Genomic DNA, 102,359 nt, shown 5'->3' with positions numbered 1-102,359 from the left:
TGACACATTTCTGAAGAGATATCCCCTTCCCCCCCCCCCCTCCATCCCACGGATTATATTATACTTGTTTTACTATTTAAATTATTATTTTATTATATTGTAAGAATACTAATGTATAGTCGTCATTTTTTTATAGAAGAATCCAATGACCTGTAATAACATCATATGCCATTATATAATAAGTATATCTAATCTAGAGGCACAGGACAAGATATATCAATGTCATTTTACATTTTTCTAATAAATTTGAATATTAATAAATCGGCTGCTAAATTCAAAAAATAAATAAGATAGTAATAGCAAGTGATATGCAGAGAAATAATAATAAAAGGTATTGTTTCATAACTTCACTTCTTTATTTTTTATATGTAGCTCTATAGATCGTATTAAATTTTTAAGTATCTATCAAGATGTAAATAAATATGAAAACAATAAAATAATTCCAACAAACAAAAGTTATTTGATAATGTTAAAACAATTTGTAAATTCATATTAGATTTTCTTATGCCAGATATATCAAAATTGAAAGGGTTTAAAAGAATTGAAGAAATGATGAATGACATATTAAAAACAGTATTGGCATTTCTTATGTACATAAATCTCACTTAAAATTAGGAGGTTAATTTTAACATTACTTCACAAAAGGAAGATTTGAATGACCTGAGGGAAAAAATAAAAACAGTTTCACAACTCAATGAAGCTCAAAATAAAGTACCTGACCATAATTTGAGTTCACTTTCTTTTAAGACTGCAAACCAAATTTTAGTAAAAAAACAATATAACATTCATTTTCATAAATAATTGCCAATAATCATTTTGAATTATATTAAGAATCTATAGATTTATTATATTTTTGGTTTGTAAAATCTATTATTAAGTTTTATAAAAGATAAAAAATAGACATTAATATTAATGATAAATTTAACTTTAATAAGATAATAAGCTATTATATAAAAGCACATTATCTTTATAATATAATTATCCATTAGACAAAAATTATAAGTGATGGTTAAAATTTTTTGCCAAAATTTTAAAATAATGATGGAATGAAGCTTTTAATAATGATAAAATAAGACATTCCTATTGTATATTAGGTTATGGGTTTATAAAATATGATGGAAACAGATCAAAGCTTTAGAATGCCTAGAGAAATTTGGAAATTTTGTTATTTATACAGTTTGGCAATATAGCCAACTGAAGAATAATTTGTTATAATTTATTTTTAAATTTATGTTTTTTTTCCTGTATTATTTTAATTATAAATAGAGCTCTGCACACAATTATTTCACTGATTCAATCTCGTATTTTTGATTATTACTATAAAACTACTAAAAACCAATACCAATCAGATATTTATATTGATTTTTATTTACCATCTAATATAAAATAATTAATAGAAATTTATTTTTCTAGCTTATTAAAACAAATATACATTTTATTCAATTTTAAAAATTAACAAATATATATCCGTAAGAGGGCGTTATATGTTTTAATATGTATCATTTTAGGAAACCGGAATGATGATTGGATAGCATTTTTTTTATATTTGGGTATATATATACATATGAAAAACCTAAAAATTAAAAATTTTTTTAGGTTTCTTTGATGTTTAATGAGTAGGTTTAGAATAGTAAAACAATGGAAATTTTTTAAAGTAAATATTGCTGGCGTTATTTATCAAAATCTCTTCATTTTTGTTTTATACGTGTATATTTACGTGCTAAGCATTATTCTAAAAAATATTTTTTATATTAAAAAAAAACCCAACCAATTTTCACAAATGATTAAATGTATTTTGTTCTCTTCCATTCTCCAAAAGGTAACTATTCCAATCATAAACTATAATACAATAAAACTCTCATTCAAATTGCTATTTTAATATATAATTATTCATATTTTTTGAGTATCGTAGTACCAATTTTGTTTTTATAGGATGAACGTTTTGAATATATTATTGTTTATGATTGGAATATAATTATATATTATGAATTTAAAAATAAATAAATAATAAGAGGTATTTTTTTTTCTTCACAAAACAATGCTCTCAATTTAAAATATGGGTAATGTTTATGGCTAAATGTAGTGTTGTTAAACACTCTATCTAGCTAATTTTTAAAACACGGCTAAATAAAGATTTTAGTGATATATTATTACCTACTTTTCAAAAATTTTGCCAATAGATATCCAAACCTTTCATCTGTATCCCAAATTTACAAGTTTTGATAATTTACTTTTGGCAAAAAGTTTGTGTTCACCATTTTAAAAAATCGGCTAAATTAAACCATTTAACAATACTAGTTTAATATAACTTGTTATTATAAATCCTTTTCTTGTTAGAGATAATATAATAAAAAAAAATAATACAATTTTTAGCTCTCTATTTTTTAAAATTTGATTTAAAAAAAACATTAAAAAACATCAGAGTTAAATCCTACTTTTAAAAGTTGTAGTCAAAAAAGTGTGCTATTGGCTACTTTTTATAAAAAAAATTTAGAAAAAAATTTGTTTTATTTTTTGCTTATATTGTAATTATATAGTAATACAAAAAAAATCAACATTTATAAATATTTAAATATAGTTGGCTTTGATTATAAAAAATACTGACTATAATTTAAAGATAACTATATATTCATTTTTTATTTATTTTGATGCATTTTAATAATAAAATCACCTCTACACTATTATCCCCAAGTCTAGAGCCACGATCAGAAAGTATAAGTTTTGCCTTACTAAATAATCTATCAGCACTAGCACTTGAGGGCAAGGCTACGAAAAATTATCAAAAATGCTCATTAGAGAATTTTAATTTTTAGATTTAAAAAGCGCGTCTAGGGGATTTTCTACTATATTAGTATACTTTATTCCAAAAAAATTATGGAAGTCATTTTTGTGGATGTTACTGACATGAACATTCTCATTAATTAAATACTATTAGAATGTAAAAATTACAATTACCATTAGGTATTTTTTGAGGTTATATAGCTACTAGATTTATTTGAGGGTATATATTTTTTACATTTCAAACCAATAAATTTATAGCCACCTTTTGTTTTTACATTAACTTGAAAATATTTTTCAAATTTTTGAAATGGAAAATTTGTATTATTGTTACTATTGTAAGTATTGGCCTGGGGGTAAACTTGAAAAAGAATCTATGTGTGTCAGACAATTTGATGGGTCTGAGATAATAGTTTTGGGAAAAACTAAGTTGGGAGTAATTCTCCATGATACCACATTTTTCCTAGATTTATGGGTAGTAAAGAAAGATGTGGAAACCATCATGGGGTGGGATTGGATTGTTCAGTTAGGTCCTTTCAATAATTATTGGAATATTTTTGCAATACATAATGGTTCGGCCCGAAACGAGACTAAACCCAAAAATATTGCTCGAAAAAAGATTCATGAAATAGAAGGGACGGATTTTACCTTAAAACAAGATAATTCAACCCGTAATCCCGATAAATATATAAATTCCACGGAACTTATGATTGTAAACTATATTAGCATTGATGAAAACCCAATGGTTGCTATTGGTATTCATGATTTACAAAAAATGCGTGAAAATATATCTCTTTTAATAAAAAAGTATGAAGTAATTTTTGAAGACAAGTTAGGATGTCTTAATGACTATCAAGTGGATATAAAATTAAAGGAGGGATTTGCACCTATTTTCCTAGCGTGTCGTCGAGTTCCTTTTGTATGGGAAAAGGAAATTGACGAAGAGTTGGATCAATGGGTTAAAGATGGTATTATTATTCCAGTGGAATATAGCGTATGGGCAACCCCTTTGGTACCGGTTAAGAAATCAAATGGTAAATTGAGGCTTTGTGCTGATTTCAGAGTAACTGTTAATCGATGGGTAACAGAGGTTAAATATCCTTTGCCTCGAATTGAGGAAATTTTGGCTCAGTTGAAGGAAGCAAAATATTTTTCGAAGGTTGATTTTTCGTCAGCCTATCTACAATTACCTTTGAGGGAGGAGATTCGTAAATTATTGACGATTACGACTCCTAAATGGTTGTTCGCTTTTTGTAGACTACCATTTGGGTTGAGTGTGTCGGCCCCGATTTTTCAGCGTACCATGGCGTCCGTTTTCCAAGGACTAGAGGGGGTATTTTATTACATGGATGATGTGCTAATTACAGGGATGACGCCTGAGCAGCATAACCAACGTTTGGAGGAAGTTTTTAAAAGAATTCATGGTAAAGGCTTGAGAGCCAGCAAGGAGAAAAGCATTTTGGGCGTAACAAGGGTAGAATATTTAGGTCATCAAATAAATGGGATTGAGGTGAAGCCATTGCAAAAAAATTTGAAAAATATATTAAATTTGAAGCAGCCCATTAGTAAGGCCGAGGTGCAGTCCTTTTTGGGTATGGTAAATTACTACCATCGTTTTATAGAAGATTTTGCGAAGGTAGCTACCCCGTTATATGAGTTATTAAAAAAAGGTGTTCATTTCGATTGGAAAGTGGAGCAACAAGAAGCTTTTGAAATTTTAAAGGGAAAGATTGGGGAAGAGCCAATTTTAGTATGTTTCAACAATGATTTAGAAATCATTTTAGCTGTTGATGCCTCCAACAAAGGTGTTGGAGGAGCCTTATTACATGTAATTGATGGTGTGGAAAGACCCATCCTTTTTTTTCCCCGAGTTTTTCGGGATGTCGAAACGAGATATTCGGTGATTGAACAGGATGGCCGTGATTTTCGGTTTGACGAAATGCCGTGAATATTTGATTGGTAAAAAATTTGAAATTTTTACTGACCACAAACCGTTAATCCACCTATTCCGAAAGGATAATAGGGAGTTAAGGCTATCTCCCCGGTTACAACTTTGGTTATTATTAGTGGGCAGTTTTAACGTGGAAGTTAGATATCATCGGGGCAAAGAGAATCATTTGCCTGATATTTTGTCCAGGTTAGGTTCTGGCTGTGCAGATTCAGAGATAAGTGATAGTATAAGTATTGATAGAGAGAAAGCCCTAGTGCGTTCTCTGTCTTATATTTTAAAAGGGGGTCCTGGCAATTGGGAGGATTTGAAAACCAATACTGTGAATGACAAAGTTCTAGGTCAGGTAAAATTAAGTCTAACAGGAGAGAAACCTTGGAAAAACAAATATGATGCATATAAAAAAATACAGAAAGAATTATCAATTGTTGATGATTGTTTATGAGGGGAAACAGGGCCGTAATTCCTTATAAATTACGGAGTAAAATTATGAAATTATTGCACGCCGGTCATCAAGGTCGAGACAAGATGAAATCTTGGGCTCGAGAATATGTATGGTGGCCTGGTATGGGCAATGATATAGAACGGATTACCAGGAAATGCGTTCCTTGTAATGCCTGTGCCCCTATGCCCCGTAAAGAGGTAGGGCAATTTTGGCCTAAATCAAAGAAACCTTGGGAACGTATCCACATTGATTTCTTTGATCTTAATAAAAAGACATATTTTTTAGTGGTAGATTCGTATTCTAAATGGATAGAATATACAGAAGTACATGGGTATACCACGAAAATTGTTGTTAAAAAATTAAGAGAATTATATGCTCGGTTCGGTTTTCCCGACACAATAGTGTCTGATGGGGGTCCCGCCTTTGTCAGTGAGGATTTTAAACAGTTTTCTGTTGAGTCTCAGACAAAACACATTCTGGCTCCACCATACCATCCCAGCTCGAATGGACAAGCTGAGAGGATGGTAGCCATTGTTAAAAATTGGATTAAAAAGGCTGGAACTCATAAAGAGGAGGCTTACATGTCTCAATTATATTACCTCAATTCTCGCAATCGAGAGGGAGTTACGCCTGTAGAGTTATTTTTAGGTAGGCGAACACGGGGTCCATTAGATTTCTTAAAACCAAAGAGGAAGATTATTACCTCAATGGAAGTAAAATTAGTGGTAAAGTTTTCAGTGGGTCAAAAGTTTGGACCCGATTGTTTGACAATCGAATAAAAAAATGGGAAAGAGGTCTGGTCATATTGAACCGGGGTTCGAAATCAAGCGAAATTTTGTTAATAACAGGGGTGACCGTGATCCGTCATCACGATCATGTAAGATTGGGATAAATAAGAAGCGTCTCAATTTTTTTTGTTTGGTTCATATCGGTCAGGGTTCCGAATATGTGGTCATATTTGTAATATGTCAATATACACAAGTTTGTGGTCAGTTCGATTAAATTTATAGTTCAATTCAGACGGGTTCAGTAAAAAGTTTGTCAACATGTTAATGATATTGGAAAGGTTTCTTCGTTTTGGTTCGTTAAGGAATGTTCTTTGTCTGCTTTGTTAAATGAATAAAAAATTTTTTTTTGTTAATTCAATGAGTAGATGTTTTTATCTTTTCTTGAATGAATAGAAAGTTTTTTTTTAATGTAATGAAAAGATGTTTTTATCTCCCGTAGCCAAGGTCGCCACCTCCGGCATAAAGCAATAAATAAAATCATCCATAACGCTCTCAATAAAGCTAAAATTCCTAACATTCTAGAACCAACAAACCTCTCTCTACAAGATGGTCTCAGACCTGACGGTTTAACCTGCATCCCATGGTCCAATGGGAAATCCCTAATTTGGGACGCTACCTGTGTCTCTTCCTTTCCCTCATCAATTAATTCAAATCCTCTTACTAATGGCGAAAATAAAAAAATCAATAAATACTCAATATTAAATAATTTTATTTTTCAACCCATAGTCATCTCAACTAATAGTAATTTCTCCCAATCAACATATTCATTTTTAAAAATTTTAGCACATAAAATTTTTAACATAACAAACGAAAAACGCGAGTCAATCTTCCTAGAACAAAAAATACAATTAGAAATTTTTAAACATAATTATACATGTTTTTTAGGTACATTTTTACTATAAGCTCTTTTTAGAGCCATCGATATTTTTAAAATTTACACTCATTTTTAATATTTTCTTGAATGAATAGACAAGTTTTGTTTTTATCTTTTCGTGAATGAATTGAAAGTTTTTTTTGTGGGGGTAATAAAATAGCTTGTGTAATTAATGTTAGTCGAAAAGTTTGTATTTTATCATGGTACTGCATAATGTATATTGAAAAGAAAATCTTAAATATTTGGTAAGAAGATTGTTGTTGTATTAAATATTTGTTTCTCCCAGTCCTATGGTTGCAGTTTTTTTTCCCTTACTTATTGTATTGGAAGTTGCCTTCAATTTTGTAATTAAAAGTAGAAATGAATAATACTAGCTTGGGGGATTCGCGTGAGTGAGTTAGATTAGTTTTACAAATACTGTTGTGTTATTGGTTTCACTTGACGCACCCCAAGAGATATTGTTGATAATAATATAGAGATAGTTGAAGCACATGGGAGAAATAAGTTTTGTTTTCGTTATAATGTATGCGCCGCAACTAGTATACATTAATACATTAAACCATAAGTTTTTTTTTTGTAAAATATATTATAATAATTTTTATGCCGATAAACATTATATATAGTAAAATTTTTCTATATTTATAATCATAAAATTTTTTTTTATAAAATTTTAAATTTTTTTTAAAAAAGTTTTGTTTCCCTTTGCATTTGTAGAAATAAAAATTTTATATTTAAATAGTCCCTGTCGACATATAATCCTTTGGATAATACTTGTCCACCGCCCAAATATCATCCACATGGAAACTACTAGCCGTTTGATCAATTTGGGATCTTGTTATTTGCAGGTAACATTAATACCCATAAATACCGGAATGACTATACAATCACCGATATCCCAGGAGAATTCTATGGCGTCTGGGGGGCTCAGGAAGCGAAGATGCTTCCATTGCCACAGCGATGATCATATCCGTAGCCAATGTCCAATCCTGGGTAAGGATGTTCGCCAACCTCTAGCCCCGGTCCATGACAACTCTATAGGTCGATCAGCCAAACATTATCGAAGAAGACTGGGTGACTCAACGCAAGGCCATCGCCATTTTCTCCCGTGCGTCCGGCTCCGTCGGCCAACAGGGGTGAATTAATTGGCACCTCCAGTGGTCGTTCTAGCAGCGCATCAACCCCCCCCCCCCTCCCCCCCCCCCGACAGACGATATTCTAAAAAGGGCTATAAGCAGTATTCATGAGCCCGCTCCGACGACATCAACCTCTTCTGCGGTATCCCAACGTATTGACGCTATGGATTTGTGGGAGAATCAATTACTGCTCTCGTGAGGACTCCCACAAAGTCCGCTATATCCCCATTTATGGATGCATACTGTATGTACCTAGGTCGACAATTTTTTTAAATATAATATATATATACTTTTGTTTATTTGTTTGTTTATATGCATGCCACAGCCCATAAAGGGGTGGCATGTCATAAATGATACATTTTTGTAGTATAATGTCGTCGGAGCGGGCTCATGAATACTGCTTATAGCCCTTTTTAGAATATCGTCTGTCGGGGGGGGGGGGTAGATGCGCTGCTAGAACGACCACTGGAGGTGCCAATTAATTCACCCCTGTTGGCCGACGGAGCCGGACGCACGGGAGAAAATGGCGATGGCCCTTGCGTTGAGTCACCCAGTCTTCTTCGATAATGTTTGGCTGATCGACCTATAGAGTTGTCATGGACCGGGGCTAGAGGTTGGCGAACATCCTTACCCAAGCTTGGACATTGGCTACGGATATGATCATCGTTATGGCAATGGAAGCATCTTCGCTTCCTGAGCCCCACAGACGCCATAGAATTCTCCTGGGATATCGGTGATTGTATAGTCATTCCGGTATTTTTGGGTATTAATGTTACCTGCAAATAACAAGATCCCAAATCGATCAAACGGCTAGTAGTTTCCATGTGGATGATATTTGGGCGGTGGACAAGTATTATCCAAAGGATTATATGTCGACTAATAAATAGATTATTACGTAGGGACTATTTAAATATAAAATTTTTATTTCTACAAATGCAAAGGGAAACAAAACTTTTTAAAAAAAATTTAAAATTTTATAAAAAAATTTTTTATGATTATAAATATAAAAATTTTTTACTATATATAATGTTTATCGGCATAAAAATTATTATAATATATTTTACAAAAAAAAAACTTATGGTTTAATGTATTAATGTATACTAGTTGCGGCGCATACATTATAACGAAAACAAAACTTATTTCTCCCATGTGCTTCAACTATCTCTATATTATTATCAACAATATCTCTTGGGGTGAGCGTCAAGTGAAACCAATAACACAACAGTATTTGTAAAACTAATCTAACTCACTCACGCGAATCCCCCAAGTTAGTATTATTCATTTCTACTTTTAATTACAAAATTGAAGGCAACTTCCAATACAATAAGTAAGGAAGAAAAAAAACTGCAACCATAGGACTGGGAGAAACAAATATTTAATACAACAACAATCTTCTTACCAAATGTTTAAGATTTTCTTTACAATATACATTATGTAGTACCCTGATAAAATACAAATTTCGACTAACATTAATAACACAAGCTATTTTATTACCCCCACAAAAAAAACTTTCAATTCATTCACGAAAAGATAAAAACAAAACTTCTCTATTCATTCAAGAATAGATAAAAACATCTTTTCATTACATTAAAAAAAAACTTTCTATTCATTCAAGAAAAGATAAAAACATCTACTCATTGAATTAACAAAAAAATTTTTTTTATTCATTTAACAAAGCAGACAAAGAACATTCCTTAACGAACCAAAACGAAGAAACCTTTCCAATATCATTAACATGTTGACAAACTTTTTACTGAACCCGTCTGAATTGAACTATAAATTTAATCGAACTGACCACGAACTTGTGTATATTGACATATTACAAATATGACCACATATTCGGAACCCTGACCGATATGAACCAAACAAAAAATATCGAGACGCTTCTTATTTATCCCAATCTTACATGATCCTGATGACGGATCACGGTCACCCCTGTTATTAACAAAATTTCACTTAATTTCGAACCACGGCAAAAGGAACTCGACGACACGCTAGGAAAACAGGTGCAAATCCCTCCTTTAATTTTATATCCACTTGATAGTCATTAAGACATCCTAACTTGTCTTCAAAAATTACTTCATACTTTTTTATTAAAAGAGATATATTTTCACGCATTATATGTAAATCATGAAAACCAATAGCAACCATTGGGTTTTCATCAATGCTAATATAGTTTTCAATCATAAGTTCCGTGGAATTTATATATTTATCGGAATTACGGGTTGAATTATCTTGTTTTACGGTGAAATCCGTCCCTTCTATTTCATGAATCTTTTTTCAAGCAATATTTTTGGGTTTAGTCTCGTTTCGGGCCGAACCATTATGTATTGCAAAAATATTCCAATAATTATTGAAAGGACCTAACTGAACAATCCAATCCCACCCCATGATGGTTTCCACATCTTTCTTTACTACTCATAAATCTAGGAAAAATGTGGTATCATGGAGAATTACTCCCAACTTAGTTTAGTAACTCTTGGACAAGGACAAGGTTCGACTAATCTCTCAGTCATTAAAATCTCATATGTTTTAATTGACTGATCAATATTAATCTCACTTGAAACATCGGTTTCATGAGAATTCCCATTTGAACATAAATTCAATTTAGTGGTTCATTAACAATATTCATATTTTTTTTGCAATATAAATGGAATATTTTTCCCATCTGAAAGTATTAATATTCCTTTCATCGGAATATTTAACAATACCCCTAGGATATTTCTCCCATTTAAAATCATTAGAATCTTTATTATTTTTATTTTTATCATCAGGATAAAAAAAATTTCGGTTAAAACCACTGCTTTTACGAGAATCAGATCTCATTTCAGCATGGTTATTTACTTTATTATTATTTCTCCCTCCCGATCTCTTATTTACTATATGATTACACTTGCAATCATATAGTCAATTTTTGATACAGTTTATGGCTACATGTCCCGGTTTGTTACATTTAAAACACAAACGCGATTTGCCATAATTCGATCGCAACGAATCAACTTTATTTACATTTAGGCCTGAAATCTTCCTTACGTTGGAATTTTCTCCACTAGACCTTGGCAATGGAAAACCCATTCTAAAATTCTGTTCCTTTACAATACAGGTTTTAGAATAATGACCCTTGTTTCCGCACCGATTACAAATTATGTCAGCAACAATCTTTGAAAACTCTTTCCATTCGAAATAATTCCATCACCGAGTTGTTTCTTGTCCCCTTGATTACTCATATTAATCAATTTAGATACCTCACTATAAATATCTTTAATAGATTCTTTTATATCTTTTAATTCCTGGAGGCTAACTACTGACCTCTCCACAAATTCCGAACGATCATCGTTATTATCTTTCATCGTTTCAACCTTTTTAGGTCTGCAGTTCTTGATTTCATTTAAAATTCCATTTAAACTACTTTCCAAGTCCGAAATCTTTTTCCAACAATCTGCCGACACCGGAGTGTCTATTTTCTAATTTCCATATACTTTGGTCGCAACCAACCGTACATTTTCCAAACAAAAATTTTATTATAATATATAACACATACAGTATGACCAATAATAAAATCGTCACTAATGCATTATTTACATCAAATTTATCAACCATTTTATACAAATTTTGATAAGTAATACTCGGATACTCCGAAATTTTATCAAATACGCTAGGCTCAATATCAAAATTAAATATAAAGCCCATCTCATTATATGGAAAATTTATATTACTTTAATTTGACCGTGTTAAACTTCTAAAAAAAATTTAAACAAAAATGTGATTGCGTTGTGTCCTGAGGAGAGATACAAAATATAAAATAAAATATTTTTTACCTTAAAATACCGAATAATCCTGGAATCGAAACTATCCTGGTAGTCGCGGTCAACAACTGTCAAATTATATGACGAAAACCAAATTCCAAAAATAAAAGAAAAGCAGAGAAAAAGAAAATGCCCAACTACAAATAAATGGACCTAGGAAATGTTATATAATAAATTTATTCAACTACTAAATCAACAAATAAATGCTTTATTGTAAAAACAAAAATAAGACGCAAATTAAAACTAAAAAGAAAACACAGAAAATAAAATGCCCAACTAGAAATAAAGGGACCTAGGAAATGTTATATAATAAATTTATTCAACTACTAAATCAATAAATATTTCTTTATTAATAAAAATATTGATAAGTCATTTTACAAATATTAATAATCATAAGTAATTTTGATAACAAAATGGATCATCTTAAAAGAATTGGTTTTTGTAAGTTTCAAAAAAAAATTAATGATCTTTTATCAAAAAAAATCTACAATATATAAAAATCTCTAATATTAAAATGACTGATATTTTAACTATATACAAAAAAAATAGATAAACAAAAATATACATATAAAATGATTGACATTATACTACAAAAAATGTATCATTTATGACAGTTACCAAGAACAATTTCTTCCAGGATACTTTCAATTTCATTAATATCATCATTGTATGACTCACTTACATCGATCTGGATATCCATTTGCGATGACATTTTAAATAATTTACACCAGATGATTTAAGGTTTTAATACAAATTGAAAAGTGGCGTCTGAAAAAAACAGAGGTCGAAAACGCGAAATTAAAAAAGCGAAAAAACTAAAAACATGTTTTTTTTAAAAAATATAATATTATATAAAAAAAATTAGCTCGACAAATTAATTTCTACCCTTCACTACAAAGGTGGGGTAAATACGACCCCACAACTTTTATAATAATTGTAATACAAAACCTAGAAGATATTCCGACCTGGTTTTTTCAGTAGTTTAATATTTTGTAACAAGTAATACAACTTCCAAATTTCATGATTATTGATTTGATAGTTTTTGAGATATATGCTATTTGTTGAGCATGGGGTAAAATATACCCCACCTATGTAATGACGTAATTTTTTTTTAAAATCCAATTTTTTTTTGTTACTAATTATATTTATGTATGTCAGGTTAATAAATATAATTGAAAAAAATATAATTTTATCTATTTTTTGATTGATATATATGACTTTAAATTTGAAAATTTTATATTATTTATTTTTTCGGTGGAGTAAAAAATCATAAATTTAACATATGATTTTTAATTTGAATTATTCTAGTGACATTTTATACTTTGAAAATAGAATTATATGCTGGCAATCAGCCTGAAGGACCATATAAATTGAGAAATAAGCCTTTTGATGTGGTTGAAAGGTTAATTCAGCCCATTTCTAAGAGTAATAGGAATGTCACCACAGATAACTGGTTTACCAGTTATGAACTTGCTATACATTTATTAAATTCCCAATTCATTAACAATAGTAGGAACTTTAAAAAAAAATAAAAAGCAGTTTCCAACATCATTTAATTTTAAAAAGAAAGATATTTGTTCAAGTTTATTTGCCTGCTAAGATAATATGACATTAGTATCATATGTACCAAAAAAGTATAAGCATGATGCTTTCTACCCTTCACTATGATAACAATATTGATACATCAACTGGGGATTTGAAAAAACCAGAAATTATCACATTTTACAATCTCACCAAGGCTCGTGTTGATGTTGTGGATCAGCTATGTTCAAATTATTCAATATCCAGAATAACAAATAGATGGCCTATGGCAATTTTTTATAATTTGTTCAATATATCTTGCATAAATTCTTTAATAATTTATAAGTCCAATAATTTAAAGGAGATTAATAGATCAAAGTTTATAATATTAGTACAAAAACCCACATGTTAATAAACTGCTAAGGGATAATATTGGGAATATGCTTAATATAGAAGAATTAAAACCTATATCAACCAAACAAAAAGGAAGGTGCTCCTCTTGTCCAAGGGTTAGGGACAAGAAATCCTCATTTATTTATTCAAATTGTTCAAAATTTATATGCAAAGATCATATGTATATGTAACATGTCGTGAATGTTTTTAAAAAAGATGCATGAACTTTAATATCAAATATTTTTTTTAATATCTGATGTTTTATTATAAAATTTATTTAATTATTACTATAAAATATTGAATTAATAAAATATATAATCAAATTTGCTTCCTTTCATTTATTTTTGGTCATATCATATGATTAAGGAAAGTTCCAAAAATAGATTTTTTTTTTGAGCAGCTTTAGTAAAAATACCATAACTTTATTTAGAAGTAAATGGAAATCTAGAAATTTTGTATTTATTATCTCTAATATTTTTACAATAAGTCTGTAAAGTTCTAGGTCTTAAATTTTATTATTTTCTGAGATATAGCTATTTAAAATTTGGGGTAAAATAGACCCCACCTATATAACCGCGGGAGTTTTTTCCACCTATGTAGTGAAGGGTTAATTTGGAAATAAATTTTTTTTAATGAAAAACATGCCTCAAAAACCTCTTTGGAAGATCTAATTATAATCGGGTAATTAAAAAAATCGGCTAAATTTAAAAGCACGATAAAAAAAATCCGCTACGCAGGCCGTTTTAATTTATATACGCTTTCGTTGAGCTATAATTTTAGCAAAAAAAATACCCCAGAGGCTGAGATGATAATTTTCGGTTAAAATCTAGTTTTAGATCTTGTCTTATTTAGCCAGCAAAAAATAGAACGATTATGTTATTGATTGATGAATTAAAAGCAGAAGAATCACAATTAAAAACTTTTTAAAAAATGACTGTTTTTTGAAGTTATCGTCTGATTAAATATAATGAAGATTGTTTAAAAATTGTGAATGGTTGTATGATATATCTTTATTATCAAAGGTTTTTAATTGTCTTCATAAATTATTTATTTAACTTTGGGATATCAGCGCGATTGTTTCATAGTTCCTTCATTGTAGTTCTAATTTTATACCAATAGAAATCGAATATTAGGGTTTTATTCCTTTAATTTTTGCATTTGTCTAATCAATTAACCGGATGAGTAATCAGCTGCACAACTATCTACTGATATGATTGACGAAATCTATGTATAACACATGAGAACGATGACATACAAAAAAATAGTATAAAATTTAAGATATCAAAAATTGTTTAAAATATGATAATAAAACATCAAATCACGAGTATAACATATAACGGTGTTCTTGTAAAAAGGATAACGCATTACCTTAATTCGTAACTTGTTTTAACCGCCTTAACCCATTTTTTTTGAATAAGATAAAAAAAGCAATACTTTTAATGCAAATTACAAGTAAATTGTAACGGCAAAATTTTTTTTAGCGTATATTAACATAGATTAGTCATTTATAAGTAATTTATCGAATTTTATTATGTTGTTAATATTCCTTAATTCATTTATATGATATTTTAGTAGTACTTCTTAAGGAGTTTATTTTGGAAATAATTTTGTCGTGATTAAAAAAATATATAAAGGTTTTTCAGAAAAAAATTTACTTTACCCCCTTCCCTTCCTTTAGTGAAAATATCTGGGTATAAATCCCGTCAATATGAATCAAATTTTTTTTTTTTTTTTTCTCTTTTAGCTTTCACCTTTTCTGGTGGTAAGCTCCTTCAACATCTCTCTCCACTTTATGTTATTCATACAATCTCTTTTATCTATTTTATACTTCTTTATATTGGCTCTAACTTTATGGCCCCATTGAAGTTTTGGCCTTCCTCTTTTACGTTTGCCCATCACTTCCAAACTTTCAACTTTATTTCCTATGTAGTTCATAGGCCTTCTCATTGTGTGCCCATACCACCTAAGTCTGTTTACCATTAACTTAGTCTTAATGGGCACTACCTTTAAACTATTTAGTATTCTTGTACTGCGCACCTTATCCTTTCTTGTTACCCCAGCAATCATCCTCAGCATTCTCATCTCCATAGTTTGTAGACTTCTCTCGTCTGATTCTTTGGTTGGCCATGTTTCCGAACTATATAGAATAGTTGGTTGTACTATGGAACTGTAAATTTTTCCCTTTAATTTGTGTGGGATTCTTTTGTCAAATAGCACTCCAGATAAAGATCTCCACTTTAACCACCCTTGATTAATCTTACTCTTTATCTCTTTTTCTATTGTGCCGTTTGTTTGAGCCCAAATATTTGCAGCTTTCAATTGCGGATATCTGCCATTCATTTATATTAATACTCTCTGTTTCATCTCCTCCTATCACCATATACTCCGTCTTTTCTCTATTTACTTTTAATCCGTGCGTTTCTAGGATATTTATCCAACTCACTAACCTTTCTTTCATTTCATCCATTCGGCAAGTATCACAATATCATCTGCAAATATCATATTCCACGGGACTGTTTGAGGTATAGACTGTGCTAATACATCTATTACTGTAATGAAGAGAAGTGGGCTGAGAGCCGACCCTTGATGAACTCCTTCGGCTATTGTGAAGCCTGCTGAAGTACCTGTTGTGCTACGGACCATTGTTGTATGTCCCATATACATATCCTGTATTATTCTTATATATTTTTCGGGAACTTTTTTGTGGCGTAGCGCCCACCAGATAAGTTTTCTTGGGATTCTATCGAAGGCCTTTTCTAGATCGAGAAAGACCATGTGTAGCTTTTTGTTCTTTTCCCTGTATTTTTCACTCATTTGCCTAATTGCATGGATAGCATCGGTTGTTGATCTTCCAGGCATAAAGCCAAACTGTGTCTCTCCTATTTCGATTATATCTCTTAATCTTTTTTCTATTATTTTTTCGTATAGTTTTAGACAGTGTGACATTAGTTTTATGCCCCTGTAATTTTGACAATTGTGTGGATTCCCTTTATTTTTGAAGATAGGAACTAGATAGCTCTGCCTCCATTTTTGGGGAACCTCTTCATTTCCAAGTATTTTATTGTACAGATTTGTGAGGAGATGTATTCCATCATCTCCTAGTGCTTTAAGGCTTTCTATTGGAATATCGTCTGGACCCCTAGCTTTGTTGTTTTTCGTATGCTTGAGGCATGTGATTATTTCTTGTTCTGTTATAGGTTGTATAAGGTTTTGACAAGGGGAGTGTTCGTCGAGATGCAATATGTGGGAATTAAAGTTGAGAAGCTCCTGAAAATATTCTTTCCATCTTTCCATCTATTCATTATTTCTTTTTCCTTTATTATCAATTTCCCATCTTTATTTTTATTACTTTCGGAGCTCCGTTTATATCCCTAGAGTTCTTTTCTCGCTGTTTGGCTAATCTGTATATTTTATTTTGCCCTTCTTTGGTATGTAGATCTTCGTACATGTCATCATCGTATGCCATAGATTTGGCCCTAGCCACCGCCTTTGTAGCTAATCTCTTGGATTTTTTGTATCTTGACTTGTCATCTGCATTTTTGGATTTGTACCATATTTTATAAAGGGCTTTTTTCTCCTGTATAGTGGTTTGTACCTCTTGATTCCACCACCATAGTTCTTTGTGTGATTTGTTGCCTCCTCTTGTCAAGCCTAGCGTCGATTTTGCAGTGTCTATTAATCTGGATGAAAGGTCTATCCAGATTTTTTCACTGACTTGTGAGCAATTTATTGTTTCAATGTTTGCATTGATTGCAAAGGCATCTGTCATTGTTTTTAATTTGCCCCATTTGATGCATGGTTCCAGTTTTATCTTATTTTGAGTGGATTTATTTGAGATTTGTAAATCCATGATTAGTAGCTTGTGTTGCGCGGCGATATCTTCTCTTGGGATGACTTTGCAGTCTATTACATCTTTTAATCTTCTGCGAGAGATTAGCATGTAATCTATCTGTGTTTTCCTAGTACCACTTTCATATGTTATTAAATGACTGTCTTTTTTCCTATAGTAGGTGTTGGTTAAGGGCAAGGTCGAAGGCTTGCGCAAATTTCAGTACGTGCTCTCCTTCATCATTTCTTTCTCCGTATCCAAAACCACCATGATGCCTTTTGTAGCTATCTCTTGCTTTCCCCACATGCGCATTTAAGTCACCACCAATTATGATTAGGTCATCCTTAGGGATTTCCATTACAGCTTCATCAAGGATAGCTCTAAAATCATCTTTCTCCTCTTCCTTGCAACCCGTTTGAGGAGCACATACTGAAAGGATGTGTAGTATTGACGTCTCTTGTATGCACGCTATATCAACTTTTCTCTTGTTCAAGATTGATGCCAATTCTCTCGTCTTACCTTTAAGCGTCCCAATATTCAAACTTGCCAGTCTTGTCTTCTTTGCTTTGACCTTTACTTTATTTTTCACAAGATGGAGGTCTACACCCTGCGCGTCGCATGGAAAGAACGCCCTAGCTTTCATATTCATATTTCCATTTATTTCTATCATTTTGTTTATTGGACAGGTATCCCTAGCACCCGGCTGTCCAAGCCTGTCGGTGACCGGGGTGTCATCTCTAAGCTCCGAAATTCATCATACCATATGTCTTTACACATCAGTCATCGAAGAAAAACTTTGAAAGTTTTTGTTCCTTACCAGGATTGAACCTGCGTCTTTGTTCATACTCGTGTTTCCAATCATACATCTTACCCATTAGGCCACCCCGGCGATCAATATGAATCAAATAAAGGAGTTTTAATTTATTGGAAAAAAATAAAAACGGGCATTCTTTTAAATATATATTTTTTGACATTATGGATATATTATTTAAAGCAAAAAAAAAATTTGACTGTATTTTTTATTTTAAGATCATTGCTAATTTTATCTGAATTTTTTTTTTTTTAAAAATCCAGCAATTGAAAAAGAATGCGGAACTAATAAAATCGGTGCACAAGGAAAATAATAATAAAAAGTTATGCCTAGGTACAACTACCTTTTTGCGTTCTTCGGCAAAATCAAAATTTATTTCACCATTTAATAGTAATAATAGCGATAAAAATATTAACGATCGCCACGATAATAAAAGTCCTAATAATAAAGAAAAAAATGATTCGAATAATAATAATAATGTCGACCCAAAATTAATCGAAATGATAGAAAACGAAATAATCGACAAAAATTTGAAGGTTACTTGGGATGATATAGCCGGCTTGGATTTTGTCAAATCAGTAATAAAGGTTGTTTTTTTCAAAAAAACTTTTTTTTATTTTAGTATATTTTTTTTATAGGAAATAATTATTTGGCCATTATTGAGACCCGATATCTTTACTGGTCTAAGAAAACCGGCTAAAGGTATTTTATTGTTTGGTCCTCCTGGAACGGGAAAAACCTTGATCGGTAAAATCAATAATCATTTTTAAAGAAAAACTAACTAAATATAAACCATTTTATTAATAGCGAAATGCATCGCTAGTTTCTGTAATGATCTCGCCGTAAATTTATCTCAAAATGATGCTAGCCCCCCTTCAAATAACAAGGTAAAAAACAACGGGAAAATGACATTTTTTAACATAAGTTCCTCGGTTTTATTATCCAAATGGGTAGGCGAAAGCGAGAAATTGGTTAGGGCACTCTTCGAAACTGCCACCATACACGCACCTTCTTTGATATTTATTGACGAGGTTGACTCGATTTTATGTTCAAGAAACGCGTCCAATTCGTCTTCCTCTGACACGAGCGACAATGAATCGTCCAATCGACTAAAAACGGAATTTTTGATACGCTTAGACGGCTTGTATAACGATAATATCAACAATAACATCATATTCATCGGTGCCACAAATAGGTTTTTTTTATATTTAAGACTAATGATGTAAAGCTGTATCCTAAATCTCGTTTTAAAATTCTCAAAAATAAAAAAATTTTTACGTTCTTAAATTTTTACTCAATTCGTGTGTGTTATATTTTTTGAAATTTTTAAAATTTTAAGAATTATGTTTAGGGACGTGTTTTTATTTATTTTAATTAAAAATTGCTTATTTCTTTCTTTTTTGTTCATTTAAAGCTTCGTTTATTAATTATATTTTTGATATTTATGATACAACCTAAAGAGAATCCATCTTTCAATCTAACTTTTGTAAAAAGGAAATAACTAACTATATGTGACTTACTAAAAAAAATTAAAAAATTGTTTATTTTTTATAGACCTCAAAAGCTTGACGAGGCCGTGAGAAGGCGTTTTGTTAAAAGGCTTTATATTCCACTGCCGGACCAAGAAGCTCGATTGCAAATCATACAGAATCTCATGCGTGATCAAAGTCATGTTATCGATGAAACCAGTTTGCTAGAATTAAGTGGTCAAAAAACTGAAGGTTTTTTTTAAAAAAACACACAATGTTTTTCCTATTTAATCAATTTAGCAGTCATAATAATCTTTGGCATAGGATATTCATTTAAAAAAAATGTTTGGTTAGATCAATTTGGAAGGGGTTCCTTTGATCGTAACATTGTGATCCTATTTTCGTCGATTTCCGTCAAAATGGACGATACGTTATTAATATGAATTTTTATACAGGTAATTATTGAATTTATGCATTTATTTAACATATCGGATAATTTCCTACTAATTTTTTTTATCAATATCTTAAGATATAATATTAATTTACAGCTATTAAAGGGACCAGTCAGAAAAATGGACGAATTTATGATCAATTTTACGATCATAGGAAAATCAATAATTTTACAACCTTCACAAAAAAAAGAAGAATGTTATAAACCCAATGACATTAATACTAATCTAAACTGACATGACGAAATATAAATATACATTGAAGTCAGTTGTAATCAAGGTCAATAACTTAGTAATAAATAGAAAAAGTTATTGTTGAATATTGAATGCATAAGATACCCTTTCGGTTGCGGTAGTGCAAATATAAAACCACCTTTTAACCTTTATATCTTCTAAAGGAGTTGATCATATAAAATGAAACCACCACGAATATATATTAAAAGATATTCTTTTTTATATGTTTGTGGAGGAGTTATTTTTTAATTTTTTTTTTCGCGCCTTTATTTCAAAATACGTTTTTTACGGTGATTTTTCTTAAAATTCCAATTTTAATTATAAGTAAGTATATTTATCAAATATTTTTAAATATATATATTCCTCACTATTTTATCTATCTTTCTAATATTTATTTTTGCTCAAATAAATAATATTTATATATTATTTTGATCTTTTTAATGTGGTATATTAAACTAACCACTGCCACTTAACAACAATATTTTTAATATTTATTTTTTTAAATAATTGATAAATTTTGCCAATTCATTTCGCAATAATTTTAGCTTGTTATATATATGAATGATTATCTGGACATTCCATCTGAAGGTTCTTCGTTAGACAACTCATCCACTGATTCCGAAGATGATTATGAATCGGATACACGTTAACAAATTGATAGTGATGATTATGAATCGGATACACCTTACGGAACACTAAACAAAAATAGGAGATACTTGCCCATAAAGAATATGGAAACAAAATTAAAAAGAGGTGAGTTTGACTGGAGAAGTGACAAAAATAATATAAGTATAATTAAATGGCGAGATAATCGTGACGTATTTATAATGTCCAATTATATTGATCCGAGATCAGTGGATACTGTGAAGAGAAAAAATAAAAAAGGGGAAGTATTTGACGTAAAATGTCCAATAATGATAAAGATGTATAATAAATATATGGGGTCTGTTGACCATTTCGACCATTTAATTATATGAAATTTCGCGAAAGTGGCGAAAATGGTGGCTACCAATATTCTTTTGGCTGATAGATGCGGCGATTATCAATTCATTCATAATATACAATATTCTTACAGATAATAAACTCTCATCGAAAGAATTCCGAAGACAAATAATTGCTAGCGAATTGGCATACTGTAAAAATGTTAATAGGGATGATAATATTCATAATGATAATAATTATATATCAATGCAAAGAAAAAATAATAAACCTTATATCCTTCCAGAAATTAGACTAAAAAACTCAGCTCATCAACCTCAGGCAGGAACCTCACGAAGGTGTACCTTCTGTAGTACAAAGTTAAATCCCAGAAGAACAAGGTGGTCGTGCAAATCATGCAACGTACCACTATGTCTAAATAAAAATAGAAACTGTTTCGAAAGTTTCCATAAGGTGTCAATGATATGAATTTAAAACCACCAGGGAGAGCCGCCATTTTGAATTTAAAAAACTTTTTTTGTGTGTTTTATATTATATTATACTAGAATCAATAAAAAAATTACTAAATATCGTGTTGCATCATATTAATTTTATGAGGGAACCTAAAGGGTTAAATCGAGAATAAAATAAATATCGCACGGGGCTGAAAAAAAACTATTTTGCAGGTCTCCAAGATACGAGTTTTAGGCAAAATATGATTGAATAGAAAGAAATGTATACGTCATAGTAAGCGTAAACGCCCTTTATCGCTTTATGGAATATCAGGGTTATGCTTGTTTTATCCCATCCCATCTGATTGAGTTAAGAAATTTGGGGGTAGCCTATGAAATGAGCCCATTCATAATTGTTAGGCAGATTGCAGTTACCTGTGCGCGTAAGAGGCAAAGCCACTTAAAGGCCTGCGGGAAGTAAGAAGGTGGGAAGAACTAAATATGTGAAAAATAAAATTATAGTAAATGACCAAATCATAGTTGACATTTTTTTTGATAAATAGAATTGGAGTTAGATATAGATAAAAAAATGAAGGTTAATGCTAGATAAGTGAAATGGAGAGATTTTGATCTAGCTATAAAAAAGTTGGCTATATAGGTTGAGTGATATTCGCGTTATGGTTCCACTTGATTTTAAGATCTGTGGTATAAGGAAAGAGCATAGTTTTTTTTACGATGAAAATAAAGATATTAAGATAAATCTTTGACCATTCCAGACACATAAGAGTGAGAAAAAACAAATACATCTTTAGATATATCCTTCCAAACAGAACATTTTGAATGCAGGTGATTTTTCGTTTTTTAAAATTATTTTATAACGATTAAATGGCGTCTTGAAGTGAAGAAGTTTTTTAAAAAAAAATAAAAATAAAATGCAATAATTTTAAATCAGGTGAAACATATTTACTCAAATATATGACACCCCTGTTAAATACTTGATCACTATGGCATTTATGATCATTGTTAAGCTAGCAATGAAAATATTGTATCACCTATTTGACCATTTAAATTTTTTAAAAATACATTCTGAATATGTGATTTCGGTTTACAATATTTGATTATTTTAAATTAATATTTTTTAGGATATTACAATTAAAATTATAATAAGCTTTCCTTTAGTTATTATACCTTTGTTTATTTTTAGAGTAAAAAATTTAAAAGATAGTTTTAAAAATAGAACTAATATTTTATAACCGGCATATGAAGTAATCTTAATATCAATAAAATAATGAATCAATTATTAAATAAATATCACAAAATAATTATTGGGATTTTTATTAAAATGGCTTTTATAAAAAATGCTTTCAGGATAAGCACCATAATCATTTATACAAATAAAATTTAGCAATTAATTAAAACTTATGCCAAATATAATAAAATTAAGTAAAATAAAATGTTTTTATATGAAAACAAATAATGATTATTTTATATACAAACAAAAAGTCATTGATTTTAGTCATACCAAATCATATTAGGTTGAGGTGCACTTTGTCTAAAGCCGTATCGCCAAAAATAAGGGCAAATCCGTCATTTTTTGCCTAAAATAACCGCCAATGGGCTATTTCAACTAGTAATCTACATCTGGCCTTATTATTTAATCTCAGCACCACCCGAACCCGAAATTTTTTAATTAGGCCCGACCCCGGTGAGGGTCGGGCTTTTGCAGATATTTAATTTCAACTATGGCCGTTTCACCTAAAATAGAAGCAACAAAAGCGCAAATTTAGTAGAAAAAGAATGATTTTTTAAAAATAAATGAATAAATATAAACTAATTTAAGAATATTAATACAAGAAAAGCTAATCACATTTTTCATCACGGCAAACTTATAAAAAATGTCGCAACGATTGTCTGATATAATTTTTTTTAAACGCACAAGGTAAATAAAATAAATAAGCTACTTATAAAGAACATAAACAATTTTTTAAACCAGATCTGGGTTTGTCACCTAGTGTCCAGCTCGATTTCTCTTTGCAAAATAGCCTGACCTCCAACCAGACCTTTCCATGCCGGGCTCCATAAATATTAAATTATATAAAAAACTCAAAGATGAATTAAATTTAATTTGTAAAAAATATGAATAGGTTATTCTGGTGCAGATATGGCTGAATTATGCAGGGAAGCTTCGCTTGGACCAATCAGATGCTTATCATCCGAGAATATACAGACCATATCGCTCGAAGAAGTAAATACTTTATCTTTATTTTCTCAATATATGGTTAATTTAGTAGTGGCTTTTTTAGGTCAAAATGATTAAGGCCTCTTTTATAAAAATCGTGAAATAACGCGATGTTGCTCATGCGATACATAATTTAGGAAAATACATGGTACATTAGCCATGCCATCGTTTAGCGATGAATTATATGGCGGTTAATTTGAGCTTACTATAAGGTCTAACGCTCTATAGTAATTACGATTTGTTCAAGCATGCGGTATTTAACGCTGCACAAGTTTCAAAATCAAGCCAATTAATAGTTATGATTTATAAATATATGAAATTTGAAAAACATGTTACGAATTTTAAAAATTATCACTATGAAGAGTCAACTGTGATTTCAATAGCCTTAAATACCGCACCGCTTGAACAAATCGCGTTTACTATAAATGAGGCTCACCTTTTCCTTTCAGTGACAAATCGTCAAGTTTACACTCATGGCAATTTTAATTTTTTAAAGTGTCTGATTTATTATTTCAGGATAAATTTAAAAAAAATTTAAAACTTTTTAGGTAGATATATTTTTAAAAATCGAAAATTTCATCTATGTTCTTTTTCTTTTTGAATTCCTCATCATTCAATACTACTTCTGATTTAGTTTCTAGCTTGATTACACTATGATTGTCCTAAATATATTTTAAAAAACCTTAAATTTTTTATAACCTTATAAAATTATGAAACATGCCCAAATTCCAGGGATCCAAACCGAAACGAATATCGGGTTGGTTCTGGTTTGGATAAAAATAACGGTTCAAGGTTCAGGTTCGGTTGGTAAAAAATTAAAATATCGGTTTGGTTCGAACCTCTAAAAACCGGTTTGAACACTTTTGTATTCAAACCTACATTCGAATTATGTATAGGGAAAATATTTATTATTTTATCATTAATTTAAAAAACACATGTATAAAACCTTCATTTTTATTAATTGCCCATTATAAAATAATATTTAATTTAATTTATAAATATAAAAATCAATGATTAATTTTAATATGAACAATATTTTATTTTTTTTACTTAAATTTTTTTATTAAGCCTCGCAATTAATATATTTTCAAAATTTGTTTCACTCAAATTACATCTATAAGGAGATAGTAAATTTAATTGTTGAAAAACATCTTTCCACACTAACTTGGGTAGCCGGCACTGCCAATATGATATGATATCAGATTTGATGTGTCATTTATAATAATATTTTGGATTTAATTTTTCTTTAAGCATTATAATTTATAAGCTTAAAATATTTAAAAAATGTTGTAAAATGACAATATACTAAAAAGTATAAAAATTATGACCGACACTTATCAATCAAATGTGATGGATGATAATCTTTAAAATAATTCGAATATAATTGATTTTTTTAAAATAAACTAATAATAACTTACATATTATTTTATAAGCATAAAATCATGAAGCTCGAACCGGTTCAGAGGCATTTTAGCGGTTCGGTTCAGGTTCGGCTAGAATTTTTTTTAGTGGTTTAAGTTCGGTTAAGGTTCGATAAAAAATACAGGTTTTTAGCGGTTTAACGGGTTCAGGTTCGGATCTCTGCCAAATTCTTCCATTCATTTTTTTAAAAATTTTGTATATTTAAAAAAGATTATAATTCCTACCAACTTATTTTATACTTCCCATTTTGATTAATATTTAAGCTAAAATTTAATTTTAATAGTTTCTCTAACTTAAAAAATTAATTAACTTTCGTAAATTCGAAAAAATGATTCAGGCCACTTTTATTTTTACATTCATAATAGCATATTTTTCTTTAACGTTTTAATTATATTTATTATTTGTTGGAAAATGAGCTTAAAATAGTAAAGAAAATCCATTTAATTAATAATATCAAACTGTTAAAAATTTCCAAAACGCGTTACTCATTGCGACAATCTTAAATAATAATATTTATAAATTGTCTACAAAACTTTTAATACATATACTGCTGTCCTATTTCATTGTATAAATTTATAACCCTATAGTCGAAGGGTCGCGCAATGCTCCTCCCAATTTATCGTTCCCTTTTTCAGAAAATAGAGGGCATAACATATTTCTTTTTTATTATTTATCATGAAATAAACATAAAATTTGTAATAATGTAATTATACTTGTAATTTTAAAAACAGACCCTTCCCTATTTTAATTTTCCAATAGAAATAGGGAAATGATATATCTGTTTTGACTAGCCGGCTTGAACAACGATGGAAAAAATAATTACAAATTATGTTCGCCGAGTTTTCTGAAGATTTTTACAAAATTTTTTTGGCGATGGTGATAGCCTCATGACTGGGAAGAAATCTTTAATAGCATCTGAATTTGGCATTTATTTCAAGATTGGAAGTATACTTGATGTTCGATGGGTTCTTGCTATCATACTTGGAATAATTATGATGCCCCCCCCCTATATGCATTTTAATTTAACTGAATCTAACAACATTTTCAAATATAATAGTCCACCCTACTAAAGAGATATAAATTCTTATCAGATCCCGCCTTGGTGTTCTATTTTAATTATGCAACCTATCTTTAAGGTTTCAGGCAAGATTAACGAAGGCTGAAAAATCAATAAAACGAACGATTCTTGTTTCACAATAGCTTAAGTATATGCTCGGTGGATTACAAATCTTTTTTATAATTTCTAAATAAATATTTACTTAATATTTCCAAAGAACATATGAAAATTAGTAGACACAAAGGAAATAAATTTTAGTTTAGTAATATTTAAAAACAGTAGACTCTCTGGTGTCAATGTAAATAAATTCATTAATAGAAAATATGCAAAATAGATGTTAATTCCGATGATTCTAGTAATTAAAATTATTATCGAATTACCATTTTATTTCTTCATATCTGATATGAAATATTTCGAAAAGATAACCAGCCACCAGATTCTCACATTCGTTCGTGGGAAGAGCAAATTAAAGACTTTGCTTCAGACTATGGCTGGATGCGGATCCCGCAATAAATCGGATAGATTATTAAAAAATATTTGTTGACGAATATTCTTAGTCATCTTTTTTATTTAATCATTCACTATTTTATTTATATTATATTTTTTTAAACAAAAACGACTTTTAGTCACAATTTTTGATTTATTTCGATTGTGTATATTATATTTTAATTATGGAACCGTCATTTTTTCATGCAATATATATGTATTTCAAGATATTTTATATCAAATGCTTCGAGAAAAAATAATTTATCTTGATTTTTTTGCCCATTTTAGCGTTCACCTATCTATTTTTTTAAAAATAGCGTTTCACAAATTTTAAGACTATACTAGTGTTATTAAACGGCCCGATTAAGATTTTAGCCAGTTATATAAGCCTGGAGATTTTGTTCATATATGGTAGAAAGGCTTTGACCTCTATTTGTCAAATCTCGAAGCTATTATTTTGGTTACAGCACTATTATAACGTAAATTACAATAAATTTTTTTTTTAGTAGGCTAGTATTGTTAAAAAACCCGTATCGGGTCGATTTTTTAAAACGGTATTAAGATTATAGGGCCATTCCACGTCAAATCGATCACGATTCGACCGACCCCTTTTAAAATTGTTAAAAATTTCTGGAATTATTTAGAAGGGTAAATAAATGAGAAAGCCGTTTATTTTAGCTCTCTAGCACACATGGTTCTCGAGATATAGGGGCTCATAGGTACAAAAAAGAGCCACTTTGGAATCTGTAAAATTTTTAAAAAGCTTATATCTCAAGAACTATTTATAGTAAAAAGATATATAATATATCATATTGTAGGTAAAAATAATCTCTAAAAGGCTATCAAAAAATAATAAAAATTGGCGCCAATTTGAATCTTTAACTTCCGGTTTATCTATAATGCTTTACCTGTATTTTTAAGCAAAAAAGGGAGTTTGTTTTCGAAATTTTTTTATTGCTTTTTATTTAGACACCTTTTATAAATATATATACGATGTCAAAACTTTGGCGACGCTATCGACTCCAAAAATTTAAAAAAATAATAGATGGCGCTTTATGAAATTACGGATTTTGGTTAAAATTTTGCTGCAAACTTATCAATAAACGGATATTTTCACTTTTTATACTAAAAATATTTTAAATTTCTATTAAATATACTAAATAAATTGAGGGGCAGTGTGGGTAAATGCCCATTAGACACTTAATAATGTAATATATTTCCAATAATAAAATCTTTTGTATAATTTTTTTATTATTCATTCATATTAATAATATAGAAATATAGAAATAGAGATAGACAATCATATTCATTCCATAATTTAAAATTTGTGAAATGTTATATTTAATATTTGCGATTCTGTTGAATTAGAATAAAATTTTGTTTCAATTTTATCCTGAGAAATTGGATAAAAAGCATGAAATTTTTGCGTCCCTGGTATAGTACGGGCTTTGTCGAATCTCTCTTTTAAAATTATTTGTTCTTTCTCATATTCATCTTCCATAATATAGGAGAACTCTATTCCTTAATAAAAAAATTATAATATATATATTAATAAATTATAAATCATATACCTTTTATATTTTCCTTACAATAGGCAAAAAACTCTTTAGGAGAAGTTATTTGTTCTGAAGTAGGTCTTTGTAAACTTGCTCTAGCCACTAAACGCTTGACGGTACCTCCGACCCCGTCACAAGCTGATTTGCCATGAGATGTAGCCCAGAAATGCCACTCAGCTTTTATCTCGAAATCATATTCATGGTGGCAAAGATTGATTAAATTTTTCCGATTTTTATATTGAGCTGCTGCTCCATCTGAAAAATAGAAGAATTTTTTTGGCAGGCATTGAAATTTCTTTGTTAAGTATTGAACTAAATATTTTTGGAATATATGAACCGCAATTGTATTATGAACGAGAGATTCAGATATTATTACGAAACTTAAATGATTTAAATTATTAAGTGACTTGTAATAAATGACAAAAGGATGAATGGTAACTTGAGATTTATTCCAGTGAAACCCCTGTACTTCATCTTGAACCACAAAGGCATAATTTTCAGCAAAATCTGCCTGCACGATATATTCTCCTTCCTTTAAATTAATTTTAAGAGAATTCATGAATATTGTTTGCTGCTTTGTTATGAATGAGTGTAATAGTAAAATATTTAGCTTTTCGAAAAGCGTTTCTAAAAAATTAAAGGTTGATGAAGTGATAGTTAAAAGATCTGTACGATCTGTTGTTACCCATTGCTTGTAGGTAATATATTCGATATCAATTGAATATAATATTTCACTTATCATGGCCTTTAAATTAGAAGATCCAGGGCATTGAGCACAATCACCAAAAAAACATTTTGGTAATGCTGGATTACAAATTATTTTTGGTAATATATCCTTATATGTAATCTTAATTAAATCTTCATTTAAAGTAATTTTGGGCAAACTCAACAGCATTAATTTTGTGTTTTGATGAATGGAGCAAACACATATTGAATGGGTACCACTACTGCCAACAAATACACAATTCTCGGGACGAAGATCACAAAATTTAGAGAATCCAATTTTAATATTTGAATGAATATCTTTAAATTTAAGATATAGCTCTCGTAAATTAATTAAAATTAATCTTTTTTGGACTTGAATCTTTTCACTGTTCTTTATTATGGTTACAAAATCCCTTTTCCCAGGCATCGATCTACTATATTGATCATTGTTATAAAAAGATTTGACAATATCAACGGTGGCGGCATCTATTGTTTTGCCGGGTTTAGGATTAGGTGTTGAAAAAAACCCCTTTTCTTTTATTAAATTTTTAGATTTTATCGCCATATGATATGAAATATTGAATTCTTCTATAATTCTTCTTACTGTCCAATTTGATGGTAATAATGTTAATAATCTATATTTGTTTGTTATCGAAAGCTGTGGGAAATTGATTTTTAAGGTATCGAGAATTTCATTGAATTTTTCATCATTTGATGAAGATAATGGTATAATTTTAGTCGCTAAAACTTTTTTCACGCTAGATATTTTTTTCTTTGGATATTTCTTTTCACGTAAGCGTTTTATTTTAATGGGAGATTCCCCAATTGATTGTAGGGATATATTAATGTTTTCAATTGCCTCTTGATTAACTATATGAGGAGGAGAATCAATATCATTGTCATTATAAGGAAGCTTTGCTAATTTTTGTCGGCATGAAGAGCATATTAGCATATTTAAATTGATTGGTAAATTTTTTTTGGTCATCCAAGGTTGAATCTTTCTTAGATTTTTGCGATAATATGCATGTTTTTGTAAATTAAATGGGTTACAACATCTTGATATTTTAATATTTGGTATATCCATCTTTTATATAGAATAAAATTTTATTTAATTTGAACCTAGAATATGGCTTGTTTAAAATTAATCTGATCGGAAAAAAAATTATATTAAACAGAAAGAGAGATTGTTTTAAACTTTTAATTTTTTAAAATATTATTATCGTAAAATATAATCGATAATATGTCTAATATAAATTCTTTTTTAATGCAGCTGTTATACATTATCGTGCCAAAAAGTCATTCGCTGTTATAGTAGTAAAGCAGAGATCTAAAATATGTAAAAAAATTTAAGGATGGTGGGGGGGGGAGCAGAACTGGAAAATTTTATCGCATTTCTTATAAACTTATAAATATTTTCATTTTTAGAAATAATATTTTTTTAAACATTAGCGCCATCTATTTTTTTTTACGATTTTTGATAAAAATGTATATTTTGGAAGAGTCGATAGCGTCGCCAAGGTTTTGACATCATACATATATTTATAAAAGGTGTCTAAATAAAAAGCAATAAAAAAATTTCGAAAACAAACTCCCTTTTTTGCTTAAAAATACAGGTAAAGCATTATAGGTAAACCGAAAGTTAAAGACTCAAATTGGCTTCAATTTTTATTTTGATAGTCCTTTAGAGATTTTATTTACCTACAATATGATATATTATATTTTACTATAAATAGTTCTTGAGATATAAGCATTTTAAAAATTTTACAGATTCCAAATTGGCTCTTTTTTGTACCTATAAGCCCCTATATCTCAAGAACCAGGTGTGCTAGCTAGCTAAAATAAACGGCTTTCTCTTTTATTTCCCCTTCTAAATAATTCCAGAAATTTTTAACAATTTTAAAAGGGGTCGGTCGAAAATGGGCCTTTTTTGATCGATTTGACATGGAATGGCCCTATAACCAAACTAATGTGTAAGCCTGGTTATTTTGCTCATAGATGGCAGAAAGGTTTGGGCTTCTATTTGTCAAATCTTGAGACTTACACGATATTTATTTGGCTAAAATTTTAAACGGGTCGTTTTTAAAAATCGATACAAATAGTTTTTTTAGCAACACTATAAAAGGCCTTTCTTTTTCTTTATAAAAGTAATTTAATTCCTGCTTCCCTATTGTTTATATTTTTTAACGCAAATTGTACTGAAATCGATATAACATTAAAACTTATTATAAAACAAAATTACTATAAGGCTTCAAAATTAGCCAATCAAAAATTTGTCCTGGTTTGGATAGGCAAAAAATTGTTACAACCTAATTCAAAACATAAGCTCATTTCATTTGCCGATGCTGACTACCTTAAAATATTTTTGTTTGATAAATTATTTTTAATGTTTATCAATTTTCCAAGATGGTAATGCATTCAAAATTTACTGCCTATCTTGTGGAGATATCCACATTTATAATCTTATTTTAATACCGGCACAGCTCTAAAAATAATAAAGTTGCCTTTCTAAAAGATTAATTTTTTTAGAATGTTACCCTTACTTACATGGATGCTTGGACACTACTTTTTTTTACATTTGTTTGAAGGAGATTATAATCTTTTTCATTTTTTTCTTTCTCCTTAACCACATTTATTGCCAATCAAATTCTTTTCTTTTTAAAAAAATAACTAAATTAGGTTGGTGCCATAATGTTGAAACATTTTGATATGGCTTTAAACAGAGTTAAACCTAGTGTATCAAGTGAGGATATTAATATATACATTGAATGGAATCGCACTTTTGGTTGCCAATAGCTAAGCATGTTATATTATTCTTCTTTTTTTTTAAAAAATGTAATATTTTATACATAAATAAGAATATAATATATATATAAATTAATTGTGCGCTTTGTGATATTACAATTTTAAAAATGATTATATATAAAAAATATATATATATAAACAAAGAAAAAGATAATATATGGTAAATTATAAAAATTGACATAAAAAAAGATAGTATGTTTTAAACAAAAAAATAAGAGATACCTATGCAAGGATGATTAGGATAACTTTTGGATTAGTTTTATATTTAATTTATAGATATCTCAATGAAATTAGTTAATTTCCTCACCAATTTGTGAATATGTTATTTAATGAAAATTGGTTACTCATTTTGATAATATATTTTAACACGTTTGACAATATTATTTTCAAAATTTGTAACTAATTATAATTTTGTTGAGATAAAACAAGGTATAAGAAATTGCTCTTTTATTATTTAATAAATTTAATTTAATATAAAAATATTAGAAAAAAATTCAGAGATTTTATTTTTATTTTACTTTTTTCTATATATTATATAAATTAATATTTTTATATAATCAATATATTTATATTAAATAAACTATCACTAGCTAAGGAAAATCACTAAAAAAAATAAATAATGTATTTATATTCCTATAAAATTTGCATATCAATAAAAATAAATTATATAATAAAACATATCAAAAAAATAATAAAAAATTATAAACAATATCACTAAATAAGAATTATATGCTTTAAATATGTTAATATTGCCATATTTTTTAACAATGCATGTGGAGTTACAAAAATATAATAAAATCTGCTGGATAAAAATATTTATAATCAATTATATATATTAAGAATCTTGTTTGAGCATAGTTTTAACTGAAGAAATTAAATTATTATTTTTATTAAATATACGATTGTTTAAATAATTCACACCATAACCTAAAATGAAAATTAAAGCAAAAGTTAAGGGCACTATAGCAAAAACATAAGGTACTAAGGTATTTTGATATTGTTTAATCCAATTAGAGTAATATATCAAATATACAGTAATACAATGAAAACTAAAAATGGATAAGACTGTAAGAGCATGAAAAGTTTTTAACAATGAATAAAATTTATTGATATTTTTAGATTTGGTTATAAAATGAGCAATGGAGAAATAGTATTTAGTTATCAAACCACCTGTAAAATTGAGCATTGTAAGTACAAGGGTTAAAAGACCACACAATCCATGCCAAGTAACAAAATGTGGTTTATTATTTTGGTTTTTATTAATGTAAATGGCACTAAAGCCAATGCAGGCACATGTCAATGCAGCCACTTGCCAAAGAGCATGTATGTTTATCCTAATACTACGCTTAGAGAGCCATGAAATATTGTTATATGGTAGTATAGTACCAGGAGCTAATACATTTGAGAGTATATTCAAATTGTCTTCTGTAGACAGTTTAGGTGGCTTTGCAAACACTCCTACAGCTTCCAGCATAAAACCCAGATACTGTATAAAGTAAAAATTAATTAATACATATGATAATATTTAAATGTTTATTTATATTATATAAAATAATAGTTAAACTAGATAAAAATATACAAATTTTTTTAAAATAAATACTTTATTTACCCCCAAGACCATCATAAATGGATGCCAAGAAAATAGGCCTAAAAACAATATATTAAATATAAGGAAGGAAAGAGACTATATACTTGAACCAGGGCTGGTTAGATATATTATAATAATTATAAATGCTAAGCGTAAAATTAAGAAAAACATTGGGTGATAATTACTAGTTAGAAATTAATGTGATAGAGAATATCAAATCTCTATTAAGTGACATTTTTTAAAATTAAAATAATAAAATATTATTCTAATGTAGAAATACGATTATATAAAAAATAAATCTAAATAGTCATATTTAATATAATATATAGACACAGCTAAAGCATTGGCAGGGGAGGGGGTTCACCTAGCTTTAACTTCCGAAATTTATACCACTTGAAATACTTTGATCATCACCACCTTGTAAGATGCCTAATTCTTGTATTATATCATATACTTCATTAAATTCACTAGTAGTTAGATGCTCCTTGATTTGGGGACCCAATAAATATGGAGCATTGTGATCTAATCATATCGCTTTTCCTTTTTTTAAACATTTTTAATTTTAGAGTATTGGACGGTATTTGACCAGGTTAAATATTCCTCCAGTCAATTGATCCACTTGCTAACCCTATATAGTAATCAAAAAAATCATGTAAAGAATTTAAAACAACAAATATGTAACTATATAAAAAAACATATAAGAGGGAAGGGAGTGCAAAAAATGGCTCTCATTTAGACCCTAAAAAAATAAAATATTTGCCTCGGGACACGGCAATTAGTTGAATTATAAAATATTAAAAGATGATTCATGATAATCATTAATTCGAGAAATTTTTTTACCTAAAATATTGAAAAAATGATAGCCTAGGGTAGTGTTGTTAAACGGCTCGTTTTGAGCCGATTTTTAAAAACGGCTAACTCAATATTTCACCCAAAATAATATTACGCAAGCCTGAAGATTTTGCTTGTAGAATGAACAAAGGTTTGGGCATCTATCAACGAAATCTCAGGGCTTAGGCAACATTTTTCTGGCTAAAATATTGAGTTAGCCGTTTTTAAAAATCGGCTCAAAACGAGTCGTTTAACAACACTAGCCTAGGGTATCAATGGTAAAAATAATTATTGGGATAAGAGAAAATATAAAAAGTCATGATACTTTCTCATTTTTGACCTTTCGGGTAAAATAAACATTTACATTCTATATTTTAAAATAAATAAGAAAACCTTTTTTAAATGGAAAAGTAAAAAACGAAGGTACTTAAAACTTTAGGAGAAAAAGTTCCCCACGGTATAGGATATGCCTATGATTTAACAGGAGCTTGATATATAACAAATCCTTATAAAACAAGATTCCAAAGACCCTAAATATCAGTAAAATGGGGTTTCAAAAAACAAATTAATGGGTGAAAAACATTTTATACAATAGAGCTTACCTTTTGATTTTATTTTTTACAGAACTTAGTCCAAATTTCGTTTATTTTTCGGCTCGAGCTTTTTCAAAATAATTTTAATTGGGAGATATTATTAAAGAGAATATAACAGAAAATTATTTAATATTTTTTAAGTTTAGCTCGGCTTTTAGGGTCTGAACAAAGCTCTGGTTTGCAATGTTAAATCAAAAGCCTGGTTTTTCGTCCAGTGTAGCTTCCTTATCAAAAGGCTCTTATATTTACCTGTTTCTAACATTTTTGGAATCTGTCACAACGACAAGATTGTCATTGTGCATCAAAACCTAAATATAAAAATAGAAAACAAATATATATATAAAAAGGAAATTAATAATAATTAGGAATCACGAAATCATAAAATCAACTTTAATTCTTTATTCAAAATTATAATAGTAAACATCATAAAAAAAATAAAATAAAATTAAAAAATTAAAAGTAAATTTTAGTTAAAATAATAATCCCCTTTTCGCATCATAATTTCTCCATTATATATCCTTTTTCTTTAAGACGGGGATATTTTAATAAAACATTATTTTTGTTTACGATTTGCATAATGCATTTTTTTGTAAAGTAAAACTGCAACACCCTTCCACTTAAGTTAGACCCACCAATCTGCGAATAATCAATCTTCTTTCGATCTCGACTTATTCTTCTTAATTTTTGCTGTCTTCTAAGTTCTAACGAAGGCTTTGTCGCTTGAAATTTTTGAATTCTATCTGTCGCTTGTCACCCTGTGAAACGATCAGCTTTTTATCGCTGTAAGCCACTGACGAACTTGATACACGCCTGTTTTCCACTATCCACGATTGATAACGATTATCGATGACATCCAGTTTCCTTTCCTCTCTGGTTTTTTGCTAGTCTGTCTTAATCTTTTTTACAATTTATCGTAGCTTTCTTATCAAGACTAAAGTCTCGGAATAATTGGCTATTATTGGTCAGCGATTAACGATTGCAGCATAACGTCTTGACCCTCTTTTCTATCAATTTGCTTGTTTTCCCCCTTTCTCTTGTAATTGATTGGTTATTGCCTCTAATTCTTGTAATCGTATCTATCTTTCAGACTTTCGGGTCTTCTACGACAGTTTGTCCTTGCTGAGATATCGGGTTATCACATCTAATCTACTTCTACCTAAAATAATCTATTTACATATCTACATTTATCTCCTCTAAACTAATTCTGCCTTTAATAAATGGCGTAAATTATACTAAATCTTAAATTTTATAATACGTAGCAAAATATAATAAATTATATCACATTCTATCACCCCTCTCCCCTTAATGAAGCCTAGACCCATATTTTCATGAAAAATTTACTTGTATTTAGCTATTGATCTCATCTTCTTTTCAGCCATGTCTAAATTTAAATCTAAAAATCCTATTCTAAAATATATATCAAAACCTATCTTTTTTTTTTTACAAAAATTATCATTGTGTATTTATTTCCTCATGTACTCTTTGACACTCAGTCTTTAAAAAACTGCTGAAATATATAAATCTCTTTTCATACATACGTTGTTGAGAAATCAATGACCTAATCATAAAAATTTTCATACTTACGTTTATGAACAACCTCTTACTTCTAATCACTATGGTTTTCACCCCACGTCTTTGAAGAACTTATGAAATCTAATCATTATAATTTTTCGCACAACCGTTGTTGAAAACTGATATGTATATTTCTAAAGCATGTTTTTCCTTTTGTATTATTAGAATAATATTGTATGATTCTTCTTAAATCTTATTCATGATTCAAAATAAAAATCCGATCTCAAATTGAGCTCGATTGCGGCATAAATTTTCTAATGACGAAAAGCCGATTCTCTCTATGAAGATTTTTTGGTTAATCTACAACCTAATATACTAATTCACATTAATCCTTGAGGCTGTTTTATCTCTCGCAGCCCTTAAAATAAAAGTTAAACGTAAATCTTCAATAAGAATTTAATCAACTATTTCCTAACAATAAAGTTATATTCTAATCTTATTCACCGAATTTTTTAATTATTATATCTCAGCAACCTATTAGTTAAATATTAACTTTCGCAATTTATGTTTCTATTTCTTTGTCAAAGTTATTTCTAGTGATCACTTGATAATAATTCTAAAATCTAAAATATCATAGTCTTTATTAGTTTCAAAACCTTTGTCTTTAATTTTAGATTTTATATTCCTACATAAACATAATCTTAACCACATAATTTTTCCCTTTCATCTTTATTTACATATTTTTCTTACGTTCTTCTGGAATTTTTTTTTTTTTGTATTAGAATACAGTTTGACACATCTCCTTGTTGCCGGTCACAGACTGAAGGTTATTAAGGGCCGGTCTCCTCCGCTCTTCGGCACCACTGTCACAACGACAAGATTGTCATTGTGCATCAAAACCTAAATATAAAAATAGAAAACAAATATATATATAAAAAGGAAATTAATAATAATTAGGAATCACGAAATCATAAAATCAACTTTAATTCTTTATTCAAAATTATAATAGTAAACATCATAAAAAAAATAAAATAAAATTAAAAAATTAAAAGTAAATTTTAGTTAAAATAATAATCCCCTTTTCGCATCATAATTTCTCCATTATATATCCTTTTTCTTTAAGACGGGGATATTTTAATAAAACATTATTTTTGTTTACGATTTGCATAATGCATTTTTTTGTAAAGTAAAACTGCAACACTCAAAATTTTTAAATGGCACACAAATGTTTCGATATTTAGAATCTTAACAGTTAATTTCTTGCTTAGGACTAAATAGTCAGTCAGGCTCGTGGAGATGTGTGTTTATTTTAGCTAGGTTCTTAAATTATTTTGCCACTTTATGATATTGAAGAAGTATCAGAGACCTGCAGAGCAGAGACCTTCATGGGCCTTAATTTTTGACCAAGCCCGGCCCTGACCTGCAGCAAAAACTTTTTTTGGGCCAAAGCCCTGCCCGGCACATATCTAATGAAAAAAAATATCCAAGCCCGACCCAAACCCATAATAAGTTTCAAAAAAAATTTCCCAAGCTCATATTCAAAATTTTAATTTTTTTTATTTAATGAAAATAAACAATATTTATTTAGGCAATCATTTTGTTTACAATACTGAAATTTATTATTATTAGAAGAAAAGGCAATATTTCTTTAAATTAGCAACTGTTTTAAATAATCTAAATTTAATAATTTTAGGCCCAAGCCAGCCTAAGTCCATTAAATAAAATTTTTTTAATCCAGGCCCGGCCCATGCCCGCAAGAAAATATTATAATAGACCAATACCCGGTCCATTGGCAAGGGGCGGGCCGGCCCGGCCCATGAAGGTCTCTGCTGCAGAGGTACCATTTTTACGGCATTTTTTTTCAAAATTTTTTTCAGCCCGGACCGTATTTTATATTTTCAGGCCCTGCCCGGATCTTTTTCTAAAAAAATATTCATACCCGACCAGGATTTTTTTAAGATATATTATATTTATTTTTAATTTTTATATGTGCTAAATTCTAAGCTTTAGAATTTGTGAAGATCAGTCCGGCCCAAAAAAATATTTTTCACAAATCGTCTAGCCCGAAAATATTTTGATCTCCTAGAATTATTTCAATGTAGATACAATTTCTACTTCCAACATAAATGAAAACATTTTATCAATTAGGTTGAAAAATAATTTGAGTGTCATTAAACCAACATCCTATTTGCTACATTTAGCACGATAATCTTCGGGGCCCTTGTTATTATAAAAGACTTGAGAAATATCTCCACTCAGTCAAAATTGGTGACACTAGGAAGGGATTTCATCTAAAAAACGAATAGTAATCAATATCTATAAATGTAATTTCCCACTTTTTTAACTCCCGGTGTAAGTCTTTTCAGCCAGCATTACATTCCATGTAATATTTTATTATTTTTAATATAATCAATTTTGTTTTTAATATTTTAAGGTTTTTTTTAATTCTTCGAATATTTTAAACTCTATATAGGAATTTTATAATAATATTAATCTACCTACCGAGAAGGGTTTAACTCCTTTTTATTTTCTTATGATATCATATGCCGACATCAAATTATTCAACCTCATAGTAATTTGAATAACAGTTCGATGCGACTTGCACACTAAAAAGTTAATATTTTCTTTCGAAATTTTTCTAATATTTTTTAATCCGAAAAGAAGAAAAAATTTTAAATTTATGCGATATCTGAAAAACTCATTTTTACTAAAAAAATTTTTTTACAGATTTTAAAATTCGAATATAAATTTTACTACATTATAAAATTATATGTATTTAAAAATAAATAAATTTTTTCAATAATTTTTTAAAATAAGTATGTGCCATTTGGTAGTATTTTCCCGATATAAAAAAATGATACATCATACGAATATATACTACCGATACAATGAATAATTTCTAAAGTAACTGTAATCGTGACTCTCTATTTTACTTTTGGAGTGTAAATTCTAATTAATTGCTTTTGAATAACTAGTAACTTTCTCTCGATGTAATTATAACTAGCCTTTCAAAAGAAACTGCATTTATCTAATAAACGTAAGCGTTACCATAACTAAGTTATAACCTCCTATCCTATAAATAATGAGATTAATTTTTTTGTTTTTTGCAAATGAGTCAGTTTTATTATTGAACTCCAACCCCCCCCCCCCCCCCCCCCCCTTCTATTTTAAAAATCGCAGTCTCAATATATTATAAATTTCCTATTAAATATATTTTTAAAAATGAATTAGTCTATAATACTTATTATTTGATATAACAGTATTGATAATATTCATTTTTTGATATCGTTAAAAATTTTCCTTTTAATCGATTAAGACAACGGATTGAAATATCAGAGAAATGAGATTTTTAAACAATAATTGTTAGTAAAATATTTATCTCTTTTTATAATTTTTGATGTTTATTTAATATATACAAATAATTTCAAAAAAATAAAAATTCCTAAAATTTGACATTACACAAGTTTTTCAAAGTAGGATTTATTGACTAAGAAACGAATCATTAATAAAAAAACGATATCTTGTCATTTACAGATTCACACTTTCATATGTAAAAAATATAGAATTGTGTAGAATAAAAACTTGTGAAGTAATAAATATTTTAAGCTTAATTCAGCCTATAAGCGGATAATTAATATGAAAACTGTGAAAGAACAAATTACACAAGAAGGGTGGAAATCTATGAGAAGTGGATATAAAATTTTTACTAAATTATGTAAAAAAAAATTCTTATCTAATCCATTTGAGAAAAACAGGCATAAATATCGCTTATTTATAATGTCTAAAATTGTATCGATAAAAAAATTATGGGTTAATTATAAAATTTTTAATCAAAAAAAAATTAAGTCACTCTTGTAAATGACGTAAATGATAAGTAAAAATATTACGCGCAACAACTAATTGCTTCATTTTCGTAAAATATTTTATTCTATTCTATTCTAGTTAAGTGTTGTTTACTTTATTTCTAACCCTCTGATCATTCGTTCCCTATTGACGTAAGAAGACCTTAAATAGTGCCATCATTTTAGTCATTCATTTTCTGAGTTCCATTGAATGTCATCAAATCAATAAAGAATAACCCTCTCCCATTCCTCAAAAAAATATAAAATATGGGAATTTTTTTTCCTGGGGAATTACCTTTCACCCCGTAAAGTAATTAAAAATTTATGTAATCCGCTGTATTGATATTAAATTAAATACCATTATCGAAATTGAAAAATAATAAAAATATAAGAATTTAAAAAATGAAAATGAATTAAAAAATATAAATACTATAATTAGAATTTTTAAAAAGAGGGAGTGTGAAATTAAATTTAGACCTCACTCTTCCATTAAGGCTATGTTTTTCCAAATTAAGCACAAGGTGGTAGGAGACAGGGAGATGATAGAAAAGAAAATTAATATTATATCCCATTGCAGGGGTTAGATTTTTATTCGGGGCAAAAGATTTTATCACTTATTATTACCCTTCATAAATTTTACCTTTGTATGATTTACTATATGTATAACTTGGTAAACTGCCTTGATAAGAGATGGATAAGAGAAGATAGCTTAGCCTGGTTATTAAAATTTAAGGCATTTTAGGTGGTTTTAAAGCACTTTTTTTTGAATAATTTGCGAAACATTTTTAAGAAATTATCATCTGAAATTATTACTCTATATAACTCTGAAAGGTATTTCCAAATTTAAAAATAATCAAATTAATCAAAGTCATATTTATTAGTTGCATTTATAAAATAGAAATTAAACAGTCCTCTAATTTATTGTGAAAACGTTACTCCCTGTTTAGAAGCAGTGTTTTTAGATATTAATATCAATTAAATGGATGTCCTTTGAAACTGAGTATCATATAAATGCCTTTTTTTCTTTTTCGTATGTTAATAATTTTATATAGTTTTTTTAATCGTTATAAACCTTTTTTAAAAAAATATCAAATTTTCTCTCATTAATTTTTCCAATTTTATTATTTATTTTAGCATCTAAATGTAATCAATAATTTATAGAAAATAAAAAGAAAAAATTTACTAAATAAATTAAATCTGCAATAAATTTCTGTAAAAAAATTTATCTATATTTCGTCATACACTTTTTAGAAGAATTTAGAAAGATAAATTTTATAATATATAAATGTAATATTTCATAAATAATGATATATAATTTCGCTATACTACTTATAATTTTTTTAATAATGAAATTTAATCCAATTATTTGCTCTTAAGATTTTAAAGAATTATTAATTTTTTTTACACTATATAAAACTAAAAATTTTTTTAATAAAATAAAACTTAATTATAAATTATTCCATTTCATTTAATATTATAAACTCTTATAAGGTTATACTCAGTCCGATCCTGTAATTGCGCTATAAAAGACTAACCCATTGCATACAATTTTCCCACTATGGGATTTTGAAGAGGGGGCTCTCTAAAAAATTCTTTTTTTTTTGAAGAACAGAGATTTTTTGATAAAATTTTACTTAAAAATGCTAAAATCTTTTATTAGTTAATCTTTTGAATTTTTCATGCAAAAAAAATCTATCAAAAATGAATTTAAAATTATTTCAAATATTTTTGATTTTTTTTTATATTGTGGTAATAAATTAGGCCAAAAATTCTGTGAAAGAAATTTTTTAAAATATTGAAAGAATATATCATAATAATCGGTAAGAATAAATTTATTTTATTGTCCCATTATTAACTTGATATTTTTTTTTGAGCGTCTCCTTCAAAGGTGGCGGAACAGAAACACTAATTCTAAAATCTATGTAAATATTTCATGCTTTATTAGTGTTTACGAGCGCATTAATTGGCCACAAGATTTTGACCAATCTTAAGAATACGACGACTGAAAGCATTTATTTTTAAAATTTTATAAATTTTAAGTAAGTTAAGTTATTTCGATCTAATAGGTAGACAGTGTAGAGAAGGGGGGAAAAGTTATTCGCAAAATGAAAAAAAAAGAAATTTCTAAATAATATAGAAGGCCTAAATATATGGTTTGCGTTAAAATTTAGTAATTTTACGAGTATTATTAATTCCTCAATTAGTTTCGAACCACGAAAAATCCCAATTATTAGTAAAATAAAACCGTCAGGTTTTAAATGTAAATTGAATCAAGCTTTTGGAAACACTAATTTTGATTATACCAAGCCAAGTAATGCTTAATTATTATATTTTAATGCTTTAATCTAATTTGATGGATGATTAAAGGAGGGGGTGGGGGGAGGAATTATTAGCTAAACAAGAAAAAGGCGAATTGATATCATATCACGTAGATATAAGAGTTCTAAATAGCTGATTTCCATTAATATTTAGTGCCTTATAATTTGTCAAACTAACCCCAATAAGAACCGAATTATAAGCCAAATAAAAATGATGATGACACCACGTGTTAGGGATTATGTCAGCCAAACTTCTGGAAGCATCACTCTGAAACTTATAAAATAATTATTACAAATTTAATACCTTTTTAGGGCTTCAACTCGTTTGGTAAATAGGTTAAAAATGTATAATTGGCAAAATAATAAAAATTTTAAAACGATCTGGATGCTCCAAAATGTAATGTCTGATTAGATTACTTATTAATTCATCCATCAGCTTTTCAAATCAATAAACAGATATCAGTTTATTCTTTTCTATTTATTTAACAGATACAGAAGCAAAAGTTAAAATTAAATTATATTTTGAATTGAGCTATATTTTCAAAAAAAATGATATTAAGCTTATATTAAAAGGCTCAGTCTTAAGCATGGTTTGCCAAAGTATTAAAAGTTCTAATTTTAAATAAGGCCAATATCCAGAGTTTCTTGTTGTATCTAGATACACAATTATAAAAAGTATCTGTAAATGACATTTTAAAGGTAGAGGTATTGTTTCGGTTACTTTTTAGATACATTTTGATATAATTTTATTTAACGTTTTTTTATATTAAGATTAATAATATTTGTATTAAATTCATTTTATAATATGTCCGAGCCAAGCTTCTTTTATTACAAAAACAAACCAGATAAATCTTATTTCTCTATTACGTCAAGGATGACGACAAAATGATACATTTTATATTACAATTTATTTTATTTATAAAAATTAATAAATATGTATCATAATTTTTAGTCCAATATTTCTACAATCTCAAGAAATCAAATAATTTAATACTAGATTTCTTTGGACACTGCTAAGGTTATATAAATATTGATGTATTGACACTCATCAAATTTTGGATAATTTTTTTTCACTGCAAAACTAATATTTCATATAAATGGCATCGATTTGATTGAGACTTATGAAAATAGCTGAAAGCATTATAATAAAACTTAAGGAAAATAGGGCAAATGTAGTTGACAAATTTCATAAATTATATGTAATTATATGAATTAAATATTTATCTACCTAGACTTTCAGCAAAGCAAACCCTACCTTCCAATATTAATATAGAGTCAGTCCAAGAATTCTATAAAGTAAACTTCTTTATCCATCTCTAGATGTTTTTATTACTCAGTTGAATGAAAGGTTATGAATTCATCAGGCAGAACTTAATCTGCAATATTATCGTAGAATCATTCGGAGTTCAATTGTTAGAAAAAAATTAAATATTTGACAGATATTTAAGGCGAGGATGTGAAAGTATCCCATGATGCATAAATAGCTCAATGCTAACTATGGTATTAAAAGTCAACTATGGTTGATAATTTTCTCAATGCTATAAATGCTTTGCATAATTTCAAACACATTTAGGCTATTTTTCAATATAATAAGATTATATTATATTATGGCACTTCTACCCATTAGTATACTTCCCATTTTTTCTAAGAATGAAAACATACCTTAGAAATATGTTAAATGGCTTAATGTAAGCCTATTTTTAAAAGATGAACTCAATTTTAGCCTGAAAAATATTTCCTAAGGCTTAAGATTTTATTTAGTAAATGTCTAATGAGCATAATCATCAGGTTAGTTGTTTTTTAAAAATTGGCTCAAATTAAGTCTTTTAACAACACTACTGAGAAGTATACTATCTCTGAAAATAGATAAAATTGGTTAGCTCTTTTTAATATATGTATAGAGTTGACATCAAATGAAATCATTTGAAAATTAACCCCAGAGAAGATTCAATTTCACATAAATTTATAAATTTTTATTATTTTTAATTTTATTTTTCACCAATTTTCATTACACCTTATGAATTCTATATTGAAATAAGAATGTTTAACAAAATATAAAAATAAAAAATGAATATATATATATATATATATATATATTAAAAGTGAATGCATATTTTAAAAATATCGATGGCCCTAAAAAGAGCTTATAGTAAAAATGTTCCTAAAAAACAGGTATAATTATGTTTAAAAATTAATTGGAGTTTTTGTTTAAGAAAAATTGATTCGCGTTTTTCGTTTGTAATGTTATAAATTTTACGTGCTAAGATTTTTTTTAAAAAATATGTTGATTGTGAGAAATTGCCATTAGTTGAAATGACTATGGGTTGAAAAATAAAGTTATTTAGTATTGAGTATTTATTAATTTTTTTATTTCCCCCCCTAGTAAGAGGGTTTGAATTAATTGATGAGGGAAAGGAAGAGACGCAGGTTGCGTCCCAAATTAGGGATTTCCCATTGGACCATGGGGTGCAGGTTAAACCGTCAGGTCTGAGACCATCTTGTAAAGAGAGGTTTGTTAGTTCTAGGATGTTAGGTATTTTAGCTTTATTAAGAGCGTTATGGATGATTTTATTTATAGCTTTATGCCGGAGGTGGCGACCTTGGCTGCGGGAGCAGTTTAGGCCGTGTCTTGCGTTTGGTTGAACGGGTAGGTTGCAAAGGTGGCAAGTGTGTGAATGTGTAATCGAGCATCCAAGTCTAAATCCTATGGTAGCTCTCAGTTGGTCATTGGTTAAGAGATTATCAAGGGTTAGGTGGAAGTGCCTCGAGCCATTCATGCCCGCCATATTTATTGTTTAGTTGAAGAAGTTGTATATCGCTGATATTATTTTGTAAGTTTATAACATGCAATAATTTTTTTAGAATAATTTTGTGCATTAATCTATACTTCTAACATTTGTTTTATAAAAAATAATTTTATATATCAAATTTTACAACGTTCTTTTTCGAATCATTTATTTTATAGTGATTCGTACGCCGATATAAATTTAATATTTTATCATTAATTTATATTTAAATTTGTAAATAACTCCTATAATTGCAAAAAAACATTAATACCCCCCCCCCCTCTCCCTTACCATGAGTAATTCCTGCATATGGACCTCAATCTGTTTGGTTGTTTGGTAAAGAGTATAAAATAAAAAAGTTAATATCAAAATAAGATAAATTTAAAAAATTGATATAAAGATTCAAGATAGAACAAAAAATATAGAAGTACTAAATTTAGTGTGTTTTTTAAAAACGGCCCGATTTAAGCCAAAATAATATTATGTAGGCCTAGAGATTTTATTCATAAGTGGCAGAAAGGTTTGGATTTCCAACTTCCAAATCTAGAGGCTAACATAATATTGTTTTAGGTAAAATGTTAATTGGAGGCGTTTTTAAAAATCGACCTAAATCGGGTCACTTAACAGTACTAAACTAAAGCAATCCCTATATTAAAAAAAATTAAAATAATTAAAGATATAAATATAGACTATCATTGTTACAAAAAATAAATTTTTCAAAATTAAAATATGAGCTCGATGTAGCTGGCTGTTAGCCTTGCCACATTTATAAATTAATTTAGAAAAAATTAAATTATTTCAAATGCTATTTTCAGTATTTTTAAAAAAATTGGAACCTATCAGCATATACCATTGTTAAACGATTAGACATTGAGATATGGGCAAACTCATCCTTTGCGTATTACAGCTTTAAGGAGAGATTGGATTAAAACAAAACATAGTAGATCAAAACGAGATCTGATGAAAATGTGTATGAATGTGATATATCATTCTATGAAACATTTTTTAAATATATAATATATATTTTTTATTATAAATATTAATGTTGTTAAACGGCTCGATTTAAGCCGATTATTAAAAATGGTTAACTCAATATTTTAGCCAGAAAAATATTGTCTAAGCCTCGAGATTTCGTTAACACATGTTCAAATCTTTGTGCCACCTATGAGAAAAATCTTAAGGCTTGCATATTATTTTTCCTAATAAAATATTGAGTTAGCCGTTTATAAAAATCGGCTCAAAACGAGCCGTTTAACAACACTAATAAATATATATGTCATTAGTCGTGGTTTAATATATTCGACCCGGTCCGAGTTTATAAGAAAAAAAACATTTCAAGCTCGGTTCGGGCTGTTGAGAAAATATTTTTTAATATACGGGTATACAAGTCGGGCCGGGCGTAAATATGGGTCTGTAGATATCTGATTAATATATATAATCTAAATTTAATATTTTTGAATAGACCAGATTTAGCCCAGGCCATATTTTTAATATCTTACAATTTTGGAGGTTAACGAGCCTGATCGGGGTTCCAGGTCGGGCCTGAAGGGTTTTGATATTATACACAAATTTTTTTGTATCACAATATTTTTTAGATTATAATAATTTTAGTATTAAATTATCCTATTTAATAGATACCATTGCATTTTTATATTATTATTTAATTTGTAAAATAATTCTCTTTGAGAGTTAGATGTTTCTCTAAAAACAATTGTTAATAATTTTATAAAATAGTTTTATAAATCCATTAATCAATATAGTATTTATAACTAAAATAATTGTAATCTAAAAAATATAAGGATATGCTATTGGTTTAGAGGTTAAAATATATCCTCTTTTTTTTAAATTGCAATTTTAATATCCTTTTATAATGTGTTTTAACAAAATATGGTTAGTTTATATTAGCAAAAATTGTTTTTAACTCAATCCTTAACCGTAGGAACTATAATCTATGTTTATTAAATATTTATATTAAAACATTTTTTTAGCCTTTTTTTTTATAAATTTATAGGAAACTAATGACTAAAAAAATTGAAAATTTCTAATTAATACAATATATAAATAATATATCTTCCAAATAATAAATTAGTGAATATTATTATAAAAGGTATTAACTGGAATTGTGATAGGAATAATTATCTTGAATAAATAATTGAATATTAATTTAAAAAAATTAAGGAGAAGAATTTTTTTTCACCTATTTGGGTCACTCTGTGACCCATTCTGCTTATAATGAGTTTAAAAAATAGAATTGGAAAGGAGATTTGGAATACATGGCGCAAGAAGAAAAAAATTTGCTAATGATAAGGTTTTCTGGAAATGCCAGATATTGAGATATGAGTATGATATCAGTGCCTTTCTTTTATAATTTGAAAGTTTATAATGTAGGGGAGACCGGATCATATGCAGATATTTTGCTTCTTTTACTACAAAATTTTTTATTTTTATTTTTGCGGAATTCGAGTAATTGTATCATTGGATTGCCTCATCATTAGAACTAGAAAATAAATTAAAAAAACCGGAAATTTCTACCTTTTATTGTCTGAATTCTATTTAGAGTCTCCCGTTTTAGTAATTTTAATTAATAATAAATTAAATTTTACAGAGCATAAACTTCCGATCAGGTCATATCTGAAGTTATAAATCTTTATAAAAAATATATGATGACCAGGAATAAGTGGCATGTTTTTATTTTTGGAAAATATGAAAAGATTGCTTTGTATTGATATAATAAGAATGTGTAGCCCAAACATTCAATTTTAAAATGTAAAATAAATATGAATATGTAACCTAGATAATCTATAAAATGAAGGGAAAAAAACTATAAGTCTAAAACTTTTTTGAGTAATATCATTTTATGTGAAAGCCATCTTGTTTGCCAGTCAACACCATCCATATACCAGGTGTTAATTCCCATACTATTTTATTCAAAAAATTATCGCTAATATTAATTATGAAGATATAAACTACATTGATAGACTTCCAAATCAAACTTGAACTGCTTTTTTTTTACCGAAACGAATTCGTTTCGATTCCAATCAATCGTAACTTGTTATCAGTAGCGTAGCCAGATTATTTCTAAATGGGGGGGGGGGGGTTAAAATTTTTTTAAAACCCGTTTTGCCAGGGCTTCGGCCGAGCTTCTCCTATAAAAATTACTTTATATTATTGATTTTTATATAGATATTTTATCATCTTAGTTAAAATTGTCTGAAAAATTGGAAGCACTAATTCTAAAATATGGCAATGCTTTGTGCTTTACTAGTTTCTGACTTTAATCAGTATAGTAGCCAGTATAGAGGGAAAAATTATTGGTAACAAGATATTGGAAAGCGACTGAAATTTATTCTTCAAATTTTATAAATGTTTAATGCTTAATTGTATATTCATTTAATCCTTTTGGTAGAAGAAAGTATAAAGAAAAAAGATATTTGCCAATATGGGTATCATGCTAATATGAAAAATATAAAAACTATTATAATGCTTACTATTTAAATTTATAAATATTAAAAGACCTTTATAAAAATATTTTATAAAAAAAATAGTCATTAGTCAAGTTAATACGATTTCACATTATTATTATGGCAACTCAACTCCTGCCAGTCATTGTCTACAAGCCAGATATGACCCATGTTCGTAAAAAAAATTTCCTAGCCAAACTTTTAAAAAATTTGGTCATTGGGGAGGGGGGAGGTTATTTGTGTCAAATACAATTTATAAAAAAATGCTTTCCATTTTAAATAAATATTAATTTTTTTAAATATTAATTATATTATTTGACGAAATTTTGTGCTCTTAAAGTATTAATAATAATAAAAAAAATTAATAGGCATGGTAATATATACTATTAAATAACTTCTTTCTTCCTTTTTTTAAAGAAAAATTAGGATTTTTAGATGATAATTTTTTTTTTGCTGAGGTCAATTATTAAAACTACTTTCACTAGTAGTGTTGTTAGAAACCCCATTTCAGATTGATTTTAAAAACGGTCCGATTACGATTATAGCGAAAATACAATATGCAAGCCTAAAGATTTTGCTCATAGCTGGCAGAAATGCTTATACATTTATTTGCCAAATCTTGATGTTTATATAATAATATTTTAGCTAAAATCTTAATTCGCGCTTTTTATCAACATTATTCCCTAGGATATAATTTTATAAATTATTTTTAAAAAAAATTATTTGTCCTGCTAATCCAAATCTTTTATTGAACAAAATTTGAATATTTTTATTCCATAATTATTAAAAATAAATAAAAGAAAGATAATTATATTTTTATTATATCATTAATTTTTAATGGCTAACTAAACCTAAACCATTTTATATGAATATTTTTTAAATACGTCTTTCCTTTTTTTTATATTTTAATTAACAATTAAATTTTAAGAATAAATAGCCAATAAATATTTTTTAAAAAAAAAAAAAATTCGAAAGATAATTTTATTTCTTGGGAAAAAATATATCTCCTCTTTATCGCATAAGGCCAAAAAAGAATCTGCGTAAAACTTGCTAAAATGCAGAATACATCACACATAAACATTTCCAATGGTCCTCACCACCCTCATTTAGCGCATTCTCAAATATTTTCATTTTACAACTACTATTGGTATATGCTTTTTATAAGTTTGATAGGCATAATCGGTAATGCAGGGGTAGTCCTAGCTTTCAAGATAGATACGAATCTCTTCCGTAACGCGGGAAATTTATTAGTCGCAAATTTGAGCCTTGCCGATCTCTGTATATGCTTGTTATCAGGTCCCCTCTATTTGGGAGCGGCTTACGCCTTCGAATTCAATTACCATAATCAGGTCGTGGTCTGCCACATAATGGGGGGACTCAACGTATTAATGTTTTGTGAATCTCTCTACTCAATAGCATTCATTGGCGTAATCCGTTTAGTGTTAGTCACTAAGAACAAAGCGACGTATAATCGATGGTTTAGCGCGAGTATGACATATGGATGGATAGGTGTCAGCTGGGCTCTTTCGATATTGATAACAATCTTACCCGCCTTAGGACAACGCGTAAGTAATACAATTGGACATTTTGGTTATCACCGCGGTTTCCGGGTTTGTTTGTGGGACGATTCGATTCATACGTTTGATATAAATTGGGGGTCCATAATTTCGCTCTTTAGCATGATTCCATCTATTTTCGTAGCCACCTTTTGTTACTACAAAATATTTCTCATCGTAAGGTAAAAAATATTTCCGTTATTGGAAATTTTCATATTTTATTTTATAGTTTATATATGTCCTAATTGGGATGTGGAATCCTTGGAGATTCTGATCTCAATTTTATATCCTTTATTGAGGAACGATTTTTAAATTTGAAAACATCTGTTTTGACCAGAAATGTATTCCAGGATATGTAGAGCGATTATAATTCAACTCATGGAAAATTATTTTTAATTGCACGACCTCTCAAATTTTACAAGTTATTAATAAAAGTGATTAAATTTTTATTAAAAACCCTCTTTTATATACCTTACCCTTAACCCATATCTTTTAAACCTTTAACTAACCCCAACCCCATATCTATCTTCTAACCTGTAATCGTACTTACTTGTTTAGCCTTATATATTATCATCCAATTGAAAAGATTTCCCTGAAGTGCAGATTCCTCGAGTTGGGTTAATTCTCATGTAGAATAACTACCTTATAAATTTCAGACAATTTTTTTGTCATTAAACTTTGTGTATTAATCAATTTAATATGGAGTTTTTTTTGACGGACTCGAAGTAGTATACATTAGTGATCTGAATCGGGTTTAATTTTTTAACCCGGGCCCGTTTCAAATTTTTTTTAAAAAAAAATTTGTCCCGAAAAGCCTGATTCGAAATATTTATTCGCGTGGCATGGCCCGAATTTTTTTAAGTGTAAAAAAGTAGAATATTCCAGTAAAAAAAATATTCTACATACATAATAATAAATCAAGCAAAGTAACAAGTTAAAGTATATATACGGAGAATAACTTTAACTAAAAACATCTTTCACTATTTATAATAGAGATCTGCAAAGTTAGGGGGCTTGGGCCTAATTCTATTTAAAATAATCGGGTTCTGGCCGGGCCTAATATTTTTTAAAAAAATTCGGGCCGGATCGGGTTGGATTTTGGAATTTTTTAAAAATATATCTAAATTTCTCAATTTTATATTGAATTTTTTATGTAAAATAAAAATATTTTATTTTATTTATTGAAACTAAACGACATATAACATATGACTTATATTTTAAGTAATTATAAAAATTAATTTCTATATTTAAATAAATTCGGGCCGGTCCGGGCCGGCAAAACATTTTTAAAAAAATTTCGGGTCGGGCCGGGCTTGAAAAATTAGGCCCGATGCAGATCACTAATTTATAATACATTAATTATTAATTTTCGGAGTTAATGTAAAATATTGATTATTAAATCTAATTTTGAAACCTTTTATCTAGGCAATTATATGATATTTAATGTTATAAAACCTCTCATTTTAATGTTTAATCAGAGTAACGCAATTTTAAATTATTAAATGTGACTGGATTTATTTATTTATATCTTTTTTTTTAAATCTGACACTGATATTCATATTAAAAGGATATTTGAGACGTTGTAACACCTGTGTTTTATCTTATAAATTTATTAAATCACCGTTAATATCATAATGATAGTAAATGTTTGTTTTTCTTAATTTTACATATGAAGGCAATCGAAGTCACGAGCCAGACGAAATGCTATTGAGAGCAAAAGGGTGAATATAAATCCGATAGCGATAATCAAAAATTCGTGGTCGAATGTCGCGTGTAACAAAGTCACAGCTATCCACTCAAACCCCATTTTGGACCATCTTAATATATCTCAAATTGATTGCCACAATATTCAGTCTAGACAGATTAGCTCCCAGACAGCCACGGATGGCATAAATTCGATGTTAAAAAAACATAAATTTACTAGGGACCACAAAACAAATATATATTTACTCATATTTTTTGTAGCTTTCACTATTTGTTGGTTCCCATGGAATCTGATAGTTTTACTAGAAAGATGGCTCCATTTCCCGATTTGGTTTTTCAGGTTATCCCCAGTGCTGGGGCTGACTAATTCGGCCTTGAACCCTTTCATGTACGGAATGATGAACGAGAAATTTAGATCTCCTTACATAAAATTTTTCGCCTATTTTAAATCAACTTTCCTTCGCTTGGATTTTATTAAGAGATTGGCACAATATATTAACAAATAATAAAAAAATTTAAAATGATATACGAAATTGTATGCAGGGATTGGAACCTAAAGTATCAAAATCGCAAAACCGGATAGAACATATAAAGAAAATGTGGTTTTAGGGTTTTTACATTTTTTCTTCAGCAAAGAAATGAATATTCCTGAAAAATATACTTTTAAAATGATATTTTTAATTATAAACATATAATTCAACTTGTTTGGTTTAAAATATCAAAATTATTATTTTATTTTAATATGGAAATAATTGTTCAATGTATTGTAATTTTTCTTTCTTTATTGTATTATTTCAACAAAAAAAAATAATATCCACATGGCCGTAACTATAAAATTTTTAATTGGGCGGAGGGAGAGACTGGGGGGAGGGCATCCATTTTAAAAAAATCGTATATTTTGCAGTGTTGTTAAATGGCTCGATTTTTAAAAATAGTACACCCAATATTTTAGCCAAAAGATATTGAGTAAGTTTGGAGATTTTACTCATAGATGGCAGAAAGGTTTATTATACAGGCATGTAATTTATTATAGTAAAAATATGTATATAAAACAATTTTTTTTAATATTAAACTTTTACTATTTTGATGTAAGGTCTCGTTTATAGCGAATGTGAAAATACTGTGATGTAGCTCAAGCCGTGCATGATTTAGAAAAATACCTTATGTTGAAGGATATATCTATGCTAAAGTTTAGCAATTAATTGCTCGCAGTATTTCGTGCTTCTATAAACGATGCCTAACTCTCTCAAAAAACAAAATTAAGGTAGTGGCATCCAAAATAAATTTAAAGTTAAAAACGAAAAGAAAAGAAAAAAGTTAAAAAAATATAAAATATATTTGGACATGGCTCAAAAATATAAATGACTGATATTTATAATTTCTTTAAAATTTGTAATTTTTCCTTTCTGAGGGACTAGAAAAAAATTTGGGGGAGAAGAGCTGCCTAACACCTTAGTTACGGTACTGTAAATTGTTAACCTTTTTAGAACCCCGAACCTTTAAAAATACTTCAAAGAAAACCCCATAATCACAAAGATTATGCCGATCCCTGACTTGTTAGTTTATAATATCATTTATTATAATATTTTATGAATTATAATTGTTTAGATTTTATTTTTTTTATAATAAATACTTAATGCATTAGAATATATTTATTTTATTGTAATTCAAAATTAAATTACCAGAATATGTTATTATATAATATTATTCAATTTATTACGTTCTAAAAATATTTTTTCGATGATTATTTATTTAAATTCTTTTTTTTTGTATTTTTGCTAAATTATAACGTTATTATAATAAATATGAGATTATTTAAATAGAGATCGCAAGTGGTAGCATTCATTTACAGATCTGGCATGGATATGATTTTTTTAAAAAGTTTAAAGGTAGTAGGGTAGACCGAGGATAGCATAATCCCAGGGCAGGTAATTTATTCTCAATAATTTAAAAACTAATATGAGATTTGAAATTTATGCCAATTATGTATTTTAATAAATTGCATAAGGAGGTCTAAATATATTTCATTCGAAATTGCTCACGAGAAATTTTAAATACAAATTTAAATTTAAACACGTTAAAAGTAACTTTTTAATTTACATTAGATATATTATAAATCTACGGGACATAATATTCCACTTTATGTAATTGTGCGTTAATTTCTTTTTATTTCTTTTTATTTAAATTTATTAATAATTTTATAATTAAACTTTACTTTTATAAAGAAGAATAAATTTAAGTAATCCATTTTAAAAAAAATTATAGATTATTTATTAATCTTATGGATCTATAATAGTAATTATATAAAATTTCACTTTTAACTCAAGAATTATCTTTGGCTTATATTTCATTTCTTAAAAATAGGTTTGGTTTTACTTTTTTTAAATATATAAATCTTTTTCCAAAAAATATAAGTTATGGTCAACAGTTTTAGTCAAAAAAATTATTAACTTTTACCTTCTTTCTTTCAGATTAATGTTTAAGATATATGCATACATTTTTGAGTGACAGGGGGTGAGGAGGGGAGTAAAGAAAATATTTTTTAATTGTACAAAATGATATCAAAAAGTGCCATATTCTAAAGGGGGGGATTTCTCCTTGTCTCCTTTTCTATCATAATTAATAATCACTATCGAAACAACATCAAATACAAACTCGGAATCCAATTCAAATGTTTTACCCTCATTATCAGTAGGAAATACTAACATGACTTTAGTCTTAAAGCTTTCATCTTTTAGATTTTCTTATCAGGGATATTATAACGTCCGTTTATTTTGAATTTTTTAAAATACAAATGAAACTAATTCAAAAAAAATCAATTGACATTAGCACAACTTTTTGTATGTACTGTAACAGGGAAAAAATGAAAATCGAATATATATTGAATTTAAACAACTTTACTCTATGTATTAATTTTTGTTTCATTTTGATAAGTACGAATTCCAAATAGTAAGTAAAACATGGTTATCTTTGAATAGGGCTTTTATTCGAAGTATCAAAATGCTCTTTTTTGTTACTTAATCGTATATATATGATGTCTTTATTTATTAATTATTAAATCATTATAATTTTATATCAGAAAATATCATTATATATTGTTATATCTAATGACATAATGTCATTGGTTATATCATATTTAATTATTGTGTCAAAATCATTTAAGATTGATTGACATGAATTCTAAATGCTTAATTATTTAAATCAAGATGGTAAATAAATTTAAAAAGAAAAAATCTAATCTAGTATTCGACGCAGAAGAACGAAAGTACATTTTATTTAAAAAACTTTATAAACATTCATATAGAGAATACTTAACAGGATTTCATAAACGCAAATTGTTACGGAAGCAGATAGCTGTTGAAAATTTTGAAACACTAATAAAAGATGAAAGGAATAAAATTAAGAAATTAGTAATTTTAGTATATTTACATCAGGTTAATTATTTCTAGAAAAAAGAAAATATTCAAAAATATATAAAAACAACAACAGAGTCAGCAGTTAATAGTAATTTATTTTTTCAAATATAATCAAAAATGTTTAATATTAGAAATAAATCAAGTATATGAGGAAAGTTACTTATCAACTAATGATTATCCTGAGCAACATGTTACAATTACCAGCTTAACAAATTATGATTTAACAAATCAAAATACATTATTAGGAGTTAATGTTTTAAAATATAAAATTTTAGTTATTATATTTAAAAATTGGTTTAGGACATGTCAATACAAACTTGTGATTTAGAAAAGAAAGAGAAAGGCCTAGATAAATCAAATCAGTAACTTACTATATATGTTTTTTGTTAATTTATGGATCTTAGGCAAGAAATAGAAGTGCGTAAAAATATTGAAAAGTTATCTATAATTTTGCAAAAAATTAAAAATCCTTCTAAAAAGAAACATCGGAAGAAGAAAAAGAAACCAAAGAAAAAGAAGAATAAATAGTGATATTTATAGTAGAATATTTTTTATTCTTAAAATCTGGAAATATAATTCATTGATTATCAAATTTTTTTCAAAAAGGGGAATACATTCTTTCTACAGAGGCAGATGATGTAACTAAATAAGAGATGATTGAATCACTCACAATCATTTTATTTTAAGATCTCCACCACAACTTTATAAAAATTATATAGCATTACAAAATTTCTATTTTGTTATTTAAATAGTAGGTATGCCAGTCAATGTTTGGCATAATCTGATATGTTCAACAATTTTTTGTTATGCATATAAGGGTTTGTGTTTGAAATCAGGATCTTTAAACATCTTTTGAGACTGTTATATTTATAACTTTTTGATAAATTATTCTGTCAATATTCTTTAAGTTTCTTCACAAATTTTACATAGCCATTGATAGATATTTTTGGATACTATTTGTTTATGTGTTGTGTCTACCTTCACTAGGAACTTTTTAGAGCTAAATGATTATATCTAAATACTCCTTTTTTTACCTCTAAATCATTTGAGTAGATCAAATAATGAAAAGTGAATTTGAGTTAAATTATTTGCAAAATTGGAATTTTATATTGTGAACATGCAATTAAGATCATTTTTGTATTTTATAATGAGACCTAATAAAATAATTAAAATTTTCTTTTTAATTAAATTAAAATATGAAGGTATTCCTCTTTAAATAAATAAAAATATCACATAAAGATGTATAAAAATTTTATTTATAAATCCCTATGTTTATCTTTTGATCACATAACAACCTTTTCCAATAAATCAGTTTTTTTAAAATCATTGATTTAAATACACTCGCTAAAATAAATCTAATCTAATATATTAAAAAATATATTTTATTTTCCTCCCTTTGGGATAAATATATGAAAAAAAAAATTATCATTCATAAATATAATATTTAAAAAATTTTTTTTTTGGTAATAAGAAGAAATCCCCTGTATAAAATACCCCTTGGGAAAATAACAACCACTGCCCCCCCCCCCCCCTCAGAATAAAAACCCTTTGGAAAAATTTAAAAATAGAATATTTTTATCAAATTTGATGCCTATAAAAAGTTGATCTGCATTGGGCCTAATTTTTCAAGCCCTGGCCTGAAATTTTTTTTAAAAAGTTTTGCTGTCACAACCCAAACCGATTTTTTTTAGAAAAAAATTTACAGGCCCAGCCCAAATTTATTTTAATATAGAAATTAATTTTAACTCAAAATAAAAGATATATGTTACATGGCATCTAGTTTCTATAAATAATCAAATATTTTTATTTTACATAAACAATTCAAAATAAAATTAATAAATTTATATATTTAAAAAAATTTTCAAGAATCAACCTGGCCTGATTTTTTTAAAAATATATTAGGCCCGACCAACGTTTGCAGATCTCTAGTATAAATAACATATCTGGAAATTTTCTCACAATACTAAAGATTGGTTCAGGCCATACACCTCTTCCAGGAGATCTTCAAAATCAAAGAGTGCTTTATCAAGAATAATATATGTAGGCTTGGTAAAGTAAGAAAGAAGGGAGGGGTATGAGATGAGATAAACTTGGATCTGATTTTTCCCTTTTTGCTGATTTCTATTTGAATTTTTTTTCTTTTATTTTTTACAAATTTAGATTTATATATTTTTTGCTAATTTTTGTTTTGATTTACTTTCTTAAAGGAGAGGGGAATAGGGGAGGAATATTTTCATATACGCTTATATTTTAATATACCATGCCAATATATTATATTGATAAATAAATTTTTAAAAGAATGCTACAATCATTGACAGCTATTAAAATGTATTATCTTATTATTTGTCATCAAGGTGTAAAATTTATATTTAATCAACAGAATTAAAATATTTTATCAGTTTAAATAACGTTATAATTCCTGGTATTTAGACAATTAAACATTAATTTGTATCATCTTTATCCTGCATTCACAATTAAAGCGAATTCATGGCCAATTATTCAAAATATGTAGTTTTTTTCATTATTTTACACGAGGGAGTAACTGGATTCAGGGCTATACGGTATATAAAAACAAAAAATATATTTTAGTATTATAATTTTATATTTTGATTTGAATATTGTAGGGATTAGCTTGGGGTGTGGTAGTATTAATTGGGAAAGTTTAGAATTGATATGAAAGAATAAATAAGGTTGAACGAGAATTTTATTTTTACAAGGAATCTAGCATAAAAATTAAATATATATTTTTGACAAGGAATCTGGTATAATTAAAATTAAATATATTTTTTGTTTTTTTAACTTAAAATATGTCGATTTATATATATATGTAATATATCATCAGACGGTCAAATATATACTTTTTTAAATCAATTGAACATAATATGATATGATCTGGAATTAACGCCTCAAGCAATAAAATATAAATATATAAAATCAATTGAACAATATATAAAATATGAAATTAACGCCTCTGATAGTAAAATGTAAACATTTAAATATTATTTTACAAACATTTAACTACATACACCAAATAAAATAAACAAAAATAATTATAACAATTTTAGAGAATGTGATGTTTTTTCCTTAAAATAATTTATAACATTATTCTTGACAAGTTGAAATTTTCTAATACATTATAATGATGAAAGGTCATAATATATTGGGGAAGGGAGTAGATCTATTATAATATTGTTGTTTACTTGTGGACTAAAATTAATAAATACATTATAATGGGGATGGGGCTATATATATTGGGAAAGTGAGTAGATGTATTATCATATTATCGTTGTTTCCTTATTGTAGAATACTATCAATAAATACATTATAATGGATAAGGGACTAAATGTATTGGGGAATGGAGTAGATGTATTATTATAATATTGTTGTTTCCTTATTGTGGAATACAATCAATAAATACATTATAATGGGTAAGAGACTAAATGGAATTATTTATAACAAAAGGTACATATCTATTATAAAATCTTGATTAATACTCAACAAAACGGAACCATAAACGATTGAATATATAATGACCAAATTTATCAAAGATATCTAATTTGATTGATGTGCGCAATCACAACATTATTATCTATCTTAATTTTACATTACTGATCCCCCCAATGACACTCCCCACATGCCAATCTCTATTTGTGCCCACTTTCACAAACACATTTTTTTTAGTCAAAAAGTCTTTGTTGAACATTTAAATTAGTAATCATAATTTTTAATAACAATGATTATTATTTTAATGTAATATATAGTAAGGCCTGTTGTAATATAATAATTAAATTTAAACCATTATTGGTAAATATTATATTATATCAATTAGCTCATATATAGTGTAATTTATACCTGTTTATGTTTACGGTATAATTACGAAAAAAACTATTATGGATAGCTATATTGACCCCTCACCAATAACTCATTAAATGTAATTTATACTGTTAAGGGTATAATAAAAAAAACTAATATGGATAGCTATATTGACCCCTCCCTACCCATTTTCTTTGATTTGTTGGTATACTAATTATTGTTATTTCATTTATATCTACTTCCTTTCCCATTATAATGAATTAAAAAATTGTAAAGAATAATATTATAAATTGTTTTAAGGAAAAATCATCACATTCTCCAAAATAATGTTTTATTTAAGGTATTTATTTTTTTATTTTAATTGGTGCATATAGTTACATGTTTGTAAAATAACATTTAAATTATTTTACTGTCTGAGGCGTTAATTTCATATTATTTTATATATGTTTAATTGATTTTAAAAGTTTATATTTTACTGTTTGAGGCGTTAATTTTATATTATGTTTAATTGATTTAAAAATTATATATTTAACTATCTGATGATATATTAAACAGGTGTAAAAATCGACATATTTAAGGTTAACAATAAACCATATTTGATTATACCAGATTCCTTGTAAAAATAAAATTCTCTTATTCTGATTTAATCTTTCATATTAATTCTAAACTTTCCAAATCAATACTACCACACCCCAACTTAATCCCTATAAATATTATATTTGTAATATAATTAAAATTAAAATATTTGCATTTTTTTTATCTATACGAATAAAAATATACCCTTATTAATAGGTCTTAAGTAAATATGAGAAATACGAAAAAAAAATTCCGGGGATTTTCCCCATAGGTTTTTTCAAGGATTCATAATTTTTTTTATTAGATTTGTTTTTTACATTTATTTGAAAAGATAAAATTTCCAATAAAGCTATTAAGATATTAAAAATCAGCGATGGATTGATATCTTTTAGCTATTGCAAAAATCTACTCCACTAGTGTTAACATATACTATAACCTGTTATACCTAAAACGAACTATTCGATACCTATTACACGAATACGATTAATAAAATTATTAGATTATAAAATTCGAAATAAATACAAATAAAGAAAATATTATATATATATACCCCCTAATACTTTATATTATTCAATCGAATTATCTGTGAGTATTTACCGTACTCTTTGTGGAACATTTTAATTTTTTAATACTTTATTTCCACATTCATAAATATTTTTAAAGAATTTTATTTTTTGATGAATATGAATAAGGAATTATTCGATTCTGATGGGATTTGCTTACTATTTATTGGATGAAATTAAATAAATATATTTTCCTTGTTAAATTATTCAAAAAATATTTAGAACTATTCTTATTAATTATCTGTTATCACACAGTTATATAAAATGAAAAATATATAATTAGTATAATTAGTAACGAAAAAAAAAATCATAATAACAAAAAGACAATATTGAGGCATAGATCATAAAATAATGTAAAATACAAAATAATAAAAGCGAAAGCAGCAAAAATTATTCAGAACCTCCTTCATCTAATCATCAAGAGAGATCGAATTTATAAAACAAACATAATTAGCCTTAAGAATGACTATTGCGATCCTCTGTCTTAAGTAAACACAATTAGCCATAAGAATGACTATTGCGATCCTCTGTCTTAAGTAAAAACCTTCGCGAGACTCCCCAGAATTTTTTCTGAATTAGGCGGGCAACGTCTTTGAAAAAGTTTTTAGCCAAATCACCATATGTAGTTAAGGTGGAGAAAATGATGGGTATGAATATGTAATTTGAGGAATCAGCTCTGTATTTTTTGATCTTACTCTCTTCAGAGCGTCCATGTTAAGATTAGAAGAGGAGTTAGTGTCCAGACAAGAGAAATCTCATATTAAAAACTTTCCTTGAGACCATGGGATACGTGTGACCCCATCAGGACGCCTACTATCGGAAAACAAGCCAGAAGGCTCCATTGAGGTAGGAAAACCAGCTGACCTAAGTGCAAGAGATATGATTTGATTGCATTTCAAGTGTCTAGTTTGCCGACCGGGATTACTGCAATGTAAAGGATGCAGCGCCATATTGTTATCATCAGTATGACATTTGCTGCATTTATATGGTAATGAAAAGGGAATGTTGAGCCTGATATATAAAGCATAGCTGAGCTAATGGTTGTCGAGTTTGAGATTGGTAGATGGAATAACATCTAAAAATTCATATCCCCGATCTTTGATAAGTTCAATAAATGTAAATCTAGCTAATGGTGAGACTCGAAATAAGGTAATCAACGGAGTTTTTCACAAGTGGTAAATCCCAATCTTTCTGATTTACAGAGATCGGAAATAGGGTTGAGGTTGTGACGGATTTTGAGCTGTATTCAAAAAAGGATCGTGAACCGACAGATGTTCAATTAATATATGTACCTGTGGCTGGCAATAAAGGCACATATTAAGATCGACAATGGGGATCTTATACCAAGGCCGCCATGTTTGGAAGAAAGTGTCGCTTGATGCCAAGCTATGTCTGTATGATATTTAAGCAGTCGCTAAGGATGACTTTTATTCTAGTTTCGAATCTCACTAAATGCTCTCTCTCTAAAAATAATGGGCTACAGCGTCTACATGACAGGATTTTCACTAGATGCAAACCCCCTTTAAAAACCTTTGCCTCCCCCCCCTCCCCCCCCCCCCCTTAAAAATTCCTGCCGCCGCGGCGGTGTCTCTTTATCACTTTTTTCACCTATTTATTTATTGATACTCTTTTCGCAGAATTTATAAAGGATAACTTAAATTAATCTATCTCTGCTACCAACTATCGTATTTTATGAATATAAAGGATTTATTTTTTCGATAATAAATTCAATTAAAACCTCTATTATTTACAATGTACATAACAATGTGTATGATTGTTTGCAATATATAGATTTGGTCGATGAATTGTATTATAATAATACTATAATAAAAGAATTAATTTTTACAGCAATTAATTTTGTCCTATTTCATCTCAAAATTTAATAGATAACCCCTCAATAAATTTATCCTACCCCCATTAAAGCAGCTTACCCCATACTCCCTCAAAAAAATAGGATGCAAACTGTTCCTACCACTCCCGCTCATGTAGACGCTGATGGGCTCGATCGTAAAGCATAAAGGATTTTAGGGATGTTGAAGAAATTCCGAATTAAAAAAAGGCCTTGTGAGCCGAAAGACAAGGAAGAATGCGTTTTAAATTTTTAAAGATATCGTCCATATCGCTAAGAAAAGAATTCACTGACTCCTCACCAATGGGAGAGCCCAAATGCGATAGATTTTTCAAGGGGACATGCTTAAAACCAAAAACGTTTTGCGGAATTTTATTAATATCGTATTATTCAGTTTGATTTGATTAATTACGAGTCCGAGGCTGTCAGTAGAAGTCTTAATAATATTAATAGCCTTTATCACCTCTGCAGATTCGCTGGAGACGACCCCATCATCAATATGCCATAAGTGTAAGGGTAGCCTGCAGTCATTGTTTATTTTAGTAATCAAATCTTGGATACCAAGGCAAAATAATATGGAGCCAAGGGGATCACCTTGCTGAATACCTTCGGAAGAGGTTATGATATGATGGTCAAATACCAAATGTGATGGTTTTTTATAAGACGAGAGGATATAGTTTGTAAAAATTGGGAAATGTTTTATAAATTGTGAGATTATTACTTGTCTAGGAATGCTATTGTAAACTTTTGTAAAATTGATTTTTACAAGATGTTGAGCAGTTGTAGTATTATGAGCATAAATGTGCCTTATATGTGCAGCTGCTTCACAGACTGAGCTCGTACGAACCCTAAATGGCAAAGGAAGAAGTATATTAGATATTTGTGCAGAAATTCTGCTAGCTATTAACTTTGAACATAATCTCCTATATAAAGCACTAACAGCAATAGGCCTAATATCACCATTATTTTTTCTTAGGGCGACAAGTTTGGCTCCAAAAAGAGGGCCCTTGCAAAATCTGGGACCTCACCATTAATGACCTTGTTGCATAATTGAGTTATTTTATCCAATAAAGAGATTTGACTGTTGAGGATGGGAGTAGTTAATTTGTTTCCAAGTGAAGAAATTTATGGACTTTTTAACGTAGTTTTCCAATTTCAATCATTTTGATTGACAAAGTGAAATAATTTTTATTATGGATAATAAAATTTGAATAATATACTTAATTTATTTTTTATCAATTTGGTGTTTATATCAATAAGACAAATCAGCATATTAAATTTTTTTATATTATCTTTTCCTAATATGAAAAAAGATGTAAATGCCAATCACTGGCATTAATTTTTAGATTCTGAATCTCAATCTGTTCTGCACCTCATTTATGGTCGGTTATGAATAATAAAATTACAAATATTCTTCCAAAAGTATCGAGAGTTGTTTATTCTCAGAATAAAAACGAGTCTAGACAAAAAGTGCTTTGCTTATATAAAAGATTTCTGCGGAAAATACCAAATATTAGTATGCTTAAAATTTTTTACCTTATAATTAGTGATAAAAATAGTTGAACTATATGCAAATCTTCCTTTAACCTATAATGCGTACAGAAACAAAATTCGAGAAGAATTCACAAAAAATAAAAGCGTTTCCGATATACGAGCTATAGATATGCTTATACATAGAGTTAAATTTGCTTTTTAAAATTAAACTATTATAAATTAAATAATGCTTTCATGATAAATGTACCAGTAGATAAGTTAAAATCTATGGATAATTATAATGAGATTTATTAGTTTTATTGTAAATTATAAACCAATCTTTGCTACTAATATTGGGATCCAAGATTTATTGAAAAGGGGGATTGAGGGCATGGGTGGTTATAATATTTGTCACCTAAACCTCTATTTAGTCCTCAGTTACATAATTAAAACTAATTAGAAGTACTAATTCTTTAATCTAAACCAACAGTTTATTCATATAAGCACTTTAATCTGGTTATTAGAAAGTAAAAATGACTGCAACAAAACTATGGCTAATCCTACAATTATTATTTTAATTCTTTCAATAGATGATTTAAAGAAAAAAGTTATATAACAAAAATAAGGAAAAATTGCATAGGAAAATAGAGAATTAAATATCTGGTTTGCTTAGTATTTGTTAAATACTCAATCTTACTAAACAGAAAAAAGAAATTAAGTTATAAATAAAATGCAAACTATCATGTCACATTTAAGCATGCAGTGAGCCAAGCTTTTCAAAACACAAATTCTAAAGCTTATACCAAACGTAGTAGTTCTTAATTAGTATTTTTTATTACAACTTGATAAATTGTAAGTTATTAGTAAAAAAGAACAAATTGGCATACTGGAATATAAGTACTAAATATTTGGCTTGGGTTAAGATTTGGTACCTCACTAATTAATTCCTCAGTCAATTTTGACAGCCAGAAAAAGAAAACAAATTATAAGCTAACTAAAAACTATGATATGCTTTAAGTGTGAAGTCAGTCAAGTTTCGAATTTTATATCATTAACCAGTTTGGTAGATTTATATAGAAAAACACATTCTTGGATTAAATAAATTGATAAGATTATATCATGCTGGAACAAAATGATAGAAGCACTGAATATTATAAGTGGACCAATATGTAATTCTGATTAGTATTAGTAGTTCATCCTTCAGTTTTTTCAGTCAATATAGAGAAACCAGTTTTTTTCCAAAAAACTACTGATATTTTTAGGCTGATATTTCAATATTGGTTTTTAAATTGTTATATAAAAATGAATTAGATCTAAATACAATATTTATTATCCCCAATTAATGAAATTAAAAAAATTACTATCATTATAATAATTTTAAAAAAAAACTACTATAAAAATAAATCTTTTCATTTTTAATTATGAGACTCGATAACTGGCTGTAGTTTTGATACTTTTATAATTTAGTAGTGGTAGCATAAAATAAGTAAAATATGGTAGCTTTAGAAAATGTGATGAAAATAAGATTGATTTACAAGATTTTTTATACTCAAGTTCTAAGGGTTAACGATTGTTAGTGAATAACCCATACTAAGTGCTGGGAATCGTTCAGTTTTTCAATTTTTTATATTAAAATTTATAACAAATTTTTTTAAAGTTATATTAAAAAATTAAATGTGCCTATAGTAAACTTTTTTAAAATAGAAGAACGAAGTTCCGAGATGATTTTATAGAAATTTAAGGAGATTGTTTTATCAATTTAAAGGCAAGGAAAGCAAAAATTTTAATATGGATATCAATATAAAATTTTAGACAATCATATTTTCAAACTCACTTGTCAGTAGGGATGTAAATTTCCCGGGAAACTATATTTCGGGGAAATTTGGGGAAAAAACGGGAAATAATGGGAAAATAGGGAAATAACGGGAAACTATCTTTTTTATAATACTTTACAGGTCAATATTGATTTTTTTTATGTTTTATTGAAAATATATAGATTATAAATATTATAATTAAACAAATATAAATTATTTTCAACTAATTTGCAATTACTTTACATGTTTTATTTGAAATATCATATAGACTAAATAATATTTAAACAATTAATTTTGAATAGGTAATTATCTTCGTTTGAAGATGAAAATGATTCCAGATCAGAGCTTGAAATTCTGGAATCCAGCAATTTGTCATTTTCAGAAATTTCCTTTCCCATAAAATGTAGATTGGCTCTTATATAAACTAATTTTTTTATTCTATTTCTATTTCTAGATTTAGAATGAATATTTCCAAAGGAGGACCATATTCTTTCGGATGCTGCACTTGTTGGTGGTACTGATAAAATTCGTATGGCTAGGGTCGATATGTATTGATTGCAACATAGACCTGATAAAATATTGAATAACACAATTTTAAGATTAGAAAAAGAGTTAAGTTATTGTTTACAGAAATATAAAAGTATTTAACCTTTCCACCAACTCACTGGATCTGTAAATGATGCGCCTTGCCAAAAACTTGCTATATTTAAAAAATCTTCCCTTGCACAATATTTGGATAGGTTTCCTATTACTCTTGCAATATCTAAATCTAGATATCCAGAAAATCGGTTAATAATATCCAACCCCTTTGCAACTTCATTGTCTCTTAAATTAAATCCGCAAAATCTTGGGTCAAATATATGAGCAGCATAATGAATGTCCCGACAAAAAAAATTTTTTCGGTTTTGATAAACTGCTCTATTTCTAAAATCTAGCTCTGCGACAATATATTTGATATTGTTTTATAAGCGTTAAATGTCTCCCTGATATGAATAAACGCTTGAGGGACATCAGATAATTAACATAACTTAAAATTTCATATTATAAATTTCATTGGTATTTATTTATAATATAAATATACTTTTCAGACTAGCTATTTAATTTTAACAAGTATCTTCTAAAATTTTGCAAATGTAAATAGGGAAATTGACATAATTCAAAAACAAAACACAATTATAATTTATGATATGAACCACGAGGAAAAAATGATTTTATAAAATCTAATAAAAATCGTATTTATTTTATCATAAGATCATTTTCAAAATTGGGAAACTGTTAATATTATAAAAATCATGTTGATTTAGGCAAAAAAACCTATTATAAAAATTAGGGAAACTATAGGGGAAATTTCCAGAAATATGGAAAATTTCCCCTGTCTTACATTCCTACTTGTCAGTGCCAATGTTTAACCGGCCCGATTTGGGTCAATTTTTAAAAAAAGACCCAATTAAGATTTTAGCAAATAATATTATGTAAGCGGAAATTTTGTTCATAGATGGCAGAAGAGTTTAGACTTCTATTTCCCAAATCTTGAGGCTTACATAATATTATTTTGGCTAAAATCAGGGTCGTTTAACAACCAATTGGGCCAACTTAATATTACATAATACAAAATATTGGTCACACTATCGAAACTGGTTAAAAATAATATTTCTTTTTTTGAAAATTTAAAATAACATAGGGAGAAAATGATCTAGCAGATTTGCTTAATTTGTGGAAACAAGGATGCCATGTTATGAATTATTTTAAATATACAGAAAATCCTAAACCAAAAGATTTTATGGGCAAATTTTTATCAGGCAGCACGAGTTCAATTCAATAAAATTACAATAAATCCTGAATTTTATTAATTGTTATAAAAATAGCCATTTAAACCCATTATTTAAATATATATAAACTAATGTTATAAAAAACTTTATTCACTATATATAAATTTGATAAATAACATTAGTTAATTATTTTGTTGGTAATAGGCGTGAAAATAAATTATCCAATTATTCTGAGCGTTTTATTTGGTCTAGGGCGTCATCGAATTTCATATTTTCTGGAAAAGTACAACCAGACCTGTGAATGATAATGTAGGCAGCCTTATGAGCATAGTCTAGGCATTCTTCATATCCTTTCCCTTGAATAAGTTGGGATAAATAACCTAAACATGATTGTTTTTGTAAATTAATGATATGTATTAGTTTTTTTATAATTATTTCTATAGACTAAAACTTACATTTTTTTATGAGGGAAAAGAGATATGTAGTCTTAAGTTATAAATTCAATTTTAGCTTAAAAAAATTTATAATTAAAAAACATAATACCTCCAACAAATGCATCACCAGCACCATTTGTGTCAACAATGTTTTTTTGGTCAATAGGATATACCGGATATTCTTCAAGTATATTATCTACGCAAATAATAAATAAAGATGATTTAGGATTAGACTAGCTAAGTTAAAAATTATTTTTAGTAAGGTTAATTAATAGGCAGATATTACTTTTAAAAACTGGGTTTAACAAAAATCGTCAAATGCGCATTTTAAGAATTTTTCGCTCAAAATTTTGAACAAAAATCTTGGAAGATCAATTAAGATTTTTTTTTTACAAAAATTCGTGATCGATTTCTTATGCATAAAAATCACAAAATATTTACTTATAAATTATTTGGAATTTTTCATACAATTTTTTCAAAAATCCTGTGAGCATTTTCAGAAAATTCCAGGATCAAAATCCCTCAATTTTTTTTTATTTTTGAGTAAATGTTTTAAAACAAAATAAATATGGCAAGAATAATGCAAAATAAATATATTACTAGCTGACAGCGTCTACATGACAGGATTTTCACTGGATGCAAACCCCCTTCAAAAACCTTTGCCTACCCCCCTAAAAAATTACCGCTTTATTATTATTTTCACCTATTTAATTTATTGATACTCTTTTCAAAGAATTTATAAAGGATAACTTAAATTAATCTATCTCTACTATCAACTATCGATATTTTGTGAATATAAAGAATTTATTTTTTAGATAATAAATTCAATTAAAACCTCCATTATTTACAATGAATTAATTATTATGGCATTATGAGCTTGCTGAAATATCTAAACCTTAAATTACATTTAAAAGGATAGTTTATTTGGAAAAAATGTGTATGATTGTTTGCAATATATAGATTTGGTCGATGAATTGTATATAATAATTCCATAATAAAAGTATTAATTTTTACAGCAATAAATTTTGTCCTATTTCATCTCAAGATTTAATAGATAACCCCCAAAAAATTTCTCCTACCCCCATCATGGATGAATAATAAATTTCTCATGAATCAGAAATTTTCCTATTTTATTTCGGATTACCATGGATTATAGCATTCAATTGAGAAATGCCTAGGTTATGATTAAACAAGTACGCAATTTGGTCAACAATATTGAAAAAGAAAAATGTTGCATAACACTAGATTCTAGAATTCAAGATTTGATTAATAAACACCAAGAAATTTCGGAAGAGAATCAAGATTCTAAACATGCTTTGGATATTCGAAGTATTAATTTGGATGATATGCAACTGTCAGAAAATATTATACGAAAAGAGTCGAAGCAAGATTTAATATTAAAAAAGTAGCAATACATATTCAGCAAAGTTGGCGAAACTTTGATCGTCATAAAGATAAAGAAATTGTTAATTTTTATAATCGACGGGAAGAGCTTTCTGTCAATCGTGATATTATAGAATGGAATGGGAGATTGGTTATTCCTAATAAAAGAAATGCAGTGTTAGGAATGATTCACCGGTGACATCTTGGGGAAAATGTAATGAAATCTATTTTTAGATTGTATTGCTGGTGGCCCAGATGTGATGTTGATATAGAAAATTTTATCAAAATATGTTCTGGATGCCAGAAAAATAGACCTAGTATTCAAGAAGTACCTCTATATTCTTGGACTGTTGGGAAAAAATCTTGGGAGCGAATCCATATTGATTTTGCTAGACCAGTAGATTCGCGATATTGGCTAATTGGTGTCGATTCCTACTCCAAATGGTTAGAAGTTGATCTAATGCAGAATACCTCTGCTGATGATATGATAAAACGACTAAAAAAATGGTTTGCTAGGTTTGGAATACCCAAGTACATTGTGTCAAACAATGGACCACAATTCTTATCTGGGGAATTCCGTAGGTATTGTGATTTAAATAACATACGTCATATACGTTCGGCACCCTATCATCCAAAAACTAATAGATTAGCTGAACGTACAGTACGAACTTTGAAAGGTCGGTATTATGTGACGAGAGATTCAATTAGCGATCCCGTATAAGCTATGACACAGGTTTTAACAACCTACCGATTGGGAGAGCATAGCTCCACAGGGAGATCTCCTGCTAAAATTATGTTTGGGAGGCAATTGAAAACAAGTCTGGATTGGATCCGACCAAATGCCGAACACGAAATAGTAAAGGCCAGTGATAGACAAAGCCTTCATCATGATTTAAATTCAAAGGAAAGAGAATTTGAAATCTCACAACCTGTATGGTTAAATAATGAAAATAACAATGGTTGGAGAGAGGGAGTAATTAAAGAAAGAATAGGACTTTATTCTTATATTGTTGAATCTTCCGGGAAAACATTACGGAAGCATGCAGATCAGTTAAGAAATCGTTTAGTTATCCCAAATCATGAAAGTTCTTTGAAAGTTACAGAAATGGTTGTGCCAGTGAATGAAGCAAATACAAACACAAATACCACATTACGTTGTTCATCAAGAAACCGTAAACCTACAAAGAGGTTTATTGAAGAAATCTAACTTTAAAATGTTTGAAGGAAATGTAATAAATTAATAAAATATTATTTATAGATATTATATATAAAAATAGAATAGAATATTCGAAAATTAATAAATATAAATTTGATGTTTGAAATAAATTGAAATATAAATTAGTAGTCGTATTGTTTATAAATAGTAGTCGGTATTACTACAAATTTATTTAGATGAAGGGTTATTTTAAAATTTTCCATTATTTTAATAAAATATCTAAAGGATACATATATTTAGTAATTTTAATTTTCCTTAAAAAAAAATTTATCGACCCAGCATGGGTTTTATATTTTCAGGGTTCAGCCTGGCCCATATTTAAAAAAAATTTTTTTTTTGGCTCTGTCGTATTTTTTTAAAATTTATTTTTAATTTCTATAGCTAATAACGGTTTAAAATATAGAGAAATTTTTTTTTTAGACCTGGCCTGGATATATTAAAAAAATTAGAATACGAGTTAGTCTGTTTACCCGGGCTTATTAAACAAACATAGGTTTTGTACTCTTTACCTAGCAAGATTGGTTATAAATTACAATGTATTAAAATGCATATAATAATAATCTTATATTGTGCACATAAAGACATTCTTAGATATTATGTATATTCACATTTCGGCAGGCTAGACAAAAAAATTAAGTGGCCAGGCTATGCAAATTTTTTATATATATCTATTTGATGAATAAAATATAGTGTTTTTAATTTAACTACTCCACAAGATCATAATTAGTTTATTTAGGTTTAACAACATATATTTTAGTTTAGGCTTGTATTTAAAAAAAAAACTTATAAATTGTGCTAGGCTAGACAACTTTAGTAAAAAATTGAAACTGGCCTGGGCTATACAAAAATTTGGTTTGGCATTAACTAAATTCTCACTGCGCCAGGCCTGAAATTTTGTCATTGGCCAACCACTGATTTATATATGTTCAATTATTTGTTCATATTGAATGTACTATAAAAATATATATATACTATAAAAAATTTAAATAAGCTCTCATCAAAACAAAGATAAATTTCTGAATCACACCTCATAAATTATTTCTGATTCATACATAACCACCATCAAATAAAGGAGAAATATATTATTCCTTATCATTCCTGACAGGTTATCTGCTAATATAAATATAATTCTTTATATATATAAAAAAACTCTAAGACCACTCTATGAAAAGATGATAAGGCTATCAGTTGAGAACTCAGTCCTTATTTTTTTATTGACACTTAGAAAGGAAATTATTATTGTATTAAAATTAAATATGTTAGCAAATTATATGTTTAGTACCATCAATATGCAGATGATAGTAATGGATATATCATAAATTTTTATTCAATGTAAGCTAAATGATTGAAATAAGTATGTTACATAAATATTATGTCCAGCTTTCAATTTTAAAACTATAGTTGAAATAGCCGAATGAAAACCTTAATTTAAATATCTATATTAAGATGCATGAATATTATTTTATTGTTAAAAGTTAAAAAAAATTTCGAGAAAAGCAATATATATATATAATAAATGGCTTTTACGGATGTTCCGAGTTCGATAATGGTTGATTGCAAAAAATTAACATTACATTATATAGTCTCCTTAAATTTAAATTCATTAAGATAGTATGAAAACGATCATGTTTTGATAATGGAGATTATATACATTAAATTGTATTGAAGAAATTTTAAGCTTAATTATATTTATAAAAAATTAAACCTTGCAGCTGATCCAAAATCGCTACATTTAAGCCGATTTAAAAAAAGAATAACTCAATTATTTTAGCCAGAAAAATATTGCCTAAACCTTGAGATTTCCCTAATAGATGTTTAAACCTTTAGGTCATCTATGAAAAATCCAGAGGCTTGCATAATATTTTTCTCGATAAAATACTAAGTTTTTAAAAATCAGCTCATAAGAAGCGATTTTGCATCACTACTTGCAAATGGGGCTAGTTTATAAGTTTTGTAAAGTAGTGTGTCTAACTTAATAACACCGATTATATATAATCTAATAAAGTGTATGAACATTTATTATTGTCCTACCCTGGTATTTTTCTGCCTTTTTCTTCGCTAGCAAATTAAAAATATGCATATTCGTGGCATCTTATATTCGCATTTTTGTAAATAATATCAACAGACGTAAATGTTGACAAATATTCGTTGCGCATCAATAAAAAAGGATATTTTTACAAAATGCGCGAGTTCGTGCATTTTTTAAATTGCCTGCTAAGACAAATGGGTAGGGTGAATAAATATTTCTTTATTTTATTTTCATAAGTAAAATTATTTAAATAATAAGGGTTTAGCTTTATCTTACCACACTAATTTAGATATTAAAAAAAATATGTAATGAACAAACATAAAACAAAAATCGGAGAACAAGTTATATCAAAAATAGATTAGAGCTTAAGTAGAGTAAAAAGTTGAGTTTGAAAAAATTTTGAGATATTTTTTTATATCTAAAAAATTTAAATTTTTACTTATAAAATTTTGAGATATTTTTTTATACAAAAAAATTAAAATTTTTACTTATAAAATTTTTTTTTTTACAAAAATAATATTAACATTTTAAGGAACAAAAAAACTGAACATAGAATAGAGGTAGCGAATTTTTCTGAGGGAAATAATACGACAAGATTTTACTGGAAACGTTTTTTTTTATTTCTATAATATTATGGGAAATAATTACCATTATTTTATTGCAAATTTTTATTTTGCTGAAATTCATTAACACAATTATTATACAGCTCGCTCATTTTTTTATAAGAAAATATTTCATTAAAAGCATGTTTTTTTTCTGTTTTTATATTTAAAATAACGATACTCCATATAAATTAGAACCCCTCTATCATTTGTTTTAAACAATTAATAATCCCAAAATATAGTACTATATACCAGAAGCCAAAATCGTGGGATTCATATCGCGAGTCACTATTACCAATCTACTTCTGTTATTGTTCTTTTTGGGGAACTGGCTAATTTTCAAAGCAACTGTTTTCAGATCTTCCTAAATGGTTAAAATAAAAAATGGAGACATATACATTAAGAATTAATGAATTAGCAATCTTTCTTTTCTTTCCGGAATTATGGCTTCATTGATCCTAGTTTTTACTAAATCTTTAAGACTTAAATCATTTATGGTGCGCTTTTAAAATACTTGTTTTTTTTGCGGGATTATATTTCAGGAGTTATAAAATAATCATAACCCAACTCAAGGAATTTTTTTTATGAATGAAATAATTTCAAGTTAATCAAGTATGAAGGATTAAAGGTTAGAGATATAGATCATGGTTTAGACATATGAAATTTTTTTTAATAAAATCTAATTATTTTTATTAATAATTTGTCAAATTGGATCATGTGATCAAAAATAATTTATTGAGTTTGACCATAATCGTATATAATAGTATGTATCGTCTGAATTTTGTATATAAAAAAAATATATTTACTTCCAAGATATGGTGCTCTACGGCAAAAGATCTAACTTCCTATAAAATAATATATATTTAAAAAAAATAATATATTATTTTAAAAAAATAATATATATTTTTAAAAAAATAATAATATATTTTTAAAAAATAAAAAAGAATATAGTGTTTGGAAAATAATTATTACGGATTCGTTGCCGAAAAGAATATCAATGTAAGGAAAAGCCATCATCATAGGTTCTTTGTAACATTCACAAAGATACTTAGCGGAAAGATTCATCATAAAAAGTTTGTTGTGTTGTAAAGCATGCTGAGCCACTTGTAAAATCGATGTGGGGCACACTGCCAGAAAAAATCCCTTTTTAATTTTAAGATATGAAAAAATATTTTTAAAATTATCTTATGTTTATTAAAATTTGGATGGATAATATTACGAATTGTGAATACAAGACAAATAAATTTATATAATTATTTAGTGTTATATAATATTTAAAACAAAACAATAGAAATTTATTTAATAAACCTTAGTAGGGGACAAAAGGCAATAAATTTGGTATCAGGAAAAGGTGATTAATAAAATCGCTAAATATTGGATAAGATGTTCCTTCCAAGGTGATGCGCATGGAGTTAGCTTGTGTAAAAATGCTGTTCGGAATGTTAAATCTAAGAATTTTAATATTGGTAGCTTGCAAAATTACGGTGGATATTGAATTCAAGGCATGAAATAGATTCACAATGAAATTATTTTTTGACAAAAAAAAATGCCGATAATTTCAAATAGTATCGCCTTTTAGCCAAAAATATTGGGTAAGCCTCGAAATATAGTTAATAGATGTTGCCTTCAATGTGCAAAATATCCAGACTTACGAAATATATTTTAGCTAATGGGTTAGCCGTTTTAAAAAAGCGAGCCGTTTAACCCTCAAAATTTTTTAAGGGAAATTTGTTTATGTAAGAAAAGCGAATAAGAATGTCACACTCACAGTGTAGAAATAGACTTGGATAAGTATTATTGTTAAATGTTTTAACCTTTCAGATATAATATAAAATTTAGATTATTTTTATTGTAGGAAATAAAAAATATTTTAAATCATTCTTAATTCACTATACGAGTCATCTCTAGTATTTATATTAGAGACAGGAATGAGTCCAACATCTCATTTTTTATACTTAAAAAATATAAATTTTAAAAACAGATTATGTTTTAAAAAAAGCTATACAATTATTAATTTAGATATTTAAAACAGGATAAATAAGATGGAGGTGTAAAAACAACGTTCCCCTTTATATAATCATCCTATTAAAAAAAAATCGCTACGCTTTCTGGTATAGCTAGGAGATCCTGACATTTTTTTTCGCATCTGAAAGAGTTAAAAAAGGCTATATCAAGAATATGAACAACCTAGTATAAATCATTGCCGTCACTTTAAATTTTTTTTAACAAAAATTTTCAAAATGATTGTCTTTTTTAGCTAACAAATATTTTAAATAAATTTTGATATTTTTTTATCTTCTTTGAAAAAAATCTGTTAGTATTATCATAAATTTCATTAAAACGCAATAAATAATTCCTACGTCACTTACGAAAATAAAATCATCACAAGATTTGAATTATTTTATTTTTTTAGACCTAAGGTAAAACTTAAAAATTATATTTCTCAGTTAAAGAGAAGAAACAAAAATTATAAAAAAAAATATATGTCCAAAATGTTAAATAGAACTTAGGTTGTTTTTCTTTTTTACGTCATACAAATTTGACATTATCGGTATATAAAGATTAATAGCCTTGTTTGTCTTTCATCGATAAATTCTTTCAAAAAAAAATAATGTCTAGATTTTAAAAGATATGATAATCTTCAGGCGTAAATTAAATTATTAATATATTTAGTAATAAAAAAACACATATTAAAGGATAGATTTTCTAACAATTTTTTTTTATGATTATAAACCTACGTCTTGACAATTAATTAAAAAAAGTGTGCGAATACGTCATAATACGAGTAAAAAAATGAAATAACACACGTATGTTTATATTGGAGTAATGATGCATAGCGGGGTTAAACGTTGATTTTTTATGTGTTTTATTAAAATATTAGATAGCGTTGTAATCTTATTTTTATATAAAAAAAATATGATGATTTTGTGAAGCGTATGTGGCTTAATCGGTTCAGTACGTGTATTACAATCCGATCGTTCGTGGTTCGAATCCAGAAAGGGTCATGTTTTTTTTTTCTTATGCTAACTTGGTGGTTCCGTCCTTGGGGATATGATATATAGTAGATCGGACTCGATCAAGTGATTTCGTCAATAAAAAATAACTTTATCTTGCTACATTTTAATAAATTTTGGTCGTTGTTTAGCAAGAAGTTTAACGTCATATATCATTACCCGCTTATATTGCTCAAATTTTGCCAAAATAAAAACATGCGAATATACGCATTTTTAATTACTAGCGAATATATGGGCTAAGCATTAAAAAAAATCTGTCCTTGTGTCCCTGTATTTGTCTTCTAATTTTAAAAATAAATTAATTGCATATTTTTTAAAAAAAATATTATACAAATCACTCTTCTTTTTTCCAGGCTGTGTCCAAAACCATTATAAAAAATTCGAAAATTTTCTAGAATTATATTTTGGACATGTTTTTCTTTTTATATTTAAAATAGCTAATTTATTAATTTTAATTTTCATTATAGTATCGAAAGTTTGTTAATTTAATTTTTTGATGTTTTGGACTTTGTAATTAAATAATAAATTATTTAATGTCAACATTTTAGTTTCATAGGGGTTCTCGGTCAAAAATGTCGGCGTTAGTGAGCGCGAAGAGTCAAAAAATAAAAAGAAAATTAATTTAAAATCATGCCTGATATCTGATGCTATAGATGGGATGTTAGAAAATTGATGAAAGAAAGAAACAAACTAGTCTTTTATATAATATATCATGTTATTGTAAATTTGCCTGTTTAGATAAAGCATTTAATTGTGAATTAGATAAATGCAATACTTGCATGAGAAAATTTTAAAATCCCTTTTATGTCCTTACAATATTAAATGCATATCGAATTGCAAATCGAGGAATTCATCTAGCATTTGAATGGTTTACTGGGAGATGATAGCACACCAGATATTTAAAAATTGTTACTACAAAAAAAATGACTGTTGATATTTTGATCTGGTCTATTTAGCCTCATGTGTCAGGCTAAACTATGTTTCTGCAAAATTTCGAGTAATATAATTTTTATAAGATAGAAAAATTTTTTGGAAGCAAAAACGCACTTTCTAATTTAAAACAAGAATTTAAATAATAATTAAAATTTAATTATTGCATGGTTATAGATTCATTATTCGAGGAAATTTTGCAGGATTTTATACCACTTTTATAAAAAATTTTCATAATTATTTTTTATATGATACCAAATCTTCATTTTTTTAAAATACTTATAACTATAATTAATTGAATAATTAACTCAAAAAAAATTCTAAAATATCAAAGCTAATGGCTCGTGTCCAAAATATAAAAAAAATTTAAATTCGCAAACATTCAAAATTTTATCGAAAAAGAAGAAGCTTTTTTTAAAATATAAGAATAAAGATTGTCCAAAATATAATTCTAAATTTCAAAATTTAACCTACGATTTCATTAAAATTTTAAAGCTTCTAAAAGTTATAAATTTTTTAAAAAAGATTTTGAACATGGCTAATATTAAAAAAATGTTGAATGAGATATTATTTTAAAAATGGAGGTAAGCTATGCCCCACCGAACTACTCGAGTTATTTTCACGCCATCTCACTCAATGGTAATACATTTTCGAATTAAAATTGCGATTTGTTTAATATTACTATTTTACTCAATATCTATTGCTGTAAACAATGGTGAGGCGGGGGATTTCCTATCTACATTTTCAGTTTTTTTTAGTAGATATCTATTACCCTTCACTCTAAAAAATGAGTAGAATTAGCTGGTGGCACGCCATTTTTATAAAAAACAATCAGTTTAATTTATATTATAATAAACAAAATATTGAAAAGGGATACTAAAATGGTGTGTCATCCATGGACGCTTCAAAATGCATTTTAATGAATGAATCCTTAGGTCTAGGTAAGTATTATTTGCCATTGTGCCCATGCCAACACCAAATAAATGGTTTTTACATGAAATTTGATGAATTGCCAAAATACAGATTTATGGCGAGTTCGCTCTAACTGTCAATGCAGGGTTTTGCATATTAGATTTAATTTAAGAAAATGACTCCCCCTTGGGCAATGATTTTTAGCGACTACATAGTATATTGACGTGTGGCAAGGAAGAAATGGTTAATTGGTTAAAAGAAGGGGTGAAAAAGGTAAGTGAAAATCTTGAATTAAGAAACCGTGATTGACAATAGTAGGTGGCATCTGAAGGAATAAGGTAAGATATATGTAGAGTAGGCCTATTCAAAAACGAATTCGAATCGAATAGTGCATTATTCATATTCGATTCGTTTAAACGAATCGAATAATTTACTATTTGAATTCGTGCGAATAATAAAATCTACTATTTGTATTCGATTCGAATATTTCGAATTAATTTTTTTAATAAAATAAATCATACTCAAATATATTGACAAATTTGATTTTAAACAGAAAAGATTATAATATGTAATCAATAATCTGATAATAAATAATATATAATCAAGTTATAAACAAAATTAAAATGTATATTATTTATTTAATTTATAATTTAAAGCCAATTTTTAAGGCAAAGAGTTTTTCTTTTATTTTCTTCCTTATATGACATGCGGTTTTTTAATAAATTAGACTGAGAAAATCCTTTCACAAGCAGTTGATGTTCCTTGTATAGATAGATAATCCCTTGCCATTTACGAGAGTATGGGGATCCGATATGCATTTGCCTTCCACCACATATGAATCATTCTAATAATGTTTCTTAGTTTTAGAATTGAAGGATCTAAAATTTTTAAAATATCTTTGGATATTAAATTAATTACATGGGCAAAGCATCGGATGTGCCCTATTTTTATTAATGGATATTTTAAAGAAAATGTATCAATAAATGTTTTATTATTAGTTGCATTATCTAAAGTTATATAAAAAAATTTTATCCTCTAAATTATAAATTTTAATTATTTTAACAAAGGCTTTAAATATATTTTCACCTGAATGTGTTTCATTTATTGGACAGACAACCAAAATTATGTTATTTATTTTAAAACTATCATCAATAAAATGGGCTGTTAGCCCTAAAAAAGGAACCTGTGTTGCTAGTCCAAATGTCAGATGAAAAATTATCTGACTTTTATTTTTATATATTTTCCTTTACCAACTGTTCTTTTTCTGCAAATATATTATACATGTGCAATTTAAGAGTATTGGAGCATATTGATTTGACAGAACAATCAAGATCATTTATAAAATTTTTAAAATCATTTGAATTAATAATTATAAAGGTATATTATTATTTATCAATAATAATAATAAATTATCCTTTAAATTATTTTTTTTTGAAGAATTTGGTGTAGACTTTAAAAAAATGTCAATTTTATTATTTTTTTTATTAAGGTGTGAATGAAACCTATTATAATGATTAATAAGAGGAGATGTTGTTTTGCCTTTACATTTTATAATACTCCTGCAATGATTGCAAGCAACCTTTTCACCGTCTTTAAGGATTTGATATTGATCCCATATGATTGCTCTCTTTTGTAAGGAAATTTTCTCATCCTCAACATCAAGCATAATTTCATCAGAAGCATTCTCCTCTAACATAATTAGGGTAACAATAATTATTGTAGAGATAAAATATATTTTTATATACCTCTGGTTTATGTAATTTTTAATATAATTTATTATGAGATTCAAAAAATAAACTTTTCGTGAGATTCAAAAAATGTGGCAAATAAAAATTTAAATTTTCACTAGAAATTTAAATTTGTGCTAGAATTTTTATAAACACAAACACATCACCTGTCAGATTGGCAGGTCAACAAATAGAAATGACAAATGTTAGATTTATTAAACAATTTATTAAATATTACGAATAATTCGTTTTATTCGAATCGAATAAATGATTATTCGTATTCAGATAAAACAAATAATTATTATTCGTATTCATAATTATTCGATTCGAATCGAATTATTTTTAAATAGGTCTAATGTAGAGTGAACGTGAAAAGAAATAAAGTAGGTTTGAAATGATATAATCGAAGATGTATTAGATGTATGTTTGCGAGAAACAAAAGTGAAGTGAACATAAAAAACTAACTGTGAATAGGCTATGTTGTTTGGTCATTCGGAAATAATTAAACTATCAATTTATGTTGTTAATAGATTTAGTAAATGGAGTTGAATAATTTAGAATATCTCATCGAAAGGTAAAATTTATAACAAACGATTATCAGAGTGGGGTGATACAGTGTATACTAGTGATCTACATCGGGCCTAATTTTTAAAACCCGGCCCGACCTGAAATATTTTTAAAAAAAATTTGCCCTACTCGGGATCCCGAACAAAATTTTTTTTTATTTGTCCCGAAAAGTCTGATCATAAAAATTATTTATTCGCGCCCGAACTTATTTAAATATATCGAAAAAGTTAATGTTTTATTTGATTGTAAAAAAAATTATAAATAAAAATGTTTGCGCCTTGTTTCTTGAAAGAATTAAAAATATAACAAAATATAATATACTTAAAAATTGAATCCCAACAAATAAAAAATTAGGCCCGAAACCTTCCGGGATTTCCAGATCCCTAGTAACTCTACATTAATGGGTGGTGAAACCTTTGCCCCCATATTACTTTTAGGGGGTGAGGAGTATATTTTTTAGGGTAGGGAGGTACATCTAAGCGTCAATTTTTTTTTCTCGTTCACGAAGAAACTAGAGGACCGATAACCAAAAGGTTCTAAATATAATATATATAAATAAAATTTTGCAAATTTAAGATTAAATTGTTACCGATATGTAAAAATATTCGGCGTGGTGCATGACCTTCAAATTTTCGTTCAAAAAATTTTTAGAGAAATTTTTTGCTGCTCCCAAATGTGCGCACAAGGATCTTTCATCATAATATAATATATATATAAAAAATATTTTCATTATTTTGCGAAAATAATAATTATTTTCAAATAATTTTACTCCCCGAGTAATGCAAAGTTGACGTCTTATAAAGTAAAATTATTCTATGAAAAATATCCGGTAGCTATATTGTAAAATTTTTGACTCTTAACTCATTAAAAGAAATATTTAAAAACCAAAATTGGCAAATGAAAATGAATACATATATCACATACGATATATAATTTTATTACAAAAGATAAAAAGGTCGTAAATTAAATTTTTTTTAAAAAGATTATATTTTTTTTAAAATTACATTAAGCATTTTGATAAAAGGGAAATCATATAATGCTATAAATTATGTGACGAGGAATTTTACTATAATATCCTGATTCTTGAAAAATGATATAGATAGCAAATCATAAGTCAAATAAATTATGACTTTACATTAATTTGTAATGTTTAGTCAATTATATCGAAAGGAAATATTATTCGAGGAAAATATAAATTCAAGATTTGTTTGATCAATATTTTTCACTTGTCTCTATGATAAACATTAGTTATAGTAAAAAAAAATATTTGCTGGAGTAAACAAATTTTGGCTAGTATTTATTTTGTGATTGTTTGGCTATAAAAATTTTTTTTAAATAATTACAGAAAAAAAAATTTGTCTCATTAAAATTCGAAATTATTTAATTTTTTTTTTGAAGTAGATCGCGTGATTAAGGGGATAGTAATACTTATTAAATATAACCTAAAATTCTGTCATTTACTAAAAATTATCTACATTTTACCTAAATATGTTGCATAAATATCTACCTAATTCATATTCTAGGCAGTCAATATATATTAAATCCCATTTTAAAAATGAAGAAAAGATGTCATCCTCAATTTTTTGACTTCATTGGCTAATTTACCAATCAATAACCGACCCAGTACCAATCCCATCTTAAATTTTTTTAATTTGAAATTAACGGTCGAGGATTAGAGTAAAAATGTTAAGTGGGCTTGATAGAGAAAAAAAATTATTTTTAAAGCCTTAATTTTGGTAAATATAATAATTTTTATTTTTCTTATAATTTTAATGATTTAAATAACCAGCTACTAATGATCCTTTATTCATAAATGTGATTCCCTTTCCCTGCATTTTGCGTTTATTGCTTTAATAAGGAAATTACGAAACCAAAATCCTCATCATTATTGGTTATTTTTTTTATAGAATATATTTCTGGATTTAAAAAAACCACGTCGGGCAATCTTAGTAAAAAATCAGAAATAGACCAGATTGGGTTCAAATTTAGATGGGCCAGGCGAAAACTAGATTCAACCGAGGCTAAACATAAAAATTTTGCTATTTGTAGACCTCTAATTTTAACACATTAAATTAAAAGAAAGAAACAAAAATCGCTATGCCAATATTGGTGGATGAATTAGCAGAGCCAATTACTATCAAGATAAATATATTACTGAAAATTATCTTAAAATTATGTAATTTTCTTAAAATGAGTGTTGTGACGTTCATAAAGCAGTTGCTTATGTGTTATGCAGTACCGCTGTCTTAATCATTATAGTATCAACATCTTTTGTGAAAGTTTATTTTTCAATACTCAAAAAAAAAGGGTTATCAAATCGGATAGAATATATAAGGAAAATCATAAAAAACAACCTAGTATTATTTAGCATATCCAAAATTGATAATATAAAGATTAGTCTTGCAGGGCTAGCCTGTGCCTTGAAAAGAATTACTATCATATTATTTTCTTACTTTTCTGCATGATTGAATTTTGCATTATAAAATAAATTTTTATATATTGTAGTGATGTCAAAGTGCTCAATTTTAGCTGACTTTTAAAATCGGCTAATTCAATATTTTATCCAAAAAAAAATACTACGCAAGCCTGAAAATTTTGCTTGTAGATGGTGCCAAGGGTTGGATATTTATTAGAGGAATCTTGATGCTTAGGCTTTTCTGATGAAATATTGAGTTAGCCATTTTTAGAAATTGGTTCAAATCGATCATGCCATTTTTAGAATTTGGCTCAAATCGAGCCATTTAACCAAATCCTTCATGCTAATATTCATCTATTTTCAGTCGATTTATCATGTAATTATAATTAATTACCATCTGGGGGTGTGTCCATTTTTATATTTTCAAGCCAAGATCTGGATTTATAAAACTGCTATTTTATAGCTTCCAAGGAGGTAGATATAAGGGTTAGGTTAAAGTTCCAGGCAGAGATGTGCAGAGGTAACATTTGCAGGTTTTTTTTGTCCCAACCCAGGTTTTATATTTTCAGGCTTGGCCAAGATTTAAAAAAAATATATTATATTTATTTTTAATTTTTGTGGCCTAATAATGATGATTTCAAATATTTGGTTTTAAAATATATGGCCTGGCCCGCATATTTTTTTAAAAAAAATTCAGGCCCCATCCAGCCCAGCTGGCCAGGCTTAGGGCAGGGCCTGCAGGTCTCTGGTTCCAGGCCTACACATGTTTTGATCTTAATAGATATCATTGATGTTAGAGCTTTATAAAATAGTCCTTAACTCAAAAAATTATCAATTTTGGAATTTCATATATATTTTAGAACAAGTTTGTTGAATATAAATTTAAGATAGATACTTAAATAATAGGGAATTTAAAGCAAAATTTATGTACCTCTAAAGAATATATTTTAATATCATATAATAGACCTTTTATCCTTATCAACAAGAACTGCACAAGTGCCAGTAGATATATCATTTTGAACTTGATATAAAGTATTTATTCCATAGAAATTCATTTTTCTTTTCATTATTTCTCCATATTTATCATTACCAATACACCCCATAAATGTTGTCAAGTGAGGAACTTCTAATATCCACTATGTAATTAAATAAATGAGAGTTCAATTTATTTAATCACTTGTGTAATTTTAAATGAATTTTGTGTAGAACCACCTGGTGCATATTCAGTATCTCTTCTTTGAAAGAGTTCATCATACCTTAAAATTAAAACCATAAAATAAACTTAAATGTTTTTTTTACAAAGGTAAATGGAATTCTTCTGCTAAAATAGCATTATCTTTTTCTAGTTTGTATCTAAATAGCTATAAAAAATATTTTCAAAATAAATTAATTACTTATCTAGAAACTCTTGATCAGCATGGGATAAAATATCCAATAATGGGTTACCCATTCCAAACAAAATACCTTCCCTACATATTTATACAATATTTGTTTATAATTTTATCATACTTCAAGGTTTTAATGTCTTTATGCACCATTAAAATATTAGAATATATAATTTATTAGATACATATTTTAAAAAAATTCAAAATTTATAAAATAAAAAATAAAGTTTGTAAAAAAAACTGAATCGATTATATAGAAAATAAATGTGACAGATCGATTCAATCACATTGATGAGAGTTATAAATTGATAGCTAGATATTTAAAAGGTATTCGTTTATGTGCTGATTTTGTTGAAACCTACAAGTTAATCATACAAATGATTCTCATTTTATAATGCCTTTATCAGGCATTATGACTATCATCATGGAAATTAGGGGTAGGTATAGGTATAATATATGGAGTATAAATATATTGAACTACATTTATTAGATAATAATTTAATGTTAAATTTTTATATAAAAGTTATAGAATAATTATTAAAATAGAATATTCTATTCTTTGACGTTTTTCCTTTATTAATTTTTAAAATATTTTAATCATTGCGGATATGATAAGAATTTGTTTTAAAATGAATAATGTTCCAGTTCCAGTAAATTTAATTTTCTCTTGTATTATATGCATATGATTTGATATAATCTTCTGCCTGATAGGGTAGGAGAGGATTAAGAATAATTCTAATAAGAATAACCAAATACATATGTGGATCATCATTTTAACGTTTCACCAGCGTCTACATGAGCGGGAGGGGTAGGAACAGTTTGCATCCTATTGAGGGGGTAGGGGGTAAGCTGCTAATGGGGGTAGGATATTTTTTTTTGGAGGTTATCTATTAAATTTTGAGATGAAATAAGACAAAATTTATTGTCAAAATTTATTGCTGTAAAAATTAATACTTTTATTATAGTATTATTATAATACAATTCATCGACCAAATCTACATATTGAAAACAATCATACACATTGTTTTCCAAATAAACTATCCTTTTAAATATAATTTAAAAGGTTTAGATATAATTTAAAAGGTTTAGATATTTCACAAAATATCGATAGTTGGTAGTAGAGATAGATTAATTTAAGTTATCCTTTATAAATTATTTGAAAAGAGTATCAATAAATAAATAGGTGAAAATAATGATAAAGAGACATCGCCGCCGAAGGGGGCGGGAATTTTTTAGGGGGGTAGGCAAAGGTTTTTGAAGGGGGTTTGCATCCAGTGAAAATCCTGTCATGTAGACGCTGCGTTTCACTATTTATTTTTTTAACCTTTCTTTTATTTTTATTTAGGCTTTTTTTAAATTTTATGGCAACGCCTAAGATTTTCTCTTTTTATAAATAAATTGTACTCCTAAATTAAAATATTGAATTTTTTGAATCCATTATTTTTAAGTTTTCGTGTTTATTAAAATTTTTCATTTTTACTTTTTATTTTACTTAACCATTATTAATTTACTTTTCTACACATATTTAGGTTTCCTTTATTATTTACAGATGAGGTGTTATTTTGATTTTGTTCTTTAAAGATTTCAATGTATTCAAGATCTAAAAATTTAATCTTCTTTGCGAATGCGCCAATTTTTTAAAATAATTTGCTCTGTTTTGGGATTAGATTTCTATGTATTTTAAGTAAAGATAGTTCATTCTATCGATTTTAAGATATCGCAATATTAATGTAATTTTTTATTCTCTGTAATGAAGAATAGGTCCTCTCATTTGTCTTTGCACTAATTGGTATCATTGCCAAATACAGTAAGTTTAAAATATTTGGAAATACTTATTAAATATATTTAAAAGTATGCAATGCCCACTATATTTCTTGAAGAATTATCGACTAAAATTAATCTTTGATGCCATTTAAATTCTGAAATTAATTGACTATCATATACATTCATATCCTCTGAATTAAATTTGCGAAATATTTATTTTTTTAATATAATTTGATATATCATTATATCATGGTTATAAGAGATAGTATTTGTAAACTGGGTGGAGATATTTGATGAATCACAAATCGTTAATTGATTTAAGTCTAGTATACAAACGTGGAATAAAAACGGTTATTTTATAGTGATCCTCAATAGAATCCTAGTTATTATTGGAAAGATATGGTTTGTATGTGAAAGTCGTTGCTTGTGAATATCAAATTTATAAAATTTTGGGTTCATTCCAAGGACATAAATCTCGAGAAATTCTTGGTCGATATTTTCCATTAGTTTTCTATGCAATATAATAATATTCGTGATTCTCATAATTCCAGCCACCTCTTTTTTGAAAAATATTGCATAAAATTGTTGTGTAGAAAATAATTTATTAAACACCCCAATAAAAAAATCGGTAGTCATATTAAATCTAACAAAATAGCCTCTTCTAGATCCAAAAAATGCTGTAACAGTTTGATGTCGAATGCTCCTTATTGTCGGGCATGCAATTTGTAGTTACTTTTTTCCTGCAGTACAAGTAGTTTCAGAATAAATTATATTTTTCTAATCATATTTATTGATATAAATAAACTAAATGGAATTTTTTTGGTTTATAAAATTTTCTTATGTCCATCAGTGTTTAAGGTTTAAAAATGTATAAAATAAACTTTAAATTTTCCTGAGATAAGATATTAATATATAAGGAAGAAATATTTAAATTAAATATAATGCTAATATTTAGAATAGAATATAGCCTAATTGAAATAAAATACTTTGCGATTCACAATTCACGGCACATTTATATCTTTTCAAAAAAATTTGCTATGTGTGTGGGGTGGGGGGGGGGCTTTCTACCCATTATGAAAGATTTATCAAATTTTCTTAAATTCACATTTATATTTTTATAGATATCAATGGTGTTTTGTGGCTTATTTATAAAATATAATATAAATTAAAAATCTATTCATAATAATAAAAAAATCGAATTTATATATATCTTATTTTTTGATAATATATAATATAAAAATCGTATCCCCCTCGCCAAATATTAAGTAATACACCAATAGTTAACATTTTTGGCTTAGGTGGCCTAGAAGTCCCTGGAGTTTATATATTCAATTATTATTTTATTATACGTGCGTACAGGGTTAATTTAATACTTATATTATTTTTAAGAAATTTTTTGATATTTCTTGACAGTAAATTTTTGACATTTATAATATTGATCAGTATCTTTTGATAGGTGGAAATATAATTTGATTACCAAAAAATATATTGTTCAATAAGAAAAAAAATCACAAAGAACATAACAACAATGAAATCGTTTAGTGATACAGGTAATTGAATATCCTAAGTTAATGCTTAGTTAAAGATCTGTCTCCATCATGAGACAAATTTTATTAATAAAATAGAATTAAATGGGTAAACAAATGTTACAAATATGAATTGTAATCAAATTATCGAAGGCTCGTAAGAGAGACTTTAATGAATTTAATGAAACCTAGTATTAATAAAAAAGAATATATAAAAAATTAATAATTCGATTAATAATCTTACGAAACCAATTCTCTAATTTTATACCATAAGTTTCTTCAATTATAAAACCGTACACCGCTTTTCTTTTAAAATTTTTACATTTATATACATTTTTTTAATATGCAAAAAAATTACAAGTATATTAAAAATTCATAGAAAATAATAAAAATTACAAGTATGCATAAAAAATAATTAAAATTACATATCTATTCAAGTTCATAAAAAAAATAAATTCCTAGATTGCATATTCAAATTAATACTTAACAATCGTCGATCACATATATACAAACTAACAAATTATATAAAAATATAATTTATATTCAATACTTAACAATCGTCGATCACATATTCACAAAGCGAATATAACAAACATCATTAAATTTTCAAAGTTTACGGAATTATTAAATTTAATGCTTTAAACGCTAAAATCTAAAATAAATATTTTTAGCTAAAGTCCCTATGAAGTTAATTTTTTAAATAATGGACCAGGCTTGGATCAAAATTTTTTTCGCCGAACCATTAGAGGGTGATCAAAGAATTTGAGTTATGCACGTTTCTTTGGTAAGGTTAGAGTAAAAATAAATAATATTTGTTAATTAAGGGCTAAATAATTGGTAAAAAGATTCCAATTTGTTGATAAAGATTTATTTTGATTTTTTATGAGGAATAAAATTATGATTATTCATTTTCACTCACTAACATTTTGTGATAATTTGACTTTATTTTATAGAAAAGGATTGATAATAACACCAACCATTATTTTAATATTTCTAAATTATTATGCCTGTATGATTTTGTGGAGATTTTAAATAATGGATCAATTAATATGGATAATAATTATAATAAATATCTAAAACCTAAGAATTTTATTTTACTTAACATCATCCATCTACTATGGAATAAAAGGATATTACAAGCGAAAGCTGCAATATTTTTCATTGGGAGGGGGGAGGGGTAATAGGAGTAAATATTTTATGAAGTTTTTAAAACCTCTCTCATGTAGACTCTGATCCTAGCAGTTATAAAACCAAACTCATTAGTTTATAATGATACTTATTGATTATGTTTCTGGTCACATGTTTGACAATCTCAGATAAAATAGTTCTTTAATATGAATCTAAATATTCATATTTCCTTAATAAACACTCTCCCACCAATAAATCTTTTCTTTCCAAGGGTACAAATCAAATCTGAACCGCTAAATCGGTATTAAACTATACCGTATACTAACCCTAAACCAAGCCTGAACCATTCTAAGAGAAATGAGGAATATTATATATTATCGGGTTTATGGGTATGATACAACCAATGATGTACACAACCACTAGATGGTGGATTTATTAATTAAAAGTGCCTATATATAGGAGTCAGTTTTAGCATCATTTTTTGAGTTGCCCGTTGACTAATTGTCTTTATTTAACATTATATGAATGCTAGTGTTGTTAAACGGTTCGATTTTTAAAAAAATCTAACCCAATATTTTAGCCAAAAAGTATCATACAAGTCTCAAGATTTTGTTAATAAATGCCCAAATATTTCTGCCATCTATGAGAAAAATTTCAAGACTTGCGTAATATTTTGGACTAAAATATTTGGTTAGCTGTTTTTAAAATGGAACTGTATAACAACACTAATAAATGCACTAAACTACGCGCAAACCATAAAATGGATTTACAACTGACTCTTATATATAGAAATTTTAAAATGCATTTAATAAATGAATCGCCAATCTATTTTAACCTAAACCACTTACCAAAATTATTTGCTTATTTTTATTTTTTTAGTATTACACTTTAACTGTGAAACGGTAAAATGAGTTTTATATCTTATATATTTTTACTACACTTAAATTGTTTTAGTCTGGTTATTTGGTTTCGGTTCTAAGTTTAAGATCAATACTAAATCAGTCCTAACTGTAAAAACTTTCAATATTTAGAATCATAAAATTCTACATTCCTTGAATACAAATTAATCGAATAACAATAACATTTTAATATATAATTTTATTTGTATTAAAAAAAAATCAAATATTTATATAATTGATGTATAAAATGAGAGATTTAATGATAATGCACTTAAATGATGTCCTTAAATATTATTTTTTATTTTGCAAAATTGGCTAATCGCTCTTGAAATAAAGTAATTTTTTTGTACCACTGGATGAGAAAAAAAACGAATAAAGTTATATTTAATAAATGTGTTACATCATCTGAACATTCATCAAACAATGAATCTGTTAGAAGAAATGATTTCCCGAATTGAGTTCTAATAAATTCTTCGTAAAGCGCGATGCCTACAGAAACTTCTTTTTCCGTAACCCTATCAACCGAGCATAATCTGGCGATCGCTTTGCTTAATTGTATTCTATATTATTTATATATATAAATACGTGAAAAATAAATCAATAGTGCTGAACATTATTTTCGTCGATGATTTTGGGAAATCCATATCTATATTTTCTTCTAACCATAATTTTCTACTAGCTACAAAATACGATTTAATAATATTTTTAGCCTGATTAGTTAAAGACGTATTGGTTATTGTCAGGGCCTTGTTTAAAATATATTTAATATCTTCTTCGTTTTGGCTGTTTTGGTATTTTGATGTTAATGTTGTCATAGAATCTAGGATTAAAAGCTCATTTAATATTTCAAATTTTTTTTTATAAAAGGGTCATTCGAACCTATATCTACGTAGATGTATTTTGACGGGGCATAGTAAATGATTCCAAAATAATCTCTCAATTGGATTGATATTGAATTATAATCAAACGAAGAAATGACACTTTTGTTATTATGACCTAGTTTGTCATGCGATTTAATTTCAGCTTCAGCATAACCCCAGATTGAACAACAAATTGATTCGATGAAATATTTTGAATCGTGTATATTGCACATCTTGCTAATTGTATTGTTTAATTTATAATAGTTATTTTCGATAACTAAGAAAATTTATTAAGTTTTAATAAATTTGTAATCATTGATAAATTACCAAAATCTAGCTGTTCTAATTCTTTCTTTTTTATATGATATATGTCGCCAACGTAACATATCCCACTATTCGCAAGATATAAAGATCCACCAAACAAATTACAAATATTTAAGTTCTCTTCATTGCTTGTTCTCTCTATATCAGCGATGAGCCTTTCGTCTCTATAATGAATATAGGGCTTTGATATATTACAATCGAAATAGAGGGTGTATTTTAGTAAAATTTCAATAAATCTCGCATCCTCACCCACTAACAATAATCCCGTTTTTATTTGGTTCTAAATGATTATTATTTTAAGATTGATATTATGTAATATAAATCACTTTGTTATTATCAAATAAAAGGGTCAATAATAATCCAATCTTTGCCAACAATATGCTATTATTAGGGCAAAGGTTTCTTGCAAAATCAGTTCCTAATATGCGTAATACGTTCCAACAATAAAATGGATGATCTAAGATGGAGGTAAAAAACCCCATTAATTATGAATTTAATTTTTTATGTAGTATACTAGATAAATTGATAAGTTTTTTCAAGTAAGGAGATAAAGGCAAAATAAGGCTATTATCATGAAAGGGAAAATAAGAATTTTCGATTAAAACGATGGTGATAGCCTCAAGGACAATTTTGAACACCTTAAGTGGATCGGAGCCATCATCTCTCATTATCTTTTGGGGAAACCCAATAATCGTATATTTTCCCCCCAATTTCAATTCTTTAAATAATACTTCGTTTACATGAACAATAATAGATTCATTCATATATTTAGCCTTTTTGTATCTTTGGTTCATATTAATAAAATCACTCTCAAATAATCTGATAGAATATTTCTCTAATTTTGATATATAATAATAAAAAAGAAAATATTATATTTTTTATTATAATAAAAAATATTATATATATCTAGACCTCCCATCTCCCGGCTAGAAATATCTTCTTTCAAATAATTTCCGCAAAAGGTGCATATGAAATTTTTCCTAATAATACATTTTTTAAAATAAACATTATTATATAATAAATATAAAAAGATTACCCTAACATGTTTTTATCCGAATGACCTGGAACGTGTACTCGGACATATTTATTATAAGAAATACTTTTACACTTCATGCTATGACACATGTATTTAGCTACTTTAACGTATTGTGAGAGTTTTTGTACTGATGAAACAATACCAGATGTTTGTATACATCTAAACGAATCACTTATACTAGCCAATTCTTTGTAACTCCGAATGGTATGACTAATAGATGTTGTTACATTTTTCATTAAATATTTAATTTATTACTTTGGTAATGGGGGCAATGTTGTTAATCTGACAACAATTATAATTTGATTGTAATTTAATTTGCACAATTCGTTTGCTTTGATATACGAATATATTACATCTTTAGCCAAGGATAGAAAATGTAAATATTCATGGATAATTAAATTTCCTAAATTCGGATCATAATTTAGAAGATCGATAGAATCAATATTTAATAAAAAATTTATGGTTATACAATCTTTCTAAAAAAATATATGTATTATATCAAAAAATTATAAAGATTTACCTTATCAGAATTAATAAAATCATTGCACTTATCGTAGATAACTTTAAAATATTTATTAAAATCCATATACAAAACTAATTTTTCTCCAAAGTTGATAATTCCCATTTTTAACATGAAAAAAAATAATTGTCTATATTCTCCAAATAATATTATATATTAAATTATCATTTTGAAGCAGACGATAAAACTATAAATAAAAATATAAATTAAATTTTAGTACAAATGTTACTTTAAATGGAAAGATTTATGAAATAAAAAAATTAACATTGAATTTATAATAATGGTGAGTGTGAATAGAGATCTATATGGCCCAGCCCAAAATAAATAAATTCTAATGGCTGATTTAGGCTAATGCCACCAACATCGTTTTTTTTATTAGAATTTTCAAACATTTTTCTTTTTTAAGATTTCTTTACTTATTTTTATTCTTATCATTTTTTTCTTGTTTATAATCTTAAGTTTTCTTTACCTTTTTTGCCATCTAAAAAATTTTATTTTTATTTTTTTAAATCATTCCTTTTACCTATTTTGGTCTTTATGTAATTTTTGGCAATTCTTTATATAAGTAAATATATCTATGTAATATTATGAAGGAAGAACTTATACACATTTTTAAAAAAATTAAGAAACAATGCTCAAGGATAAAAAAATAGAAGTTTGAGATATCAAACTTTCATTCTGAAATCTATGTTTATTTATGATTTTCGCGTTGAATAAAATTTATTTGGGAGGAAGTGGCTTCTACTAGAGATCTGCAAAAGTAGGGCCGGCTCGTACCCAGCTCGAACCCGGCCCGAGTGGAGCTTCGGGCCGGACCGGATCTATTTTTAAAAAACAAATCAGGTTGGCCGGGTAGGGCATATTTTTTAAGAAAATTTAGGTAGGGTCGAGTCGGGCATTAGAATATTTTAAAAGTAGCTAAATTTATCAATTTTTTGTTGAATTTTTTATGTAAAATAAAAATATTTGATTTTATTTATAGAAACTAGCAGTGTTGTTAAAAATTTCTTAAAATAGCGCGCTACTTTTTTCAGTAGCGGTAGCTTTAGCGGGCTAATTTTTTTAGAAAATAGCGATAGCAGTAGCTCGCTAACTTCGCTACTTTCAATTTTACATAATAAATACATTTAAAAATTATTAAAATATATTTTTTATTAAATCTAAAATTATAATCCTTTTATTTAATTTAATTTAATTTTGAAATTTAAATTTATATTTAAAAATATACATTATAAATCTAGTTAGCATTATAAATCTAGTTATTAAAAATGTGTGAGATTGTTGAAGATAGCGAAATTTCTTTGGAGAATGAGAAAAATATAGATTATCCTTTCCCAAAATTCAAAAAATACTTGAATCTTGAAGAAAAAATGATTACTGGATATCGGTTTCGATGCAAGATGTGTCACAAAATTTTATCCTCAAATCATACAAGCAGCTTTAATTTGAAAAAACATTTAAAGGTAATATATTAAACAAATTTAATATCAATGTGTATGCTAATCCTTAATTTTTAAAATAAATTTAAATCAAAGATCAATCATTTTTTTTACATATTCATAAATTTTATCCAAATTATTTAAAACATTTTAAAATAGTTATTTCAAACATTTTTATGTACTTATCTCCTACATAATTTTTATTCTAAGTATTACTGTTATAACTTTAGACTGTTCACACCTCAAATTATAAAGAGATTTCTCAAAAGTTTTGGGGTAATGGAAGAAGATACATCCACTTCCAAATCAAATTTAATTCAAACAAAATTAAGCAATTTGGATTCATCAACACCAGGTGTATCTCAAAAATTGGCTGACAGTCATAATGAACTTTATATTAGATACTGTTCAACCATTATCCTTGGTGGATAATGGTTCTTTATCTTTTATAAAGATGATAAACACTTTTTCTCCACTTACCAAGATATTTTGCCGGCAGCCATTGATGGCAAGAATTTTGGATAGCTTTAAAGAAATGAAAGAATCTTTAATATTAAATCTATCAGATGTGTCCTACATCTATACAACAGCAGATTGCTGGACGCACAATAGAAGGTAAAAATGTTTATTTTCTGATTTATAATATGATATTCATATTTTTAGAGCTTATTTAGGGACCGCACATTCGATTGATCCAAAAAATCTAAAACGAAAATCTATAGCATTAGCTCTAAAAAGAATAATTTGCTGTCAGACTTATGACACTTTAGCAAATATAATTTCAGAAATCCATATGTCTTACAAAATTCAGAACAAGATTTGTAAGATGATTACAGATAATGGGTCTAATTTCCTAAAGGCTTTCAGGTTTTAAATTTATTATAATTTTTTTATAATATGATATAAATATAGAATATTTGGTGAAGATAATAACAATACTTGTAATATTCATAACGAAATGTTATTATTATTAAAGTGCAATAATAAATAAATTATATATATATGTAACAAATTTTAGTTATGTTTTTATACCAATATTTTATTTGTGGAAATAAAGTTACGCAAAAAATATTTAAAAAAAAAATCAAAATAGCGTAAAAAGTAGATAATAGCGGGCTACTCATTTGAAAACGATAGCGGTAACGATAGCGCGAATTTCTATATTTAAATAAATTCGGGGCGGGTCAGGCCATAAATTATTTTCAAAAAAATTTGGGCCGGGCTTGAAAAATTAGGCCCTATGCAGATCACTAGCTTCTACTCAAATTTGAAAAGAATTATATATCATTAGGTCGTTACCAAACAAGCAGTTTTTTTACGGTTTCTTAGCCACGTTTTCAGTCATTTCTCCTATTTCCAAACAAAGGATAATTCTTTTTACATAATATAACGCCCCGCCCCCCCCCTTCCATTAAAATCGTTAATAAAAATAAAAATTTTCTGTTTTTGTCTAGGCTACGTTTAAAACATTTTTAAAAAAATCGAAAAGTTTCAAAAATTTTGTAAATTTTAATCAAATAGTATATGTTAAATTTTAGAAATTTTATAAGAATTATATATTAATTTTAATATTTGAAATAGCTTATTTATTTAGTTTTACTAAAGTCCAAAGTTTGTTAATTTAATTTTTTGATATTTTAAGCACCACCCTAATGTCGATTAAATGGTGTCTAAGAAGCACTTACCCCGAACAAGTTTTTTTTAAAATGCAAATATAATCCACAAATTATTAAAATGTTTGGGAAATAAAAAAGAAATTTCTAATAACGTGCACCCTTAAAAAACGATTTGTGCAGCAGTGGCCATATTAATTTTGTAGAATTCGAATGACCATGACCCCTGGATAAAGGCTCCTCAAAGCGAAAAGATAAAAATAAACATTGGAAGTTGAAATCTCCTCTACATGGAAAATATGATTAGATAAATTATGTGCTTTCATAATATTTAATTTTATTGATATAATTATTTCTCCTCAATTTTATATTTCTATAAAATAGTGGGAAAAATTTTCTTCTTCTATTTAAAAAAAGTGAATGAAAAAATCAAAATCTATGTTGCCGTTAACTATTAATAGTTCGTATAGCATTATGTGATGTATTTTTACTTCTATTATCATTTTTTTTCATTTTTAATAAAAATTCAAAATAGTCCTCAAAGTCGAAATAACTCTAATGAAAGGTCAGGTCTGTGATTATAAATTGCCTCATTTACATGACAAGTTTATATAAGCCGTTTACTGATCATGATGATATATTCATCGTCTGATAATAATATTTAATTTATAGGATCAAGATATCGGCAAGCAAGCATAGAATGCGTCATTTTTTTAAGATTTATTCAATCGTGCATATAATCTAAATTACTTTAAAATTAAAATTCTTCATAATTTTTTCCTGAAAACAATATCTATATCATTTATTTTTAATAATTCTAACTTATACTTTTTATTATTTTAATAGTAATATAATAGATTACACAACTTGATAAATAAAAAAAAAATAATATATAATAATAATAAATTATAAAAAATATAATGCCTAGAAATAAATATACTAGAGATAAGATAAAAAAAGGTCTGCAATACGCAGATTTTTAAGTCTCTAAAGGGAAATAAGCGTAACACTTATATTAATTTTTTTATTGATATTTACTATTAGTAGTAATCTAAATATACTGTTAGAAATAATTCTTGCAATTAATTTTTTTTTATTTCCTATCGAAAAAATATTTTCTTTTTCGTATTCAAATTCATATAATAATATATTATTGAAAATAAACATTAAAAATAAATAAATAAACAATTCAATACATAACATTTATCCTCAATCTAATCGGGTTAGTATTCTTTTCGGATATCGATCTTGACATGTAGTTTCTAACTTTTGTGTGAGACTTCTTTTAGCTTCTTGACTTGTATCTACCTCTCCTTCAGGTTCTTTACATCGTTATTGTTCACTACGTCCTCTTTGTTTACTTATTCTTCGGTTCTCTCTTCTACTTCTAACTCTTCAGTTAGTATCTTTTAGGTTTTTTTCCTTAATTGATAGTATATTGTATAATCGTTTTACCCTCTATACTTAATAAGTATCGTAGTCTTAATAATGGCCTTTTCCCATTTTTTTTTCTTTATTATTGTATATGCGCGACCACACTTTTTCATTTATCTCGAATTTTTGAGTGCATTATTTTAACTTCTCCTTTTTGTTCACCCGCTCGAATATTTGGTCTAACAATCCTATAGGTTTAATTTTTAATAGTATTTCGGCGGGACTTTGTTCATTTTCTGCCTCTGGCCTATTTCGGCATAGAGAAATATAGCTAGACTGGTTTCTAAATCCCCCTCTTTCCTTTTATTTATGCTCTGTTTAAAGGTTCCAACTAAACATTCGACCATGCCGTTATTCTGAGGATGGTATGGACTTCCGTGCACTCATTGTATTTCGTTTTTTCGCCAAATTCATTGAATTCTTTACTGTTGAATTGTAGCCTGTTATCAGAAACGATTATCTTAGGAAATCCGAATCTGGCTAAGATATTTCTTAATATTTTTATCTGAATTTGAAATGGTCCAGCAAAATCAATATGTTATCGGTGCCATGCTTTTGATGGTTGGCCAATTTTGAATTGATGCCTTTTGAGGCATATCATGTTGTTCCTGGCATTCGTATATTTTTCGATCCATGTTTCAATATCTTGGTTATGCTCTCAACTTTATTTTTCTCATTCCAATATATCCTTGATGTATCATGTCTAATACATTGTTTCCGTATTGTTGTTGTCAAGAAAACAACTTCTCTGTGTTGTGATCTCCTCTCTTCTTTGGCTATAATCCTTAACATGCATCAGTTTATTGGCCAACCATCTATTGTATACCTGTATACTTTAGAGATTACATCATCTTGCTTTGTTTTTCTTTCGATTTCACTTTCATTTAAAGGTATTTATTCTACCACCTGTATTTGATAAATATTTCTTCTATTGATATTGTGGTTCTCTGTATAGATAATCGAGATAGCATGTCAGCATTGGCTAGTTGACGACTATTTTTGAATTCTATTTCATATATGTAGCTAATAATAAAGCCCATCTTTGTATTTTGGTAGTAGATGTTGTTAGTTTTCTTGGATGAAATAAACTCATTAATAGCTTGTGGCCTGTTTGTAATGTGAACCTTTTTCCATATATAAATTCTTTGATTTTGTAACCCCAAATAGATGACAAGAGCTTCTCTTTCTGTTTGGCTATAATTTTGCTCGACTGCATTTAGTTTTCTTGAGGCGAAGGCAGTCTCTCCTCACTCCCTTCGATAAATTTCGATATATGATATTACTGCCCCAATTCCTATGGCTAACGCGCTAATATTATGGGTAGTTTCGGATCATAATATGGTAATATTGGAGTACTATTTATTTTTGCTTAATTTTTTTTATACGAATCTTTGCATTCATTTGTCCATCTCCAAACTATTAATTTTTCTAATTATTTGTATAATGGTTTGGCTTTTAAAATAAATTTTGAATAGTATGTTGCTGACCTTAAAATGACTGTAATTGTTTCAAGTTTGTTGTTCTGGTGCTTTTTTTACTGCCTAAGTATATTTTCGGTACTTTTAATTCCGTTTTTAAAAATATTATGTCCTAAGTATTCAAAATTTTGTTTGATTACATTTTTCTATCTTTAACCTGACCCCATTTTTATCTAGACATTTTAGCACCTTTTTTAAATTTGTTTCGTGTTTCTCTCTATTTTTCCGTAAAAGGTAATTTTGTATATTTAAATAATCCTCTATGCGTATTGATTACAAGATATTTTTGAGACTCTTCCCCCACTTTAATTTGAAAATAGGCATCTGAGAGATCCAATATTGAAAAAATTCCTTTCCTTTCCCAAATTGGCTAATAAATCTTGGGTTTCTTGATATTGGGTATGAATCAATATTAATATTATGATTTAGAGTTCTTTTAAAATTCCCGCAAATTCGTAATGTTTTATCTTTCTTTTGAACAACTATAATGGGTTTTGCATAAAGAGAATGATTTATTTTTTTATTACTCCTATTTTTAGCAATCTGTTTAAATCTTCTTAAACCTTTTATTTTAATGCGTATGGTACGGGACGTGATTTACAGAAAATTGGTTTCTCGTATTTCATTTTGTGCCTTAAAATTCTTCAAACATTCCAATTCTTTGGTAAATAATTGAGGAAATTTATTTTGTATATTAATGTTATTTATTTGTATGGCCCTTTCATGTATTTCAGTTACTTTTAGAAATTTATCCAGTTTCTTTCAATTAGATTTTTTGTATATCCTTTTGTAATTATGAGAAGTAGTTCTAATGTTTGTCATTTATATTGTACTTTTACTACAGTTTGACCTAATAGTAGTATATGTTCCTGTATAGCTTTTAAGTTTTAGCATGCAACTTTTGTAACACAGGTTTGAATCCGTTAGATTTTTTATCGACTGCGTCATTCTTTATATGTATTGTTAGTAGTAATCGAAATTTAATGTTAGAAATAATTCTTGTAATTAATTTTCTTTTATTTTCTATCGAAAAAACATTTTCTTTTTTGTATTCAAATTCAAATAATAATATATTAATGAAAATAAACATTTTACAAAAAATACAAAATAGAAATTTTAGAAGCTTAAGTATGAAATACATTAAAATTAAATAGTGAGCCAAACCAACCAATAATTTTAAATATTAGGTGGATGGGCTGGCAGATTAAACAAATTTTTTAGATAAATGGGTAGATTGATATCATGGGCTGGCATGCTGCTAAAATTTTAGAAATTAAGTGAGAGGGCGCTCAGGATAAAAACCTGCTTAATTAATGCATGATTTAAAATTATTCATTTTTTTTAAAAATGATTTTGTTTACTAATTATCATATCGCCTGATTTTATATATCAAGTGTAGAACTCGTGATTTCTTTAAAATATAAAAGTGACGAGATTTTATAATTATAACGACTTTCTGTTTTTTATAGATATATATTTGGACAAAAAAATTATAAGTGAAAATTGATTAATCTTAGTTTTAGTGTTGTTTTGTTAAATTGTGTGAGTTATTAAATAGCGTTGTACACTGGTAGTTTTATAGTATATAATTCAATGGTGCCATGACCGAAACTTACCAGTATTGTGATAGCGTTGCATTAAGAAATTATATTTAAAGCGGTGGATGTGACCTAAATATATGGGGAAATTATAGTGCTATTAGTTAATAGTTGTGAAAGTAGACAAAAATGAGGTGCTAATTTTATTTGAAAAAAATATGTAATTTGGCTTTAAAAAAAGTATTGTAAATTTTTTAATGGTTGTTGTATATTAATTATTGAGGTGTTCAATGGATAGAACTAAATAAATTATATAGAGAGCGCAAAACGCGATAGTAATATACGATTGTGGGAGAAATTTATATTAATGGATAAATATATAAATGTGAGAGAGAAAATATGTAGGAAAAATTTAGAGTAGTGCCGAAATTTAGTGCTCGGAGGGGAAAGGGAAATAAATTTTTATGAGTGTTTGGTTTCCACAGAGAGGATCGGTTCTTTTTGCGACCAATGTGTGAAGGGATAATGATAAATTTGGCATTAAAAAACTACGAGGGATGTAATGAGAGTGGAGTTATTGGTTTCGAGTTTAGAAATGAGTGTAGTATCTTTTTATGGGGTGAATATAAAATAATGAAAATCATCGTGCAAGACAAATATTTAAAGATAGTTTTCAATGAGTAGTGCGGTGGTGAATAAAGAGAACATTATAATAATGCACTAAGGTCAATTAATTTGTGTAGGAGCCAAAATTATAAACTAACGAGAGCGAAAATTGTAAATTAACAAATGCGAAAACTAATCTAGTGGCGAAAGTGTAGAATAATAATGCGAAATAAAATATCGTTGAATATAAATAAAAAAAATGGCAAATGCTAGTAAATATATTTTTATATGAAGCTATGGTGAAAAACCAAAATTTTTTCTCAAAATAACAAAGCGTTCGAGTTTGTTGGGAGAGACAGTAATTTTTATAATAATAAAAGTTGGAAAATAAAGCTAAAGGCGGTGTGTCAAAAAAAAAGAGTGAGGTGAGTAGTAATGGGTTGAAACAAAAAATCAGAGGCTAAGGAGAAAATAATAAAACAAAAAGAGTTGGCCCCAGGCGCGTAAGCAGGAATTTGGTCTGGGGGGGGATAATAAATTTTTTTAAGAAATAATATTTTTAATTAAAAATACTAAGCATAAATTTATTAGGATTAATAACTTTTCTAATACACAATTTTAAACTAATGTGAATTAAAAAAATTATATATATAAACCGGCATTTAAATGTGAATCATAAAATATAAAGTGAATATAACCCACGATATGAATCACCTAAATGACCCAAAATTGAAATTTGAATTTTTTGAGCTTTTAAAATATATAAAGTATAAAAAATTTAAATGTTGTAAATATAAATTAATACACAAAAGTTTCTTAGGAATAATTGTATTTTGTATGTTTTGAGCTAATTTTTCAATTATCAATCCTTGCTTGGCGTTAAATGTCTATGAATATTCAAAAGATCCAAATCTTCAATCTACTTTCAGATGTTGTATTTCATAGGTATGTTTTTCACAGACTTGCAGGCCCGGCCCCTGAGCCGGACCGTATTTTAATTTTTTTAAATATACCCGGGCCGGGCTCGTAATTTTTTTTAAAAACACCCGGGCTGGGCCTGAAAATTTTTTAAGAAAAAATATCCGAGCAGAGTTGTATATTTTAAAACCAAATATTTGAAATCGCCATTATTAGCTATAAATATCAAAAATAAATATAATTTATTTAAAAAAATTCGGGCTAAGCCAGCCGAGCCGGGCCTGAAAATTTTTTTAAAAAAAAACCCGGGCCGGAAAAAATTTTAAAATAAAATCTGGGCCTGGTCCTGCAAATGGTACCTCTGCAAGGCTCTGTTATTCTTCTTAAAAAAGTGAATGTTCTCTCATTAGTTTACTAAAGAGCTGCTAATATATATATAACCATTTTAATAATTGGGAGTATAATCTAAAATGTGTTTGAAATAAAAAGCATCCATAGCATTTTTTGGGACTGTATCAACCATAGTTAATCTTTTAATCATAGTTATTCAGCTAATAAGGCATCATAAGATATTTTAACATCTTCATGATAAAAATATAACAAATATTTATATTTTTTTTCTATCACCATATGAAAAAGATTGGGAGAGGGGACATTTGTTTTATAATACTCTTCTACTGATCCTATATTAATGTTTTGATGATGAGCTTGCTTGCTGCAAGTCGAGGGGGACAAATATTTAACACGTATAGCTCTGCTTTTGACTCAACAATAACATATAAAATATGAAATTCTTCAACAACACTAGCTCTATTTCCTTGAGTTCTAATAAAATGCTCTCCGCTATTCTCATCTTCTTAATCAAGTCAATGTTATGTTTTTAAAAGTATTACATAAAATAGTTGTATATATGAAATTCTTCAACAACACTAGCTCTATTTCCTTGAGTTCTAATAAAATGCTCTCCGCTATTCTCATCTTCTTAATCAAGTCAATGTTATGTTTTTAAAAGTATTACATAAAATAGTTGTATAATTAAATAATACATTCTAATGAGAAAAAAAATTTGGAATAAGTATTGA

At 27.5% G+C, this 102,359-nt stretch overlaps 6 protein-coding genes across 7 annotated transcripts; 4 read left to right on the top strand and 2 right to left on the bottom strand.

The window, feature by feature from the left end:
* Window positions 1-18,826: 18,826 nt before the first annotated feature.
* On the top strand, window positions 18,827-32,113 carry LOC135926817 (fidgetin-like protein 1). The gene is made up of 6 exons (XM_065462762.1): window positions 18,827-18,913; window positions 18,965-19,073; window positions 19,134-19,521; window positions 19,881-20,047; window positions 23,993-24,093; window positions 31,990-32,113. Exons 1-6 carry the CDS (start codon window positions 18,827-18,829, stop codon window positions 32,104-32,106), a joined length of 969 nt encoding a protein of 322 aa, XP_065318834.1. The 3' UTR covers window positions 32,107-32,113.
* A 606-nt stretch (window positions 32,114-32,719) lies between these two features.
* LOC135926861 (probable transmembrane reductase CYB561D1) lies at window positions 32,720-33,892 on the bottom strand. The gene is made up of 3 exons (XM_065462811.1): window positions 33,808-33,892; window positions 33,725-33,762; window positions 32,720-33,601 (listed from the first exon to the last, which is right to left on the bottom strand). The coding sequence occupies exons 1-3, from the start codon at window positions 33,872-33,874 to the stop codon at window positions 32,951-32,953; spliced, it is 756 nt and encodes a 251-aa protein (XP_065318883.1). The 5' UTR covers window positions 33,875-33,892; the 3' UTR covers window positions 32,720-32,950.
* Window positions 33,893-50,051: 16,159 nt separating this feature from the next.
* Window positions 50,052-52,910, top strand: LOC135932029 (melatonin receptor type 1C-like). Its single transcript, XM_065469371.1, has 2 exons — window positions 50,052-50,784; window positions 52,278-52,910. The coding sequence occupies exons 1-2, from the start codon at window positions 50,102-50,104 to the stop codon at window positions 52,810-52,812; spliced, it is 1,218 nt and encodes a 405-aa protein (XP_065325443.1). The 5' UTR covers window positions 50,052-50,101; the 3' UTR covers window positions 52,813-52,910.
* A 2,526-nt stretch (window positions 52,911-55,436) lies between these two features.
* Window positions 55,437-57,680, top strand: LOC135922160 (nucleolar protein 12-like). Of its 2 annotated transcripts, XM_065456588.1 has the most exons (7): window positions 55,437-55,571; window positions 55,611-55,716; window positions 55,756-55,810; window positions 55,854-55,975; window positions 56,023-56,084; window positions 56,127-56,261; window positions 57,589-57,680. In XM_065456588.1, exons 1-6 carry the CDS (start codon window positions 55,513-55,515, stop codon window positions 56,248-56,250), a joined length of 528 nt encoding a protein of 175 aa, XP_065312660.1. In that variant the 5' UTR covers window positions 55,437-55,512; the 3' UTR covers window positions 56,251-56,261; window positions 57,589-57,680. The 2 variants fall into 2 exon arrangements, with proteins under 2 accessions (XP_065312660.1, XP_065312658.1); XM_065456586.1 differs by lacking the exon at window positions 57,589-57,680 and having other exon boundaries at window positions 56,127-56,322.
* A 6,203-nt stretch (window positions 57,681-63,883) lies between these two features.
* On the top strand, window positions 63,884-67,807 carry LOC135931690 (NADH dehydrogenase [ubiquinone] 1 alpha subcomplex subunit 6-like). The gene is made up of 3 exons (XM_065468959.1): window positions 63,884-64,039; window positions 64,083-64,201; window positions 67,492-67,807. The coding sequence occupies exons 1-3, from the start codon at window positions 63,913-63,915 to the stop codon at window positions 67,630-67,632; spliced, it is 387 nt and encodes a 128-aa protein (XP_065325031.1). The 5' UTR covers window positions 63,884-63,912; the 3' UTR covers window positions 67,633-67,807.
* On the bottom strand, window positions 67,630-84,457 carry LOC135931689 (uncharacterized). The gene is made up of 11 exons (XM_065468958.1): window positions 84,319-84,457; window positions 84,204-84,278; window positions 84,109-84,162; window positions 83,987-84,065; window positions 83,776-83,945; window positions 80,983-81,082; window positions 74,216-74,386; window positions 74,050-74,088; window positions 73,496-73,607; window positions 68,123-68,209; window positions 67,630-67,959 (listed from the first exon to the last, which is right to left on the bottom strand). Exons 1-11 carry the CDS (start codon window positions 84,345-84,347, stop codon window positions 67,805-67,807), a joined length of 1,071 nt encoding a protein of 356 aa, XP_065325030.1. The 5' UTR covers window positions 84,348-84,457; the 3' UTR covers window positions 67,630-67,804.
* Between the last annotated feature and the right edge of the window lie 17,902 nt (window positions 84,458-102,359).

The sequence above is a fragment of the Gordionus sp. m RMFG-2023 genome, chromosome 1 (assembly GCF_954871325.1).
Source record: "Gordionus sp. m RMFG-2023 chromosome 1, tfGorSpeb1-WG-v2, whole genome shotgun sequence".
NCBI classification, from domain to species: domain Eukaryota; kingdom Metazoa; phylum Nematomorpha; class Gordioida; order Chordodea; family Parachordodidae; genus Gordionus; species Gordionus sp. m RMFG-2023.
Note: the sequence above shows the minus strand (reverse complement) of the source record. Positions and strands in the feature narration are given on the sequence as shown.

Excerpts from the sequence above, each read along its gene's own strand:
- LOC135931689 (XM_065468958.1), bottom strand. The coding sequence starts at position 84,347 with ATGGTGCATAAAGACATTAAAACCTTGAA. Across the intron at positions 84,279-84,318 it reads AAAGACATTAAAACCTTGAA|GGAAGGTATTTTGTTTGGAA; the intron begins GTATGATAAAAT and ends ATAAATATGTAG. Across the intron at positions 84,066-84,108 it reads GAAGAATTCCATTTACCTTT|GTATGATGAACTCTTTCAAA; the intron begins GTAAAAAAAACA and ends TTTAATTTTAAG.
- LOC135922160 (XM_065456588.1), top strand. The coding sequence starts at position 55,513 with ATGGTAAATAAATTTAAAAAGAAAAAATCTAATCTAGTATTCGACGCA. Across the intron at positions 55,811-55,853 it reads AACAGAGTCAGCAGTTAATA|AAATAAATCAAGTATATGAG; the intron begins GTAATTTATTTT and ends GTTTAATATTAG. Across the intron at positions 56,085-56,126 it reads GGCCTAGATAAATCAAATCA|GCAAGAAATAGAAGTGCGTA; the intron begins GTAACTTACTAT and ends TATGGATCTTAG.
- LOC135932029 (XM_065469371.1), top strand. The coding sequence starts at position 50,102 with ATGCAGAATACATCACACATAAACATTTCCAATGGTCCTCACCACCCT. Across the intron at positions 50,785-52,277 it reads AAAATATTTCTCATCGTAAG|GCAATCGAAGTCACGAGCCA; the intron begins GTAAAAAATATT and ends TTACATATGAAG.
- LOC135926817 (XM_065462762.1), top strand. The coding sequence starts at position 18,827 with ATGATAGAAAACGAAATAATCGACAAAAATTTGAAGGTTACTTGGGAT. Across the intron at positions 19,522-19,880 it reads TTCATCGGTGCCACAAATAG|ACCTCAAAAGCTTGACGAGG; the intron begins GTTTTTTTTATA and ends TATTTTTTATAG. Across the intron at positions 20,048-23,992 it reads AAGTGGTCAAAAAACTGAAG|GTTATTCTGGTGCAGATATG; the intron begins GTTTTTTTTAAA and ends AAATATGAATAG.
- LOC135926861 (XM_065462811.1), bottom strand. The coding sequence starts at position 33,874 with ATGTTTTTCTTAATTTTACGCTTAGCATTTATAATTATTATAATATAT. Across the intron at positions 33,763-33,807 it reads TCTAACCAGCCCTGGTTCAA|GCCTATTTTCTTGGCATCCA; the intron begins GTATATAGTCTC and ends TATTGTTTTTAG. Across the intron at positions 33,602-33,724 it reads CATTTATGATGGTCTTGGGG|TATCTGGGTTTTATGCTGGA; the intron begins GTAAATAAAGTA and ends TACTTTATACAG.
- LOC135931690 (XM_065468959.1), top strand. The coding sequence starts at position 63,913 with ATGAATAATAAAATTACAAATATTCTTCCAAAAGTATCGAGAGTTGTT. Across the intron at positions 64,040-64,082 it reads GCGGAAAATACCAAATATTA|TTGAACTATATGCAAATCTT; the intron begins GTATGCTTAAAA and ends TGATAAAAATAG. Across the intron at positions 64,202-67,491 it reads TAGATATGCTTATACATAGA|GGAGAAAATGATCTAGCAGA; the intron begins GTTAAATTTGCT and ends AAAATAACATAG.